The 105,830-nt window shown below is 40.2% G+C and overlaps 6 protein-coding genes across 11 annotated transcripts; 3 read left to right on the plus strand and 3 right to left on the minus strand.

Annotated features, from left to right (window-relative positions):
• Nucleotides 1-6,076: 6,076 nt before the first annotated feature.
• On the plus strand, nt 6,077-40,385 carry tmem131 (transmembrane protein 131). Its single transcript, XM_078259843.1, is given in 42 exon segments — nt 6,077-6,311; nt 8,998-9,059; nt 9,265-9,305; nt 11,966-12,034; nt 13,465-13,585; nt 17,673-17,789; nt 17,891-18,013; nt 18,123-18,203; nt 18,818-18,968; nt 19,079-19,135; nt 19,232-19,293; nt 19,379-19,487; nt 20,450-20,558; nt 20,672-20,825; nt 20,927-21,097; nt 22,087-22,197; nt 22,605-22,739; nt 23,587-23,691; nt 23,788-23,874; nt 24,064-24,216; nt 24,300-24,375; nt 24,467-24,581; nt 24,708-24,846; nt 25,273-25,382; nt 25,475-25,547; nt 25,710-25,861; nt 26,047-26,189; nt 28,005-28,191; nt 32,101-32,286; nt 32,404-32,559; nt 33,344-33,756; nt 33,843-33,874; nt 33,876-34,028; nt 35,761-35,891; nt 35,995-36,113; nt 36,514-36,666; nt 36,775-36,925; nt 37,950-38,065; nt 38,149-38,230; nt 38,325-38,428; nt 38,616-38,764; nt 39,569-40,385. Coding segments are annotated over 42 exon segments (5,403 nt in total). The 5' UTR covers nt 6,077-6,139; the 3' UTR covers nt 39,842-40,385.
• Nucleotides 40,386-41,726: 1,341 nt separating this feature from the next.
• LOC144523898 (inosine-uridine preferring nucleoside hydrolase) lies at nt 41,727-46,869 on the minus strand. Its single transcript, XM_078259852.1, has 6 exons — nt 46,566-46,869; nt 43,977-44,165; nt 42,930-43,112; nt 42,475-42,586; nt 42,263-42,399; nt 41,727-42,186 (listed from the first exon to the last, which is right to left on the minus strand). The coding sequence occupies exons 2-6, from the start codon at nt 44,157-44,159 to the stop codon at nt 41,824-41,826; spliced, it is 978 nt and encodes a 325-aa protein (XP_078115978.1). The 5' UTR covers nt 44,160-44,165; nt 46,566-46,869; the 3' UTR covers nt 41,727-41,823.
• On the plus strand, nt 46,819-54,835 carry LOC144523894 (basic immunoglobulin-like variable motif-containing protein). Of its 5 annotated transcripts, none has more exons than XM_078259844.1 (10): nt 46,819-46,858; nt 47,630-48,190; nt 48,726-48,855; nt 50,554-50,649; nt 50,742-50,846; nt 50,938-51,032; nt 51,114-51,246; nt 51,602-51,685; nt 51,778-51,874; nt 52,348-54,835. In XM_078259844.1, exons 1-10 carry the CDS (start codon nt 46,819-46,821, stop codon nt 52,648-52,650), a joined length of 1,644 nt encoding a protein of 547 aa, XP_078115970.1. In that variant the 3' UTR covers nt 52,651-54,835. The 5 variants fall into 5 exon arrangements, with proteins under 5 accessions (XP_078115970.1, XP_078115974.1, XP_078115971.1 ...); XM_078259845.1 differs by lacking the exon at nt 46,819-46,858 and adding an exon at nt 46,907-47,320; XM_078259846.1 differs by lacking the exon at nt 46,819-46,858 and adding an exon at nt 46,907-47,027.
• On the minus strand, nt 54,666-58,872 carry LOC144523897 (homocysteine S-methyltransferase). Its single transcript, XM_078259851.1, has 8 exons — nt 58,616-58,872; nt 57,782-57,849; nt 57,275-57,447; nt 57,070-57,173; nt 56,303-56,464; nt 55,999-56,204; nt 55,056-55,135; nt 54,666-54,969 (listed from the first exon to the last, which is right to left on the minus strand). Exons 1-8 carry the CDS (start codon nt 58,718-58,720, stop codon nt 54,881-54,883), a joined length of 987 nt encoding a protein of 328 aa, XP_078115977.1. The 5' UTR covers nt 58,721-58,872; the 3' UTR covers nt 54,666-54,880.
• A 529-nt stretch (nt 58,873-59,401) lies between these two features.
• Nucleotides 59,402-77,569, plus strand: nme7 (NME/NM23 family member 7). Of its 2 annotated transcripts, none has more exons than XM_078259849.1 (12): nt 59,402-59,521; nt 60,250-60,351; nt 60,720-60,886; nt 62,368-62,478; nt 63,451-63,501; nt 63,712-63,919; nt 65,636-65,741; nt 69,777-69,841; nt 70,795-70,863; nt 71,087-71,188; nt 76,773-76,880; nt 77,429-77,569. In XM_078259849.1, the coding sequence occupies exons 1-12, from the start codon at nt 59,519-59,521 to the stop codon at nt 77,459-77,461; spliced, it is 1,125 nt and encodes a 374-aa protein (XP_078115975.1). In that variant the 5' UTR covers nt 59,402-59,518; the 3' UTR covers nt 77,462-77,569. The 2 variants fall into 2 exon arrangements, with proteins under 2 accessions (XP_078115975.1, XP_078115976.1); XM_078259850.1 differs by lacking the exon at nt 59,402-59,521 and adding an exon at nt 59,623-59,677.
• On the minus strand, nt 77,506-86,368 carry atp1b1a (ATPase Na+/K+ transporting subunit beta 1a). Its single transcript, XM_078259854.1, has 6 exons — nt 86,101-86,368; nt 82,130-82,258; nt 80,598-80,753; nt 80,168-80,352; nt 78,969-79,052; nt 77,506-78,855 (listed from the first exon to the last, which is right to left on the minus strand). Exons 1-6 carry the CDS (start codon nt 86,192-86,194, stop codon nt 78,598-78,600), a joined length of 906 nt encoding a protein of 301 aa, XP_078115980.1. The 5' UTR covers nt 86,195-86,368; the 3' UTR covers nt 77,506-78,597.
• Between the last annotated feature and the right edge of the window lie 19,462 nt (nt 86,369-105,830).

Here is a 105,830-nt window from a genome sequence, read left to right on the forward strand (position 1 = left end):
ATATATATATATATATATATATATATATATATATATATATATATATATATGGCATGCCAGCTTAGGAAATTATGAGATATATATATATATATGTATATATATATATATATATATATATATATATATATATATTGAATGAACCTTGAATATATTGAATGAAAGTCTGAATATATTGAATGAAAGTCTGAATATATTGAATGAACCTTGAATATATTGAATGAAAGTCTGAATATATTGAATGAATGTCTGAACATATTGAATGAAATTTGAAATAGAACTGATGTCATTGTCTGCCGCCATCTTGTGTTTTTGTTGTGATTAATCCTAACCGAAGTGTGACACTATGAGCAAATCAGCAAGAAATCTACTGTCAGCAATTCTGAGCAATGAAGAGATTATTAACACACTGGCGAATGCATGTATTGGCCAAAACACTAGTAACGGTAACCGTATCCAGTTCCGTTCTCCCAATGAAGAAGTTTAATAACTTTTTCATCGTGGAAGACCGAATGAAAAGAAACCTCTTTGGTCAGGCAGGTCCCTTTCATCAGGCTCACTCAACACACCTTTCATTCAATATATTCAAGGTTCATTCAATATATTCAAGGTTAATTCAATATATTCAGACTTTCAATCAATATGTTCAGACTTCATTCAATATATTTAAACTTTCAATCAATATATTCAGACTTCCATTCAATATATTCAGACTTTTATTCAATATATTCAGACGTTAATTCAATATATTCAAGGTTCATTCAATATATTCAGACTTTCATTTAATATATTCAGACTTTCATTCAATATATTCAGACTTTCATTCAATATATTCAAGGTTCATTCAATATATTCAAACTTTACATATATATATATATATATATATATATATATATATGTATATATATATATATATATATATATATATATATATATATATATATATATATAGGTTAATATACAGTACATTTTTGTATGCAACATGCATCAGTGCTCACTGGTTTTTATTTAGAGTGAACCCAATTATGTGGACTTCCCAAAATGTCTTATTGAATTCTATTTCCTTGGTGGGATGGGGTTTATTGAAGGTCTGGGGCTTGATAATGTGGGATGCAGAAATAGCAACTTAATAGTAACTACAATACAATCTTAATCTTAAAAGTAAAAAATAGGACCATAATCTAAATAGTGCTTGTTAATATTATGTACATGGTGAGTTCAATTCTAGTAAATACTGTATTTTGTCATATGGTGAGGTGCCTCATTACATAGTTGAGTATTGGAATAACTATACACGCAGTAATGTACAGGTATGTAGGCTACAGGTGTGTAACATATAGTACAGGAATAGAAGATAGATTGTCATGTGAACATAAATTGCAATACAAAATCTTGACACAAAAATAAAAATCAGCTATTGAGAAATTCTTGAGGGGACTGATTATGTAATGTCACAACTTATATTTAATCAGACTTGATGGCTGTTATTAATATAGTCCAGTGTAAAACCAGGAGCAAGCAGTAAGTCATGTCAATTTACTTGTCTCAGATTCGACTGCACAACTGTTTTCTGGCTAAATGGATTTTGGAAACATGTAAGAAAAGTCTTTGCCCTGTTCGATGCATTTTATCACATTTCTGCCCTCTGCAGGAAGCTTAAGAAGCTGCACTCACCAGCTCAGCAGTGTTTGATGATGGTTAATGTACCTAACATTCTCACAGTGACATTTTGACTTGGCATAGCAGGATTAACACATGTGTAACTGGAAATAATGGCTAAGTGTCATTGAGGTGTGGCAGTTTTACTATGTAATGCAGCTGTCTGACAGGTCAAAAATAATCCAAAACTCTTTCATAAATAACCGAGAACATGAAAAAAAGGCGTGTTTGGAGTATCTGTCACTCTTACGTTCCTGCTAATGTTTGCTGAGTATTCTAAATATTTCATACATCCCAACTGCTAATTCTGTTTATGGGTAAAGCAAAGTAAAAAATCAGCTTTAAAGATGAACACCTGTCTTGCTGCTTGTGGCATTCTGCTGGATTGCTTTACTGAAAATCTCTGGGTTACAGCACTATTACAATTAACAACTGTCAGTCAGGAATGCTGTTCTCTAGCCGGTCTTTCATCCTTCAGGCCAGCAACCACAGGCTAAACAGCAACAACGTAAACAATCCTCAAGCCTGACACTACAACCATGGCCAGACTAGTCTCTCTTCCTCCACAGCGCTGCAAAGGAAGGTCTCTGGTTTATTGGCATTTCTTTAAACCAACCACAATCGTCATGGGTGGTGCTAAGCCCCGGACAGAGCCACGGTCCCTCTGCTAAATAGTCTCAGGAAGGAACTTGTTTTGGTGGAACATGTGTACGTTCAAAAGTAGTTTTAGTCGTGCAACAGAAAACTCAGATTGGACAGATAGTCTAGCTAGCTGTCTGGATTTATTGATTATTGATAATAAAAATAATAGGTTGCAGCAGTAGGCCATGTTCACACGTCTTTTTTTGTTTTAAAAAAAAGTCCTGAACGCTTTTTAAAACGCCACCACCAACAGTGTGTTTTGCAGCTCAGAGTCTTTTTGTTGAAAATGTTGAAAAAGAAGCTGAAGGTTTATACCCATACATTTTCTTGTCAAAAAAGTAGCCAAGTGGGGTGCCTGGGTAGCTCACCTGTTTGAGCGTGCGCCCCACGTACAAAGGCTTAGTCCTTATCGCAGCAGCTGCAGGTCCGATTCTCACCTGTGGCCCTTTGTTGCATGTCCCTTTCCTGTCTCAAGCTGTCCTGTTAATAAAGGCCTAAAAATGCCCAAAAAATAAGAAGCCAAGTGTCACCATGGCTGTACATTACTTGTATGATAGAATAATACCTTTCCCTAGGTTTTTGGAGTGTAATTACTTGACACATGGGAAAAAAATGGAAACATTTGATAAAACACACCTAACAACAAATAAGGAGAATATGAACAAAAACCATTAAGGACTTAAAACTTTACAAGACAGGGCCACAAGATGGAGTGTTATCTTACTATAAATGCTCTTTAGTGGTGTAGTCTGCTGATGGTGATTGGCAAGAAATAGTCCCTCTAGCCCTAAAAAAAGCAGGCAAATTTTTCCTTAATTGTATCTTACTAGTACAGTGCCATGCGCCACCCAATCCGGCCCGTAATGAGAGCAATCAACACATATCTGCGTTAATCAAGCACCAGAACCGGACCACGTACAGAGACGGACTCACAGAGACAGATTTGGCTCCGGACTGTGTGTGTGTGTGTGTGTGTGTGTGTGTGTGTGTGTGTGTGTGTGTGTGTGTGCGCGCAGAGAGAGAGAGAGAGAGAGAGAGAGAGAGAGAGAGAGAGAGAGGGGGCAGAGAAAAAGGTGGAAGGCAATGCAAATAAATAGAGTTTTTCTATAACTACATTTTAGTGTTGTCTTTTTCGTCAAGGGTATTGCATGTTGATCTCGCTAGAGTCAGCGTTTAATGACGGCGGTGCTGTGTCATCTCGCCATATAGCCTATCGTTGACGAATTTAACACTTCAGCAAAGGTGTTCATTTCCAAACAGGCTTGGTAGCTTGGCGGTTAATATTGACGTATGGATTTGATTGGCGGGGGTATTTTGCTGACGGTAATGTTATTAGTGTTATAAGTTAACAGCACGCTGGAACCAAGGGGGTAAGCTTCTCCTCACAACGCGGAGATCCTATGGCGCCATTTTGATGCTAACAAGCACTCACCCCCCCGTTAGCATGCCATTGACTGCCATTCATTCTGACGTCACTTTGACAGAGAATACCTTTACATCTGAAGCGTTTAAAGACTCTATTTGTCCGTTGTTTATTTCTAAAGAAACATGACAATGTATAAAAGGCTCCATTACCTTGTAGCTCACGTTATGGCTCCGTAGCAGACGTTTTTATAACAATAGGTTGTGTCATAACCACGTGACTTACTGTCTCATAGTAGAGGAGTTACCGTATAGTACAGGAGAAGCTCGCAGACAGTTTGGACTTCCATTAGCTGTTTAAGTGTAATTACTAATGTTAACTATCATTTTAGTGATCAATAATGAGCCTGTGCCTATGTTATCTCCTTACATATACCTACGCTCTCCGTCTCTGCTACATTGGGAATGATTGAGATTTCTCTTGGCACAGCTACCAGAAGACTTCCAACTTTCAGACAGGTTGCTCACGTCACATCTACGTCTTCAAGCTCAGTTGGAGGCTGCTCAGTAATGCTCGGCGCTCACTGGAAAAGTGCTTTATTGTGAAGCGTAGAAATCATTTTTTATTGAGTTTCCTCTTAGCGAAATGCTGAGTCGATTTAAGATGGACCTTTATTGTGAAGAGTAGAAACGAGTCAGCGTTATGGCAGCGTTTTTTTCCATCTACCTTGTTTCCGCGTCTTTTAGTTTTATTAGCAGTTTAATATCCGACACCGTCCAAACTGCTCCAAATTCCAAACCCTAAGTTCATTGGGTACCCAGGAAACCAAGTGTAAAGTAGATTGGATGAACGGTTCATGATATATTTCAAAGACAGACCACACACACACATACAGAGGCTTCCCGATTTATTAGATAGATATTATACTTTATTGTACTTATGTTAACAGGGCAGTGGTGGCCTGGGGGTTAAGGAAGGGAGCTTGGGACCCTGCCGGGTCCTATCCTGCCGGGCTGGTTCAATCCCCAGACCGGCAGGATAAAATCTGGGAGGGCAGTGCTTGTCCCTCCTTCGTTACCACCGCTGACGTTCCCTTGAGCAAGACCCTTAACCCCAACCACTCCAGTGGAGCTGCTTAGTGGCCAGCAGATCAGACTGTGGTTTTATTAGGCAGCTTCCAGGTATGAATGTGGAACTGTGTAAATGTGACAGGTCGTCGTTGCAAATGAGAAGTTGTTCTCAATCGACTTACCTGGATAAAGGTTAAAAAAAACAAAAAAACTCCCTAGTGTCCATTCATTGGTTCACCTCACTTGGTGACTTTCTTTTAGGCCAAAGGCCACTGTTTATCTACAGTATATGCCCAAACAGTAACTATAGCAGACAATCAACTACTGTCAGCTTTAAGACACCCTAAAGAACAAGCTTATCATGTTCTATATGGGCTCATGCTACCTTTTATCAGCAATCATCTGGCTTTATGGATGTCAACCATTAACCATTACCCTGGTTTCATTTTCCAACAGCTACCACGTTTGGTGTTATTTATCTTTTTTAAATTTCATTTCTTTTCTGTCTTTTTAGTTTTATTGAAAATTCCTTGATTCTGTCTCTTGGCCTACAGTTGTCTACTGTGTATATGAATTCCTTTCATTCTTACTATTTTGGACCCAAAGAAGATTAGCAAAGCAAAAAAAACAAACTAATTGGGATCCGATCAATAACTACTGAACAAACAAATGAGTGCTAATGATAGAATCGATGGAAGATCACATCATTGCCATCAGATGGAAAATTACAGAAACATTTAAAAGTTACATATAGTCACTTTAATAATGGAATTGTTGTATTGCCAGTTTACAGTAAAATGACCGTAGAAGTAGCGGATTATAGCACCCAGTAAGGAAAGCCCAATAGTGCTATACTTCTACTTAAAGACTCAGAAAAGATAAGATAAGATAAGATAGACCCACACTGGGGAAATTCCTGTGCTACAGCAGCTCAAAAGATGTACACACATCAGAATAACACAAATACACATTAAGTAGACATAGGAGAAAAAATATAGCTACAAAAGTATATGAAATAGATAAAATAGAATTAGTTATAATAAGAATAGTAATAAAAACATATTACACAATAAACACCCTTATATAAACAGACAGTATATAAACACAGATATACAGATGAGTAAGGTGCGGATGAATAGAGATGACATATATAGCACAGTTGGAGTAACTAATTCAATCATATGAAGCAGGCCAAGCCCGATAACAAGACAACACGTCCTCTCTGGTGATGGAGTCACTCCGCGGCAGCAGGCAGCGGTATACACCGCTGTGTGTCAACCTGTGACGCGTGACACATGGAGCGGAAGAGGAAGAGAAGAAGAAGACAGGGCCAACGTCCTGTTCAGTAGTTAGCTGCTCCGAGTCCTCACGGCTATGATTGACAGAGTCAGCAGAGAGAGAGACGGGCATGTCCGCTGCACACTCGCTCGCTTGTTATCCTAGAAAGAACTGCAGCATGGCGAGTCAAGGAAGAGCCCAGAGTGTTCGCCACTCACACACAAGAACAAGAACATCATGTGTCGGATTATTGAGGATGTTATTTATTGCTTTTATTCACACGACGCGGGCCAATAAACAAGGTTTGTAACTTAGCTGGCTACGTCCGCATAAGCTAGCGCTAACTTCCGTAGACATTTCTACGAAGTGCGGGTTGAGGTTACCTCTACGGGCCAACTTTAACACAGCTAGCCCGTTTACCTTGCAAATAATATTGCTAATAAAAATTGATACAAAGAAGCATAGCGTTAGTTCAGAATGAAAGTGCTGTCTTTCGTTTGCTATGTGTGACCTTTTACGTTACCGTTACAGTAAACGTTAACGTTAGCGTCGTTTGTAGCTTGTTGTCATGTTGTCATCCCTTCCATATATGGCTAAGTTAGGCTAACACTCTAACGTTACCTAACACATGCAAAATAATACAAAGCACAGACGGAAAGAGCAGCTTGTTAGCACCGTCGCTAGTACTAATGTTAGCACATCATGTATGTTAATGCTTTGAAATTAAGAGACAACGTTAGTGTAGTAACATCGCCGCCAGCCTACCTAACAGTAACGTTACTTCCTCATACTACACTCAATAAAGGAAATGCTTGAATCGGTCAGGTGACGGTTTTTTGTATACGTGGCTGAGCGTTTTGATTTGGACCCTGGGTTGGTTCCAGCTTGGCACTGAGCGGTCCACGGACCAAATGACAGCCGCATGTTATTTATCGAGCGGACTGAAGTGTCCAGCTGTCAGATCGACTGACCATGTCAGGTCACACGGCGATAAATCGACTAATCGTGACTGGACAGCTGCAATCCACGTCCAAGATAAGCTGTGCCAACTTTGAGACGTGTCTGGTGCCTGTAAATTGTAACATTGGTTCATTTGGTTATCTAACAAGAAATGTACTTGAGTGATAAAGGAGATTATTGGGCAAATATTGTGTCACTTATTATGGCATGCTTCTGCCAACCTCAACACTGCAAGCTTAGGAAATGGAGTCAGTGTTACCAAGTTCACTGCTAGTTGTGCTTCACTATTTGAACTATCTGTAGCAGATTTACACAAGCTCATGCCAGGAGAGATGACATGTGATTTAAATGAGAGAAGTGATAAAACATCCTGCTTCCTTTCAGTTTGGCAATCGCCAATAATCCATTGTTGCACTCCATGATCAGTTTAGTTTATTTGTTTCACAGAACATAACATACAAATTACATTGAAGAAATACAAAAATACATGTGAGGGTGTGGTAGAAACCTTCAGTAAGCCAGATGGATCAAGTACCAAAGAGTATTTTTGTTTAGGGCATTTTGAATGTAGTCCTATTTGTTGTTTTGATTGTGATCATATTCTGAATAACGAGCCGTAACGATTCACAGTGATCGAAAACACTAAGTTTCACTTTCTGTAGTCTTGCACTCAGGGCTCTAATCAAGTGTAACTTTCACCATGGCTTTCCCTTATTTAGTCTTGTATGTTCCACTGAGGTACAGTAGGAAAAGTTATTTCTTCCCACTCTATACTTACCAAGGAGAGGTGACTTGAACTTGGAAAACTTCACTCCAACTCTGACTAGATGCTCAGCCATGGCAGAATGGCTATGTTAGCGGTTTGTGATGTGAATCTAAAAAGGAAATTAAACTGTGAGTTGTTGCATCAAGTGATTAGATCACTTGGATCTGCTGAGGCATTTAAATCTAAAACACTCGTTATAACTAGCAGGAGTTATTGGAGTGCAACAGTTTAATTGCCCAACATTAGAACAGGTTTCTTTCACTTGAGAAACAAATATTTGCCCTGTTTTTCTGAATAACTGGGGAAATGATCTCCAAAATTCTGATATAAACCGTGAGAGAGGATATTGTTTTTCATAGAAAATGTATCTTAGTATTTCTGAGATAATTATCTCATTAATTCAGAAAGACGCGGCAAATACTTTTTTTTTTTTTTTTTTTCACGTGAATGCATTACGCTTCCGTAACATACTAAAAGTGTGCTGTGAACATGATCCGCCAACGTTGGTCTTGTTGTCAAGTTGTGGTATTTTGGTGGTGTCAGATGAAAAGCTTTACAATAGAGGGGAAGCGTTTTAAATGCTGAGCATGGGTGTCAAATTTTAGCCTCTCCAAGCTTGTAGATTTCTACTCGGAGGTAGTCATATGACAGCCAGTTCAAGAAACATCCGGGCCTGAAAATCCTGGTGATAATAGTGTGATTACTAAGGAGTACCTTTTTAACACACAACTCTATATAACACACAATATGAGGGTGTGCTGACTTTAGGTTCATCCTTTTGTTGGAGACTAATCAGTGTGAGCCTCATACACAGAAATGCCCGATGGACTGACACTTTATAACATCCTTAAAACAGATGAGTTCTTAGTAGTAGATGAACTGTTTCTTTTTGGTACGGCCTAGCCACCAAACTTTCACACCAAGTCTAGCAGCATGTAGGCAAAGATCTCAAGCCAGATATTTTTCTTGTCTCTTGTCTGCTCTGAATGTACAAGAGATTGAAGTTCAAGTAGGTAGTTGTCTTTAACAGTAATATAATGACAGCTAAACTGATGAGTTTTGCTGTGGTAATTTGGGTTACTAGCAGAAAGCTATTTTTCATACATGTCCAATTCTGCTATAGTTTCCCCTTCCTGTGTCTTCCAGTAAGTGTTAAACTCTCAAAAACTCTGTTGTAATTAGAAACAGATTGTTTTCCTTTTTACTGATGGGTGATCGCAATAAAACTTATACAGTCTTGTCATTCTTTTTTTTTTTTACAGCATTCATTCAGTCAGACACAATTCTAGAAGTTTTACATTTTGGCGAGGGAAGCCTTTTACAGGTAAGTGCTATATTACTGTTTTGCCTTATTGTTGTTGCCATTCAAATTGAACTATTACTCACCACAGTTAGAGAAACATTTACACCATTACAGAGCAGAAAAAGGTTGAAATAAGGCCATTTACTTGATTTACAAATGACCTGCCTAATGTAACATCCAGTTAAATCCCATTTAGATAATTGTTTATGTCTCTGTTCGTTTGCAGGCAGAGTCCGACATTGATTTTAGTTTATATCATCAACAAAGGTATGTTTTTATATTTTTCACTTCATAAATATCCTCCCGAACTTCAAACAAATATGTGTTTCTGGCTAAATGCCAATATATGAGAGTGGGTGTAGGCAGGTGCTGTTGTTCTATGTACTGTACCTGTGCATTCTTTTGTGAAGTGTTGCTACAAGCTAAATGAGTGGAGCTTATATAGTATTAAGAGCCTTAAAAGTTCTTGTACTGATTTGACGCAGAAAAACAACAGCAACAGCACACTGAATTTTGCTTCTAGCTTTAACATGACCAACATTCACAAGTAGAAAACAACAAAGATGCTACTGAAATGGTGCTGTAACAATTTTCAGCCACTGTGGCCAATGTGAACAAGTTTCATTTGAACACAAAGTTGTTGTTTTTTGTCAAGGCTGACAAACCTAGGTAAGAATTTAATTACTAACTGCCAGGCTACAGTATCGGTTACCAACCCTTTTTTAAAAAAAAAAAAAAAAAAAATCACTACATGACAACAAGAACATAAAAACACACTAACAAGTATGGTTGATGATGGCATGAAGTCAATTAGAGAAAGCCAGATTCCTCAGATCCCACCCATACCACTCCTCAGCTCTCTGAGACATGCTGATAGTGACACGAGTCGTCAGGGAAACGGCTCAGTCTGTGTCATCTGTTGCTTAAACCAAACCACAGTGTGCCTCTCTGCTGCTACAGCTACTTGGAAGAGTAGAGATCTGGCAGCGCACACCCCAGACCCAGCTAATATCAGTTTGACCCCACTGTCGAGGCTAAGAGGAGCAGACAGGCTGCTGTTTTTTTTCAATACTTCAACCAACGGAGCCTTACCTCTGGTCCTGACAAGTGTCAATGGTTAGGTCACGTTGCCTCCCAGTCAGGATCGCCTTGAGACAGACATAGCTAAGTGTGACAGATGAGTGCTCTTAGCACTGTGAGATCTTTCGTGACTGTCTAAGAACTGTAAAATGAGTCCACAATGAGTGTGTGGTGGGCTTGGGAAAGGCTACGTGGCTATGTGTCCAACAGGTAGAACTGCTTGAATAAAGTACATACTGTTTTTAAGGCAGGGAACATGTGCAAGTCAGTCAGTGGATTTTTAACATGTTTTTGTATTGTGGCCTCTGCTTAGAAAACAATACTGTAAACTTACTTTTACACTTGTGTTTTGTCTGAGTGCAGCATACAGCAAGCCTTTACTGTTTGTACACAATGTTCTAAATCAAAAATGTTATCTCCCACGGGCATAGCATGACCACTCCCTCGAGTTTGGGTGGAAGGGGAGGGTATTTTGCCGTTTTGTGTTGTGTGAAGTTTTTCAAATATTGAACTTCCCCTTTTTTCCTCATTATGTCTGTGTAGTGTAGTGTTTGGAAGCCTTTGTATGTTAATTATTATCTCTATTACTCAGTGTGCTCCTCTTTTTGTGAAGAAAGTTATCAACATATGGTAGTCACTTCCACAGGAATTCAATAGGGTTTCACAGTCACTATGTTTGTTTTTAATGCACACGTCTTAAGGTTATAGCCTGACACTGGGCATATGCAGATCTGAGGCCAAAAGGCACAGCCCTCCTCATGACCCCCCCGCTACTCCAATTACACCCTGACATTCAACGCATTAGCTCTGAAGTGCTGAGCGAAAGGCCTCGCAGAATTCACAGCCAGTTTCCAATCTGAAACCCTAACTCGGCAAGAACTTTGTCAGTAGATGTAATATTAATGGGAGCAGTGAAGACTTGAGGAGGCTATAGATGATAGATAATCCAGGAAGAGCAGTGCATGGTCGGGTCTCTGTGGATTACCGTGTGCCTCGGGATGCAAATCCATCCTGTCTGTACTGAGCTCTGCTACTGGAGCATGCCTCTACAGCCATTGTCTGCTCCCGGACGCATAGGCTTGGTAGTAAATAGGTGAAATTGATTTAATTGTCTGACTCTAGGGTCATGTTAGGGTAATTACACACAAGTGATTTATTAAAGGATGGTGTTGGGTACCACCACATCAATTCTGGTGCGAAAGACGAGTATAAAAAAGATTCCAGCTACAGTGTCTCCTTGCGTGTAATATTTTTGTGGCAATGTTAACTTTCCCACAACAGTTTTTTTGGTGAAAAAAAGAGCACGTGACATTCAGGTGTGTGTTTGCTTTTCAACCATTAAATGACATCAGGTTGGTTTATGTGCCACACACATTGCTTTTGAACTTCTTTTCATTTACATAAAGGCTCTCATTACACAGTTCTGTTGCATGTTGCCTTTGTCCTTTAGGGTACGGCCCTGTACCTATCTTCTATTGTTAAGATACACCTGTTGTTAAACAGGTTTGGCGAGTTACGAGTTATGTGTCCTAACGACCAGGTGGGTGGAACCGATGCTCAAAAGTAGTTGCCTTCGTGTGAGAGAAACGCCACGTTCTGATTATTACAAGAAGACTTTTTTTTTTTTTTCTTTGTCCGGTTGATTTATACATTTTTTACTCTATGGATTTTCATGAAGATTTTACACATGGAAATAGGGCACTCTATATGGGAGTGGTCGCCTGGGCCCAGACCCTGGTGTCTGTGCTTGTGTGTTTAGCCTCTCGTTTGTTTGAAATGCCTGTAAACATGGAGAGTATTTTTCCTAGCTTGCTGTTGCTGCTGTCACATCTGCATGTCTCTCACAGCACATCCCCGCACCGTGGGAACTGCCGCCCTATACGATTCGAACCTCCAATGTTGGACTTTCACGAACAGTGAGTCTTTGATGTATTCTGACACTAATTTAATATTTTGTGATTTTTCTTAATTACGTTTCACATAGTTTGAGACACTTGTCATTTTAAGTTTTTCTTCTTCATTCCTAAATCTTATTTAGTGGAAATATTTGATCAAATGCATCATCTGATATAATAAACAACATTTTTAAAACCCAGTGGATAGTTACAGACTGGTGCTCAGTCAATATGACCTTTTGCTCTCTATATTATGTAAAGTAAACCTCTTGAAGCGAGTAACCTCAGCCTGTCAACGATAAATGTGTCGCTGAGGAAGCATTCAACCTAAGCGTCAGCACCTAGCTTCACCTACGCAGGACTTGTTGGATCACATGCCACCCTGACAGTGGGTGTACACACCCATGTGGCATGACCCAGCTTCAAGTGTAGCCTACCTTACCAGGGTGCAAATGGTTAATTAACTGTCACAGGAGTGGGGTACCCTACACCAACTCCCAGTGAGTGACCCAGCTGCCTCGGCCTATCCTCTCGTGTTCTACTTCCTCAATAAACAATCCACTTATCAGCTGTGAATGTTTTGAGGGCATGAAAATGAAACCTTGAGAAATTCTCACCCTGTCTCTAATACACTGGAAAGGCAGGCAGGATTGGATTAGAGGTCTTAATAAATCAGCCCATAGATAGAGGCTCAACTTGTTAGATGCCATTCATTTAAGCTGTTAAGAAGATGGACATGTTTACATCTGCCTTACTTGTGTTGGAGAAACCATACATGCCTCTTATCCACTTTGTTTAAAGGACCATACAAGTGGTTTTCCAGGTTTTAATCAACTGACCTAGAAGTAATCCATCACAGTTAACATTTAGTGGCTTTTATTCTTAAGCCAAAGTTACTTTGTCTTTGCATGGTTTTGCATTTGTGAGCAGGGAGAATCATTAAAGTCTCTCCCAGTTGATTTTCCTACCATATTGAAATGAAAGAAACCACATGCTGCCTGGAAGGTAGGAATCAAAGAGTTTATGATGTGCAGTAATGTAAAGTGCAGTATATACAAGGAATAGGTTTTAACATGCAGAGCTACTTGTATGGTCCTTTTTAATAAATTAATAATTTTGGGAAGGTAACCCAGAGGAATGTCAAGTGCATCATTAATCACCAGGTGATTTGTATGACATTCCAAACCTGTTTACTGTCTCTCTTCTTGTCTTTAAAAAATCTTTGACTTTATTTTTAAGAACATGTATTTTTATTGTTACATTTTTCAACAAATTTCTCATTCTCATTCATCCTCTGTTTAAATCAAAATCTGTTTCCACCTTTGTGTCAATTCTCATGTCATGTCATTGTGACTTTATTAGTGTCATGTGCTTCTACATTTAGTTTTTAATTTCTTTCTATATGTTGTTGTTTGCCAGCGCTTACAAAGGCTTCTTTTCTTCATTTGCAGGCCCGTTGGAATGCCAAAAATGGAGAAAGTATATTTACATAATCCTAGCTCAGAAGAAATTAGTTTGATATCAATATCGGCAACAACAGCACATTTTCACGCATCCTTTTTCCAGAATCGGGTAAGTACTAATCACTTGGGAGTCACTTTAACATTGATTCATTTTTGTCATTAGCCTAGTTGTCACAACACATCTAATGCTTAATAACTTAATAATAGAAAATGCAGATTATCCTGTTAGTTTACCAAAAAAAACATTCCCTTGATCTTAAGTCACATGGGTGTGTTGATCTCACCATGTTACTTGATCATGCAGCATTTTGAAACATGAATAAATCAGTGTGATAACTTTGATTATTGTAAACAAGAGACTAATCAGGAGACGCAATGTATCCTTCTGTCTCTCAGGTGGCATTTGCTTTCTTTTTTATTTGCTTTAAACTCAAGTAGACTTGGGGATCTTCTTCAAGCATCAACAGCAACAACTATTCTCTATTCTGTAAATTCTGTACATTACTCTGCACTTGACTGCTTTTTTGCACTTCTGGTTAGACGCTAAACTGCATTATGTTGTCTTAGTACCTGTACTGTGCAATGACAATAAAGTTGAATCTAATCTAATCTGAAAAGTAAGCAATAATTGAGTGGGAAGTCCCGATGCAATTTGCGTGTCATTAGAAATGTGACCACACCAAAGGGATGAATGGCACTCTATAAAGAGAAGTAGACAAGACTAGGACAAGTAAACGGCAATATAATCAAGTTATAGTATACACAATCTTTAAACATGCCACACACTCTTTATTGGCATTTGGTGGAAAACACTGAAATAGTCATTTAAACCCACAGGAAGCAGTGTCCAAAGAGGATGGGTCCAAAATAACTGATGAAGGGAAGGGCCTGTTGACTTTATGTGGCTCACCCCTTTTTTTCCCGTTCGTTTTTTCTCTTAACCTCAAGTTGCTATTGCCAGCTGTAGTAAATACAAAAACGTCCTGATCAGTTCAGATCAGTTTTCTTAACTGCATGTAACCCTGACCCTTTTTAGGAAAGACCTGTTCTGTCGCTTTAAGCACAGTAGTTTCTGCACACATCATGTACTTGTTTAAGTGGGGTAGGGACACTGTGTATTTTTACCCTAAAACATTGATTACAAAAGTTAGGTCGTCAAGAAGAGGATGGTTGTTGTTGTTGTTATGTGTGCCCAAGGTGTTTAAATAAATTCAACTTCGGGATATAAGAGTCAAGTTTACAAAGACATTCAGTAGGAAAGAATTCCGTGTGGTTTTGAGGATAACAACCTGACGCCGCTAGTCCTCTGTCATGGGATATGTTTGTATAAAGGCTTTCTATAATAGGGTAGATAAAAATCACAAATTCTGCGAGATCCAGAGATTTCAGAGTTTGTACTAATGACATTAGGCATCATTAGGTAAAATGGAAGATTTTGGATCTATACTTTTATGTAGTCATTAACATAATTTGACATAGGTGAGCTATAGATTCCACCAGGTTTCTCTGAATTTTTGGCAAATTTAAGAGCAGGCTTACAGGTTGTTTGCAGTTCAGAGAGTTGTTATGCTTTGATATCCAGTTTGGTTCTGCAAGGACTTAAACTCTTCACATTTCATCATTAAAAACACCTGATAGGAGAATATATGTCACAGCTTTCTTTTGGACCCGTCCGTCTTTTGGTTTGGCACAGTTATTTTTCTTTAATAAATGCCAAATACATGTAATGCTATTAACTGCATGGAATCAATGCATACCTAGTCTTTATTTCTGCTTATTAAGTGTTATTTTGCTATGGTTTTATGTGTTGGATTGTCTGTTTATACGCTTGGATTCTTATATGCACTCAAGCCTATATATAGTTAGAGACAACAATCCCCAGAGATCTCTGCCTGCGCTGGTCACAGTGGCACATGTGTTATGCATCAGAGCTTGCCAAGTGACTGTTGGTGTATATTTATAAATGTGTCCCAACTTCATGCTATGTACTGATACTTTAAAGTATACACTGCATAGTTTATTGGGTTACACTTTACTTGAAGGTATCTACATAAGAGTGACATGACACTGTCATGAACGTGTCATAAACATTATAAACAAGTCATAAACGTTTATGACATACTGCTTCTGTCATTAAGTGTCATTCAGTTTTTGTCATGACAAGTTAGGGTTTGGTTTAGAGTTAGGGTTCATGTGTTCATGACAGTGTCATGTCACTCTTATGTAGACACCTTCAAGTTAAGTTACCGTTTATTTTTATTTTACAACAAATTAATGTAATTTACTTTCAGTTAAGCTGTGACTTTTGAGCTCTTTTGAACTCTTGAACTGCCACTGTATAATTTGGAAACTCAAAGTCAAAGTTCTCTTCCCCCCCCCACACACACCCTTTCTCTCCCCCAGATTTTCCCAGCGCTGTTTCTCTATTTTGGTTTATTGTTTTCAAGCTATGCTGTGTAGCTTCTCCATTTCCTGTGTGCATTACATTGTGTGTGTGCATTGTGCGGAAACTAATCTAAGATAAAGAAAAGTATTCCGCCTCCCCTGCATATTTCAGATAAGAAACTGTTTATTTAAAAATATAAAAATATAAATAAAACCTCAATCAAAAGTTATGCACAGGCAGTAAAGCACAGAGCACTTTGAAGTAAAGATGGAAATTCAAGATTATCGATCATATCTATCATGGAAACTAAACATGATTTGAAGAAGGGTTATTAGCACATTAACAATACATCCATCCATCCATCCATCTTCATCCGCTTATCCGGGGTCGGGTCGCGGGGGTAGCATCTCCAGCAGGGGACCCCAAACTTCCCTTTCCCGGGCCACATTAACCAGCTCCGACTGGGGGATCCCGAGGCGTTCCCAGGCCAGGTTAGAGATATAATCCCTCCACCTAGTCCTGGGTCTCCCCCGAGGCCTCCTCCCAGCTGGACGTGCCTGGAACACCTCCCTAGGGAGGCGCCCAGGGGGCATCCTTACCAGATGCCCGAACCACCTCAACTGGCTCCTTTCGACGCAAAGGAGCAGCGGCTCTACTCCGAGCTCCTCACGGATAACTGAGCTTCTCACCCTATCTCTAAGGGAGACGCCAGCTACCCTCCTGAGGAAACCCATTTTGGCCGCTTGTACCCTGGATCTTGTTCTTTCGGTCATGACATTAACAATACAGCAGAGGTTTATATAGTATTTTACCCGAAAAACGTGCAGAGGAAGTAGTTTGTTTTAGGTGTATATTAATGCAGGATATACAGTATATGTACACATCTGAAACCAAACCCACGCCTTTTAGGCATCGCGATTCGGACCTAGACGATTCTGCATCGATGCAGTGACAGACCTTAATTGATTATTGCCTGCTGATGTTGCTTGTTGATTTTCTGGTTGCTGCTTTTTTTGTTTTTTTGTCTGCTGTGTTTAGACTCCGTAAGTGTCTTTTTTAAGAGCAGATACGATAAAAAGGGGAGTTCATGTATATATCTGACTACTTGAATTTGTTGATGAAAACCATGTGTAACAATATATATTAATATTGAAGAGGTGATGCATCGTGATATCGATTCAAATCGTTGACAGGATAATCATAATCGAATTGAATTGTGAGACCAGTGAAGATTCACACCCCTAATGCCTTTGGGAGGTGTTCTAAAAATGGCACAGCTTATATATTGTTTCCTGCTTGAAGAAGTTTCCTGACTGAAAAAAACCTGCCTTAATAAATAATAAGAATGCACAGGTTAGAGTGTATGCTTCCTATTAGGCTTCTATCTTTTTGCTTCTGCACTTCGACCAAGCCTTTATCTGGTGAGCAGTGAATTGTACTCCTTCCACTATTTGCAGCAGCGGAGATGGCACAAGAAGTTCTGTTTCGTTACATTTGTGTACAACCTCTTACTACATGACATTTAGTCTATATGAATTAACTATATATTGTTTTTAGCTGTTTTTGTAGATATAAATAGACAGGAAAGTATTCAGGGTGATCTAGGTAAAACCACTGAACAGTCACTATTTGCAACCACATTCGCTACCAAAATGCTAAAGTTAGAGTGTAGCTGTAATGTTTTGGTAGCAGCGGATCTGTAAGGTCAGGTGTTGTGGAAGTGAGTGTTCTTTCAGGTTATTAGCCCAGCTGATGAAGAACATTCTGCGTTTGTTGTACTGCACATCATGTATGTTGTATCTTTCAACAGATAATTCCACCAGGAGGGAACACGTCATTCGATGTCGTATTTCTTGCCCGAGTAGTTGGGAACGTAGAAAACACTTTATTTATTAATACATCACATCATGGAGTGTTTACATACCAGGTATAGACCAAAATGAACAACACTTCATTTTCATTCACAAGTTGAATAGTTAGTGCTAGGAGAAATGTGACTAATTTAGCTTTTCTATCTCTGTCCTGAAGGTTTTTGGGGTTGGCATCCCAAACCCCTACAGACTGCGGCCCTTCATCGGGGCTCGAGTCCCTGTAAACAGCAGCTTCTCACCTCTAATAAACATCCACAACCCGTACAGTGAACCACTACAGGTAACGTTGAGTAATTAGAGTCTCTAATGGTTAAACTGGCACATAGTTTTTTGGGATGGAACAGCTGTTTAATTGATGGATTGAGTTCCTTTTCCATGTCCTACTCCAGGTTGTTGAGATGTACTCCAGTGGGGGGGATCTTCATCTAGAGCTTCCCACGGGTCAACAAACAGGGACTCTTAAATTATGGGTTAGTTCCACGTGTTTGTGTCGAGTCTTATTTTGTTTTGAAGATGAACGATAACGGAAGTCAAATTTTCATCACTTTCAACCATGCTGACTAGGGCTGGGTTTAAAGAAAAAAAAATGGTGATTAAATCCTGAGCTCGATCTCTTAGGAGACTACGTTCTAAAGCTAGACTAAAGATTTTGGTTTCATGTGAAACTAGACGATCAAAGGAATTCATGTTATGCTAAATAACGCTCCAAAGTTAGGCGAAATGTTGGCGAGGGTAAACCTGCCATGGCCATCAGGTAAATACAGTCTCTGCATCGCACCCTCTGCAAGAAAGCAAGACCATTTTTTTTTGTCTCTATGTAACTGCTTTGGGGTCAATTCTTAAAGTCTACATTAATATTTGTAATGCGGCAGGTTAGAGGCAACCTTGTACAATTTACAGCACTAGTTCTCTAAGAATCTTTTTCATATTCAAGCAAAATTGGTATTGTGACTGAAATATCCCTAATTGCATTATTTTTTAATCAAATCAAATTGGAACTCTAATAGAAAGGGACCTTGGGAATCGAATCGATTCAGGCAATTGGTGGCGATACCCAGCCCTAATGCTGACCTTCTCCCTCCAGGAGATTCCTCCATTCGAGACAAAGGGGGTGATGAGAGCCAGCTTCTCGTCGAGAGACGCCGACAACCACACGGCTTTCATCAGAATCAAAACCAATGCCCCCAATGAAGACCAGTTCATCATTCTCCCTGTAGAGGTGGAGGTCACATCAGGTGTGCTTACCAAGACTTTGTCACATTTTATTACCTACAATACATTTATTGTAATACTCCGTCTTGTCCGTCAGGTAAACATTTTTCTGTTTGTACTACTTTTTTTGCAGCCCCTGGTATATACGCCTCCACAGAGATGCTTGACTTTGGTACGCTGCGGTCACAAGGTATGGAGAATTACAGCAGAAGGTACCTCTTGCACTTCTTCTCCGGGCTTCTTTGCTCACTCCTCCGTTCTCTTTTTCAACCACTTTGTCTTACAGATCGTCCAAAACTGCTGAATGTACACCTTTTAAATTCAGGAACAAAAGATGTTCCAATTACAGTAAGTATCCTTGGTAGCCTTTTTGAAATCTTCAAACGGTTATCCTAACCCTCATGTAACCCCAACCTTTATTTACGCTTTACAGAGTGTGCGCACAACACCGTCAAATGAAGCAGTCACAGTAGATTTCAAAGCAGTCACACTGAAAGCTGGAGAGAGCAGATATACCAAAGTTGCAAGTATAAGTTTTGACGGTAAGCAGTGGTTTTTATGTGGTGAGTTTTGACATTTCTGTTGAAACATGAAGGTTATAATGTTACATTTTTGTTGACAGAGGTGTTGATTAAACTGTATGATCATTTTGGAGGCTGTAGTACTGACAGGTGTTTCTATTATTTTGTCCACTTATTTATTTAACAAGCACTTAGGATTTATTTCAGGACTTTTGTATTAGACTGCATTTATTATAGCTAGCAGGAAACTGAGCATACATCTCATTTCATTTCTTACGTCAACGGTTTTTCTGCTTAATATCTTGAACCATACATATTCATGGTTTTTTTTGTTGAGGAAATTTCATTGCAAACAGCTAAGCTTGTGACATACAATCAATGGATATCCAGTTGGGACAGTTAAAAATTGAAAGCCATATCCAACCTGAGCTATCACATATGCCTGCTCCACCACCACGCCCTCCAACTGTGGATACAATGCAGGCAGTTAGCCACACAGATCTTAAACATTAAGTGCTTTTCTTCATTTTCAAATAGTGCAGTTAGATGCACCTTTTCCACTTAACACAGGCTCTTAACAGGAGGAAAGTCTGAACTGGCAGTTCTAAAGTGTGAAGGCTGCATGCATGATGTCAGTTCCTCTTCTAAGTCTTCACTGGCGGACAGAGACACAGACGTGAACAGTGGTTTGCTTCTACTTCCTTTTTAAGAAGGAATCCTTTCGGTTTGTTCATACTCTTGGGTAAAAGTAAAATCATCAGAAGTCAATATTTTTTCCTTTTGTGTGTGTCCTGTAATATATATTGACTGTTTATTAGTAATGATCTGGACATTCTTTAGCTTTAAGAGTTTTACATCATGTCCTTACTCAAGCAATTTCTTACACGTTTTGGTTTAGAGTATTGCACAACTTCCTCTTGTGAGGCCTTGTATGCTTCTGCAGTGCAGTTATCCGCTGTTTCGATCTTGTTTTTGGGTTGCAGCCTCAAAAGCGAGAAGACCATATCAGTTCTCTGGAAAGATAACTGTTAAAGCGAAAGAAAAGAGTTACTCCAAGCTTGAAATCCCTTACCAGGCAGAAGTTTTAGATGGGTGAGTTGTTTTGTGTCGCTACATTGAGAAAGTGGGTGTGGCTTTATGTGTTATAAGGAATACAAATGTTCCTGTAAGAGTTTTAGTTCTAAAAGGTTTCTCTCTTCTGGCAGCTACCTGGGCTTTGACCACACAGCGACATTGTTCCACATCAGGGACAGCCCCGTCGACCCAGTGGACAGACCCATCTTCCTCACAAATGCCTTCAGCTTTGCCATCCGGTTACACAATGTGTCCCTGCCAGAAGAGGCCAAAACCATGTTTAATGTGAGAGTCACCAGAAAGGGTTAACGGGGGACAATCTAATTGTGAAGTGTAATATATGTATAATGGGCGATATGACATCTCGTTTTCTCTCTCTGTTTTAGGTGCAGAACTTCAGTGCACCCATCCTTATCCCCCCACACGAGTCACGCTACGTCTTCTCCCTCCTCTTCCGGCCAGTCCGACCCTCCATTCACATAGACAGCAATATCCTGCTGATCACAAACGCATCCAAGTTCCACCTGCCTGTCCGGGCCTACACAGGCTTCTTGGAGGTACACAAAAAACAAACAATTTATTTAGAGAAAAAGAATCCTCTTCATATGCAGCTAATTCACTTACCATCAAAGTGGTACTGAACAGAGCTCATTCATTTATCAGCGAGTGCTGCCATGTTCATTACATTGAAAGTCTGTATTCTTCATCTAATACTGCCCTACAATGGTAGAGCGCATTAACTACTGAAGCAGTGAAATTGAAAAAAAGGGTTAATGTTTTCAGGCAAACAAAGTGTCCATTTTAACTAGTTCTTATTCTTATTTTGATTATTTACAGTCCGTAACTTACAGGAATTAAATGTATTACTGTTGTGCTAGGTGTCTGTCATTTTACTACTAATATTTACAATAAAACCATTATCATGAACTAGTTTACATTTTAATACATTTAAAATTTGTATTTAAAAGTAGCTTAACCCCACCAAATTGCGTGGATTCCACTAGAGTCAAAAGCTGAGGTGGAAGCGATTGAGATCTGCTAAGCTAGTTACCTTTAGCAACAGTTTAGCTGTGGGGATTTAGCTCTCCATTGTGACCGGAATTACTGTCAGTTTGTCAATATTAATATTTGTTATTGACAAGTAGGAAAACCAATGCATAGGTAAATTTAGTTTTAGCTTTAGATAAGGCTGGCCATGGCTATTTCATGATGTAGCTTTAACTTGATATAGATCTCTGTTTACCAAGCTAGAGTATAGTTACTGCAGCCTGGGCAACAACACAAAGTCAGAATGCAGTAACTATACAACCAGTGTGCATTCACTGCAGTTTGACTTGGTTTTTAGCTCTGTGTCTGTAGTTACTGCACATTTAAAAAGCATTAGAAGTTAGACATTTTGAAACATTACACAATGCTTTTCTATGTAGTAAAACAGAAGTCAGATTCGTATGTAAAGTATGTAGTTACTCCGTTTTGCCTTTGTAACGCAGAATCATTCTTGGTGATATGCGTCTGTGTAATGTGGCGTTTGTTTTTTTGTGAACAGCCACTGGTCCTGCCTCCCAGTCTGAAGGAGAACATCCTGGACTTTGGTGTTCGCAGTGCAACAGACACCAGCAGCATCACATTTGTGGTGGTCAACAGTAATCCCATAGAGGTAAGATCACGCAGCATACTGCATGTATTGCTACACTACACATAAAACAGTAGCAGATTAGATAGTTTGTCCTGTAAGAGAAAATAAAAAAAGAACTTACTTAAACCTGAACTTACTTGCTGTGTGGTTAGCTTTCCTGTTCATTGTCCAGTACACAGTTACAGTAGGCCCATTGTATATTGTACAGGGCCTTTTATATATGCTGCCTTGTGCTTTCAAATATTTCCAGCACAACAATTAAACTTGTCGCAACATGAGCTTTTAGGCTAACATACTCATTTCCACAGTGGCAGTTGATATAACGTGTTTGAGCAATTAAAAAGTACAGTCACACATTGTTCAGCAAAACGATTGCAGCGTACAGTTTGGTCCTTTCTGTCCTTTTCAAACTGCTTTGTGTCCTCCAGCTGGAGATCAAATCCTGGCTAGTCACGGGAGACAGCCTTTCCATGGAGCTGCTGAAGACGGAGAAAGGAAACGCAACAGTGGCCCTGAGTCGCCCGCGAGAGCTGCACAACACCTCAGCCTCCCATCACAAAACAGTAAGACCCCCGCAGTGTCATTCCCAAGCTGCTTTTTGGTTTTATGTTCTGATCATCATGACACTAACTTTGGTAGATATCCCAAACTCCATCACAAAGGGGGGAAGTTGGTAGAGAGTAGTGTCACCAGTCTAATGCAATCCAAAATAAAAGGCCTGTGTCGTGGCAAACCAAAAAAACCCTGCTGGGTCTAGTTTGGGTGAGACAAAGAGCAATTAAATACTCAAACACAATATCAGTTGTCTCTTATGTCCAAGGATTATTTATGGCTTGCAAACAAGAGCCACCATGTATGCCCAGGGGGCACATGAGACTGAAGACAAAAATTGGTCACATTGCAATTTATACTTATGCTCTGCAGTGTTGCCTCACTGCTCTGTGTCTGAGGTTATTTATCTTATTAGTCACATTGTGTCACAATACCAAGTTGAAAGTTATTTTTTTTACTAGCTTCTTTTCTAGCTTGCAACTACCTTGCTAAGGTTATGCTTGCATGAATTAATGGTATTATTTTTAGTTTTTTACTTGTGTAGTGTTGCTGCTGCACATGCACAAACTCACACACTGACTGCTGACTCAAGCTGGTTCAGGTAAATGCAGAATTAAATTTGGGATCAGAAAAAAGCCTCATCAAGCACAAGAAAAGAAGAACACTAGATAGAAAGATGGCAGCAAAGAGAAGAAGAAAAAAGTAGAACAAGGAGAGGAAGCATCAGTAGACCTTTCTAGACTAATTTATATCAAAAATAAAAAAGGTACTTTACAGCTAACCGCTTCCTCATGTTAAGAATCTGTAGCATGCGCACTGTGAAAAAAAACCTAACACATTTTTTTTGTCTCTATAAAGGTGATATTAGCATCTGGCTATTATGCAGCATTCAGAGTGACACTTGTGGCCAAGGCACTGGAGGGCATGTATGATGGAGCAATACACATCACCACAGATTATGAGGTAGGTAGCCAGTCAAATCTGCTGTTTATGGCCGTTCTTTTTAAGGAAATGCACAAGCAGCATTCAGTCTAATGGTGACTTTTCTTTTCCCCTCAGATATTAACCATCCCGGTGAAAGCTCTCGTAGCTGTGGGTACATTAAACAGCTCTCCTAAGCACATCGTTTTACCACCTTCATTTCCAGTAAGTAACACTAACATCTATTCATGAGTAAGATTTCACATCTGTGCTGGCAACAAGCAGAAGATGAGATGAAGTATTGTCTGCCGAGCCTACATTCCTGTACAAAGCCTGAGGTGTTGTGACTCCTGACGTGTGTGTGTGTGTGTGTGTGTGTGTGTGTGTGTGTGTGTGTGTGTGTGTTCCTTTTAGGGTAAAGTTATTCATCAAAGCTTCAGTATCCAGAGCTCTTTTACTCAGAAAGTGAGGTTACAGCAGATCCGCTCCCTGACTGAAGATTGTCGTTTCTATTATAAACGGCTCCGCAACAACAAAGATGAGCTGGAGCCAAGACGTAAATCCAAGGTAGCCCCCTTTGTCTCACTGAGCAACATTAGTGAGCCATAAGTGTCCTTCTAAACATAAACTTACTTTTCCTCCTTTTTCAGGTGGCAAATATTTATTTTGACGCCAGCTTGCAGTGTGGTGATCACTGTTATGTGGGGCTGCCATTTGTGCTTAAATGTAAGTTTTTTTTTTTTTTTTTATGTGTGTGTAATGTTCAAATCTCACAAAACGATTCAAAATTAAAACAAAAAATCTTTTCCTTCCACAGCTGAGTCCAAGTCTCATGGGCTGGCGTTACAGGAGGATATCTGGGACGCTGATGTCGACCTCCACCAGAAGCTCCTCAGGCGATGGAAAGAGCTGAAAGAGCGCTCGGGACACAAGTAAGTATATTAGGATTCAGAGATCCTTGGGCTATGGTTATCACATTTTACTGTTGAATTAGTTGCTTCACACCAACGGCCTATTTACAGCATGTCACAAGATGTTTTATCTTTTTCTTACTAAAGGATTGAAGCTGTCTTTGAAGTCAACACGGACCTCCAGAAAAATGTGCAAGCTAAAATAACTGCGCACTTGACCTGGCCCTCACTGGTCAACTCCTCCCAACGCATTATGTTCCCTCTGACCAACACAAACAGCTCGTCTGTGAGTAGAAAAACAACCCGCCTCTTGTTAGTAGTTGGGGTGTTGAAATTAATCATTGCATCGCCTCTGTCGATGCAGTGGCAGACCTTAATTGATTATTGCCTACTGATGTTGGTTGTTGATTTTCCGGTAGCTGCTTTTTTTTTGTCTTTTGTCTCTTGTGTTCAGACTGGGGAGTTCATATATATCTGACTGCTTGAATGTGTTGATGAAAACCATGTGTGGCAATATATAATAATATTGAGGAGGTGACGCATCTTGATACATTGTGATTTCGAATCAAATTGTTGGAGGATAATCGTAATCGAATCGTGAGACCAGTGAAGATTCACACCCCTAGTTACAAACACAAGCAGGAATGTCTTAAGGTGTTGTTAAAGTCCTGTGTTTGAAATTGAGCTGGGACATCTTTCTGTATCTCCGCAGGAAGAGGAGGTGATTCTGCAGAATCCTGCCGATGTCCTCGTCTATGTCCAGGTTCTCCCGTTGGCGCTGTTGCCCAACCCATCGGTGTTTTCTGGAAAGCTGGCTGACAGGTGGGAAATCTCCACAAGCTCAGCACGTATCTTGTTCTTTATCCCCCTCAACTTACTCTGACAGTGATCTTCTCTGATTTTTTTTTTTCCAGGCTGCCATTAGGGAATTTGTCCAACATCAACATTGACACAAATACCTTAGAGTTCCAGGTTCACAGAAATCAAGTGAGTGCTCCGAGAGTGACGATGGACTTCCCCACTGTTCAGGCATTCAGAGGACCAGCTGTTTGGCATATAATTGCATTGCTAATTACAGTCCTCTTGTCCATGATGTAGGCAGCATGTGGAAGCTGTTTGTGTCTAACAAGCCCTCTGTTTGTTTGGCAGACATCTCTAATGAAGAGCAGTACAGGGTTCGTAGAGGGATCAACCAGACCCTTTGTGTACAACCTCCTCCTGCTGCCTGGAGAAGTCAAGTCGTTCAGCGTGAGGTTCACTCCCACCAGCAACCACAGTGTCTCCTCCCTCCTCATAGTCAGGTAATGTCACTTTTATAATGGAACTGTTCTGTGTTTTTTTTTCTTTCTTGTGTAGCATTAAGGGATTACAACTTGGATTTCGTTGTGCAACCCTGTGTTGTAGAATGCCAATAAATGATCCTTGAACCATTAGTAAATATGCATTTCTCTCCTGAAATTGTGTGCTTCCTTGGGAATCTGTTTAGGAACAATCTGACCGTGATAGACACAATCATACTTCACGGCCGAGGTACAACGGAGAGTCTGAAAGTTGCAGGGAAGCCTCCAGGACAAGGCAGCTCGCTGAGGTTCAAGATGACTGAGGCCCTGCTGAAAGACTGCACAGAGAGTGAGTTTGTGTTGCTGTGGTCCAGATCAGTGTATCCATGGCCCCCATTTACACTTTCCATTTCTGGTGCCTTGTATCCAGATAAAATCCAGATATGATTTAATACACTTTAATTTACATAAAGCAGCATATATATATATATATATATATATATATATATATATATATATATATATATATATATATATATATATATATATATATATATATATATATATATATATATATATATATTAGGGCTGTCAATCGATTACAAATTTTTATCTAATTAATTACATACTCTGTGATTAATTAATCGCATACATAATAAACGGTGCCTGAACCGATACTTTTTAAGAAAGTAAAAAAAGAAAAGAAAAAAAAAAAGGGTACTAAACAACAGTTGGTGACATCCAAGAATGGCTTGTTTATTGCTAAGGCCATATGGTCAAAATTAAATTATGTAATAATAATGTATAACAATAACTAATTTCAGTAGTAAATTGCTGTTGAACCATCAGCTAGGAAAAGGACATTTACAATAACTTCAAATGCACCACGAGGCTGTAGTTTACCAGTTTCATTGAACGCACCGTCTGTGTTGTTTCTCCGACAGCAGCTGCAGATTGTTACATTCCGGTGTTGAATCCTCTACAGTAAAACACAGTCACACTTTACACCGTTTAGTGTTAGCTGTCAGCATTTTAACCCTGTTTAATCCAGCTACTAGCTAGCGGTAGGCTAACGTTAGCTGCTGTTGAGTATAGTGTTATAATGTAACTAGCGTCATGTGCATCAGAGAGAAGAGCAGACATATCAGTGGCACCAGATTTCGGTAGCCAGGGTTGACAGGAAGAAGTAAATGTTCCAATTAATAATCCAGGCAGAACATTCTCGTCTCCCTCCTTCATTTTACAGTCCAATGGTGCTAGAACGGCTCCGGGGCAAACCTCAATATGGAATGGATTAATCTGCCTTATTTTTTTTAACGCGTTATTTGTTCTCAGATTAATTAATCGAAATTAACGCGTTATTTTGACAGCCCTAATATATATAATATACACACACACACATACATACATACATACATACATACGGATGAAAGGCGCTCTCACCCACACAGATTATTCAGGGGTTGAACTGATTAGGGATCATATAAATGCTACAACAGCTCGGTGCACCTTCTGTATGATCGTATGTGTTGAAATTGGTGGAACCACGTTTCCCCCTGTCTCAAGCATCAGGAAGTACAACTGCTACTTTCAGTGTGACTTTATCATGTAAGTGGCTACTACCACAGTCAGTGTAACCACTGACGTAGTAACACTGACTAGGTGTATTACTTTTGGAGTCTGTCCGAATCAGTGTATTTAATAAGGTGTATAATGTCTATAACAAGCTTCTGCACAGTTTCCAGAACTTAGTGCACCTTATTGTACTAACACTGTTTCTTCATATTCCAAGACATCATTACTGTTAAAAGTACATCCTTATTACAGTCCTAATCTTTTGATCAATGACACACAAAAAAGAGACCAACAAGAAGGGCATTCAAGTTCATGCATACTTTTCATGCATTGATACACTTTGAAATTGTCCTAAACAAACTTGCTTGTCCACTCGACACATTAAACACAGATTGATGAAATAAAAACATTCAGTTGACCCCAGGAATCTCATTAATGATAATCATTTAAAAAATACCATAAAATTGTGTATTCTGTCTGAAAGATAAGTTCTAAAAACGGCTGAAGCGCTCTGAATAATGATGTACTTTTCTGTCTCTGTTGCAATATATTCAATGTCCATACATTATTATCCCTTCATTTATTTCAGAGACTAAAGTCAAGGAGCCAAACTTCACTCTCAGAAGAACCTTCAGAGTGGAGAACACGGGCCTGCTCCCGATCACCATCAAATCGGCAGAAATCAACGGACAAGTCTGTGAAGGATATGGATTCAAAGTTCTCAATTGTCAAGAATTTTCACTTAAGCCAAATGCTTCAAAAGATCTCATCATACTGTGAGTGAACAAACATGTTATCTCTCTGTGTCTGATTTGACCCTGCGGTTTGAGGAACGGCACACGAATATGGGAACTTCAGATTGTGTCCCAGAAGCTCTATTAATACTTGTTCTCAGCCTTTCTGGCTGAGTAAGCCCTCAGTAAGAGGATGAATTGGCTCTCTGTCTCTCTGCAGCTTGTGCTTGCTCCCCTCAGGCCTTTTTTTCTCCTTCTCTTAAAATTAGAATCCACTCTCAAAATGGACACACATTCACTCATTAGTTTAACACTTGTTATCCCTTTTTACAAATTAAAAACAATGCTCAAATGTTAGCTGGGAAAACTCAAATATTCAAGTTAGGACTTTTTTGTTAATCAAGTTTTACTCAAAAGTTTGAATGACGCCAGCTCTGTCCTCAGCCGCTCTGGCTATACATTTGAATAGAAATTGTGTCCTAAATGAAAGGCACTGCCGTGTTCTAGGTGAATGTAATGTCAGGATCAGATTACACAACAACCGATTTTTGACCTGACATGTCGCAGACAAACGTTCAAAGTCATCAAGCCCAATGATGAGGGTCAGGACCGACAAATATGTGTCTTTATCTCTTGTAGTGTGACATAATCAAAGATCAGCGATATAACGTCTGGGACGCTTCGCAATATATAGTCTAGCATGTCAGAATTTTTTGTCTTTTTCCACCTAGTGTGACATGTTCTACGACGTCTTCCTTGACATCGACCAATTGGAAGAGAGAGCGCTCTCTGCCTCTCTGGCGCATATATGTAAACATGGATAAAAGAAGGAGAGATGCTACCAAAGATCCTCTGTACTAAAGAGAGCGCATTTCAAGCAGCGCCAATGGTATGAAACGGTACACACTTCCTGTCTCCTAAAGGGGCGTGGCCTCGCTTGAACATGTACTGAACGTAGAGTGGATGGATGAAAAGTTATATTTGAATAATTTATTAATATGTTCTTTTGCTAACGTTAGATATTTACAGAACTATGAAGACATATTTAGCATCACAGAGATTAGTTTTGTTAGGGCGTTCTCTGTGTTGCAGATCTCGTGAGAGTTTGTTCCTGAGACAGAAACAGGTCCCAAACTAAGTTAATTTTCTCCTGATGTGTCCGTCTGAAAAATGCTATGTTAGTATCAAGATGTTCTGGAGATATGTGGCTTGTGAAAAATGGGTCCAATATTTACTTTGGTGACTGTGGGGCGAAAGGCTCGCTCATAATCTGTGTCCACGTTCATTTCTCCCGTTGGAATCAACACACTCAGGACCTGCCGCTAGTCTCCTAAAGAGGCGTGGCCATGGTGGAGCCCACGTGACACAGGGACAGGAAACTACTCTGAGTTGGGCGTCTCGGTTCTAAACTGTCTCTGGTTCCGGTTCCAGTGCTATTTTTTTTTTTACCAAGACAAAGGTGACGAGGGCTGACGTGAGGCAACGCTAGGGCTGCACGATATGAGGAAAATATCAAATTGCAGATTATTTTAAATTGATATTGCGATTGCAGTATGATTCATGATATTGGAGGAAATGATCATTTTTGTATCATTAGTCTCATTTTCATTGAAAATATTAAAATTAAATAAAAATAATATGATTATAGTGTGATTTCTGCGAGGATCTGTACCAAACGAAGATGTTTTTCTGTAGTCTGTAGGATAGGATTTGTAGGCCGGGACGTCTCTGCAGCACCACAATACTTGTGTCAGTATTGCGAATTCGATAAAATTGCAATTAATTGTGCAGCCCTAGGCGACGCCACAGTCAGCCTTCAGCGCCACTGGTTTCTGGCCGTCGGCTTGGTGTGTCAGGGCCTTAAACGGCAACGTTTCTTGTGAGAGATATCATCATTCTAACATGATGTGAAGGTGTCATTCTAAAAATAAAAGCCACTGTAGGGCACCACCACCACCAAATGCCACTAGTTTGACGTTCAATTCTGCTTTGCTGTGATACTAATTCTAAGCTATGAAACTACTCTAAACTCCAAACAATTAAATTAGAAGAAAAAAAGTTTCTTAAATTGTAATTGCAATGATGCATTTTCTCTTAAGATTTAACTTGAGTGTCATGTTTTTTAAACCCCTGCACACCCATGGAAGGTACACTTAATGGTAGAACATACTCTTATTATTATGCCTTCACAGAACTGCGTGGGCAAAACCATGACGCTGTCTTATGTCCAGCCAGTTTGATAGTGGGGGTGATTGACCTCAGTCGCGAATTTTTCGTTTATATTCTTGTTTTATAACTGCAGGAGAAATGATGCAAGCAGCGGAGAAGGATGGATGCTGATTTTGGACTGAATGCAGCTTAACATTGCACATGAAATGATAAATTGTCACACTTGTGCAAATGCTGAATGATGAATAGCATAGAAAGTGTGATGAATGACAGAATCAAACAATCAAAACAATCAAGCTTGTTTTTGCAAACTCTTCACATTTGGATCAAAGCTATTTTCAGAGCAAAAGCCATCATGGTACAGACTTTTGCCAGTTAGGGCTGCAGCTATCGATTATTTTAGCAATTGAGTATTCTACCGATTATTCCGTCGATTAATCGAGTAATCTGATAAGAAATACTTTTGTTTTATTGAAGAGCAATAATAAACAATAGTTTGGTTAAATTTTCGGAAAAAGCTACATTTGTGTTGCCTACATTGCTTACAATATCATCTCTCCAAAAACTAAACATATGAAGTGCATTTAAGTGCCATATTACATTATAAAATTTTTAAAGAAAACATTTTCTGAAATGACATCAACCTCACACTAAAGCCTACATTAAACATACGTAAACATGACCTTAGGTTGTGCAACTTAACTTTCAGAACTACAACTTTCATCCTGAGACTGATCTGTATATAGGCATATATGTAAATATATGTAAATATTAATTATACGCAATCTATTTTAATTTATATATTTGATTACAATGTCACACAGCTCTGTTACACTTATGCTAGTAGATCGTTGATCAGCTGTTTCTCCGTGAAGAGAGTGAGAGAAAATGGTGCGCAACAATCAGCTGTTTCTCCGACGGGATAGTCAACACGTCGGCTCTTTAGATCAAATTGTGGTCACTGCTACATATTTTCTTGTCTCTGTTTTTGCTAGTTGGTGTGTTTGGTGTAGTTTCATCGTCCATACGACTCCGTGATTTACTTTTGTCGGGTCCGCTTCGTGGAATGGATGAGAAATGTTTTCTGTTGAGATGCTGAAGCATTGACGTCGTGCTATTATTGTGGTAAGCTAGTTCGGTTTTTCAGTAGGCACACTGTACAGAGTTCTCGTTTTAACTACATTTGAACTGATTCCAAACTTTGGACACTTTCTGTGGTTTTCTCCAGCCTGTCTCTTCTCCTAGCCCCTCACTATTTACGCTCTGGCATGTGTCGCCAGCAGACTGAGCAGCGTCTGGTGTGCGACAATAATAATGATCCGTGTGGAAACACCGTCCGTCAGCAATACAACGTTGGTAACATTGATTTAACGAAGCTTCGAGGCAAATCATTTTGCATCGAGGATGTTTTGTAATCGAATTATTCGAGTTATTCGAGGAATCGTTTCAGCCCTAATGCCAGTTAGTCACCGGCATGTGTCATGGTCCTGAAACTGGCACACTGAATGGAATGTAGCCAATTGTTAATGTTATTAACTGCACCTTTGCTCTTTTCTGCTATCAGAAAAATGTCTGAAAAAGTTCCATTCACAAATATATTAGTGTCGTTTAATTCATAATGAATCAAATAACACCCATTTGAACTCAAATCTACCAAGCACTGGCTACTTGATATGTTAGAGAATTAAATTTTATCACAATGCACATGTGCTGTAAATTTGTCCAGGCCATTAGCAGAGAACAGCCTTTTGAACCTCAACATCTCCTCCCCTTTCCCTACAGGTTTACACCCGACTTCACGTCATCTCGAGTGATCCGGGAGCTGAAATTGGTGACATGCGGAGGCTCTGAGTTTGTGTTTGTCCTTAACGCCTCCTTGCCCTACCACATGTTAGCTACGTGTGCAGAGACCCTGCCCAGACCAAGCTGGGAGCTGGAGCTCTACATCATAGTGTCGCTCATCATGAGGTGAGTTCCACTCTGTACTGCAGTGTAGCACCAGCACCACAAGCAATAAAACACCTCGCTGTTGTATTTCATTTTGTATTTCAACCCATCTAACAGTCCATATTTACGTTTCTTTAGTTCCATGTTTCTGTTGGTGATTGCCACAGCCTACCTGGAGGCTCAGAGCATATGGGACCCTTTCAAGAGACGCGTGTCTGTGGAATCCAACTCCTCTATGGAGACAGGGAGACCTTTTAATCTCAGGGAAATTGTGCAAATTCACAGTGATTCAAAGTAAGTGTAAAACAGGAAAGGCCGAGTTACATCTCGGACAAAGGTTGATCAAACCTCATGATATCAATGCACAAAAAGATATGTTGATCTAATGAAGAGGAAGATCCATCTATTGATTGTTAAAAAGGTTCTAGGACAATCTTTAAATACCGTTCCATCATTCTGATTGATTAGGTGTGTTTAAGAGGCTCTGACACACAGAGAGGACACCGATAGCTGTTGTGGCTAACCTCTGCCAACAGTTTTTGCAGTGTCTGGTACTGCCACCACTTACTTACCTTATCGTTGGTCATTAGGGTACATTTGCATGTTTAACCTGAGGCAGATGGTGAGTGAAAGCTGTCTGATTGGTAGTTCAGCCAGGGGAATAAGTGATTTCACTTATCATTTAATGTCGTTTCTCATTGTTTCTTTCAATTATTATTGCAGGAGCAAAAGACCACTTTATAGTGCTAGTTTATCAGATATATTCTCACTTTGTATTCCAGCCTAAAATGAGACTATTAACGATTTTATTTTTCTTGTCTTAAGTTGCTGCAACTAGTGATTATTTTCATTATTTTCGCGATTAATTGATGAATCATTTGGTCTATAAAACACTTTAGAAAACCATGCTAAAACACCCTGACAAGTTTGGAGAACAATAGTTAGCAGATTGATTTTCTATCGATTGACCGAATCTGATTAATCAGCTAATCGCTGCAGCTCTTCTCTTCTTTAGAAGCTACAAGGGGAGGTGCAGCATGTAAAGCATACTTTAACAGAAAATTGCCAACCTTTTCAGGTTGAACGATTATGGCAACTCTCCCCAGAACTTCCGAGGAGGATATGCGTCCAGCAACAGAGCAGCTCGGGTCGGAGGCCGACAGGGCAGCCAAAAGAAGAGGTCCCGGATCGGCTTCAGCCGCCCATCTATGCAAGCCACTTCCTCGCAGCTGACCAAAGGGAGTACAACCTCAGGCCAAGAAGGCCCTCCAGCTGCCTGCCAGCTAGTCAACCGAAAAGCTCGGAGTACCAAACAACTGGACTTCCAGGGTCAAAGTTTAGCTGGGCCATCGCTGCCTCACAGAGGCCTCTGTCCTGACGATGCAGAATATGCCAACCTGATAGGAGCCATGGACAACGACCTGGACCGTCCAGATTCACTCAGTGGTGAGACTCTACAGGAACAGAGCACTCAGTCAATACAAAACAAAGGTACCCACATTTGTTTTTATAGAGAGAGCAGAAGGCCTCTGTAATCAGGTACAGGTCTTTGAGTGTGTGTTTACTATCGTTTGCAGTGTTGGAATCCAAAGGGAAGCTGCGCGGCAAATACAAAAGCCCAGAGGAAGAAGGAAGAGAAGGAGAAAAAATCGACAGTAAAGACTCAGGGAGACGAGCTAAAAGATAACCTGGCCGACAACGACGACAGCTCCTCCACTACCACAGAGACCTCCAATCCAGATGTGGAGGCAAACATCAAAGAGGTACACTTGTCTTGTAGTCCGAGCTCTCATTCTGGGTTGTACATTTCATTTCTGTCAACTCTCTCCATGCATTGCATCTAACACAGCTGGAGACTTGAGATATGGACTCAAGTAAGTCCAGTCCCATAGCAGATGAGTCAAAGTTCTCATTTTGTGACTCGACTTGGGTCTGCTATGAGACTTTACATGGTGACCAATAAACATTGAGAAATGTATGTATAACATAACCAGGATGTGCATGTGCTATTTTCCTCCCTGTAGCCATGCAAATGATTTCTACGCTCAACTCATTTATGTGCTAGTTCCCGCTTTTAGCAATCAAAAGAGCTCCTTTTTTGTATTTGCCAAATATTTGTTGCATTTGTCTGTTATATTAATTATTAGAAATAACCTATTTTTTATGCTGTCCGCTCTGTTTTAAACAAGACGTCGAAAGAGGCGTCCTACTGAATTTTTTATAAAATGATCTAATAAAATGTTTTTTTGTTTAAATGCTTCTACAGCTTAATGATACATGATCAGCTGGGATGGCATGGTGGTGCATAGTTAGCACTGCCAGCTTTTTTCACAGGGCTTTTTGATTTTCAAGTCCTTCTCAAAGACTTGACTTGGACTGGGTTGAAAAGACTGCTAGTACGTGTCCATTGTCAGCGTCATTTCCCCGCTTCCCGTTCATTTCTAAGGAAGCAGCCGTGCGTCGCATTCTGGTAGCATCACAGGGACTTTGGAGAAGCGGGGCATCGAGTCACCGCTCCTCATTTGCATAAAGTTGAATCCAACCAACTTTATGCAAATGAGGAGTCGGCTCTCAGCTCGCTGCCTCTCAAAAGTTGACGGAAATCTTTTAAACTGACCTTTGTTGATCTGAAATAAAGACAGATTCAGCAACCGCACGGCCTGTTTCTCACTTCAAATGTTTTCAGAAACACGTTTCGGTGAACTGTTTTCATGAGTCAGCTAAGCAATCAGCTGCAGCCATCGCCGTTGTATGAGGGCGGAGACTGTTTTCTTTGCTTGTCAGTGGAGAGAAACTGGTGGCGAGCCCACCAGCGTGCAATGCTGCGAAGCAGGGCGATCCCATCCGTGAAAACAACGCACATATGGACATGTACCATCAGAGGTATAACATGCAATGCATTTCCCCCAAAAAAACATGTATAATACAAAAGTAATCCTCTCAATCATCACCTATGAGCCACTAGAAGTTCGTGGTAGTGTGTGAATCTGCAGGGACCCCTGGCTGCTGCTTTTATTGTTTATTTTGGTGAGAGCGGGACGTTTGTGGGCGTCAACAAAGAGCTTTTGGGCCACACATGGGTGTGTAACCCCTAGCCAATAACCGCGTGCATGTTGTGCAGCCCGTTCAGTGTAAACTGCCGCTTTCTCAACCGACACAGACACAGAGAAACAAACAGGATGAAGCTCTGCTTTCACTCGTAATCACACACCTTTTCGCGGAGGTGTGGATGTGTTTATTTGTGCCTTAGAACATAACCGCTGTGCAACAATTCGAGAAGATTGTTTTGTTTCTCTGATTCCCTCTTCTTCATTTACTCTCTAGCTCGCTCGACTCTCTGGCTGTTGAGCCGGGGAGGAGGGGCCAACTTTGAACACTGTGTAAAGCGATACTACATATTCTACCTTTTTAAAAACAGCTCTGGCATCTACTACTATGGATATGACATAATAATATGCATACTGTTATCATATATTTTCCCATCATTTCTTCCAGGAACCACTGAAAAAGAAAGGAAGGACAGTAACCACAGAAAAAGTGAAAGAAGAGGCTTCACATTTCCTAAACAAACCCAAACCCAAGAAACAAGGAACCACAAAGAAAGAGAGCCCAGCAGAAAAATCCAGGTCTGTTTAATTACAGGCGATGACATCATCTTTTTTGCTTATTGCTTTAAAAAAAAAAAAAAAAAAAAATCCTTTTCATGACAAATCTTTTCATTGTTCCCAGTTCTCTGGAGCTGCCATATGTAACACCGCTGGAGAACAAACAACGCAAGAGCTTCACATCCAAAGCTCTGCACCCTCTCGCCAACATCCCAAAGACACGGCCGCTGCAGAAACAGAGATGTACGTTTCTTCACTTAAATGTGGGGCTGCTCGATTATGCAAACAATCATTATATAATACATAATTATTTTGGTCAATATTGAAATCACATTATTTAACACAATTACTCAATGACTCGTTGGAAAAAATGTTGCATTTATTAAACTTAAAAAACAGTGAAAAAGTTAAAACATCAATAGTGAAAACACCTTGAACTGTGAAATTTCCCTTAATACTTTCCCCGCGTGAACGTTTTTGAATTCCCCTTCAGAACGCAAGACAAAATAAAGTTTATTTGCAAAATGTAATGTTTAAATGTAAAAAAATTTAAATTCTATTAATTGCGCAGCCCTACTTAAATCTTGTCTCTTTGCCATTTGCTTTTATACCAGATGTGTTTGTGACATGTTTGTTTTGGCAGTTGATGGGAAGCTGGAAGAAGGGCGCCCCTCTCTGTTGGCCAAATTGTTGTCAAGCGTCCCAGTGCCAGAGCTGGGCCACAGCAGCAGCTCTGAGGGGGAGAAGGAGTTTGCTGCCCCAGAGTGGGATGTACCACTTTCCAAAAACGGCATCCGTAAGTCAAGATCTGAAACCGTCCTGTCATGTCCAGTGTCGGTCCTGCTTCAAACACTCACCCATTAGCCTTCTAAAGATCCCATTGTCTTCTTTTCCCCACATGCAGAAGCAGATAGTCTCCAGCAGATCTCCCTCCAGACGATAAACGCGGACCCTTTCCTGAAGAGAGCCATCACGGCAGGGACCAGCTCCCCTCCACCCACCTCCCCCAGCTTACTGTCCCGGGGCTCCTACAGCAGTGTGCTCAACAGTAACAGGTATCCACATGGTCAAAGAACTTATGTCCACTTACCAAAAAGGTGTCACTGATGCCTGGTCCTCCTGTTTCTCCAGCATCATTACCTGTAATGTTAAAAAAAAACTATCAATGATGTACCAACCCGCCTCCCAGCCAACAAACCGAAGCCTCTCCTTTCATTTGTCAAATCTTTCCAACTAAATGAATGATAACCAGCTCCAGATCAGTTTTGTCACTGCTGCCCATTCTGTACACCATGACCCCCCCCCCCCGCCCTACTCTGCACTTTAAAAGGAAACCATTTTTGCCTGTTAGATTTCCGAAGGAGGTTTTCGGTCCTGCTATTTTAACCTTTGAACAGCTCTCTTTCCACTGGCTGCCTGCCTTAAACATACAGTAGTGCAGCCAAGCTTCCCAGGAAGCCCAGCTTTGACCCTCTTGATTGATGATGAAATTAGCATTTTTATCAAAGATTTTAGAAATACTGGGTTAGTTGTTATAGTGGATTATACTTAGATCTACGTCCTGTTAAAAAGCAGTGAGGAAGGCAACCTACCCTGCCTAATGTCTTGTCTTATCAGAAATCAAGTGCTGATGTCTCCAGCTAAGTGAAAATAAATAGAGCACCGTGTAACTCCTTTTAAAAAATGCTTCATAAATAGAGTTAACTATGTATTTATTATCATAATAAAGCATGCTATTTTGGTACTGTATTTTTAGTTTTTACCTAAATCTAATCCAGATGGGGTGGCAGTAGCTCAGTCCGTAGGGATTTGGGTTGGGCACTGCACTGCCAGGTGCTCTTGAGCAAGGCACCGTACCCCCCCAACCGCTCAGGGCGCTGGTCCAGCACTGGCAGCCCACTCACTCTGACATCTCTCCATTTGCGCATGAATAGGTCCTGAGCATGTGTGTGTGTGTGTGTGTGTGTGTATTTCAGGCCTGTGTGTAGTGATTTCTAACAGAGTGTAAATTGTACTTTCCCCACTGGGGATCAATAAACAGTATAAATTAGATTCTTGGTGAATTGTTGACTTTTGCAGTGAGGGAACCCAAAAGAAGGCCCCAGGAAATAAATTGTCTGCAGCCACTCCACTCCCGGGCAAAAATGGGAACCCCACCTTTGCTGCCGTAGCTGCTGGTTATGATAAAAGCCCAGGTACGTATGTAACCATGAACTAACACCTGGGCTATGATGGTTGGTTTACAAGAGAGACCACTGATGTTTCCTGTTCTCTTCAGGCGGCTCTGGCCCAGGTAAAACTGACAGCCAAGGAAAGACTCTGCCGCACATGACATCAGTGGAAAGTGACAGCTCTGACAGGTACTGTGAGAAAATGACAACAATTACATCCAGACATGACGGCAAGATGTAATCCCAGGTTAATATTCTGCATATATTTGTTTTCCTCCCATAGCTCTGGATTATGGAGCCCCATTGACACAGTCAGTAGTCCCAACTTCCATTCTGCCAACTCATTCTCTGCTTTTGGACCCAACAATTCCTTCAACCTGACAGGAGGTAACCTGTATGGCTCCGTCAACCAACAAATAAGAAAGTAGAGCAACTGGTGTAACAGTTTATGGTTTTTTGTGTGTGTGTGTGTGTGTGTGTGTGTGTGTGTGTGTGTGTGTGTGTGTGTGTGTGTGTGTGTGTGTGTGTGTGTGTGTGTGTGTGTGTGTGTGTGTGTGTGTGTGTGTGTGTGTAGTTTTCAGTGGAATGAATCTCCCAAAGTCATCGGAGCCTCAGCAAAGCTGGCCTGAGTTCACCCCTGCCCCGTCCATCTGGGACATCCCGAGCAGTGACTCTCTGCACTCCTGGCCGCGCAGCTCCAGCTCCCCGACCGCCCCAACTGCAGTAAGATCCCTTATGCCTACCGTACACACCGTCTCACATCTAAAGACAATCATCTCACATCTAACGTTAAAGACATATAGGTCATAAAATGTAAATACTTGGGATCTTGCAGGGTCACACATTGCAAAACTACAACCAGATTGGTTTGAAAAATGTAACCAACCTAGCTAGCTATTGCAATCGGTAGCTGGTAACTTAAGGGAAAGTTTGCTGATTTTCTGTTCTGCCGAACAAGCAAATGAATGGCGGCGGTACCCGGAGGTAGGGATAGACCGATTATTGGGCTGTTTCTTGGCAGTTTGAAGATTATCTGTATCTGCGTTTTATTTGCCTGATAACCGATAAGTTAATGGATTAAAAAGTGTTCTACTTTGGCTCTGCTACAGCTCTGTGTCTGTCCCTCTGCTTCAGTTTCACTCACCACTGAGTCTGACTTCATGTCCCATTGGTTGTTGACAATGGTCACGTGATTTGACTTCACTACCAAGACTTAAAACTTAGGATAATATCAAACCTGTTTGATTTAGTCGGAACGTCAAGACAGGAAAAAACTGACTGGGACTGAGTTTTAAGACCACCTTACACTAAACGATGGAGACGACGGGAGCACCCCCGACTCTAGCAAGACTCTCAGGATTTCATTGCGATGTTGGATATTATATTATTATATATTATATTAGTCTGTGACAGTGGAATTGCTTGAAAAGTCATTTGGTGTAAGATCGGCATTAGTTGTTTTTAATGTAGCTTGCTGATGCTCATGATACTATTGTGTAGCTTCTCTTCTCTTTTTCTTTTTTTCAGTCCCTCCTGGGAAACACCCGCAGCCCCTGGTCTGCCACCACGCCCTTCGGCAGCTCCATTTGGTCAACAAGCGCAGACTCAGCCTTACGCCCTTTTCCTCCAACGACCAACTCGACAACGCTGACTGATCTGGTCAGCAGTCCCGCCCCGTCGCCGCCAGCTTCCACCGAGATGAGTCGGACCTACAACCCATGGAGCATGTGGCGCCTCACCCTGAGCAGGCGCAGCTCTTAGCCCTGGCCTAGCTCATCGGACAATGGCAATTCAAACTGAACATGGCGGCACTTAACAGAAGCACGCCAACGGATTTGATGTACTCTGTACACTCAATCTAATTATTTTATAATCAGTGAATCCCAACAGAAAGCAATGTTACCTGAAGTGTAATGGGTTTGGTAGCCCAGTGCTGTATGTTACCAACCTGGCAGCTTTTTATTCAGAAATGCTTACTTTTTTTTGGGATTTGTTTTAACAGGTATGCTAATGCCAGTGCAGACATGTTTGCTGTTATAGAAAGGCTGGTAATGCTGCATTCCTTCTTAAAGTTTGGTACATGGCACAGAGTAGCGGATGTTCATTATTAATGTTGGAACAGACATCTTATTTTAAGCCATGTGTTCTTATTGGTGTCTTATTAAAGTTGGTTTGACAAGTCAAATTTGCATACATTTGCATTAAAATCATTTTGCTATGCTTTTATTTGGCAGCAGGGATCTTTCATTATATGAAATGTGATTCTTCAGAACACCGAGTTTGAGGTTTTTATTGTACATCGCCTCTATTTGTCAGCAAACTGAAATAAAGGATTTCAGCAGAACATCTTTTTCATGTTATTTTATCAATTTAATCCTACAAGATCTGATTTATTTTTAGCCACATGGAGGCGTTGGAAACACGTGAACACAACATTAACATATCACCTTATATTTTTTTGGAAGGAGTGTAAACACTGCATGCACCTTATGTGATCATTGTGTTTCATGAGCTGTATTTTAACATGAAGTCTGATAGAATATTTTATGAAAAAATGTGTATTGTATTTCTTAGTTTGATTTGTTTTCATTTAGGCATTTTAAATCCTCCACATTTCACTGGCAATGCTACTCTAGTGAGTACACAAAGCCTCTTAGCCTTTGGTGTCGTCTATTTTTTGAGAGTCTAAAGTCATCATATAAAACAATGAATTTCACTTGTGGGTAACGTTGGGTTTGTTACCATTAATGTTACATGTTTGGCTGTAATACTAGTTAGGCAAATAAAACTTCTTAGGTGAATTGGTCGATTTGTAGCGATAAACGAGAAATGCTTATCATACCAAGTTTCGTGTCTTGTCGATTCACTCATTTGTCAAACTTTCTCACCTCAGCTCAGTCAAGCTTCTTTTCTCAGAAATTCACAGCTTTGCAGCATTGTACATCAGCATGAGTCTGTCAGATTAAGTCTACTGATTGGCCAGTGCTACTAGATTTGTGTCAAACTATCGTTTTTTAAATAGCTTGGTTTTCAGGGGTTCATACCAGGCTTGAAATCAAACCCATGTGCACAGTGTTTTACTTGGTGTTGCCCAATAAGAATTCTGAATCTGAACAAAAGACACCTGTGTCTAAAAGGCAAAATCAGCTGGGGCATTGCAGCCAAGGCATCAAGGCCACTGTGGCCATAGGGCATAGACATTTTTAAACCGCCATATTGTCCTCGGGTCAAATTTGACCCGTTTTCAGAAAATATGGGACGTCGATAAAGCGCCAAAAATGTAAAACAAACAAAAAACACGACAAAACATTAAAAAACCAACAACAAAAGGATTTTTAAAAATAAATGTCAAAAATAAGCACCCAAAACATTGAAAAAGTGACAAAAACATTGGCATGGAGCGGAAGAAAACGTCAGGAAAAAGTGAGCAAAACAATGAAGAAAAAAAAACCTAAAATGTAAAATACTAAACTTTGAAAAAGTGACTGAAACATTGAGATAGGGACAACAAGTGTTTTTTTCATGGTTGACTAGAAGACAACACAAGGGTTAAGGGGTATAAGGCCAAACTGAGGGGGCACAGTGGCCTTGGCCCTCATAGCCCCCATGAAATTCCTGCCCCCTCCTGGACAAAAATGGGACCCCACATTTGCTTCTGTAGCTGTTGATTATGTCGAAGGGTCAGTCACGTTTAAGCTTTTTTTATTCAATATACTCAAAAATAATTTCATTCAGGGTGGCACATTCTCTTTTTTTTTCCTTCTGATGTATTTCATCAATGATTACTTCTTAGGTTGTCTAAGAGATGCCATGAGTAACTGACCAAGCTTGGCAACATCACACTTAGTCAGAACAAATACCCTGTGGCTCTTCTTCAGGTCATTTGTGCGATCCAGTGCCATCATGCCACGAGACATGGAACCCTGCAGCTCCACGCGGACAGGACACTCCATCCTCTCTGTTACCACACTGCCGTCAATACAGGCGGCCATCGCATAGGCATCGTAAGAGACGAAGCCAGGTCCAAAGTACACGTCTCTCTTGCTCCTCATAGCATCTTTGGAGTAAGCCCAGCATTTAGATGTTATCATCTTCATAAAGACTGCAGCAGCTGCATCCTGATTGATCAACTCTTCAAAGAACTCCTGTACAAATGAAATCAGTTTGAAGTGGAACAGCCGTGCAGGGTTACGTACAGTAGTTCTTTATTAAACATCTTACCCATGTCAGGGCATTTCTGCACGAGTATTCCCATGATGCCAGGTATGTAGGGCAGAGGAATTCTTCAAGAACAATATAGGCAGACTCTGGATCCATTGCAAAGTTAAACTCTGCACATAGTGTCACATTTCCTTTTCCTACAAAAGACAAAATCCAGTTAAACAAGCCTACATGTACAAAAATCAAACCCTGTAGTCATGTGGTGGTATTACCTTCCATGTTGCCCCCCATAATGTACAGATCTTTGAGCTTTTGGGGAAAACGTGGATCCAGTCGGACAGCCAATGCCAGATTAGTGAGCGGGCCAAGGGCCACCAAGGAGACCTGTGGGAAGCACATTTTAATGGTACAACACCAGAGAGTAGCCTCACACACATAAGTCGTTTTCTCATGTGAACTCCAGCCACATGATAGAAACGTCATCGAAACGCCCCCACGCTTGCTGTGAATTCTCTGGACAATGAGCAGCTCTATTCACACATGAGCTCAATCGGATATTTAACACACTTTGTACTCAGGAGCTGGCAGGGTCAAGTTCGTTAAATGTCCGTTCCAACTGATCGGACATTTGCGTTCTCACATGCAGCTCCTCTGGGTAATGTCTAGATAAGTTCTGTGCAGTGCTGTGTGAAAGGGGCTCCAGACAGACCAAAGAGAGGTTTCTCACCTGCTTCTGGTTTTCGGTCACCAGCCTAATCATTGCATTGACTGCATGCTCTCTCTGGATCTTCAGCTCCCACTGTGGGTCTTTGTCTTTAATCACATCCCCAAGTCCATCTGTTCCAAAGTGGTTTCTGACTGGGTTACTGGCTCCAACTAGAGGACCACCAGAACCTCGAAACACTGGAATCTGCAGAAAAAAAGTGTGCAGTTTTCAGTGGGATTTGTTGGCAGACATGCAGATCTAACATAAGCCTCTTGCATGTTACATTAAAAACTAGAGATGCTATGATACCATTGTTTTCCTTCCCTGATCTTGCATCTCGGCCAATACCAAGTTCCGATCCGATACCAGTGTGTTCAAAAATACATATACTGTATTTTATATTGTTTTAACAGCTGCTACTACTATCCCTGTATGGATGTGATATGCTTGCTATCGTTGTTGTTAAACTCTTTGTGAAACATGAAGAAACACAAACAATGAACGTCATAGAACTTTCTTTTACTATCCAGTCTGACAGTCAGTCATAACAGAAGAAGAACATAAATAAAGTACTTTAAAGTAGATTCTCTTCTGGGCTAAATTACGTGGTATCAGATCGGTGCATAAACTCGAGTACTTACCGATATCGATACCAGTTATTTAGGCGTATCGGAGGCTTTTCTGATACTGGTATCGGTATCTGAACATCTCTATTAGAAACATAAATTAAGCTTGTCAAAAAAATGAGTATGTCTGTAATATATCATTTAATTTTGTCAGTAATTTTACGTTTATTTGATAGTTGTAAGGTGTACATATCTGTTATAAGGCAGAGTAGGGCGGGACATTCCTTCGCCAAACTAGGAAACGCAAATTTGGGGCGAGAGATCAGTAAGAGTTTTGGAAGGACATAACCAACCTATTTAATTGTTTATCTTGGAGAACGTGTTGAACGTACAAAGTCAAAACTACTGAATGGGAAAACAATGAGTGATACAAGGATGAGTTTATATGTACAGGTATACAATTGTTGTTCTGGTTGTTTAAAGAAAGCTTCAGTAAACTTACCCCCTCGCGCTCACAGACGGCGAGCACCCTCAAAACATTCTGACACACATTCTCAACTGCTGCGTTCCCAAACACACAGGTGATGCCCATGACCTGGATGTTGGGTGCTGCCAAGGCCATCATTATAGCCTGAGCATCATCTATGCCGCAGTCTGTGTCGATGATCACCTGCTTCCTGGCCATGTTCACCTAGAACATTTCAATTTTTGTTTGGTTACAGGGAAGAAGCACATGGGAGAAAGTTAGCCTTTTTTGCCATAAATCTGGTTCGGTTTAGGAACATATCATGGTTTGGGTTCAGGATCCACCCTTTCAGGCATTAGGCCCTAAAGGCTTACTTCTCCCTTGTGCTCCAGCCGGTTAACAAAGAAAAAAGTATTATGTTTTCTATGTTTCACACCATGTTGTTACCATTACAGGTCCCATGGCATGAAAATTTCACTTTATGAGGTTTTTTTAACATTAATATGAGTTCCCCCAGCCTGCCTATGGTCCCCCAGTGGCTAGAAATGGTGATAGGTGTAAACCGAGCCCTGGGTATCCTGCTCTGCCTTTGAGAAAATGAAAGCTCAGATGGGCCGATCTGGAATCTTCCCTTTATGACGTCATAAGGGGAAAGGTTACCTCCCCTTTCTCTGTTTTGCCCGCCCAGATAATTTGGCCCACCCATGAGAGAGAGACATCATGGCTTTCAAACGAGCAAAGTGGCAGTTGGTCAAGGCCACACCCCCACCATCCACCTTGCCCCCCCCTCCCCTCTCCTCCTCAATAGCTACAGACACAGAAATGGCACATCCTAAGGAAAGCTCATTGTGGGACTGGCTCTGGTGGCTGTAATTCTGCACCAAGGCTGAATTTAGGGAAAGAGACTTCAGATACAGTATTAGGGGACCACTAAGGTCTATATAAAAGAGACTTCAGATACAGTATTAGGGGACCACTAAGGTCTATATTAAAGAGACTTCAGATACAGTATTAGGGGACCACTAAGGCCTATATAAAAGAGACTTCAGATACAGTATTAGGGGACCACTAAGGTCTATATAAAGAGACTTCAGATACAGTATTAGGGGGACCACTAAGGTCTATATTAAAAGAGACTTCAGATACAGTATTAGGGGGACCACTAAGGCCTATATAAAAGAGACTTCAGATACAGTATTAGGGGACCACTAAGGTCTATATAAAGAGACTTCAGATACAGTATTAGGGGACCACTAAGGTCTATATTAAAGAGACTTCAGATACAGTATTAGGGGACCACTAAGGTCTATATAAAAGAGACTTCAGATACAGTATTAGGGGACCACTAAGGTCTATATAAAAGAGACTTCAGATACAGTATTAGGGGACCACTAAGGTCTATATAAAAGAGACTTCAGATACAGTATTAGGGGACCACTAAGGTCTACATAAAAGAGACTTCAGATACAGTATTAGGGGGACCACTAAGGTCTATATAAAGAGACTTCAGATACAGTATTAGGGGACCACTAAGGCTTATATAAAAGAGACTTCAGATACAGTATTAGGGGACCACTAAGGTCTATATAAAAGAGACTTCAGATACAGTATTAGGGGACCACTAAGGTCTATATAAAAGAGACTTCAGATACAGTATTGGTAAACTCAATTCATCCTTTCCATTTATCAGACATTTATCGTCTGTCTGTTCTATTACAAAAATGTCATGCATGTCTGCTAATGTGGGTGGTCCTTTCATTCCAATGTCTTTTTTTGTTTATAAAGTAGGTCGAGGTGCTTTATAAATACTGGGAAAGTATTAAAACACTCAATCCACATAGAAATACACACAGCCTGTACTCAGAAACTGTGCCTTTTTAACAAGCCGTCAGGACTTCTGTACGGTTGTGATGTCACAGCTACACTATATATAGGTAGAAAGTGTCATTAAAGTGCTGATACAGTCATTCCCCGGCTGCAATGATGGTGCTGAGGCACAGAGAGCGAAGATGCAGAACACCCTGAAACACTGACCAATCAGAGCAGACTGGGCTTTTTCGATAAGGGGGCTTAAAGAGACAGGCGCTAAAACGGAGTGTTTCAGACAGAGGGAGAGAATACATGTATATTCAGACGGACAGTATGAGAAAAATATTTTAAAATGTTCCAGTAGAAACCCAAAATACCCAAAAAGTATGAAAAAATGAGCATAATATTTCACCTTTACTGGTGACCAGCATTATTCTAAACAGCCTACGTTTTAGGAAAGCCAAGAAGCTGTTGTGGCATCCTAATTAGGTCAATCTTAATTTTTTGAACTTTTCCCATGCTATCTCTGATCGTCTTGCAGTAGTCCCAGAGCATTCCCAAAACACATGGTAGTGATTTGCTCTTCTCCAGCATCCTGTCTGCCTCACCCTGGACTGTTAGGAAGAATCTGACCAGTACGTTCCACTTGAACTCTCTCCATGACAGGGAGTTGGCCAATGGCCATTGCTTGATCGTTTAAGTTGTCCCACTTCTCTATTGATAATACAAAGTTTTCCCTCGCTTTCCCACTTTGATTGTTTTAGCTTTTAAACGATTTAAGCCCGCTTTCCAGTGAACATGAATAGACAGACTTACCTTCTTGAAGTAAAGTCAGTCGCTCCTGTGATTGGTCTAAAATGTAAGATCATTCCAAGGTTTACTAACACGGGATGTAAGCACTAAGACAGTGATATGTATATAATATTGTAAGTACATTTTATATAAAACAATAAGATACGGTCTTCAATACGCCAAATTACGTTTGCATCTGACCTCATCGTTTACTTGAGTGTTTTAATTGTATAATCTAGCTTTGATTATTTTTTGGACACCGCGGTTGCTACTCAGAATGGTACAGTCCTTTAAACCTGCACAGGAAGGGGATACGGGTAAGGAGGGCGATGTGTCGTAATTATTATTATTTTTTTTAAATGTAGCAATGTAATGTGCACCTACGTTTAGTGATATATGGTTAGCTCGACGCTTTGCTAATTCCGAGGCCCGCTCGGTACTAAGCCGTTGCACGTAGTATGGTGGAAGAAATAACGTAACAACTGGGTGTGTTTACATCTGCTAACTACTAGACAGCACTGCTAGCTGCTAGACTACAGCGGCGTCACATGTTCAATGTTAGTTCATGTCCAATAACCCCGCAGCTAGCTACATACGGGTGATAAGAGACACTGCAGGCTGTTTTAATAATAGGTGACTTATTATAGGTTAATGGTAATATAATGCACGATGCTGTCTAAAGTGGCTGTGAGTTCAGCAATGACATTCAGGGTTATTGCTGGTTTGAATTTGGTCCTTAGGTTTGGATTATAATGCCTTTGCTTCCTCTTTGAAATTGTGTAAGTGTCTTATTTATGAGTTTATTTTTTCTGATATTTCATTCAGTTTTTTTTAAATTTATTTATCTATATTTTACTGTCTTCTCAAGATTGAATATTATATTCTCTTGTGTGTATTTGATTGAATACATCCTCTACGAGACATTGTAAGGTTATGTTTCTAAGTTCTTCAATAATAAAAAAAAAAAAGAAAAGAAAAAAGGATCAGATGTTCCCTGAGTGCACAGTGTTGGGTCTCTATTGCATTAGCTCCATCTTCCTTTTGTATCTCTATAGTGTTTCTAAAAATGATTGTCCTGTCATCATCAGAAAAGACAGCCATCACTTCAACATCCCAGTCAGCCTCAGCTAATTCTGCCATCGGTCATAGAAGTGGCTGTCCGATGCCTAATACGTCAGAAGGTCAAGGAGCAAACCTATCTGGGCCAGCGGAACCGTCGGGGATGCAAAGGCCCACTGATGGGGAGGAGGAACGCGGTCTGATCAGCTCCCTTGCCCGGGACGCTGCGAGAGTCAGGAGGGCTTCGAGTGCAGAACTCCACCTGCCGTGGACCTGCCCGGTCACACACTCCCGTGAGAAGTTCTACACCGTCTGCTCAGATTATGCTCTTCTCAACCAGGCTGCCTCAGTGTACTGTCCCCCAAATGCAGCCAGGGACGTTGTCCCAAACAAGCAGGATGAGGGGCTATCACCTGTGAAGCCCAAACACACCGCTGACTTCTGTGCTGGCCAGTCTGGAGGGCCCCATGTGGGATCAGATGGGGACTGTGACATGGTGGAAGGGTCCTCTGGCCACACTAAACCTATCTTGGCCTGGGAGATTGATACCACAGACTTCAACGCTGTGCTCACTAGAAAAATAAGAACAAGTAAGAAACATATTAGATAGAAGCCTGTTGTAAAAATGATGTACACAATTGGTCTGGGTTGCCATCACCCAAAGCTGCCTCTCCTGTTTTAAATACCATGAAACATTTTGTTGAACAATTAAATAGGGCTGGGCGATATGTAGAAAATCAAATATCGCAGTATTTTTGACCAAATACTTTGAAGTCGATATTGCGGCGATATTGTTGGGTTGATTATTGGTGCTTTCATAAAATATTAACACAATGATAAATGATAAATAATCATCTGTAATGTAGATATAATGACTAAGGTGGTAAAGGCAAATAATAAAACAGCTAGAACAGTCTGGTAAGTTCAGAAAATGACATCACTTTACTGTAATGCAGCCTATAAAACCAGGAAAAGACAACGCTTGTGTCACATCACGATATGATGATATCCAGAATTTATGACGATATCTAGCCTCAAATATTGATGTCGATATATTATGGATATATTGCCCAGCCCTACATTTAAACCATGGTTTAGTCTCCGTTGACTGATGCTGTGTTTCAGGCAATGTGAAGAAATGCAGCACCAAGAAGATGAAATCATCAGACCGACCCAGCCGGAATCTGCAGGACGTCCCTCCTCACGCCTCGCTGGACGAGATCAAAGACAGAAAAGTGCTCGACCTCAGAAGATGGTAAAGTTCTATTTAGTGCCCCAACTGTTTTTAAACCAGAGAAACCCATACATCAGGCTGTAAGAGTGCTCTTAGTTCCAAAACGTTTACATTTATAGTTTATTACACACATTTCTCTAAACTGAGTTCACTTTCTAAAAACTGTTTAGGAAGTTATTCTAACCGACATGCAGCTTCCTTCCTGAGACCATCCAGCAGAGCCAGCGTCGCTGCGTCCGGAGCTTAGCACCGCCCAAGACGATTGTGATTGGTTTTTTAGGGTTAGGTTAGAACTACTTCCCCTATCCTGGGATGTATGTGTGGTGTAGCCAGAATATCTCCACTGTGGAGATAGGTCTGGCAATGCGAGACTACCAGAATACTGACATTTATGCTCTAACCGGAACACTTTATCACTCATTACAGAATGATCTAGAAAAACACCAACAACAGGTAGCACTACATTATGTATCACTATTGTTTTTTATTTATTTTGCATAAACCAAGAGTCCACTACAGTAAAAAGAAGGGCAATTCAGTGTATTTTTAGGAGTAACTCCAAGTGCACAAAATCAAATAAAGTAATTCCAGTAATGCAATACAAACCTGTACATATCCACTGTACACACATGTTTAGGATAGTTACAGACGTAGAGATACCTGCAGAGGTAGTCAACCCTGTCTTCTGCATCACACCTTATGTATCCTCTCTTGCAACACACCCAGGAAAAGGATCTTTTGTCCAGACAGCCAGCATTCGCTGTGTCCAAGATGGACATCTGATCATGTGGCTGCTGATCATAACCTTCCCCCCTCCCGTGAGGAAAAGAATTCCTCTGTGAAGTTGAGGAATGGAAAGTAAGGTGGAAGGAAAAGATGGATCCAGGTGCCTAGAAGAAAGTCTTGAAACAACACATCATCCCCTTACAATTATTACATTATTACTCTATAGATGTAGATGTAACAGAATGTAACAAGTTGTAGTCTAATTTTCAGTTGTTTTGTGTTGTGTTTTGAACATAAATTGAACTGTTTTTACAATAGCATGTAAACATTTGCAAAATATAGTGTGAATCCACAGAGATTTGGTGGTGGTGGGAGGGAGAAAACCGTTCATGAGTTTTAAAAAGATGTGGTCATTGAATGCATTTTGGGTCAAATAGGGCTGCACGATATGAGGCAAATATGTGATAACATTGTTAATATCGCAGATGTTAAAGTGTACTCATTTCTGCTGCGTTCAGTATTCTGCTAAAATACAAAAAATTTCTTGTTGAATTTAAAACTAATGAGAGGAAATAATTTCCAACATTCTTTTATGGAACAAATTGAATATAAAAGGCAGCACTAAAAAACGTTTCGCGATATGTCGCAGCCAGTTGATAAAAAAGTTAAAAAAAATATTGTGCAGGCCCAGTGTCAAAGCAATGCAGGTGGGAAAGATTGTGGCCGATCCTTCTCACCCCGGACACAAACTGTTGGAACCCCTCCCCTCTGATAGAAGGTTGCGGTCCATCAGGACCAAAACCTCACGCCTCTGCAGTCAGCCTCATTACCAAGGCCCTGGACCTGATCCTGATGGAAAATGATCCAGTTTAATCCCAAATGACCTCTGTTGTGCTGACTGTGTGAAGAGTTTTGAAGAAGTGAGCTTAGTATTGACTCTATCGAGAGTTTTTTATTATTATTTTTTATTTATTATTATTTTGTTTGCTTCAGGTACTGCATCAGTCGGCCACAGTACAAGACTTCATGTGGAATCTCTTCCCTGGTTTCCTGCTGGAACTTCTTGTACAGCACTCTGGGTGCAGGGAGGTGAGCAGCACGTAACGACGTCCATCAGACTTCTTTTAAAAAAAAAAATACAGCTCCTCGCAAGCTAAGCGTATATGTATTTGCATTGCTAGTCTACCACCCATCTCTCAGGAGGAGGCTCTGCATATTCTGGGTTTTCAGCCGCCTTTTGAAGAAATCAAGTTTGGCCCTTTCACTGGCAATGCTACACTCATGCGGTACACAAAGCTGCTTATAAAGTCTTTTTAAACAACTACTACATTTTAGGAAATTTATGTAGCACGATAATCAATGCATTTTTCTTTTCAGGTGGTTCAGACAAATCAATGACAATTTCCGGGTGCGAGGTTGCTCCTACATTCTGTACAAACCACATGGAAAAAACAAGACAGCAGGAGAGACGGGTGAGTCCTGCAGCCGTCCAACTCAGCGCCATGTCTACTCATAAAGGGATAACCACTCAATACCTTCTTTTTTTTTTTTAGCTGAAGGAGCGTTGATGAAACTGACGCAAGGGCTGAATGACGAGTCTATGGCCTACATCTACCACTGCCAGAACCACTACTTCTGCCCGGTGGGCTTTGAAGCTACGCCACTCAAAGCAGCAAAGGCTTACAGGTAGGTCACATCGCTGCAGTTTTAGTTGGACAAAACAAGACAACTTTTGCAAACGTCACCTTGGACTGACTTCTGACATATCATAGACTAAGTAATAATTTAAAAAAATCAGCAGATGACTCATAAATGAAAATAATCAATCTAAAGTTTAAAATCTAAAGATATTCAGTTTGCAATGATATAAAACAGAGAGAAGTAGAAAATCATCACATGATAGAAGAATATAAGAGAAGCTGAAACGAGAGAACGTTAACCATTTTTTCACAATTTGTTGCTTAAAAAATGGCTAAAACGATTGATCAGTTGCTGATTTTTCTGTTGAAACTGATGAGTGGTGTTGTTTTTTTGTGCAAAGGGGCCCTCTCCCCGCAAACGAAATGGAGCACTGGATCCTTATTGGCGAGCCCAGCAGGAAACACCCAGCTATTCACTGTAAAAAGTAAGCTCTCTGTCTCTCTTCGGTCTCCTTATTTGATCCTGTACTGTATTATTATGTATGTTTCAGCTGTTCAACATGAAGCCTCTTTTCAGATGGCAGGACATTGTGACGGACCTCAACACACAGAATCCAGAATACCTGGACATTCGTCACACAGAGAGGGGGATCCAGCGCCGCAAAACCAAAAAGGTTCCCCCCTTCTCACACCTGTTATTTAAAATGTTTCTGATTATGTTAAAGAGTAACTACTGTTTTTTTCAACCTGGACCCTTTTATTCCTATGTGTTTGTGTCTAAGTGACTGATGGGAACAACAATCTTTGACATTGGTCCAGTATTAAGAGAGATGGCTGCAGTTGGCAGCGGAGAAACAAGCATTAATGTTGTCAGACACTTAGAATATTAATCTGAGCCTGTCAAAACGAGCCCTTTTGTGAAGGTAAATACAAGCTGTTGTCCTATTAACTTACATTGTAGCTTGTTTCTCTGCTGCCGACTGCAGCAATCTCTCTTAATACTGGATCAATGTCAAAGACTGTTGTTTCCATCAGTCACTTAGACACAAAGACATAGGAAAATAGGGTCCAGGTTGAAAAAAACGGTAGTTACCCTTTAACATGTCTGGGTCAGAGCCTAACTGAGAGAATGTTGGGTGGCTCACAGGTGGGCGGCAACCTGCACTGCATCATGGCCTTCCAGAGGGTGAACTGGCAGAAGCTCGGCCCCTGGGCTCTGAACCTGGAGAACCTACGCCACGACTTCCACCACCACGGCACGGAGCGGGCGCACGGAAGTGTCGCTGAGGAAGCCGAGGAGAGAGCGGCATCCAAGCGGCTGGCCTTCCTGGGACGCTCGCACAGTATGGGCAGTCAGAAAGACAGCAGCTGGAAACGCCTGTCCAACACTACAGAGTACAGACAGAGGAGCTCCCCTGACAGCGACCTCGAAGAAGACATCACAGACTGAAAAGGTTTATTGGGACACACGGGGGGGGGTTAAATAACAGACAATACAAGTACAGAAGTTCCCCTTTAAAAAGATAGTTCTGGTGTTACTCTATATTTCCCATGCAAAGACTAAAACCAACAATGTGTTAGTCTCTCTTAATACTTAATACTCCCTGACTTCTGTACCCTGTCTCTGGCACTCAGCCCAGAGCCCATTTAGTACTACTGAAGACGTAAATTGTAAATCCTTTAAATGTATAGTTTCATTGTTAAACCTGCAATAATTGTTGATGGGTTTTTTTGCCAGCAGGGGGCCGCGGAAACACACGTGAACACAACATTGACCATATCACCTTTTGAGTTTTTGGCAAACGGTTATTTACATATCCAGCAGATACGGAGCAACATTAGCATTAGAGCTTGTTCATTTGATGAATGTACAGTAAGTCCAATATTCAATAGGCAAATACCTGTCTCTTCAGGTGCTAAATGCTCAACGTTCACGTTCATCACTAGGAGCAAACCCCTTTCACATTGTCATTTAATACAGTGTGATTATAAAACATATCGCTTATCGGAGTAAATGGTGCATTTGTTGGGGACTATTTTCTAAACTACAGTGCCCATGTTGATTGTAATGAAGGAACCCAGTGCCAGTGTGGCTCATTGATGTGTTTTGATAGTTTTTGGAACAATGGAGCTCTACGGCACAGAGGAGTAAGATATATCAGGCTCTGAATACACACACAATTGTTAATAGGATCAATTCATTGTTGGCTTTGGTCTTTTTGTGGGATTTGTTGAAATTTGAAAGAAGAAAAAAAATATCACCGGACTTGTACTTAATTCATGTTTTTTAAGACAATCAGATGTGGATTCAACTCAACTGTTATTTTTTGTTGTTTTTTAGTGCTTTTAAACAAACAAGTCTTTGGTGAGGGTCGGACTACTGTACGTCTTTGTCTTCATGATTTTTGACACATTTTCTTTTCTCACTTTTCTGTCTTTACCAGTGACTGCGAATCATACAACAACTTCTTTAAATCAAAAACAATGGCAGCTACACACGTGAACCCCATTAAATGACCATTGAGCAGTGTGTGTCAGACAATAGAGGCCTGGATATTACTGTTTTACTGTCTATGTTTCCATACAGATAAGATATACTTTGTTGTTTTGGACTCTGTCCGTTCCGCAGCTTTACAAAGACAACACAAAATACAGAAAACAAGCATCTCTCAACACATACTCTCATGCAACACAAAACATGCTCTCATATACATTAGACAGGTACCTATATAGTAAGCACATTAACTCCTCCTTTCATTGGCAGTTTTTAATTGAACCTATACAGCATATTAAGGCAGAAAACTACGACACAGATTGTCGCTGTCTGAGCTGCTAATGCATCCCGTTGCAAACAAGGTTAAAATATGTTATGTGAAAGAAAGGGAAAAAGTCTGAAAAATCATGATGACATATGGCTACACACAAAAATATACACAGTTCTTAACAGAACATCAAGCTACTGCCTCAGAATTGAACTTGATTTGCAACATAAGTTTTATTGAGGGTTATGAACTTCATGGCCACTGCATTGTTAGGCGTTAGTTATTTTGTCTAACCCTGTGTTATACTAGAAGAGGGAGATTAGGTGTTCACATAACGGGATTCTACTAGTAATCACATGCAGATTTCTCAGATTGTATGTTTTTATTATATCATGTTAACTCACTGCAGTGATACTGTAAGAGTGCACAATATATGTAATTAGTGCTGTCTGGGAAACTGCTGTAAATTCTGTTCAAAGATGACACACTTCCATAATTCATTGTACAGGTAAGGGGGCTTGTGGCTGTGGATATTTCAGTGGAAACGCTGTCCAGTTCAAGTGTTGTAAAGGAGCTGACATGTTGTTGTGCTTTGTGAAACACCCAGTAACATCCAGTCCTGTTGCGTAGATGATCCCAGTTTTAAAAACTGTACAGAAGTGATAGTGGAATCCCTCAAAATGATCCAAAATGTGAAACCACAGAAAGTGAAGACTGCATGGTTTATTTTTATGTTCATGTACAGCCACAGTTTGGTCGGAGCTGTGCGGTACCATTTGTCTTTGACCCAACACAGATGTCATTGTGTGATTTGATGTAGTGGTTTATTTATTATTTATTTTCCAATAAATTTTTATAAACTCTTGGAACAAACCAACATCTTTCTTCTCAACAATCCCCGTTACATTTTCAGTCCAGTCACACTGCAGAGGCTGCAGACGTGCAACTTCCTTTTAACTCTTGTCGTAACTCTGCTATGTGAGCGGGACCGATACGACAGCAACCCCCTAATGAACAGACAACAGACATTTGTCAGAGAGTACAGAAAAACAGGATCAAAACTTAAAAAGGAAGAGAAAACAGTTCACCGTACCAATCAAAGCAGCACCTTGCTTCATCCATGTGCGACTTAGTTTGGGTATTGATGCTGATGTGTTCCCAGATGTTAGCCACCTTTGGGAGGAGAAACACGAAACATCAAACAGTCAGCAGTAGCGGAAAAAGTACTCCGATCCATTACCACAGTAAAAGTAGCATTACCACATTGTGAAAATACTCCATTACAAGTAAAAGTACAAAAGTATTATCAGCAAAATGTACTTACAATATAAAAAAGTTAAAGTACTGATTATGAAAAATGCCTCTTTTCAGAGTGTTATATATTGTTTTATTATTAGGGATGTAACGATACACTTAACTCCCAATTCGATACTATTTAAGTTCACAATACGATTTATTTTATTTTACAACACTCACTGAACAGCTGCAGACACATGACTGACAAACATTCCTTTGTTCATACAAACTGCAAAACAACACGTGTCCTCACTAAATGTGTAACTGAAATTGTATTTCATCTTAAACAAAAAACAAATCCCACATCCAAATGACTAAATAAATAGAAGTGATATTAAAATTAGACTACACCCTAGGCTGTGATTCATTTTTTATCTCAACCGGTTATATTCTTTACACATTCATATCGATTTTTAACTGATTCACAAAGCATCGTTGCATCCCTATTATTATGAATGCATGATTTGTATTACTTAATATGCTGTGGGCAATTTAATCTATAAATGCATCATATAATCTGATCGTATGTTATGCTCTAAATCTACAAAGTGACTTTAAAGTAACTATAGCTGTTAGATAATTGTGGTGGAGTAAGAAGAATCAGATTTTTGGCCATCCTTTTCATGGTGACTTAAAATAAGTGATCAAAGGATGTTTGGTATTCTGTTGAAGGAGACTTTGACATGTCACATCTGTTGTGCTGTGACCTAACTATTACAACTCCTTGACTACAGACTCACCCATGCTTAGTGTCCCAGTCCTCTCCACTGTTGGGGTACACCACCCAGCTCATGTCTGGGCCCAGCAGGGATCTGGCAGAGTCCAGCAGTGGCTCCACCAGCGCTGCTGAGCAGCAGTTGACTCCTACAGCAACCAGCTGCGTGGATCTGTTAGCCATCTGCACAGCATCTGTGAACGGGCTGCCATCCGATATACACTTCCCATCCTGACAGCGTTTGTGGACAAACGTAAGTTGTTTTGACACACTGCACAACAGTTAACAATGAATGGACATTGGTTATACTGTTTATCAGCAATGATTACCTTACAAGAGAAGGAGAGCCAGGCTTTAGAGTTTGGGAACTCCTTGAGCAGCTCAACCAGAGCCTCCGCCTCTTTGATACTTGGGATTGTCTCAAAAGCAATGAGGTCCGCTCCCGCTGCTGTTACACAGTCGACCTGCGGCCGATGCCACATTTTAAGCTCCTTGGAAGAGAAAAAAAAGACACCTGAGACCATTGATTATGATTTAATTCTAAATCAATCAATCCATTTTCATTTAGTTAGTTTTAATTCTTGGTGGAGTGCTAAACCCAAAATCCAATAGGAATGTTCCTAAAAGTGAAGAAAAGGTAGCACATCTAAAGTTCCCAAGTTGAGGAAGGCAAAATATTGTCATTTGACTTGTTTAATTAGAATCACGTCACAATAGATCAACGCTGACGCGTTTCGGCACAAAGCCAAACGCTCTGAAGAAAGCTTTGTGCCGAAACGTGTAAGCGTTGATTTCTTCACAATTTTTTTTATTTGTCACATAAAATGGTACGAGGTACAATTCCAGTGAAGTGTAATTCCATCAGCTCCTTCAATTTGTGCATGATTTATCACAGAATTAATAAGAAATTGTTCTATAAAAGGGTCATTTATACAGATACACCATAACCAACTCTGAACAAGTTAACAAATTATTCAGTAATAAGTAAGTCAAAATGTAAGTCAACATTCCAGTTTTTAATTTCTATGTGTCACTTTCACACAGCATGGATATTTGGTTCTTATGTAACTTGTATAAGCAGCTGAGAGCCACTCACTTCAATACTCATCTCCTCTGCATAAGCCCCGGTGTACTCGGCGCCGTTGAGCAGAAAGGCCCCGTACGGTCCAACAGAGCCTGCCACCAGGGGACATCTCTGCCCTTATGAGATCCAAAAATAAAACACAATGGCATAGCATAACAGCTCACAGAGACGCAGTGTTTCCCATCTTAAAATATATCAAAGACGAACAGTTTAATACCTGTTGGACGAGTGTCAGAGACAAATCTCTCGACAGTCTCTTTGGCCAGATGAACTCCAGACATCAGCAGCTCTCTGGCGCGTTCAGGGCTCACGTCCAGGTGACTGGTGAATCCTGGAATACTTGCCTGGTATGTCGCTGATGTGATAACATCTGCTCCACTGATGAGAAACCTGTTGATATTTATTACGCCATCAACTATTGTCACAGTTTAACAACTCCTTTCTACAATTGTTTATCATTTCTTTGCATCAAGGCTCAATATTTTGTAGGGCTGCTGAAACTAATGATTATTATCATTTTTGATTAATATGCTGATTATTTTCTCGATTAATGGTTTGGTCTATAGACAATCAGTGAAAAATACCCATATACACTATATCATAGAGCACAACGTGATATCATTATTAAATGTCTTGTTTTCTCCCCCAGATATTCCATTTATTATAATGTAAGCAGCAAACAAGAGACTGTTTTGGTTGCAGCTGTGATTTAGCATGGACCTACCTGTAATGAGCATCTCTTATGGCTTGGGGATTAGTATGGAGAAGCCTGGCGCTCCACAAAGGATCTCCCTAGGTGTTCCAAAATATACACATGAAATATGAATGGTGTATTAATATTATATTTCCTATTTATTTATAAATTGATCGACATAAAAGCAAACTTGCTACAGATCATATAGCAGAAGCTAAGAGTGTTGAATAAGGCGTCAACACCCCTCAGACAGAGGCAATTCACACAGGGCCAATGGCACCACCTTGTGCATTTATTATTTACTTTACTGCTGTCTGAGGTTTTCAATGTATGCCTCTTAATACTTTTACTCCAGTGCCTTTATTTGGCAGCTGTAGTTACTAGTTAATTGGATAACAATACTGTGAATTCTGCTGAATCAGCATTCACAAAATAATCCAAAAGTGTAATATATAATAATGTAACAGTGGCAGAGCCCATTTTGGCTGCATGGTAAGTACTTTACTTTTATATTATTACTACTACTACTATATACTCTAACATTTTAGTTGATACTTTTTAATAATTGATAAGTTTTCATCAGTTCCATCTGTGTGCCAACCACTGTCACTGGTTGTTACTGGAAACACAGCTCTTGGACCTGTAGGCTGGCTAACTCTACAAGGTCAAAATGACTCCGTTTTAATTTTGTGCACCTGTCTAACTTCCAATGTCTTACTTATTATTTACCTATTTATACAGTCGCTTATTATACAAGATAAGACAATGCAATAGTATAGTATAATGCTGACTGATAGAGTAGAGACCTAATAATAATGCAGTGAAGCAGCTAACTGTATTTTTGATTTATCTGTGACGTTTTACCTGTAAATTGGCTCCTTGAGCTTCTAGTTCAGTCGCTAGTCCGCCATCCAGTATTAATGGTCCATTATCATTCATGTAAAGTCTCAGACGAGCAGACGAACCCATGAAGAAACACTTTAATTAAGTATTTGCTTTTAAAAATCAAACGTCTACATGCATATGCGTAAAATATTCGGAGAAAACTACTTTACAGACTGTTGTTGTTCCGGGTAAAAAGGTTGCGTTCCGCTCGAAATTTAAATAATTGAGGTGATTCCAACCTCCATCATACCACCAGACCATCACAAGATGGCGCATGAAAGCATCACAGTGCAATTAGGTAGAGCAGGAAGATATTGTTGGGTTGTCTATAAACGTAGCCCAGCCTATGAGCCCAGCATAGTCCTTTTCCCTACTCACCTAACGTTACCCTATTCATATTCACTTGTGTAAATTCAGCTAATTGCGTGGTGCCTCTGACGAGTTTGACCACTATATGTTGTGTATTTAATGTTACTTTTGAATGATGTATTTTTGTTAGTATTGTGCTTCACTGGTAAAAGGTTAAAGTAGTTAAACTCCGTTTTCTTTCAAGAACAACTGCCATGTAGGTTGTTAGGTGGATGTACCATAAATGCACCTTGGCTTGTCACTGGCAGTTCACACATGACCCGCCTTACTCTGCGTCTGATTGGCTTACCCTGTACTAATTGCTTAATTTAACCAATAAAACCAACGAAGGCAACAACCATGAGCCAATCAGAGGCAGAGTAGGGTGGATCATGCCATCGCCATCCTAGGAAATGCAAATTTGCATACAATTCAGCGAGCTACAGTTGCTATAGAAACGGAGCATAGTATGTTAAGGCTCACATTGTGTAGCTGATAAAAATATTGGGACAATAATTTATTAATTTGTCAAGAATGGTAAGTTAACATTTCCCCATTCAAAAACAATGATGCGAACCCACTAGAACGGACCAAACAGAAAACTGTTTGCTAAGCATAACAAACATAGGCTAGCAGTTAACGTTAGCATAACAGTTAACCTACCGTTAGCCAACAACTTTAGACTAACTAAAGGTATTGTATTAATGTTGGCATTTTGGAGTAACGTTTTTAGTCAAATAATGAATGTAACGTTAAAGCTTAAAGCCAGTTTTACAACAGCAATTGGTGGTAACAGTTCACTTACGTTAACTAGCAAATGTCCAGTAGATGAGCATTGACTAACTTTAGCTAGCTAGCTAGCTAGCTAGCTAAAGTGTTAACTGACTCACAAGCTGTAATGTTAACATTTGTACTTTCCAAGTTAACGTTACAGTGCCAATAGTTTCTACGTTCACATACTAAAGTTCGTTTACCAATGAAATAAGATTGATATCAGAATTATATCAGAGAGAGATTGTTTATATTATTTGCCTACTCAATCAGAGTCAATGGTCAGAACTCACAGTTTATTTTTCATTTCTCATTAAAGATTAAAACAAGTTGGGTCTATATCTGGGACTAAGACCTACAAAAATATCTTTGACCAAAAAAAACAAAATCATAGCCTCATGGTTTGGCGCAACATGATATGACCTTTTAAAGCTCAGTATGTGTTATTTGGTGCCTCCTTATTACTAATTTCTTCTGTTCTTTGATGTTATCAGGAGGAACGCTATGCCTTTCTTACTGAGTGGTATGACCCTACTGCAGCTCTCCTGCGGCGCTACCAACTGTTCTACTACCCAAAAGATAGCTCAGTGGAAATGGTAAGCATTTACTGCTGCACTCACTATTCTTTAAATGTGCTGTTACATTGTTTCAGCTTCCAGGCTAGCTACTTGTTTTTGGAAGGATACTATAATTACAATGTATCAAGCTTTTTAGTCTCAAAAAAGTATATAATAAAATAAAAATAATATATAAAATTGAATATTTAAGGAGATGCTTATTCTGTTTAATGTTGATAGAATTTTGATGCAAGAACAGATGTTTTTTTTCCTGTTGACATCTGGAAAAATTGTTTGCAGCACAGGTTATATCCTCTCTGGTATATTTTTCATAGTAATTACAAAAGTCTTACGTCTGCAACTATTTCATTTTACTAAACTATCAACATGTTTTTCTTTATTTGCAGTTTGATGTAAAAAACCAGCGGATATTTTTGAGAAGGACCAAATATGAGGACCTCCATCAAGAGGACCTGTTCGTTGGGAATCGAGTGAATGTCTTCTCACGACAGCTTAATCTGATTGAATATGGAGATCAGTACACAGCAAACAAACTTGGCAGCAAAAAAGAAAGGTATGATTGTGTAATAAGTCTTTTGTAATAAGGTTGTGTGATAGGTCTGCTTGATCCTCTCCAGTTACATGCCTCAGAACTTTACATTACCGTATTCCCTGTAACTGTGATTTATAATCTTTATTTTAGCATTATTTTGTGCTGGACTGCTCACAGACATTATAAACTCCCGCACATTGGACTTAATCCTCAGTATAGTACATATTACGATAAAGTTAATGTGTTGCAATGTATTCTATTTAGATTTTGCTGCATTTTCTGTAGCATGTTGTGGAAACTACTGTTATCTATGTTATCTGTATTTATTGTCATCATTTAAAGGAAGTTCCTTTCAGATTCTTAAGAATTGTTATTGGGCACCGTGGTAGCTCACCTGGTTGAGCGTGCACCCCATGTACAAAGGCTCAGTCCTTACCGTAGCAGCCAGGATTCGATTCCGACCCGCGGCCCTTTGCTGCATGTCGTCCCCCTCTCTCTCCCTATCCTGTCTTCATCTTTCCTATCCAATAAAAGGCCAAAAAGCCCCAAAGAAATCTTAAAAAATATAATCTTATATAATATATTGTTAGTAATTGGATGCTTGTCCAGTTGCATCTGCTGTTAAACAGCTGTCCATCAGATTTTCAAAGCAAATTAATTGTATGTGCTTAAACTTAGAAGAGACAAATAATAATATGAATAATAAATCACATTTTATTTGGGATTTTATTTGTGATATATTTATTTTTTGCACGGATACCAAAACAATACACACAAAAAAAGTATATTACTTTGTTTTCCTTCAAAAACATTTCCATCACAAACTCAAGAACTATACCCACATAAATAAAACGATGATCTAAATCAGTAGGAGTATGCAGTAAGTATGTAAGACTGACCAAGCACGCCAACCATAAGTTTTTCCAGCCTACAGTTTTGCTACCCAATACATTAAAGCTTTAGTGTGTAACTTTTTTATATTAATGAACGTCCGTTACATTCAAGCCATTGCCAAACGAGTTGCTACAAAGCTAATTAAGATTATCAGCTCCACACAACTCTCTCTGGATTTCTCAGTATGGCTGTGTTTAGAAATTGGTGTCGTCCGGCGACTTTCGCGCTCAGAAATTTGAGTGGTGAAGATAATTACCTCTTCTGAAGAGTCTCTCATGTTTTTTTAATCCTGCATGTCCTGCTTGATTACAAGCAACTGCGTGGAGGAGGAGGGGTGGGGGCGATGCGCGATTATGGAAGGCTTGTATCGTGAACGCGCCAACAGTTTTATTGTCATTACTTAGAATTCCTCATGGGGGAGACAGAAACTACACACTATAGCTTTAAGGCACAATACCCAACCCTACACATTATAAAGCGTTATTTTAAGTAGTTATTGTAAGTATTGTATTGAAAGTGTTTCTGTTATGGTGTCTGATCTTGATGAGTTGCCTCCTATTGTCGTCAGACATGATCCATTATATATTTTTCTCTCTCCATTTTTCCAGAACTCTTGCTGTGATAAAGCCAGATGTAATCACCAAGATCGGAGATGTCCTTGAGTTGATATACTCCTCCAACCTGATCGTGACCAAAGCCAAAATGGTAACACTTACATGGTAAGGTCAAAGCCTCACCGGTGAGAGTGTCTAATAAAACTGCAAGTCATACTGTGGAAATGTATCAGACAAGGAGAGAGGCACAGGCTTATTTCTGCCAGTATTCACACATAAACAGATGGATGGCCCTGCTTTCTCACACATTAGGAACATATGGCTTTTCAAAGAGCAGGCAAGGTCGCCATTTCATTACAGTTTGATCAGGTGCTTATTCATTCTGAATTATTATTATTATTCAATCACAAAATTGAGCAGTTCATTCAAGGACGTTCCTCAGCACAGCTAACTAAATTCTAAGTAAAAACTGGAGGAGTCATTAGGATGTTACACACCCGTAAAACAGTGTTACCATTTTTATTACCCAGTATGAAGGTCAACTGCTGTTTCAAAGTCTTCTCCACACTGCCAGTAATACAACCCTGGTGGAAATATAATGGCTCTCAAAATGTGTACATAATTAACTTATGAAAGGAAACTCTCCCAAGGTTAAAAACAATGAAAATGAATTTCAAATGGAATTCCAAGGACAGGACATAATTGTGTTTGTGGTTAAATGTTGTTTTATTTCAATACTGTCACCTCAGAATTTCTGCTTTTTCCCAAACGATTAATAATTTATAAATTACTTTTTTTAAAATTCTAATTAATTATTTATTGTACAGAAGTTCATATTCAAAGGTACAAACATATAGAATAGGAGTTAATGCCATATCATTTCATATTATTAATGGCTTTCAGTAAAATGGTGCTATATTGCTGAAATTCATTAATAAAGTGCAGGAAAGTTGACTTGGTTCCTGACCCAAGAAGTTAAAATTGTGCACACCAAAAAGGACAAATCCTGCACAGTTGCCAGATATATTATTGACCTCTGTAAATGTCTTTGTCAGTAGTTTGGTACTTAGAGTTCACATAGAATATCTAATTTCGCCACTCATTAACTCCATGGTTTATGGTTTTCTTACATTACAGGAAGCAAGCAGCAGACTTTTACGTGGAACATCAGTCAAAGCCTTTCTTCAAGTGAGTCCCTGTAAATGATTTGCCAGTTTTAAGCAGGTGTGAACCAAAAGGGCACATTTATGGTGGTTAGCCACTATCATTAACAGAACCTGTGGCCATGATCCTAATGACATTGTAGGGACATTTGAACATATTGAACACAGATGACCTTCTGCTGGTAGGAATTTCACTTATATGAATGAGTTATTCCGCCATTGCTCCATTTTGCAGTAACCTGGTGCAGTTTGTGTCCTCGGGCCCTGTGTTTGCCATGGAGCTGATGGGTGATGAGGCCATGTCTACCTGGAGAAGGCTCCTGGGACCTGCAGACTCTGCTGTGGCGCGGAAGGAGGCACCGCAGAGTATTCGTGCCCAGTTTGGAACAGATGGCATAAAAAATGTTGGTCATGGCTCTGACTCATTTGCTGCAGCAGCAAGAGTAAGGATGTGAAGCTAGCCTGTTAGCTTTATTCATGCTCATACAGTGGGGCAAAAAAGTATTTAGTCAGCCACCAATTGTGCAAATTCTCCCACTTAAAAAGATGAGAGAGGCCTGTAATTTTCATCATAGGTACACTTCAACTATGAGAGACAAAATGAGAAAAACAAATCCAGAAAATCACATTGTAGGATTTTTAATGAATTTATTTGCAAATTATGGTGGAAAATAAGTATTTGGTCAATAACAAACGTTCATCTCAATACTTTGTTATATACCCTTTGTTGGCAATGACAGAGGTCAAACGTTTTCACAAGGTTTTCACACACTGTTGCTGGTATTTTGGCCCATTTTTCCATGCAGATCTACTCTAGAGCAGTGATGTTTTGGGGCTGTCGCTGGGCAACACGGACTTTGAACTCCCTCCAAAGATTTTCTATGGGGTTGAGATCTGGAGACTGGCTAGGCCACTCCAGGACCTTGAAATGCTTCTTACGAAGCCACTCCTTCGTTGCCCGGGCGGTGTGTTTGGGATCATTGTCATGCTGAAAGACCCAGCCACGTTTCATCTTCAATGCCCTTGCTGATGGAAGGAGGTTTTCACTCAAAATCTCACGATACATTCATTCTTTCCTTTACACGGATCAGTCGTCCTGGTCCCTTTGCAGAAAAACAGCCCCAAAGCATGATGTTTCCACCCCCATGCTTCACAGTAGGTATGGTGTTCTTTGGATGCAACTCAGCATTCTTTCCCCTCCAAACACGACGAGTTGAGTTTTTACCAAAAAGTTCTATTTTGGTTTCATCTGACCATATGACATTCTCCCAATCCTCTTCTGGATCATCCAAATGCTCTCTAGCAAACTCCAGACAGGCCTGGACATGTACTGGCTTAAGCAGGGGGACACGTCTGGCACTGCAGGATTTGAGTCCCTGGCGGCGTAGTGTGTTACTGATGGTGGCCTTTGTTACTTTGGTCCCAGCTCTCTGCAGGTCATTCACTAGGTCCCCCCGTGTGGTTCTGGGATTTTTGCTCACCGTTCTTGTGATCATTTTGACCCCCCCGGGGTGAGATCTTGCGTGGAGCCCCGGATCGAGGGAGATTATTAGTGGTCTTGTATGTCTTCCATTTTCTTATAATTTCTCCCACAGTTGATTTCTTCACACCAAGCTGCTTACCTATTGCAGATTCAGTCTTCCCAGCCTGGTGCAGGTCTACAATTTTGTTTCTGGTGTCCTTTGACAGCTCTTTGGTCTTGGCCATAGTGGAGTTTGGAGTGTGACTGTTTGAGGTTGTGGACAGGTGTCTTTTATACTGATAACAAGTTCAATCAGGTGCCATTAATACAGGTAACAAGTGGAGGACAGAGGAGCCTCTTAAAGAAGAAGTTACAGGTCTGTCAGAGCCAGAAATCTTGCTTGTTTGTAGGTGACCAAATACTTATTTTCCCGAGAAATTTGCAAATAAATTAATTAAAAATCCTACAATGTGATTTTCTGGATTTTCTTTTCTCATTTTGTCTCTCATAGTTGAAGTGTACCTATGATGAAAAGTAGAGGCATCTCTCATCTTTTTAAGTGGGAGAACTTGCACAATTGGTGGCTGACTAAATACTTTTTTGCCCCACTGTATGTGACCTTTTACCCTGTGCTCCACATTCCCAGAAATGACTATGCACTCTAAAGTGTTTTTTTTTATTCTGCTTGTTTTATTAGGAGCTTGAATTTTTTTTCCCATCCACAATTGGCCATGGCCCCTCTAATACAGCCATCTTAACAGACTGCACATGCTGCATCATCAAACCTCATGCAATATCAGAAGGTAGGGCACATATACGTATCTATTTGCAGCCAACAGATGTGTTTATTATTAATGATGTGTCTATCTTGGTCCTTGTATGTCTGTTGATACATTCCTAAACTATGCAGTTACAAGTCCACCGACTTGTCTACAATTTCACTCCCCTTCCACCTATGGCTGTTAATGTGTTTGCATCACACAAAGGCACTACATGGTTACTGCATTTGGCTTTGGATTTTTCCAAATCCTTGCCCTGATCCCTGTTCATGGAGCATGCCACTGGAGCTCTGACCTGTGAAATGTGAAATTCTCTGGACTGAGCTGAAGTATGCACACAGAAAGTTGTTGACTGAAGGGAGAGGACTAGTTGTTCTGGACATATAAGCCCACACACAGCCTATTAGAATAAACAAGCTCACCAATTAATTTAATCTTTACATTTGATCTCAAGTCCTTATCTTTTAGTAGATATTTGGTTGGTATCTGATTTAGACCAAGTTTTTATCTAGTTTCCATGGATGTACTTGGGCTCTCTGTGCTGTGTTCTTTTTCTGTTTTTAGGGATGGCAATGTTGGCCAGCCGTAACAGTCAGTGACTGACTTTGGTGATCCTCTGACTCTTCTCTAGCGCCACCATATGTTCAAACATTTTTATTATTTATAGTTTATGAACAAATGCCTTCAAAAGTAATGGCATTCAACTAATGACAACAAAGATGGTGATCACGGTAAACATAACACTTGCTTAGTTAGCATCAGCATGTTAGCATTGTCATTGTGAGCATGTAAGCATGCTGACGTTAGCATTTAGCTCAAAGCACAGCCTCGCAGCACCGTTAGTATTGCTGTAGACTCTAGGGCCCTATCTTGCACCCGGCACGGGGCAGCGCAAAGCCCAACGCAAGTGTCTTTGCTAGTTTAAGACCGACGCAGTTGTCAGTTTCCCGTCCAGTGTCCACGTCGTTTAAATAGCAAATATACCTGCGCCCATCTGTGCGCCCATGGGCGTGCTGGTCTTACAGGGAGGTGTGCTATCTTGAGGCAGCGGGAAGTGATCGTGCCATTGACCAACAAAAACCTGGTCTAAAGTCAATAACGCAGCATTTCATTGTTATTTTTTAGCTGTTTTAACAGCGCATTAGTAAAATGCACCTAGGCTCGTGCACAGCGCGTGCACACTATGCTTGTTACACACACAAAGGATAAGCGCAGCAGCACACAAACAAACAAACAAAAAATATTACAATGTGAAATAGTATTATGACATGATCTGCTCGCGCACTTTCACTTCACGCAAGAGCAGATCAGTTTCTTCTCCTAAACATTTCTCCTTCCTGCTTAGCAAATCCTCCATCATAACAGCAATGCGCCAAGGTACAATCGCGCCTGGCTTTTAAAGGGAATGGGAGATGATCTCTGATTGGTTTATTGCATGTTACGCCCAAAACACACCTATGATTAATTAAACACTAAGTACAACCCTTTTGAACCATGTGCTTGGCACACGGACCCTTTTTGGATTTAGTGGATTCGTACATGCCCTAAACGCACCTGCGCAGGCCCTTCACGCCATGCGCTTAGATCGTTAAAACACTCGACAAGACGACAACGTAACATCACGGAATAAAAAATCAGCTGAGATAACCATGGGAACATTGCAAGCTGAGATGACATTTTGTGTAGGAGATACACATACTTGCTTGCAATGTTTATTCAAAGAACATTAGAAAGGAAGTAACATAAATTAAAAGAACTCAGGAGGAATACTACCATGAATAGTATTGTATTTGCCTGTATAATATGTAAGTGTGCCAGGATCCTGGTACTGTGCATGCTGCTCGTTGGCATGACATACTGCCACACCTAAATGGAATGACGTCATTATAAATGTTATTACTGCAGCTACATCTGTGCTATTCCTGCTATGACAAGTTGAAATATCTGCCGTGAGAGAGGACCTGTTAAAAACACCTACCTAAGCATGGGCATGCTATGTTTAACTGCAGGGCATAATCCAGGAACTGTTGAATTCCCAATCTGCTGCGAAATTGTATTCCTCCAAAACAAACATAGAGTATACATTTGTACATATATACATATGTATATAGTACTGTTGTGATTTAGGCTGTGTCAGTTTATCAAGTATGACAAAATCTCTCTCATGTCTCTTCTACTTTTGTTTCTCTTAGTTTTGCTCACGTTGATTAAAAACAAGAGCTGTAACTGGCTTGCTTGTTAGTTCAAAGCAAACAGCCACGAGCATTCGGCACTTTATTGTTGACTTATAGACCTATTAATTACACATGCTCTCTCCTTGACGGTAAAGTCAATGTCATTTAAACATTTCTACTACAGGCCTGTATCTAAGTAGGAGTTTATGTAATCTTTCAAAGGCAGTCCACAATTTTCTCTGTGCTCATAGCGGTCTGGCTGCATCATAGGTATTTGCTTACTACAGACATCATTTCAAGCAGGGTTTGTTGAGTATGACACCTTCTTTACCACAACTACTGGACTGCCATGTGTATCCTGATATTCAAGTAGTAAATACATGGTGGCTTATTTAAAAAAATGATATTAAAGTTCTCCTTCCCAACAATATCAATTGAGGTGAGAAGCTTCAGTACCTTGGTAGAACAGTTGGCCACAAGCTGCAGGCGTTTTGTGCGGCAGCAGGTCTCACCATCGCTCTTAACAATCTGTTGACTCATCTGGCGTCTGTCGGCCAGACTCAGTTCATTTTTAGTCCATTTTACAGAATTGTCTTGTAGAAAATCTATAGCTATTGTAGCAAAAAAGCCAAAACTTAGCTCATAAGAATAATTCTGGCTTTGTATTTTGGCCTGCTTACAAAGGTTTGGAGTTGCATTGTTAAAAAAAGGTCCTAAACTGCTCAAATTCTAGTACTGTCACAGTTCCAATGTGACAACACAATGTTTACCTTCAGACGTGAGGTCATATTTGTGGTCTGAGCCAAAAAATAGTAACCCAGTCTGAGGGTTTGGCCAGCTGAACCCAAACTGGGTCAGTTCAAAAACAAATAATATAAAAAAAACTTGCTTTGATTTCTCTTGAAGATCCATTAGGAGGCCAAAATACGCTACAGCTACGTGTGCAGGGCACAGCCAATCACAGTGGTGATAAGGGAAGTTGTGCCTGAAAATGCACTCAGACATGACTGGAATAGAGAAGCCTCTGTTGCCAGGCACCCAGAAAAGGATCTCCTAGCAACAGCACCAGCTGCTTTTGTGAGCTGTGCAGATTGTGTGTCTATCCTATGCAGGCTGCTGTGCCCTACCCTGCTGCCAGGGGAGGGCACAGAGGACTCAGGAGGTGGTTGCTTTACCTAATACACACATGAGTGTACTGTGACCAAACGATTACCCAAATTAGAGAGAAATTCATCAGCGCTCGCTTTAGCACCTGATCCAAACTGAAAGTCATGATTACACACAGCAGTATTTACAATTAATGGAAAATGTAGACACCTGGTATCCTGCCTGGCAAGTACTCTGTCTGCTTTTTTATCAGGATGTCAGACTGAGATAATGAGACTGGCGCCCTCTTTCAATTACGTGTGTCTGCAGCAGTCTGACCTTCACTGTCACTGTTGCACCTTTGTCACTGTGGTCGTAACATTTTTACAATAATGCATTGCAGTGACAGGAGGTACAGCTCTGTATCTCGCTCTCTAAAGCGTTGAATGTCTGGTCTCCTCTACTTATTGACAGTAAGACAATCTCCCTGTACTAGGTCCAAAGGAGACAGTACAAGCTAAGGTCACTACACCATAAGATAACATTTTTATGTTTGAAGCGGAGCAGTATAATGGCTTCACAGCACATCCAGTGATATTAACCCTAGTCATTTAATAAAATGAACGACAATGTTGCATGATCTAAACTGTTTTACTTGAATTAACCGTAAAGGCTGCGGAAGAAATGATTTGCTAAGGATCACATTGAAGAGTTTATTGTAGCAATAAACACCTTGCTACACAGTCTGTTTTAAGCTCATGAAAGCCTGTAGATAAGAACAACTTTGATGTGTTCGCAGGTCTGACTGGAAAGATCCTGAACTCCATATCTGCAGCTGGATTTGAAATCTCAGCCCTTCAGATGGTAAAACGATTCTCCTGTCCTTCCGTGTGCTATGGTCTTGTAGATTCACATTTCTGTGGTAAAAATTAAGCTGTCCTTTCACTACCCTAATAGAAATTATATGAGATACATACAGGGTTTTCTGTACCATTATAAGGCTTGGGTGCAGCACCTGTTTTGGGCACTACTTAGTCAAATTAATGTAAAGCATCAAAGCTAACTAAATTACTTTTCTCAGATCTAATGATTGTAGTTGGTCCCCAGTGGACTTCTTTAGCAAGTTTTGTCTTTAAGCTTTTCGAGTGTTATTTATTTATTATCTGCTCTAGCGTTTCCAACATTTTAGACACAGATATGGTGATAATAATGGTCCAAGATGATGTGAAAATCCACAAACCTAGGGAACCACTGATATATATGATAGTGTTATTTGCCCTATGCTCATATGCCCATGTATCCTAACTTTACTCATGTAACCATTATGTGCACTGTACTCTCTTTCTCTGATCCAACCGTGCCTCATAATTCAAATGCTGCAAACAGTGACCTCTCTCTCACTCCATTTATTTTTGCCACATCAGAAGTGATGCACATTCTGGGCTGGCCCGTAGGACAAAAATAAATCAATCTTGGTTTTATCTCTGTAGCCACATGCAGAATGTATTGTGCATTAATGGGAATAAAGTAAGTAGGATATTAACAATTAATGCAGTGTCTTTGTTCAAAGGATGTGTTTTCACAGCCGTGATGTTCTTATCACATTAGTTAGTATTTCTTTGGAAATTACAAAAGGTCTTTTGTGATAATGGAGCCATTGTCACAATTCAAAGTAACGGACACTAAGTGAAGTATTTCTTTTTGATTAAGGGGAATTTCTTCATTGTGGCTGCACTCTTTTGCTCCATTTCATGGAGTATATTATCCATATAGCATTTTGAAAACATATGGTCTTAAATAATATTTCCTCTTCACAGTTCAATGTGGACCGGGCCAATGCAGAAGAATTCTATGAAGTGTACAAAGGTGTTGTCGCAGAGTATCCTGTGAGTATAAACACTACATTGTTGTGCCATCATAGCAAGTGCCTGCATCACAGTTCTGTCAGTTGTTACTTTTGATAATAAAAACACAAACATTATCCAACGTTTTGTAAAGATCTTGAAGAGTGGCGAAAGCTCACATATTGTGTTAATAAACAAATGTTTGAAGTTGAGTCGTTGCATATTATTAGTATAATTGTTTTTGGGGATTTCTTTCTCCCTGCAGAGTATGGTGACTGAGCTGTGTTCTGGACCCTGCATGGTCCTAGAGATCCATGGCACTGACGTACCGCAGTCATTCAGGGAACTCTGTGGGCCTGTCGATCCTGTGAGTCAAACTATATTAAATATTATTTCCTATTTCCTCATTATATTCTATACTAGAAGCCTGTCCGACAAGTAATGCATCAAACGTTTGGTTAAATGTGGTGAAAATGAATATATCATCTGCAAAGGGTTATCCATCCATCATCCTCCTTTTCTTTTTTCCTGAATCAGACCAAATAAACTCATGATGAATTGGAGAATGTAGTTTAGCCCTTGCTCAGTGTACATTGTAAAGATTGTGTGGCTTTTGTGACTAGATAAAAGAGTTTGCCTGTGTGTGTGTGTGTGTGTGTGTGTGTGTGTGTGTGTGTGTGTGTGTGTGTCTGTGTGTGTCTGTGTGTCTGTGTGTGCGTGTGAACACGTGCAGTCGTGTGTGTTTGTGTGTACTGTGGAACCAGTGCTGCAGGGCTGAGCTAGTGCGTGATGTGAAATCTAATGATAAGACGTCACTCTGCCACCATAAAAATGAGTGACTTCACACCTTCCCCAACTTGTTCAGCAGTTGTCCATGACTCAGCGTGCAATCTTGTTTAAAATAATTCCACTTTTTTATGACCTGTCATTTCCTCCGTTTCTGATTATTTTTTCTGGTTTTGTTTTATCCTTTTTATATGCTTCCATAACCATCAGTACTTCAGACCACTGTCAAAATGTTACTGACATTGCAGCCACAGAGCAGGAAAGGGGATGGTAATTGGCTAATGATTTCCATGACACAGACACCACAGCTCATTGATGCCAAAATAATTAAGCCTTTGCCACCGCCCTCTGTTATTTTATTAGTTCCCCTCTTCAGATCTGCCGCCGGTTGGGTTTATTACTTGTAACACTTAAAGACCCTGGGTGCACAATGTTTATGCGATTGTAACATCTTTCAAGTTATCTTGAGAACATACATTTTCTTTGTAGGAAAACGATATTTGCTAGACGGCTTGGGTCATCATTTCAAAAGTGGCATCAGTGTATATGAGGGGAAATCAATACAGTATTAACTGTTAAATTTCCCACTACGTTTTATATAGTTTAGGCTGCTGCCAGAGGTTCTCTCCTTCACCTGCTGTGGTTTGTTTCCTCCCTTAAAGCCTCTGTAACCTCCTTGATTGATTCAGACTCAACTGACTAACTGGGAGTTGAAGCAATTTCATAACTCCACATCGACAGTACCATATTGTTCCGAAAAAAGACTCTTTTTTTTTCCTAGAAAAAAGTCTGAAAAAATGTGGTCGTCTTATAATCAGGGTCTAGACTTTCAGCTGTTCAAGTCGCAGAACCTAAGGGACGTCACCTGTTTCAACAGCCAATAGAGAAGTCAGCTATAAGCTATAGAAATAAAATGATCCATAATCCATACATGTTACAAACAGCTGGTCAAAAAAGCAGAGTTTTAGACACGGTAATGGTGGAGAGAGATAGAGAGTGACTGAAGAGAGAGAGAGAGCCCAGCAGCATTAGAACAAAGACGTGACTAATGGGAAATAAACGTGTTTTCGCCAATTCATCTCTAGAAATGTAACTGTAGCAAGCATCTCACTATCACTAATGTTATCCACATTCATACATAGACGAAACAAATGAAATATCCAGCTACAAAAAGCCTGGAAGTAGAACGGAAGTACATCGAGAAGATGTTGGCTGAACAGCCAGAGAAAATCTTACTGTGGTCCTCAAAGCAGCTGCTTCCAAGAGATTGACAGGAGAGTGTGTGATTACGTAATGATTACGTAATCACATTACCAGAGCAGTCATTCAGCTGAAGGCCTTGGAAATATTTACCATTAATTTAAATGTGACACTTTCATGTAAAAAGATATTGAAAGTATTATTTTATTTAAAAGATGTTAAAAACAACATCCTACTTTGTTTTATTCACTGTGTTTTTATTAGAATTATTTTCAAATAAAATTATTTTCTTTAAGAAAACAATATTTGGCTTTTATAAACTATTTTTCCAAAAATGAGTTTTGAAAAAGGGGGGGTCGTCTTATAGTCAGGGTCGTCTTATATTCGGACCAGTACGGTAATAGATAAGGGTCAGTTGTTTGTGGTAAGAGCTGGCTTTTGATTATTCCAGTTGACTTAAGACTAATACATAAACAACACATGACCAGCTGAATGGCTTGATTAAGTGACCTCAAACACACTTTATCATAGAGTTGATGGTAGATAAATTAAATTGTGATATGTCCTCACAGAAAAGAACGGAAACATTAAAATATGTGATACAAGATATTGTGTTTTTAACTAGGCGTCATATATCTTGCCATAAAGGATTCTCATGTGTTCACACCTCCACACCCTTAGCTGCCTTGCATTGCAGCAACTCAGTCACGAGATTGTGCTGTGTCTTGTGATGTGTCCTCATATCAGAGGGGAGAGACACAACGGTCCTCTGTTAGCCAGTCCTCTTGACCCAGGCTGTACTCTACCCTCTTCCATACTTTCCCTTTAAATCAGTAACTTAATAAAGCATTGGGGGGCCCTGACTACATACTTGATTTAAAAGGACAATGCACATTAATCAACATGAGCTCAAAGTCTAAAATGTAACTGTGTCAGATTTAGCCATAGGCTAATTTTCATATGCAGTCCCTAGCAGGTTGATGGCTTAAAACATTAGATAAGCTACAACAATACAACACATAAGCATAAAACAAGAACACATAAGCATAGACAAGTAAAATTACACAACCACTATTTCAGATCATGACAGCTGGCATGTTGATGGCATGAGAAAAACATAACACAAGTAGCATATACAGTAGACACAGGTAAAAGTGCATAGACGCACATTAAGACACATCAACAACACTAAGCACATAAACACACACAGAGACACTACTACTTCGACAAACACATTATTCCGGATTATGGCAGCACATTTGATTAGTCAACCAATGTTTTATGGATTTGGAGAAAGATTTGATAGATGTGATGTTCCCTAGTTCTGTGGGTATGATATTCCATGTCTGGGCTGCTGGAAAGGAAAAAACTGACTGTCCAAAACTACTTTTTCTACTACTACTATTTAACAATCCCCTCTTAGCAGCGCATGGTGGTCACAACAATCTGTGTTGCCTCACTTTGTCTTACAGTAGATGATAAGTGTAAGAGATGATCAAATAGGCATGAACTTCCTGTTACACGAGGCTAAGATACTATCCGTGCATCATGTTGGTTAAAAATATACTTTTCTGGTTGATTTTTGACCCATCTGCGTAATGCTTTTGTGGAAAAAGATATCAGCTCTTCTTAGTGGCCACTATGCTAAATTTAGTGCACTGTAGTGCACTCAAAAGATCCATCTGAGTAGAATAGAATGATGCTTGATTTTCCCTTTGTTCCCTTTTTTTGTTGATTAAACCTAATGGTGAGTATTTTAACGAAATATTGGCATTGCTTCTTTCAAGCTCTGTAACATCATCAGTGGAGTTTACAGAGAAACTATGACTACTCTTGAAGAAGGTATGACTTTAATTTGTGTCTGATTGGGAGCCTTTTTGTATTCCCATTTTATATACAGATAAGCAAGTCCATTATTTGGTGTCGAGGATACTAGACGTCTGTGTCATCAATAATAACATGCACAAAGTTTAATTTTTTTATTTTTGTGATGGCAAGACGTGTGTTACTGAGTAATTTGATTTTATAGTACATTTATTTCTAACAGGCTAAAACTCTAAATGTAAAGTCGCCCCCACACAGTATTATGTCAAATTGTATTTTCATAGGTAAGGTGTTTGTCCAACGTGGTTATTCTGCTGCTTGATTGATAAAATGACATGATAATAATCCTTGTGATGTCATCTTTTGGGATAATGCAGAGATAAAACACATCTTGATCAAATTGGAAAATCCAACCAAAAGCCTTTTTTTCACCAAGCTATATGTGGTTAAAAAGATATGAGTAGTTTTTAAAAGTCTGTGTGTTTGTAAGTGGTTAGAGCAAGGTTAGCAGAATCCTTTTGATAACATAGTGACTGAAATGGAGTGAGCCTTTAAAAAGAAAAAGTGCCCAAACCCCACTGGCAGCCATATGCATTGCGACTGGTTTGGACAGTCAGCGGTACAAGACGTGAGACTTTTTGGATTTCTGGACGGTCATGTGACCACCAGGTCACTCTGCCCTCGCCCTTACTGTCCACAAAAGCCAGCAGTCATTACGTGAACATCGATCTAGCCCACTATGGACTCATTAAAATCAAATTAAACTCTGACAGTAGGTCACCCATGGGCAACTAATGCAATTACAGAGAGCAATGCTTTCTTTTATCACTAAGTAAATCTCCCCCTAATTTCACCTTTACCATAACTGGCTTTAGTCTCATGTGGCATGGGACACATACACAACAGGCTGCTGCATTTTGCAGATAGTTACTGTATGCAGGCTGCTGTGTTTATCTTCCTGAGACAGAAACCCTCGACACAGACACGTATCTTACTGACAATGATTATTTCACAGCTGAGCAGCCATATTAGGAGTCCTGTTATTGTTTCTTCTGGTTCACATTCTAGAAAGAAGGCAATCAATCAATTAGATTGTGTCAGTCAGAAGATTGATTGATTTTTAACTTTTAACTTTTTTTAACTTGTTATATTGTTGATTCTCTGATTTAAAAAAAGAAAAGATGTTCCGCTACAGGGTTGGCTTTGATCAGTTTTAAGTATATTTGCTCCGATGTTGACCCTACCGCTCTAACAAGATCAAACATACCTGTGTGAAAGCATAAAATATCACATGATTTGCTTCTACCAATGTATCAACTGTTACATAAGCACCATATGTTATGCACCTTGTGCATTCCTGTAGAGTTAATAGTTATCTTGGTGAATTAATTATTCACATAATTGTCCGTCTTGTGATGGTGGATCCTGTGGGAGGCTTGTATTTCCTGCAGGCACCAGGAGGAGCATAATGCAAAGAGAGCCCGGCTATGATCCTGGGAGTGTCTGATGTTAAAATAGACAAGACACTTAAGATAAAGCTACTGCCTGAAAAAAAAAAAGTGCTTATCATTTGAAAAGGAGAACTTTGTGTCTCCGTAATGTATTTGTTGTGTACAGTAATGACACAATATTTACAGGTAAGGACATTGTGTTTGATTTGCTTTTAGAGCTACTATGGAAATGTATGGAAACTGTTATCTGGACTAATGTAATTTAATCATGGAAATCATGTCGTAAGCCTAGTAGAACTGAAGGAGAAGTATAATAATACCTGTTGTAGAATTATAGCAAGAGACGGAGATTATGCTACAGTTAACATTTCTTAAATTCTGAAATGTAAATAGGAAGTAATGGTAATCTATCCCACTAGTTATTATGTAAAAAAAGGTTTCCGAGTGTCTGTGTTTTGTCACTTCCTCTACAAGATCACATGTCCAGTTGCTGAGTAATCAATGTCTTGGTAACATCATGCAACAGTACAGGATGTTCCACTGTATCATCCACCCGTGACTTTCGTTTATAGACATTTCATGTCATTGCTTTTAGTTGATAATGTTTATCATAGTGAGTTCAAGGCTAATAAGGTAATTTTTCTGTTTTATGAGCGAAGAAATCATAATCAAGATGTTTTCATTCAACAGGAAATTTCACGGCATCTTCGTCCAACCACATTACGTGCTCTTTATGGCAAAGACAAAGTGAAAAACGCAGTCCACTGTACAGACATGCCTGAAGACGGTGTTCTGGAGGTGGGTGGTATGTCACTGATTGTACCTGCCATGGACTGTAGAATACACCCACATTATTTCATCTGTGTAGTTCCTGTGATCCTACACATAGGTTTCCTCATTGTCTTTCAGTCCATGCATAAATAACTACCTTTCATTTAGCCAAGAACAAAACCACTGACTCTGTGAAGCCATGTCTGTAAACGGGTCATATGACTCTGCTCTGTGGGCTGGGGCAACCTTAGCGTGCACTGGTTTTGAGGAGAACAAGAATGGCAGAGGAATTTGAAACAAAACCATTGTTTTGTAGGGAGTGGGTCTGACCCATCGAGCGTCATTGTTCACTCCTGATCTGTTGCTTGGACAAATGCCTCCTTGTTAAACATTAGCCTGTGACTGACTGAGCTGCCATTTCCCAACACTGGGACAAAGTGGGCTAGTGCAGAGGAAAATTTACTCTGAACTTTTACAACGTCACTATTCTGATATCAGAGTGGAAGGACTGGCTGATTGTTATGTTAAGTTTTAATACAGTCGGTACTGTCATTAATTTGTCATTTCCTTTACAGGTGCAATATTTCTTCAAGATTCTGGACTGGTGAATGGAACAAGAAAACATGTAACTACATATTCAAAGACTTCACAGTTGTCTCATGTTTCTGTTTATTGTTTTCAGCCTTATTCAGATTAAATAAAGTGACAAGAGCAGACTCCTGACAAGTGTTTTGATTTTCAACATTGAATTAAGTATTTTCACACCAACTAAACATCTTATTACATGGGATACTGCATTGCCTCTGATATTCTCTAACTTTCTGACCAGCGACTTTGGTATTGGATTCATACATTACACTTTGAAAAAAATGTACAACTGCATAAATATAAAATTCTTCCACCATGAAAATGGCTAAAACATTCAATAGTAAGTTGCATCACGTCATGTGATGTCTCCAGCAAAACAGATTTCAAAGCACTGAGTTGCCACTGTTTCCGTGATGACAGTCTTCTAGGCTGGACCCACAAAGCTCTACACTATGAATTAAGAATGAACAGATGTAAGCGTATTAAACAGAAATGTCATCAAACCATATCCTACAGCTAAGGTGAACAAATACAAGGTGTACAAATCACTTCCTCCCACAGTCAACTTGGGTAAAAGAAACACACAAAAACAGATTCTATGGAGCGCAGTCATTTACTCATTCATGGGCCTTAAAGGTTCAGAGTACCGTGCTAGTATTCAGTTAGTCAGAGAAGCACATTAACACACTCCACACACACATAAAGGAACACCTGCACACAGAGACGGGCACACGCGCACACACCTTGGACCACTAAAGCTGACATAAGACAGGAGAGATTACAACAGGACTAGACTACAGCACTGGACACTCCAAAAATATATCGAAACCACGTCAGGATTTAACACTTTGGGGACAGAAACACAGCTCGCTACACGTCAGTAGTGGAATTGCGGTTTTACAGTAATAGATGAACACATCCCATGGCTCAAGGAATATTTTCATGTACAGTAGAATAAATATTTGCTATTGCTACTCATGTATTTTACATTCTAATCCTCGACAAACGCACAGAAAAGCTAGTGTAAAGCACACAGATTAAGTGTAGGTCCTGTATATTATGAATGTTCAAAGACTAGTGGTGTTTATCTGAACTCTTTTTATTCTCTCTACATTTTATTTGTTTTTCAAAATGAGAGTGCTCGTCATGGCTGAGGTCACGAGGTGATTGTGAACTTAACGTCAAAGCGTCCTTGATAGCGGTCTTTCTCGCTGTAGTCGATGTTTGCTCCGTACGCTTTGCACTCGATGCGGAGCTCCTGATCCAGAGTGAGGTTGGTAAACTGAATGGCCACCAGAGGCTGCAGGTACTGGGGGTGTAGCAGTTTGCCGTAGTACGGGTAGTACTGCAGAGGGAAGCCTTCGCCCAAGCCATAGTACTTGATCTCTCCAATCTTGCTTTCATCCTCTTCTCTCTGCAGACACAGCAGTTGAATATGAATTAAAATCTAACCTTTTTACAGCATAAATACATAATAGTACATATGTAGTAATACATCATGGCCAGATGCTGTCAAATCAAACGTACCTTATTTTTGCAGTAAATAGGGATCAGGTTGGGCTGTATTTTGGCCTGCAGAGCCTCTGGGAGGGACTGATTGTTAGAAGGAGCCTAAAGAACAGAGAGAGACTGGTTGATGAACAACATTCTCAGCTGGTGGTTATGTTAGGTTGGATTGTGGCTGGCAGCAGAACTATACGGTTTACATTGTGCATCTTGATGATCTCATGGATTTGAGTTTTCTTTTTCTTTCTTTTGTTTTCGTTTTTGGACAGTTTAAAACAAAAAGGATAGAAAACCAGAGATATTGTCCTTTTTATTCAACGCATTCTTCTTTCTTCTCCTTCCTTTGTTAAAATCTGCCACCTACATTACCCACAATGCAACTCTGACTGAAGACAGTTTGGTCATGTGTTACGCTAGTAGCAGCTAATATAGCCTTGAGCAAAGATAAGGAGCAGGCTACTGTGGCCTAACTCCACACCTCCATATTTTGTCATTTTCAAACTCAAGTGACATCACTTGAGGACATTTATTCACACACTCCCTCTGGAGACACTAAAGTCTCTGTACAATTTTTTTTCACATATGCAGAAGAAGTCTTTGATGAGTCATATGCAGTATTGCTGGAAATGGAGCAAGTCTTTGCTGCATTCAAGTGACATCAAAACTGAAAAAGCCATCACATCCAACTTGTAGTAAGTCTGCAGCTGAATGCATGGAAAGTATGTCAACCTATGTAAAGCTAGCCTGTCACTAATGGAAAACCAAATATGACATTTTCAAAACAGGCAAACATGTACTGTATGGATATTACCTACATGTATGTTTTTGAGCAGTGCCTGATTTATTGCTACTTAATAAGGATGATTTACATCCCTAGTAGTTTATTTCTATAAAGTAGTGAAAGTTCCAAAATGTTATAATATAACGCATCTAACAACGAAGGGTCTTTGCTGACTAAGCTAACAGTTTGCTTTACACAAGTTGTTGGTGGGTGACATTTCATGCTAGTTAACTAGTTTATTTAGCTATTAGGTTAAACCTCAGTCTTTGGGATGCTACCCCTAAATAGTTTTTTCTTACACATTTACAGATTTTATGACTATTTTGTTTCTTTCTTTCAACATTTTCATTCATTTAATTCTAAACCCTGTGGCCTCTATCGGTGTGAATGCCCCTACGAAAATGAAAGCTATAATGTTGCAAGTGTGCAGTAAACCTACCCTTGGTCTGAAGTTGACAATCCTGTTAAGCTTGACAATAATGCAGGGCTTTCCATCCTTAAAGCCAAAATGGGGGTCGTTCTCCCCTGAGCAGCTACCAAGCAAAGACCTGTGGAAACGGCAAGCTTTCCTCTGTCCAAGCTCACCGTCCAGAGAGCCACGGTCTGTGTATGGAAGAGGAATGTCTGCAAATGGTACAAAACAACAAAACACATTAGACCTGTAAATACAAGTGAATACATTATACACACTCTTTTTTCAAGTACATTCGTATGAGTATTCACATAAAATTAAGAGAAAATAAGATAAGTGTTGTTAGATGTTTATTATGAGAAAATTGTTAACAGATCTAAATACATAAATATCAGTGACAAATCTTGATTGTTACATGCTAATCAGGGATCAGTATGAATATAAATGTTATACTTGCCTCCACAGTCTTCGAATTGCATCTGATCAGCCTGACGCTCTACATCATACTTCTCAAGGAAATTCATCATGGCGTCGGTGTATTTCTTGAACGTACTCTCATCAGACTTGGTGTAAGCAATTTCAGACTTTTCTGAGCGCGGGGTGTGTGATAGACCTGAAAAACAAATTGTTTTTGATAAGAAGATAACAAAAATAAAAGGGGCAATATTGATTCTTAACAGAAGCTACACTGCGTATCATGTGAGCTATTCTTTGTAAAACCCAGAGAGAGTCTCTGGTCTATTATCTTAGGACAACACACAATGTAGGGTCTTGGGGATTTCCTCCGATGGTCCCTGTCAGCTCTTTATAGCAGTAGTTTTCCACAGACCTTGTGCACAAGGCCTCAGTGAGGCGTGGCATTTAGAGAAGGAAACATGACATTAATGAGCCTTTTTACAGCCTTGTGCTGGATCGGTTTACTTGTTGCAGTAGTTCTAGGCAAGATTCAAGTTATTTAAGAAGCAGACACCGAGAAGTAACATTTAGTCATCTGAATTTCAGCGGAGGCTTGTGAAAGTTCACCGATCCCCTGCCCCCACCCATACACTCTCACGTGTGTCTCTCTCACAATGGAAACTTTTAGCCCCAGAGTGAGAGGCGGGCTTGAGCTCAGAGGGAAGAAAAAAAACTGCTCCCTAACTGCTTCCTTTATCGTGCCACTACTGGAAACTCACTTCAGCTCAAAGCGCTCCACACTTGTTTCTCTTGCAGGCTGCTCTTTGATTGTCAACAGTCGTGGACGGCTGACAGACAAATCGGCAGGCACACTAACCCGTGTTCATGAAGCCAGTCATTAACAATGATGGCTAAAAATACCGCCAAGGCCACAGCGCGTGCGGTGCAAACAAGTACTGGCACAACAAGACAAGGCTGGGTATTAAAATCTGCACCGTCTCCAAGCTTTCAGGAAATTTCAAAACGCTCGTAATGTGACTGTACTAGTGTTTGATGTTCTCACAAGATTACAGATTAGAATTTTTCTGCAGAAAAACAAGCTTAGAGGCCTCTAAACTGAGACAAAACAAAATCTTTTTTTTTTTTCTTACAAAGAATCAACTACAAACTTGGCCTGTCACACACACACACACACACACACATACACACGTGTGTGTAAACACGTTGGCGCTGACACAATATTAGCACACATGAATTGTTTCAGTCACAATGGGTGTAAGCTACAACAGTTCTCCTGTAGCCTGAGGGGGGGAATATTGACTGGCTGAGAGGAGTGAAGGACAAAATGGCTGAACCTATCTAAGGTCAGAAAGACCTCTGATTGAGTAGCCGCTTAAAGGCGCACCCCCGACAGTAATTTTTAACTGCATGAACCACAGACAGCCACAGCATCCCAGAGGCTTAGCCAAAACCATTTCTGATCAGTGTGATCGAGCCCAAAGCAAAACTACTCTTGCTTTAGCCTGAACGGAAACATCCATTACTGCAGCAGATCACTCAAAATGGCAAAAAAGTACAGAGTATATTATTTACCTGGGGGAGCGACTCTGTCCTGGTAGGTTGGTTTGTAGTTACTTAACGTGAGCAGCAACGCCTGAATGGTCCCAATGAAAATCCCAGCCAAGCATCCATAGAATATCAAGTAGAACAGGAGGATCTTAACTGTAGGGGAAAAGATACACTTCATTAATAATAATGTAAAAGGATTAGAACTGCAACAAAAAGTAGATTAACCGATTAATCGGCGATCATTAATAGTTTCAGTAATTTATGCAGGAACATTGACAAACAATCTCTGACTTAAGCTCGTTTAATGTAAGGATTTGGTTTTTCTCTGTTTAATATCATTGTGAACTTAATAGATTTAGGCTTTGGACTGTTGCTCAGACAAAACAAGACATTTAAAGAACCTGGATCAGGGAAAAGTTGATACAATGTTCGACCAAAATCACATTAATCACAATCGAGAAAAAGCAGACTTAAAACGATTAACTTTTTTCAATGTTACAGTAGAGAAACACGTTTTGATTCAATGACCAATTAACATAAAATAAGTAAAGGTTATCTTGATTAAACACCGTAGAGTAATAAGTGAATGTGCCAGTTAAATTTACAACATAATACAAACGATAAACAACGGTTAGCATTCAAGGGCTGTCAGAAGGTAAGAAACCCCTCCCTCCACAATCTGCCACCCCCTTTCTCTTCTCATTAGGGAAGCCATTTCAGAACAACAATGACTCCATGTGGGGTTTTTTTTTTCAACCTAACTTAAAATTTACTCCAGTTATGCAGCAGCAGGAGGGCTGCAGCCTCAGTTCAACAGGATGAGTCACTAGTCATTCCTGTCGCACAGACCCTTCCCCCATTGTTTCTCCACTTACAACAGGTTTGTCTTATGAACACAGTCCTCACATAACTGAACAAAAAGGCGGCACTTTTTCTTTCACTGGCTTTATTCATTCCATTGTTGAAGGCAAACTTGTTATTAGCATTTTTTGTATTCCTGGTTTGATCCTACTCCAGGTTCATCTGATCTCCAATGCACCTCTGGGAGTAAGTTTACTATTTCATATATTAACATACATTTTGAGTTCATGGAAAGATTTAAAATGTTTGCATGTGTATGTTTCTGGAATGGAATGGGACCGTTGAGAAAATAGGGCCTTGAAAACCTGAAACAAAACATCTTTAGGCTACCTACTGTATACACCACAAGCCTTTGGATATGAAATATTATTCTGTATTTGATGCCAGATCTTTTTCTACCACTGACATACATTAACAGCCAATCTTCTGGCTTCATATTGTTTCAGATTTTGGGTTCCTGAAAACTGACAGACAGCCATCAGTGTTCCCATTCCTCGTGTATTTGCCGTTGTTGTGGCACCTTCCCAAAATGTCTTACCACTTCAGGTTGCATGTACAAATTAGCCACTGTGAAACCAGTCTGGTGGGATGATAACATCCAGCATCAACTAGACCTACTCCACAGCCTTATCTGTCTGCTACAGACTGTTAACTGACAAGTCTGCAGGAGACTCCTCTGGCTTACTGGGCTCGCCCTCCCCATGCCTGTGAGTTTTGGCATAAAGCACACTAAGAACATAGAAGTAGTGTTTGCAGCACATGTGATCGAGATCAGAAAAATGTTTAATGTACAATGGAGACAGACAGCCTTGCATTCCTAAATGGCTGCTGGTTGTCACAGCACCTGCTACCAGCGTAAATGCATGGTGAGGTGTTGTCTTCTGAGCACGTCTGCAACCAAAGCACGCTTGCTTGCTGTGAGACGCACCTGTTGAGAAGGAAAACTATACACTGACAATTGTGCTGGCGAGTTGTGTAGGATTTTGTGCATTCATTTCTTGTGAAATGGCCATATAAGAAATAAAAATGATGCAATCAGGCGTGTCAGATGGTGTGAAGTTACAGCCATTGTTTCATTAAGTTAGCCCTTTGTGGCCCTGTGACTATTTCTTTTACTATCAATAACATTTCCTAGCTGGTTAAAAGCAGTTATGTTGGCATCAAAGGGGCATGATTATAGTTATAGCCAATAACCTGAACTTTATTGAAAAGACAGGACATCAATTCTTTGTGAGTGCACGTGACAGAAGTGCACAACACCATTTTGTAGGCAGAAATGCCGGATGTGGACACTGTTAGTTACCCAGATATGTGTAGCTCAGAAAGTGGCCTACTGGTGGTGACAGGCAGAGTTTGAATGGAGAGCACCTCCCCCACCAGACTGCTGCAGAAACCGTCACCACATTCACACCATACTGATGTCTCTCCACATTTACTGACGTTTTTATTGCAGCCTAATCAACGCTTTAGTGCATTTTCTGACACGTTCTGCGGACTTAAATGTCACGAAAACACAGGTAGCGGAGAAATGAGCCACGGTCACCTGTATGACACTGAAGCTCATCATTTCCTATATTTCACATATTGACAAACAACAGAAATTCATTCAAACACCGAAGTTCATTGAAACATCGTCTATCATTAGTAATGCACCTTTTCTAAATGACAGACCGCGCTAGTTTCAGCAACTCAAGGGCACAGTCCAGACATACCTGTTGCTTTTAGAGCAACCTCGCTCGCTTTTAGTTAGTGCGACATCACTCTCCCTCCATCACGACAGAGACCAACAGCCTGTAATAGATGCACACTGACAGTATAACCACACGAGTGGTATTATTACCTGCTACACTAATAATAACAAGTTATAGCTCCTGTAAGTACGCTAAAAACTCGCCATTGACTTTTGTTACTACAGACCAGTTGTGACGACATAGTACTGCAGCATTACCGTGATTTTTCGTATTTGAGCTTTCATGAAGCTTTGATGAATGAGCGCTGTAAACTGGCAAAGACATGCCGACCAATGTCTCATTTCTTTCAGTAGATGGGGAGGGGGCGGCCCTTGAGACATGTGAGTCGTGATCGGTTCAGCACCGTGTTACCAAGCCGAACACGGCTGTGTTTCACACGGGGGGGAAATGTAATTTATAATTTGTTAAACGGTTTAGCGAGCTTATTGGGTACTGTATAATGGCGTGTAGTTATCCTATCTAATCAACAACCACTCCTGACCGTATTAGGCGAGCCTTCCCCCGTCTTAAAGTATTGAAAACGGGTAAAAGGATTAGGGCTGGATCCATTAATCTTGGGTTTGAGTGAAAGGGGGGGGGGGGGGCAGAATAGCCGGGCCTGCACAGGAGCCAGATATTAGCTATTCGGCTTATTATTGATATGAATAAAATGTCCTGTTCTCTTCTACTCTCATTAGGAGGCTAAAATTCAAGAGGTGGACCAATGAGGCACACAACAACCCAACCCAACTTTTAACATTTGGATTAGTGGAAAGTCCTGGCCCACCACACACACTGTCCTTCAACATGACCTTTTCATAAAGGACGTTTATTAATGAATGGCCCGGTAACGTTATGGCCGACGCCTTTGGTAATCATTTCCCTTTCACAATGTTTTAACCATAAAACCAATTGTCTACTTTAAATCTTATCAAACTCATATGAGCTAACGTTAACGTTAAACAGTCAAAGTACGCATGTAAGGGGACATAATTCATTTATAGCGAGTTAATTGTTTAAAAAAAACAAAAACGTAATTAGTTATTTTTTAAACTATATTCGACCTGTAGCGTGTCTAAAAGGCTAAGTCATTGAGATACGCCCGTTTCGTGTTACACAAATGACTGTATATCCAGATTTGACAGACCAACTTCTAACGTTACACACACACAGCCTCCATTGAAAACCGAAGTCACGACGCAGCATGTCAAAGCCAGTCCGATCTAACAGGTGCTGCTGGTTTTTGGTCAGTCAGAAAATAAGAGGGGAAAAAAAACAACAGTTTCCACTCTCTCGGCCAAACGTGCTAACTTAACCTCCATCACTGTTTATTTGACATTGTACTGCCGTCTCTAAACGGCAGCTAGCTTCTAAGTTCAGTAAAATAAGGAAATAAATACTTACACCAACTGCTCCCTGTTCGTCCTAGAAACTCCCTTTTCTCTGAATTCCACACAAATGACTTCCATCCACCGTCGCTGTCTTTGTTTCCCGACATATTAATAATTCCCCGGTGATATCCCCGTTTTTCGGTGGGCTTGATTTAACGGTTTGGTTCAGGTAACGTTACTTGTAGCTCCGACTGTTAACTGTCCCCCTCAGGAAACGCGAAAGGACAGCTTCGTACCAGACTCCTCCAATAATACCACGCACAATCTATCTCTCATGGAAACCAGCTCCGCCTGCAAACTCCCGTAATAAGTTACCCCTCGAAGAGGGAGGGCTCAGTCTAGCAAATCACAATCTTGCTATGCTTTTTGCGTAAGAGGTAAACGGAGGGGGGCTTGCTAACAGGCTAGCACAATAATGACTTACAGAGCAGTTGCCCCAAACGTTTCATATGATGCCAGCGTCATGGTAACCACTACGGTCCCTTAAGTCTCTCAACTCTATTTGGCGACAAATTAAGCAAAAAAATGTGCTGTCAGTAATAATTATAGGACAAATCTAAGAAAAATAGCAATTCCTGAAATACATTAAGTGTTTATAATGATGTAAAGCCTGGAAAGGTGGATCAACTTATATCTTCTAAAAAAGGGCATAAACTGATTTTTAGCGCTGATTAGCCTTAACCACAGGTGTGCCGATAAGTAGCTTAATACAAGTTTGTTATTGGCTACTGTACATTCAGACCCACCTGTATGGCATCTAACAGTAGTCTACTTCAACTCTAAAGGAACTTATTTTAAACATTGCTACAAAGGATGGTCATACCAAACAAAATGTTTACAAAGAAGCCAAACTATAGATAAACTGTATTTAATATGGGGAACTGACTGGAACATAGTGAAGTCAAATGTAAATTAACTGCATGAAGGAAGAAGATCTTGAATAAAATAAAATAATAATTTGTTGAGCACTTAGCAAAGATACATTTTGATACTGCACCTAGCTAATGCCATTGCTAAATGCTTGCAAAATGGGCTAAATTAGGAGGTGTTCAAATATTACTGTCCAGCAGGTTGTTTTTTATCTAGTACACATGAACAGCCTATTATCAAATTCAAAGTGAAACAAACTCTCATGGAAAAAGTTAACAGGAAGGGAGGTTATAGAGTATTTTTTTGTTTTAAAACCATCAGGAAAGTCTTCATTTGTTGTGATTAGTAGTCCATATTTAGTTGAATCTAGTAGTGTATTCTGGTACTCTAGCTCAATGTCACTTGGTCATGAGTCACAAAGTGATGAGACACAGAGGAGGTGCTTACCACCGCTGACCGTGTGAATACTTCACCTTGTATAAGATTAAAATATTCACAGAGGATTGAATTGAACTGCATAATACTACTTTTCATCACAGCCATTCCATTCCTATTAACATAAATGATCTCATGAGTCAATGGTAATGGCATAGTCAGTACAGAATACGTCTATCCTCAGGTGTCCCATAAAAATACCGGGGAAAGTGCTTTCTGTTTTTACGCCCCTAAACTGTGGAAGTCACTGCCTTTGGATATAAGAATGGCAAGCTCTAAAAACGTGTCTTTTTAATTTGGCTTTTAATTTGGAGTAATGTTATTGCATTATTTTATAAGTGTTAAAAATTGTTTTTTGAAATAATTTTTTACCCCTTGTGTTCATTTTATTCTGTTGGTTTTAACATGTCATTGTCTTATTGTTGTCAATTTCAGTCCTGCTTTTTTTCTTCTCATCTGCGTTTTAATTTTGTAATTTTGTTCTGTGAAGCACTTTCGGCTGCATGCTTGCATGAAAGGTGCTATATAAATAAATACAAGTTAAAGTGACTTTATCCATGCTAGGAGAGTGAAGGGAGGGTTTCTGGAGAGTTGCTTCAAATGTAGCGCAGGCCAAGAACAAAATATTTTATTAAACTGTGATATCATCAGTGGAATCAATGCCCAGTAAGTGTTAACAAGTCTCCTGTCAGCTCATAGTTTAAAGTCATGAACTCACCATTGTAAGTTATGGAGTTGAAAAACACATCATATAAATGAGTTATTGACTCTCTGAGTTTACTTTCTCTCCACTCTGTGAGGGAAGTCAAGAAACAAAAAAACCCTGATATCAACCAGATTTCCTTCTATTACATAAAAAGAGCACCTCTGGTCTAAATTCCTCTTTGATTTGCAAATGGGACACATTTCAAAATGGAGTCAACCACAACTTTTTTCCTTTTTTTTTTTTTAAGCTTTTTGAGTGTTTTTTTTATTTATCATCTGCTCTGGCTTTTCCAACGTTTTAGACACAGATATGGTGATAATAACAGTCCAGAATTATGTCAAATTTCATTTTTTTTAATTGAAAAACATAAAAAAAATTTTAGTCCTGGAAATCCTGGAGCTTTCTTAGTGAGTATACTGCGTATACCTGCGTATCACGTAGACTACACCACTGTGCGCACCTAAGACTTCCACAAACCGAGGGTAAACACCATTATGTACTGAGCTGTTTTCACACCATTATAAGTAAACAATGTAACACTCTCCTTTGTAAGATAATTGATTGTGCAGTGATAGCAGCCCCCTGTTTACACAGATCAAAGGTTTGCCAAGGTTACCGGGAGGTGCAGCATTCTGAGATAGGTTGTGGATGGAATCTGGTATGCAGCATGTGAACTGCACTAGAGCTCATCAACAATAGTGTGTCTATGCAGCGGGCTGGAAGGGTGATGGTCTCCTGACTCTGGCTCTTTGACAGCGCAGTGGATACACACTGAGGCAGAGCAAAACACCTTGGTTCAAAGCAATCTCATATGGTCAGATGAGAGAGTAAAAACCGGCCTTCTGTAGCCTGTCTGGTGGCATATGTATATGACTCTAAATTGTGTTTTAATTGACTATACTGATATGATGAAATGTTTCTGGATTGTAAAACTTTCCATGTTGAAAGTAGGAGGGCAGCGATTAACCTGTCTTCAACTTTTAGCCAGTTCAGACCTGATGTTGGTGCTGTACAAGAGAGCAAGGCATGCCGCATACTCAGATTGGACAGATAGTCTAGCTAGCTGTCTGGATTTCCCCTGCAGAGATCTGAGGAGCAGTTAACCATAGTCCTCACAAATCCACCAGAGGTTAGAACACCAACACAGAGACAGAGGAAGGTGGTGCTGGACAGGTAGCATGCAGTGAGTTTATCCAAGCTTTTTCAGAAAAACAGCACCTGCTGCTAAAATAAGGCCTCAGCCTAAATTGTTTAAATACAAATGTGTGTACTTTATCTTAAGGCAAGGAATACTCTTTAAGGGACTGTTTGTTATTTATTTAAGGGGCCACCAGAGGAGTTTTGGGACCTTTAGCCAAAAAAGACATGACCCTCCCCTCGGCAGTAAAAAATTTTCTGTGACCCTCCAAAACAATTTGGAAAAAAGGCATGACCCCCCCCCAACAATTTATCAATACGTTCTGTACTGGTTTGTGTTTGGCAAATATATACAGATTTCCATTGCTTTTTTTTTTTTACAGCTATGACATATGAGACTAAGCCTCTGCATTCTGATCTAACGCATCCCACTCCTCTGTTATGGTGTGGGGGCCATTTCAGGAGATTTACTCACTAACATTGTTGTGGAAACAAAATAAGCATGGAAACACACTTCCTGCATTACTGCATTACTTCAAATACTAAGTTACTCCTCTAGTAAACTAGTATTCACATGAAATAAAACAATAAAATATTGAGACCATTCAAGGCACTCTGGGTAATATTCAACACACAAACTGGTTGCTATGGACTCGTCACTAGGCTTCCTCCACTTCGCCGTTTAAACAAAGTGGAATAAACGTATAAAAGTCCAAAAATACCCAAAACCCGCAATCAATTAGTAAGCTGACATCAAATGTGGCATTTAGGAAACCTTTATTGCAACCTTGGCACGGTAAGATGTCCAGACATAGTGCAACAGTCATTTTCGTTTTTTACGTCCTGCTGCTCCCATCGTCAGGCAGGTAATATTTTTTTTTACTAAAGCAGTATATGAAATCTGATGTATTGCCTACCACCAGTTGTTTTGTGTTATTTAAGATATTTATAAAATATCTGATCATGTCAGAATTATTCCACTCATTTTTTAAACAATGCAATTATCCGTTTCAGCCACCAGGGGGGCAGCTCCCCCTGCCCCATATGTCTATGCCCTGCCCCACAGCAAACTCATGGGTCAGACCCATCTGGTAGCGAAGGAGGGCAGAGACTGAGAGAGCTACATGGAGCTACATGGAAAAATATGCACCAAACAAGCCACTTTGAAATTTTGCTGTTTCATGAATACAAAAGTTGGGTGACCCTCCCCCCTCTGGACTGAAAAATGTTGGATGACCCTCCCCTCAGCAAAGAATAAAAAGACACAACCCTCCCCTATTTTCCTCCGGTGGTCCATTCCATAAATACCGAACGGTCCCTAAGGTGTTAAACTTCATGAAATGGACTTTTTATAAAACACAAGGACCTCTATTCATTAATTTATGTTCACAAAATTATCTTCATAATACTTATATGAATATGTTGTCAAAACAAACACTTACATAATCATTTTACTACACTGCTCTCCTTTACAGTTTGCCTCTTTGAAGAAAAGAGACAGACAGCAATTCAGTTCCATGCAGTGTAAAGTGTAGTAGTTCTTAGCTTGAGCTATGCTTTTTAGGATTCAACAGTTAATTTGAGCAGTGGCAGTGCTATGTACCACATTCTCTGCACTTTGAAAGCAACCTCACGTGAACATGATAACTTTCTGTTTGAAGCAGTTTGGCAGGTGCACACAATGACGACCATTAAAAGTTTGAGAATGTTGTCGGTGCAGTGCCTTGGAGTCGCTGCCTTTCGATGACTGTACATTCCACTCTAGCAGCTGTACTTCACATTTCTACTTCAGTATGTACAGACTGTCCAGTTCTCACTTTAGATAACAGAATACTTATCAAGCATGTTGCAATTATTGTCCATTATTATGTCCATAACCATATTACAACTTCTTATATGAAAAATACTGACAGTAATCCATATTAAAGGTTGGGTATTCTTTCAAATGTATACAATCTTCCTTTAGATATATGGTGTGTGTTTTGAATTATATGAACTTTTATTATCATTTAATTACATGAATTGACTCGAGAAGGGAGAGGAATACCCTGATTATCCTACATGAATGTCCTCTACCAGTTTAGTTTAGTTTAGTGGAAGAAAACTCAATTTGTACTTATTAACGTAGGTTGACTGACTCCTTTTCCTGTGCTGTATTCACGTACAAGCATATCTTTGTTGCTAGCCTTCAAATTACACGTGGTTTGGGTACTGCCTGGAAAAGTTGACTTGAACTTCTCATTTTAAGGGTTTTTCGAGGAGGGGCCTGCACATCCTTTCCTCTTTCACTTCCTGAACAACATGTGGACCCTCTGAGGCCATATGGTTTGACCTTTACATTTGTAATGGCAGCTGTCACAGGTGAATAAGCAGGTGATCACACTGCACAAAATGATCAACAAGTCACTGGGAGACTCCAATAATATCCTATAGACGGGATCACAGCTGATCATTTTATGGTAATTGACTGCCTATATCAGATATCAGTTTTTCATCACTAATCGATGCAGTGGTAGAACAGCAACTCTTCTGTTCTGCGAGTTAAAATTAGTATTTTTGTCAAAGGAGTCTGGTGGTTTTGAAGAGAGCAAGATAACAGCTTCAGTTCCCCCTCTGAAAGGGCTGGCGGAAGGCAAGGTAAAACAGTGAAAATATTCTAAATATAGCATGCACTTAAAGGGACACTTTGCCGATTTTAAACCAGCTCTGTGTCATTGTACTGTGTATGCAGATGAATGGCTTTCCTCCGTGGCACCAGCTATCAGTTCGTTAGCCTAATGTTTTTTTTGATGATACTTTTTGTGCAAAGGAATGTGATGTCATGGCTGTTGTATATGGTTATTTTATCCAGGCTATGAACCAATCAGATTGCCAGATTTGAGCTACCCTATTAATGCTAACCCTATTTAATGGTGCAACCCAAGCTAGTTTGAAACTAGTTAGCTAGCTAAGGTAAGCACTTAGGAAGGACTTTACACACATAATGGATTAGAATGCTTGTGCAACTTATTTCAGTAGATCAATGGGCATAAAACACTCGACAGAGACATACAGTAAGAACAGTCTGATTTGGGTTACTCCCTGCATTATTGGTGTGGTCAAAAGTTTAAAATGTATGACCTAAATTACCATTTGATCAGTAGAGTTTTGTGCAATTGCAACAGCCTATCACTAGTCATTAACAGAGAAACTGAGACAGAGTAGGAAATAAGGGATGTTTGCTATGGAGCGTGCCGATGGAGAGTATGCCCTGCAGGGTAAATGGGGGAGCAGTTGTCCGAGTTACGTGGAAAAAAAATCAATAAACTTCACGTCACATTATTGTCCATACAGTGACCACAGCAGGAGTTGAGTTTGTTTTCAATCACCATTATTACCATTAGGGTTTGGTTCCGCATTACGAGACTGTCCAGCTCCACCACGCTTATTCTTTGTCATTTATTTTATGGATTGAGTGCAATCATTCTGTTATAATTGTGACTATAAAATATGTAAACAATCTTTCTGAATCTAGAATGTACTGGTGCTTTCTGTCTGTTTTCACATTGTACATTAAATGTGTCTATTTAACTGTATAATCTTAATGGAAAACATAGTTATTCATAATTGATATGTTAGGAACTTAATGTTATTAACTTTCTTCATAAATGTCAGACGACTGATTATGGGTCATAGCTCTATCATCAGGAGGTTGTCACTGTGTTCTCACTAAACAGGGTTGTCGTGTTGTGACGTCATTAAAAGTGGTTATTGATATGTTGTTTTAACAACATAATGGATGTGATGTATTGGTTGGTTAGACATCCTTTGACTTTGTCATTCATACAGTACAGTAACTCATCCTTAAAGCGCCCATATTATGCTCATTTTCAGGTTCATAATTGTATTTTAAGGTTGTACCAGAATAGGTTTACATGGTTTAATTTTCAAAAAACACCATAATGTTGCTCTCTCTCACTGCTGCAGATCCTCTTTTCAGCTGGTCTCTGTTTTAGCTACAGAGTGAGACCTCTTTTCTTCTTCTTCTTCTTCTGTACTATCTTTGATTGCACATGCTCAGTAGCTCAGATTTAGATCATGTCAGCTAGCTAGCTCCATAGACAGTAAAAGAAAGGCTGTTTCTCCAGCTTCAGTCAGTTACAAGGCAGGATTAGCTGGGAGACTTCTTCTAAATGAGGGTGCACATGGAAGTAGTTCTTTAGTAGATTATGGTGAACTTGTGTGTGTTGTAGCAGTACTTTGCTATTGAGAACGAGGTAGCATGCTATCGTTAGCATTAGCGTTAGCATTAGTTGCGGTTAGCCAGCTCGTTTCGGCTTGTGACGTCACAAGCTGTGCCGATTTTGAACAGCTGACCCGGAGACTGAAGGCAGGACACATTCAGAAACCGTATCTCACTCAGAACAGCATGGAGGGATTTTTTTCAAAGTTTGTATGTGTGTGGAAGCACCAGAGACACAAAAGAACACCCCAAATCCAAGAAAAGTGTTTTTTTCATAATATGGGCACTTTAACGTACCAAAACCGAGACATGTTGGGCCATGCACACACAGGTTTTACCCAGATTGTTGCTCTGGTATGTATTAAAGGGATAGTTCAACATTTGGGAACTATGCTTACCGGCTATAATGACAAGAGTTAGATGAAAAGATTGCCACTCTATATCTGTATGGTAACTATGGAGTCAGCAGGCGGTTAGGTTAGCTTAGCTTAGTATAAAGCCTGGAAACAGAGCTCAGTTCAATAGGTAAAACAAATCCACCCACCAGCAGCCCTGAAAAAAGGCAAACTGATTTCTCAACATTGAGTGTAAGTGAGTTTTTCAAACCATACTGCTATCGACTGTGAATGATATGACAGCTGTGTGGAAACTACACCTGTACTACTACAGGGTAGTTCTATCAAATACATATATATATCTGTATCATCTGCATACATCTAAAAACCTGCTCGGTGAGGTTTTAATTATGATGTTTTAGCTTGTTTTAAAACTAATTTGTGGTTTTGTGATTAGCAGCTAACTATGTTTTTACATTTGAGTTTAGGTGTTCGGTGTACGCAGTGGGAATGACAGAGGCAGTGTTCTGACATTCTCAGTGTAGCATAAACATTTTGAAGCTGTTATTTTAAGATAGAGTACTTACACAATGTTTCTTTAAAGGTACTTGTAGACAGTTTTTTATCTTTGGGCAGAGCCTTAGTATAAACCTTGTTTTACCGTGTTTATACTAAGCTAGCCAGCTAGCCTGCTGCAGCTTCATAGTTAGCTTACAAGCATGAGAGTGGCCTCGAACCCACTCATAATTTTGGCAACAAAATGAATAAATCTTTTATTCAGAACAATGTTTTCAACTGCTAGTACTCTGTATTAACTTGTTAAATGTTCCCAATGTTGCCTTTCATTCTGCAGGCTAGATTTGAACAGTAACCCAAAATCTGAACAGTTATCTAGTGTACATGGGTTGGTAATTGAGAGTTGAAGAAGAGTACGTGCAAGGCTATCAGAAAACTGCACACTCATCCCAACTGATTATATGCTGTTCTCTGACAGGATTCTATTACCGTCTTATAATATTCACAGTGCTCTCTTTTTAAAATTGTGTGATATCACTGAAATACACCAAACGTGAAATATTACAGAACTCAGTTGCGTCATCCCCAAAAATTATACATTGATGGTATTTGAAAGTATGTTTTATTCAGAACAAAACCTAAAGTTATGTGACATGTTGTATCTTGTATGTTGTATCAGAATCACCTTCAGCAGTCGAGTGTAGGACCTGTGTTGAAATGCAGCTCTATAACCCGGTGTCTGTCAGCATTCACTGACCCAGTTCTTCAAATACGGTGGAGAAATTAATGTGCTGTGTAGGTGTGTTATATGGAAATGGGGAGTGGTGGGGGGTAGGGATTGAATGTATCAAACCAGGACAAACAAGGATCTGATAATGGTTACATTTCACGCATGTTTAAATTAAATTGTGGATAATTTGGAGCAAAGACACTCAGTTTTATTGGGTAAGAAATATGGTACACAAGTTTTTATTACCTACTATGGGCTTTCTGAGCTCAAATGAAGTGTTATCAGTGAATACAGAATGCATAAAACTGACCTTGGACATGCCTTACCTTTGAAGATATCACCACAGAGTTTTGATTTGAATTCCAAATGTGCTGCAAAAGTAGAACTGAGCCTCAGGAAGAAAATTAATTCACGGATTAGTGAAATAGCTTGCATCCTCTAATTTTCTGTCAGACTCATTTGAATAACATCAACATCTGAGGCTGAAAAACAACACAGCATTAGCAAAGGCAGTGTCACTTACAACATTTTCCACTCCACTGTGTGATTTAGGATAATTTCAGCCCACTTCTCTTTGCTGCGGATTAGATAACAGATGCCATGCTTGTTTTCATAGAGATTTTCAATTAAATGACATGAGTTAAGAGTAAATTGTATTATAGGAAATAGAATACTCAACAAAAGTGTTCCTCGCTTCTTTTGGAGAACAAGCCCTCTTGCAGTACAGTGAAATCAAAATATTTGTTTCCTAGAAATCAGTTTATAGGCTTCTATATCTTTAGTCTTTGTTGTTGTGATCATAGACGTACAAATAGTGGATGTAGCATCCGTGACATCACCCATTGGTTTGTTACAAGCGTCGCCATCTTGTTTTTTGCATGTGGATGTGACGATTTTTGACGAGAGGGTGATGCTGGGGAGGATGACGCGGCCTAACTATAGTCATTTCTATAAATCCTAATAATAATGTAATAGCACTGCGCTAAGCTAAACGCTAAAGGGGGAAAGTTGTTGATTTTCAACCCTTCTGAAAGGAGTTATCCAGCAGAGTTTTACTAGCAGGTAAACACGGACCTGCAGAACAGAAAAGTTACCAGCTAACACCAGCGGAAGCTAGCTAGCTTGGTTAGCAGAACGCTAAATAATGCTTTTCTAGGCATGAAGTAAAGACACACAATGAGAGGGTCAAAGTTCAAGATTAAAACACAGACAACACCAAAAAACTAGTTCAAGGCTATTCTGTTCCATTTTTAAGATTATTTTAGGCCTTTATTTTTATAGGACAGCTGAAGACATGAAAGGGGAGAGAGGGGGAACAACATTCAGCAAAGCGCCACAGGTCGGAGTCGAACCCGCAGCCGATGCGCCGAGGAGTAAAACCTCTATACACGGGCGTCTGCTCTACCAGGTGAGCTACCCAGGCGCCCAAGTTAATGGATACACATTGCTAAGCCTCTGTCCTGATTGACAGGTCGGCGTGTAGCCACATTCCTAAAGTATCCCCTGCTTTATCGTCTATTTTAAAATAAATGGGCCCATAATTTCCAACATCATGCTGTATTGAAGAAGACTTGAGATTAGCGATTGAGGCCATAAACTCGTTATGAAAATGTTCAGTAGGTGGTAAATCAAGTGAGAGAGGGGTCATTTTCCCATAGACTTATATAGAAATTACTACTTTTTGCAACCGGTGGAGCGCCCCTTGCTGGAAACGAGATAGAATACAGGTTTAAGGCACTTCTGCATTGGCTTCACTTTTCAGGCCCAGAAGTTTTGTCCGTTATTATTATACAGTCTATGGTTGTGACTTGTGTACTTGTACTTCAAAATTGTAATAAGAAGATGCAGTGACTGCGCCCCCTACATTAGTATTCTCCAGGGGTTTGAAGTTTTGGCAATTACATTTTGTTTTCCTCAGAGGAAACTTGTTGGAGATCTTAAGGTCATCATGACCTATACACCAACCCTCTGCAGTTAAAACCCACTGTGCAACTGTAACTCAAAATAGTTTCATGCCTGCCTAAACTTCATATTGTGATCCTACTAAGGACTTTCACTTATCTACCAGATAGAGTTAGCTACATTGTTTAATCCGTATGACTGCTCTTTCATTGCTTTTATTGAAACATATTCAAGTTCCAATAAAGGGACTTCAAATTGTAGTATGAGTTTGTTCTCGGTCTGGTAGCCTGACTTTCTGGGGTCTGTCAGAGGAGATGAGACAGAGTTATTGAACTTTTCCAAGCAGAACTAATACAATCATTTAATTAATGAGTGACAATGTCAAAATATTCAAACAGATATGTGCAGTGATAACAAGACAAGGTCAGTGTGTGGTGTTTGTGCAACATTTCTGTTCATTAAAAGAAAATGAAATAAATATGTGCACCTTGCTCTCGTCGATTTTACGATCAGTCAAACATTTCAATCCTTGCATATCTTCCAGATATCCTTAAAGCCACAGGGGCTAGTTTTGGCATCGACATAGCAAAATAAATAAGAACAGGGTATCATCCACTTGAGATACTTGGGGCGTTATTATTTTCTGGGCAATCATTCCTGCTCTCCCATTATCACTACTGTCAGTGAGGCTTATCTCTGCCTGCCTGCCTGCCTTGCCAGCCATGGTTCAGACACATCCTCCAAGCAACCACAATGCATTGTTCTAATGAGGTTACAGCCTGAAGCAAAGTGATTTGTTTTGTAGACGTTATTATTGTGGCCTTTTGGCTGGCCCCTTAATTTCATCAGTGAAGCACTATTAAACAGCAAAGGTCTTATAAGAAAATGGGCCATGCTGGGGGACCTTTTGACATCCTCACAGTGGCAGTTGCATAACCCTGAATACCAGAGATAGTTGTGTTTTTAGAAGTTTCAGGCTATTCATTTATATTTAGAACCTAAGATGTGTAGATTGAGTTTGTTTTGATTAATTAATTCATATTTTCAGATTATGTAGATTTTTCACACTTCCAGTAGGACACTGTACTAGGGCTGCTTGATCATGTAAAAAAATCATAATCACGATTATTTTGGTCAATATTGAAATCGCAATAATTTAACACGATTACTCATTGACTTTTGGAAAGATACATAGTACGCATCATTCAGAACACAGGGCAAAATAAGAGTTTACTGGCAAAATTTAATGTGCAAAATAATTGTTATTCTCGAGTACATTGTTTTTATGATTGTTCGGAGCCAAAATTGAAACGCGATCAAAATTGTATTAATTACACAGCCCTAGAGTCTAGACCAGGGATCTTCAACGCTTTTAAAGGCAAGGACCCCTTAACTGAGAGAGAGATGGATCAGGGACCCCCTACTATAGATTGTATACGTTTAAGTTGCATATAAAACTTGGCCTACAATAACGTGTAGGGCGTCCTATACTTTTTTAATGCATAGAATACTAAGTTACTAAGCTATAATATGTTGGATTTATGTTAAGACATTTTACATTTTGAAAAACCTTAAAAAAATTAACAATTTGGTGCAGTAACTCTGAGGACCCCCTAGGGGTCCCGGACCCCATGTTGAAGCTCTCTGGTCTAGACAGTGCTGCAAGTTGTATAAGAAACTTATGAAGCAAAAATACATCGCAATGACAGCAAGAAGCTAAAACCTAAGTTGGTACTTTTTAAATGTTAACGTCTTCGAAAACATGGGAAAATATTGAAAACATAAAAAAAAAAAATAGAATGCTAAGTCACAAGTAAGAATGTGTGCTTGCAAAAAAATTACAGCAGATGTACAATAATGTAGTTTAATAATTAATTGAACCCTTGTGTTGTCCTCGGGTTAAATTTGACCTGTTTTCAAAGTTTTTTATATCAGAAATATGGGATTCTTACAACCAAATTGCCCAACAATAACGTGGATACATGCATGTAAGTTGTATGGAATACAACAGTAATATTAATGATTACTTCCATTGAATTTTGGGTGTTTTATTCAATTTTATAGCATTTGGGGAAACATTTTAAAACCGTATCCAGTCTGTGACTCACTCAACATCCTCTGATCTTAACTATAAATCAAAATAATTCATAATTTTAGCTTTTTTTAAACCCAAAAATTAAGTATAATGTCATTTAAATTAGGTTTATTGAACATGAATTTTTTTTTTTTAAAGCGCCAGAAAAGCGAATAAAACGTCGGAAAAAGCGCCCCAAAAAAGTTCATTTTAAATATTGACCCAGAAGGACAACAGGTTCATGCTGGACAGGAAGACAACACAAGGGTTAAAAAATGACAAGAAGTAAAAGTTGACTTCTAGTAGTTTATATCATATCATGGATTCAAAGCCAATACATTATTATTTTGCATATTGTAATGATCAGATCCATGATTATGGTGTTTGGACCTACTTTTTCATATTCATCCAGCACAAAGTCAAGTTGTATGCTTTGCTTATTAATACACTTTACTGCCATTCAACACGTTTGACTGTCTGGTACGTTTGCTTGGATTGAACTTTACAGGGTTAGCCAGCAATCGAGTATTGCACTTCCAAAACATTGGAGGAACATTACAAAAAGAATGTCAAAAAACCAAGCAGCAGAGGCCAATATATCCTAACTTTTAGCCCCTGGTGTGGCTCAAGCTCCGTAAAGACTTGAGTCTACATATCCCATAATGCAGCTATGGCTTTTTTATGTCTCAATCATAAATCAACACAGCATCAGAGAAACAGGAAATGAGGAAAGAGAGAGCTGGGGAATGGCGTGCAAGAAAAAGATCCCTGGCCGGACTTAAACCAGGGACAATGTGGTTCAAAATCTGCACTGTAAACCCAGAGGCTACCAAGGCGCCTGTTTTATTTTTTATGAGACCCTTCCTGCCTGGAAATTGCCCACCTCTTCTAAGACAGGCTTTCTGTTATAGGTTTGTAATCTCTAAACCCAAGTTTATATACTATGCTGTTGCAACAAGTACTCCAAATTACACAACAAAATGACCCTATCGGCAGGACAATGTCATTTGCCTGTTCCTTTCGAAACTATTACAAACCACAGTTACTAAAATAAAAGCATTTTCTGATCTGACACTGGTTTGGTTAAGGTTTGGTCAGGTTTAAGCAAAAACACAACTTAGTAAAGGTTAGTGAATCAACGTTGACTGTCGCTAGGAAACAGGAAACAAACAGCAGTCTCCCGTGTTAAAGTCCATCCACCCTGACCAGCTCTCACTGAGGACTGTGTGGCTCTCATAGACAGTATATAAACTGGACCAACAGATCCCGTTGCTCTGGATGGAGACCAGTGAAGGATATTAGAAACACTTTTCCGGTAATGGCTGAGCAGCCTCAAACTGAGCTTGAAGACGTAGATGTGGCGTGAGCAACCTGTCTGAAAGAGACGGAGAGCGTAGGTATATGTAAGGAGATAACATAGGCACAGGCTAATTATTGATAACTAAAATGCTAGTTAACATTAGTAATAGGGCTGTCAATCGATTAATTTAATCTAATTAATTACATACTCTGTGATTAATCGAAATTAATCGCATACATAATGAACGGTGCCTGAACCGATACTTTTTAAGAAAGTAAAAAAAGAAAAGAAAAAAAAAAGGGTACTAAACAACAGTTGGTGACATTAAAGAATGGCTTGTTTATTGCTAAGGCCATATGGTCAACATTAAATTATGTAATAATAATGTATAACAATAACAATAACTTATTCCACTAGTAAATTGCTGTTGAACGACAAAAACAACAACCAGATAGGAAAAGGACATTTACAATAACTTCAAATGCACCACGAGGCTGTAGTTTACCAGTTTCTTGAACGCACCGTCTGTGTTGTTTCTCCGACGGCAGCTGCAGATTGTTACATCCCGGTGTTGAATCCTCTACAGTAAAACACAGTCACACTTTACACCGTTTAGTGTTAGCTGTCAGCATTTAACCCTGTTTAATCAGCTACTAGCTAGTGGTAGGCTAACGTTAGCTGCTGTTGAGTATAGTGTTAACTAGCTAGCGGTAGGCTAACGTTAGCTGCTGTTGAGTATAGTGTTAACTAGCTAGCGGTAGGCTAACGTTAGCTGCTGTTGAGTATAGTGTTAACTAGCTAGCGGTAGGCTAACGTTAGCTGCTGTTGAGTATAGTGTTAACTAGCTAGCGGTAGGCTAACGTTAGCTGCTGTTGAGTATAGTGTTAACTAGCTAGCAGTAGGCTAACGTTAGCTGCTGTTGAGTATAGTGTTAACTAGCGTCACATGCAGCGGGGTTTGTGTTTCCTGTAACGTCTGTTTCAGAGCAGCAGAGAGAAGAGCAGACATATCAGTGGCACCAGATTTTCGTCTGTATGCAAACGTCAATATGGAATGGATTAATCTGCGTTAATTTGACAGCCCTAATTAGTAATTACACTTAAACAGCTAATGTAAGTCGAAACTGCCTGGGAGCTTCTCCTGTACTATATGGTAATTCAGAATCAGACTCAGAATCAGAAAAGCTTTATTGCCAAGTACGTTTTTTACACATATAAGGAATTTGTTTTGGTGTTGTAGGTGCACGTCACACATTCTCTAAAATAAGCTAAACAAACAGGTTAAACAAAACAAACAATATAAGTATAAATAAATGTATATATATATACACACACAGAATGTATTAAAAATAAGAGAGTAAGAATTAAGATAAAAAGAGCAGAACAGTAGATTAAGTACAGTGGCATGTAGAGCCAGAGGAGGGGTGTGGAGAGAGTCAGGGTGGTGTCCGGGCCTTGTTAATAAGGCTAGTGGAGTGGCAGAGGGGAAAAAACTGTCCTTGTGTCGTGAGGTTTTGGTCCTGATGGACCTCAGCCTCCTGCCAGAGGGGAGTGTCTCAAAGAGTTTGTTGCCGGGGTGGAAGGGGTCAGCCACAATCTTTCCAGCACGCTTCAGAGTCTTGGTGGTGTAAAGGTCCTGGAGCGGCGGCAGATTGCAGCCAATCACCTTCTCAGCTGACCGAATGCCACGCTGCAGTCTGCCCTTGTCCTTGGCTGTGGCAGCAGCGTACCAGATGGTGATGGAGGATGTGAGGATGGACTGAATGATGGCTGTGTAGAAGTGCACCATCATTGTCTTTGGCAGGTTGAATTTCTTCAGCTGCCGCAGGAAGTACATCCTCTGTTGTGCTTTCTTGACAAGGGAACTGATGTTCAGCTCCCACTTGAGGTCCTGGGAGATGATAGTTCCCAGGAAGAGGAAAGACTCCACAGTGTCAATTGTGGAGCCACAGAGGGTGATGGAGGCAGGTGGGGCTGGGTTCTTCCTGAAGTCTACAACCATCTCCACTGTCTTTAGAGCATTGAGCGCTAGGTTGTTTTGCTTGCACCACTTCACCAGGTGGTCAGCCTCCGACCGGTAGGCGGACTTGTCTCCATCAGAGATGAGTCCGATGAGGGAGGTGTCGATCCGCGAACTTCAGAAGCTTGACAGACTGGTGACTGGAGGTGCAGCTGTTGGTGTACAGAGAGAAGAGCAGAGGAGAAAGAACACAGCCCTGAGTGGATCCGGTGCTGATGGTCTGTGAGTCGGAGATGTCTTTCCCCAGCTTCACATGCTGCTTCCTGTCAGAAAGGAAGTCAGTGATCCACCTGCAGGTGGAGTCAGGCACACCAAGCTGGGAGAGTTTCTCCTGAAGCAGAGCCGGGATGATGGTATTGAAGGCAGAGCTGAAGTCCACAAACAGGATCCTGGCGTAGTTTCCTGCGGAGTCCAGGTGCTGGAGGATGTAGTGTAGGGCCAGGTTGACTGCATCGTCTACAGACCTATTGGCTCTGTAGGCACACTGCAGGGGGTCCAGGAGGGGGTCTGTGGTGTCTTTGAGGTGTGAAAGCACAAGGCGCTCAAAGGACTTCATAACCACAGAGGTCAGGGCGACGGGTCTGAAGTCATTAAGTCCTGTGGTCCTTGGCTTCTTGAGAACAGGGATGATTGTTGAGGTCTTGAAGCAGGCTGGCACGTGGCATGTCTCCAGTGAGGTGTTGAAAATGTCTGTGAACACTGGAGACAGCTGGTCAGCGCAGTGCTTCAAGCTGGATGGGGAGACAGCATCCGGTCTAGCAGCTTTCCTGGGGTTCTGTCTCCTGAACAGTCTGTTGACGTCTTCCTCATTGATGGAGAGAGTCGTCACTGAGGTGGGTGGGGAGGAGGGGGGGACCTTTAAGGTTGGGGAGGTGGAGGTGATGCACTGTAGCTGGAGCTGTTGGGAGGTGTCGCGGTCTGATGAGATCAGGGAAGACCCTTTGTTGGGAGGTGTTGAGGGGGATGGTGTCAGGACTGACCCATTGTCCATCAAAGCGACAGTAGAACTCGTTAAGGTCTTTGGCTAGGCGTCGGTCGTTGGTGGAGTGGGAGACTTTGGGCTTGAAGCTGATGATCTGTTTGAGCCCTCTCCAGACAGAATGCGAGTCGTTCGCTGAGAACTGATTTTGGAGTTTCTCAGAGTAGTACCGTTGTTTAGCCTCTTTCACCGCCTCGCCAAACTTGTACTTTGCTTCTTTAAGTCTGTCTTTGTCCCCACTCCTGAACGCCTCTGCCTTATCCAACCTTAGCCTTCTGAGTTTGGCTGTGAACCAGGGTTTGTCATTGTTGAAACTCACCCTGGTGCATAATGGAACACAGCAGTCCTCACAGAAGCTGATGTATGACGTCACAGCCTCTGTGTACTCATCCAGACTGTTGGTCGTAGTCCTGAACACATCCCAGTCAGTAGAGTCCAAGCACGTCTGGAGATCCTCCACAGCTACACTGGTCCACTTCCTTAATGTCCTCACTACAGGTTTGCAGAGCTTTAGTTTCTGCCTGTATGAGGGGATCAGGTGAACCATGACGTGGTCAGAGAAACCCAGTGCAGCACGGGGGACGGCGTGATAAACATCCATGACTGTGGTTTAACAGTGATCCAGAATGTTCTCCTCTCTGGTCGGGCATTTAAAATGCTGTCTGTATTTAGGTAGTACATGAGTGAGGTTTCCTTTGTTAAAGTCTCCTCTACTATGCGACAGTAATTGGTTATGACACAATCGTTAGCCTATTTTTATAAAAACGTACGGAGCCATAACGTGAGGTACAAGGTAATGGAGCCTTTTATACGTTGTCGTGTTTCTTTAGAAATAAACAACGGACAAATAGAGTCTTTAAACGCTTCAGATGTAAAGGTATTCTCTGTCAAAGTGATGTCAAAATTAATGGCAGTTAATGGCATGCTAACGGGGGGGTGAGTGCTTGTTCATCAAAGATAGTGTCAAAATAGCGCCATAGGATCTATGGGTTGTTGACAGATGCTTACCCCCTTGGTGGTGCTATGAGAGCGTCACCTGACTTCCTCCTTTGCTACAGACGGACAAAAGTCATAATTCCTACAGCCAGAAGAGGTCTTTGTCACTTGTGCCTTTGTGTCCCAAAAGACAGTTCCCCCTGATGATGTCATCAGGGCTATTTTCTCAAACTTTGCAACCATAGAAATAGAATGAGAGTAGGACAGACATTGTCATTCAAATTCATTCTCACTTTTTTTGTGTACCATTTTACCAAGGACTGTGACCGTTGTAGCGGGCTAACTTTGCCAAACTGACTTATGGCAAGTTGCGGACTCACTAAGGTGAGGTTGTGCGACAAATGAGCGGTGCGAAGCGTGGAGAGGCGTCTTTTGTGCATGATATCCATTGCCTTGGAGCCAGAGAGGAATTGAGGATTGCTGGATTTAATTGCCTCATCTTTCTTTTGGTAAGTCATCAAATTCTTTTCTATTCTCCATTAGGGGCAACCTCTAGCTCACCATGTAAGCTGAGTCCTTTGCAGCGGCCTGGGTTCGATTCTGACCTGCGACCTTTTGCTGCGTGTCATTCCTTCTGTCTCTCTCACTTTTCTATCTGTCTATACTATCTAACAAAAAGAAAAGCCGACAAAAAATAATGTTCTCTGAAAGACTACTGATGTGTGTTGTCACAATACCAACTTTTCATTCACATTTTCTCTTCAAATAGTCAAAAAAAGGCAAACAGTTCAATGTCCGTTCTACTCTCATTCTATTTCTATGCTTGCAACGCTGCTTAAAAGAGCCACAGAGGAAGTAGAAACTGACCTCCATATGGAAAGTTAGTAGTGCCATGTTGACACTTTCTGATCATGACATGACGTGAGTCTGTGGATGTTTACAAAATAGCAGTTTTGTGACATTAAATGATAAATTTAACCAAACATTTCATTTTGAGGGAACATTTGGGAAATTTAAAGCCCACTGCATCCGAGACAGGCAGACATTAATGTGGAACTAGAAAATTACAGACATCCCAATAACACTGGCTTAAGTGAGAGAGAGAAAATACAGTGGTTGAGCAAAGGCCATGGTCACCACTAGCATATAGTTAATATCATTAGTAACAGCTGATCTGAGCTACCTTTACTTTGTTGTTGGACATGTCCTGCAAAGAGATGACAACACAGCCTACAGTAAAGAGTCTCCATGATAGGAAGAGAGGTTTGTGTGTGTGTGTGTGTGTGTGTGTGTGTGTGTGTGTGTGTGTGTGTGTGTGTGTGTGTGTGTGTCAGAACTTGTTGCTATGATGATTTGCGCAGTGAGGGAGTACTGGAGGGAGGGGTAGATATTGTAGATGTGTTTTATGTCTGCTGAGTTTGTCTAGCAGGTGTTGATGACCTGATTTGAACATGACATGACTTTTTTCTTCTTCAAAAGTCTGCCCTCTCTTGGACCTTTGGTACTGTTCAAATTCTCACGCAGGGAAACTTTTCACTCCGTTTTTTAAACAATGGCTTCTATGTAATTGACAAGAGATGAC

This window comes from Sander vitreus, chromosome 9 (genome assembly GCF_031162955.1).
Source record: "Sander vitreus isolate 19-12246 chromosome 9, sanVit1, whole genome shotgun sequence".
NCBI classification, from domain to species: Eukaryota; Metazoa; Chordata; class Actinopteri; order Perciformes; family Percidae; genus Sander; species Sander vitreus.

Coding starts and splice junctions, on each gene's coding strand:
- LOC144523898 (XM_078259852.1), bottom strand. CDS start 44,159: ATGGCCAGGAAGCAGGTGATCATCGACACAGACTGCGGCATAGATGAT. Junction 43,113..43,976: donor CCGTCTGTGAGCGCGAGGGG/GTAAGTTTACTG, acceptor TTTTTTCTGCAG/ATTCCAGTGTTTCGAGGTTC. Junction 42,187..42,262: donor GCAGAAATGCCCTGACATGG/GTAAGATGTTTA, acceptor TCATTTGTACAG/GAGTTCTTTGAAGAGTTGAT.
- LOC144523894 (XM_078259844.1), top strand. CDS start 46,819: ATGGTACAGTCCTTTAAACCTGCACAGGAAGGGGATACGG. Junction 48,856..50,553: donor GTGCTCGACCTCAGAAGATG/GTAAAGTTCTAT, acceptor TGTTTGCTTCAG/GTACTGCATCAGTCGGCCAC. Junction 51,686..51,777: donor CCAGCTATTCACTGTAAAAA/GTAAGCTCTCTG, acceptor GCCTCTTTTCAG/ATGGCAGGACATTGTGACGG.
- LOC144523897 (XM_078259851.1), bottom strand. CDS start 58,720: ATGGGTTCGTCTGCTCGTCTGAGACTTTACATGAATGATAATGGACCA. Junction 57,448..57,781: donor ATAAGAGATGCTCATTACAG/GTAGGTCCATGC, acceptor AAATATCAACAG/GTTTCTCATCAGTGGAGCAG. Junction 54,970..55,055: donor GCAAGGTGCTGCTTTGATTG/GTACGGTGAACT, acceptor TCTGTTCATTAG/GGGGTTGCTGTCGTATCGGT.
- nme7 (XM_078259849.1), top strand. Junction 62,479..63,450: donor AAAATGGTAACACTTACATG/GTAAGGTCAAAG, acceptor CTTACATTACAG/GAAGCAAGCAGCAGACTTTT. Junction 71,189..76,772: donor TCTGTGGGCCTGTCGATCCT/GTGAGTCAAACT, acceptor TTCATTCAACAG/GAAATTTCACGGCATCTTCG.
- atp1b1a (XM_078259854.1), bottom strand. CDS start 86,194: ATGTCGGGAAACAAAGACAGCGACGGTGGATGGAAGTCATTTGTGTGG. Junction 79,053..80,167: donor TTGTCAACTTCAGACCAAGG/GTAGGTTTACTG, acceptor TCTGTTCTTTAG/GCTCCTTCTAACAATCAGTC. Junction 78,856..78,968: donor CTATTTACTGCAAAAATAAG/GTACGTTTGATT, acceptor CTGTGTCTGCAG/AGAGAAGAGGATGAAAGCAA.